The sequence below is a fragment of the Schistocerca americana genome, chromosome X (assembly GCF_021461395.2).
Source record: "Schistocerca americana isolate TAMUIC-IGC-003095 chromosome X, iqSchAmer2.1, whole genome shotgun sequence".
Taxonomy (NCBI): domain Eukaryota; kingdom Metazoa; phylum Arthropoda; class Insecta; order Orthoptera; family Acrididae; genus Schistocerca; species Schistocerca americana.
The window spans coordinates 207,014,748-207,158,926 of NC_060130.1; positions in this window are offsets into that span (position 1 = coordinate 207,014,748).

Here is a 144,179-nt window from a genome sequence, read left to right on the forward strand (position 1 = left end):
TTCCATGTGGAACCAAACGTGGCCGCAGCTCTTGACACGCTTCCCTTGGATGCTGGTGCGGTCTGGAGGGCCACCGCTCAGGATCAGACACTGCAAGCTCACTGCGGGTTGGCCGAACAACCATCGTAGTGTCTGCGATGCGGAAGTCCAGCATTTTTGGGATCATCGCCACAGTCTCTTTTTCTGCAGTGGTGTCATCCTTTTGCATAGTGATTCGGACATTCTCTGGATGGTCGTACCGCATGCATTGCTCTGCCATGTCCTTTACCCCCTCCACGCTGGCCATGGGGAATTGTCCTCACCAAACAGATGGCCTGCCGACATCTTTAGTCGCATAGATTGGATGAAGACATTGCCTCCTTCGTGTCGGCCTGCACTATGTGCCAAACATGTCAGGCAGCACACCTGTGCCAGCACACCGGTGCCAGATGTAGCTGCTCCATGAGAACGTTTCCACTTGGATTTTACAGGGCCATTTCATGGTTCCCAGTGGCGCATCCTGATTGACTCCAGGACGGGACACTCTTACTTTGTTGTCGACGGACTCCCCAAAACGATCGTTAAGGATAACGGTCCACAGTTTTTTCAACCGAGTTTAAACAATTCTGTGCTGCAAATGGGATTTCCCTGTTACACTCCAAGCCATTTCATCCTGCAACCAAGGGCCAGGCAGAACGTTTTGTGCAGACATTCAAGACCCACCTCGATAAGCTGCTCAGCCATCACCCACTAGAGGAAGCTGTGCTTCTTTCTTTGGCTAAATACCACGCCGCCCCCCATGCCGGTATAGGTCCAGCAGAGATGGTCGACCATTCCGCTCTCCCTTATCTGTCCTTGTTCCTGAGACGTCTCACCCTCCCGTCCGCACTCCGGCACACTCCTTCTGCATCGGGCAGGAGGTCTGGGTGCAGATCTTCTCTCATCCACAGATGCACTGGGTGCCTGCCTACATCACCAAGTCTACAGCCAGGCGATGGCATCTCTCCAGTGGACCAATGGTTTCACCTCGCGCCGGCACCTAAACCAGCTCTACCCCCATATGGTGGACCACTATGCCCCAGGGCAGCTGCCAGTGCCTGTCGCCGCCGGCCCTGAGATGGAACCCCCACTTCTGCTTCCACCTTAGCCATTACCTCCACAACCAGCTGCCCCTGCTGCGTCGCCACTTTCTGGCCACAAACCTGTGGACGTCGACCAGGACATCCCTACTACTATGGACGTTTGTGGTGCTGTGCATCCTTTTTGCAGTTGAAGAAATGTCGTAGTGGCCCCTTCTCAGTTAGATGACCCGCACAACGGACAAGCAAGGTGGGCTACCGACCTCTGTTCAAGAGCTCAGATCAACACATCGACAGTGGATGTAAAAATCAACAGACTTTCTGCATAAACACAGCATTACTTCGTGAAAAGCCATGTGACAGAGAGCCACCAATTAGAAATAATGTGTCTACGTGTAGCACTCCGCTGAATCAGTGTTATAAGCATGCCAGCAGAGTCAGACAAGTAATGTGTACCTACAGCTAGGACAGCCCCAGCCAATACCTACCCCGGCTCTAGCCTAGTAGACACTCGCCATAGCCTGCAGTAGAAAGCTGTATCTTGTTGGGCATAACATCACTTTGTAATCGTGTAGAGTAGTATTTTGGTTATTATTTCTTTTCATTGTCTTGTACTCTAATCTGGCTTTGTCCACCACAAGAATTTTGTGCTGCTTGTTGTTCTTGCGTTCGAAAATTAGTGCACGCCAAGAAGGCGTTTTAGTTAATAAAGCGTGTTAAAAATTGATCGTTAGTTCTTTCCTGCCGACCGCAGGACACTACACCTTGCCCAAGAAACAAAGTGTGAATCGAAGACAAATAGGAGTAAAAAAATGTGTTGGCAGAAGCTAAAAGAAAGAAGCATGAAGACCTTTTAATGAAAAGAAGGAAGTTCGAAGAAATCCAAACAGATTAGGCCAACATTCTACAATGAAAGGTAAGAAAAAGTAAAGGTAAGAAGTAAGAAGCTAATAGTGGGACCAAACGCTAAGAGAGTTTCTGCTAAAGAGAAACATTTTCAAGCAGAAATGGAAGAAGAAAATTCCACTGATGAGGACAGTGACACAGACTGCTTTTGCTGCAAGGAAGCGTTTTCTAGATGCAAAGAAAATGAATAACGGATAGTATGCCGGAACTGTAAACGCTGGGTTCATAAACTGTACACTGGATGTGATGAAGAGGATAACATTTTGTCCATGCCTTAATATTCTTTCTAAGTGGATAAATTGTGAATGAATTACTCTGAAATGGTAATTCATAGTTAGTTGTTGACATCACTATTTACATAATTAGGAATAATTAATATTTCTAATTTGTTGTCCTTTTTGTGCCAACAGTGTATTGCAACACGGTTCTTTCTCATTTGTATTATTGTTATCCTAATAATAATCAGTGGTGAAACAAAAACTATAAGCTTACCCTTTTTTTAAAAAATATCTAAACAGTCTATTTGGAATGGAAGCAAAGGACTGGCCACTTTACCCCATTAGGTAGGGAAAACTGGCCACTATATAAGTATCCAGAAAAACATTTATATGACCTGTAAAATATACTTTTACCTTAGCTCTAAATATTTGGTGTGATACCTTACAGTGTGCCGCTAGCTTCTGTTAGTACCCATGGTTTCACGAAAATTCTGTTTCGCTTAGAGTGGCCACTTTACCCCACCTTCGCCTGTATTAAGCTACAGAAAGAGGTAGTCGTGTCCAAGATCGCCAATACGACAGTTTGTAGGTGGGGGTGGGGGATTTTGGAAGACAAAATATTAACAGTTCAAGTTGAAAAGAGTAATTATCCACGCACTGAATAGGTATATATCTAGTGAAACAATTCATTGAGGCAGAGACCCTCAATGGTATACAGCGACTGTAAGTTTAGGTTTATGACATTATCAACACAGTTCGATATAGATCTGCGCTGAACAAAATACAAGTTTACAGAGTATCGGACTAGCTTTTTGACTGGAATCAGGCGTTCCTAATATAAACAGTCCAACCTGTGTCCCACGATGTGACGAAATTGTCACATGCAAAAGTAACTTGGTAAGTGTCTCAAGACAGCGATACAGGCCCATTATTGTTCAGGATCTAGATAAAAAATACCCAGAGGAAAACATGGAAAACGTAAGATGTTGTGTGAGGTTTGTCGCGATGCGATTCTGTGGTATTTACAAAAGTTGCAACGTCGAAACGTATCGCCCATAAATAGTCGGAAAGGACCATTACTGTTCGAGTACGCTGTTGACGATAAATCACTGGGAACAGAAACAGCAGTAAAATATTTAAGAGTAATCGTCTGGAGGACCTAAAGTGGAACGACCACAGAAAAGTGGTTCTACGCAATCAGTTGACAGACTTAGGATAGTGTGCATACTTGTCACCAGGAAGTCGTATAAAGGTGTGGCTACCGAGACGGACTAGCTCATTTAGCGTTACACCACTTCCACATGCACTATTTTACTGCGGACGCGAGCTAGATTTACACCCGAGTACTAGGTCTGACAATTTTTATAGAAGCCGGTTTCCAGGAGAAACTAAAAACATTTATGTCCCTTACCGACCTTACGGCAGCATATGACGCCGTCAGGAGGGAAGGGATGATTTACAAATTACAGAAAATAATTAAATGCCGAACAACAGTATCTCTTATCAATAACATGATAAGTAATCGATACTTTTAGGTTTGCTCAGGTGAAAGTAGAAACTCAATGAAGGAACTAAATACTGGCCTGCCACAGAGATCATTTCTCGCACATCTCGTGTTCAGGCTTTATATTTTTGTCCTTCCAAAAATATCTTCACGGAGATTATGCTATGCAAACGATATCGCTCCAGCTTTTCAATCAAAAGAGCTTGGTCAGTGAGAGGGAACACTAATAGAGGACTTAGCGGCCCTTAACTCATATTTCAAAATACGGACATTGAAGCCCAGTACCAGTAGGAGCGAGGGTTGCACATTTCACCTTAATAACAAACAAGCTAACGCTGAGGTCCAGGCGCAATTTAGTAGCAATATTATCTTTCGTAAAAGGTACCGCAGTTATCTTGGCATCATACTCGGCCGCACTCTATCTTGTTAAAAACATGTGGAAAACGAATAAGACAAGATAAAATCTCTCAACAGCATCACTCAGAGGCTGTATGGCACAACGTGGGGAGGCTTCATAGGGACTTTGCGTACATCAGCTCTTGCACTGGCTTTCTCAGCCTCAGAATATTGTGCTTCAGTGTGGTGTAATAGTTGTCACGCCAGCCTCATCAATAACACGATGCGCATACTTACTGGTGCATTCAGACGAATTCCTGTCTACTGGCTTCCTCTGTTAAGCAATATCTACTCATCACAGGTTCGCAGAACTAGATCCTGCTTGAAGATTACCACAATATACAAGGAATAAGGAACTACCCATCAGTCACGAAGTACCTGTCTTACGAAGAAATAGGATTCGTTCGAGACACCCGCCACTATTGTACGTGGAACAACTACCTACAAGTACCGCCAATGTAAGCGATCTCTAGGACAAGAACTGGCAACAGATCGGAAACAACCAATAACGAAAATGGTTCGAGGAATATAATTCTGATACTGTGGGTGTCGAACTTAACAGGAAATTGTGGGTCAAATTAAATAGAATCCACACTGGATGTGGTCGCTACTCTGACTCACTCTATGGTTCAAAAAATATTCAAATGTGTGTGAAATCTTATGGGACTTAACTGCAAAGGTCATCAGTCCCAAAGCTTACACGCTACTTAACCTAAATTATCCTAAGGACAAGCACACACACCCATGCCCGAGGGAGGACTCGAACCTCCGCCGGGACCAGCCGCACAGTCCAGGACTAACTCTATGGTTCAAATGGCTCTGAGCGCTATGGGACTTAACTTCGGAGGTCATCAGTACCCTAGAACTTAGAACTACTTAAACCTAACTAACCTAAGGACAACACACACATCCATGCCCCAGGCAGGATTCGAACCTGGGACCGTAGCGGTCACACGGTTTCAGACTGTAGCGCCTAGAACCGTTCGGCCACTCCGGCCGGCGACTCGCTCTATAAACAGGGTATTGTGGAGTCTCCGAATTGTGACTGTGGTGCACTGACGCAATACATCAGACGTTTTAGAGAGGAGTGCGATCTACGATGCTGTACGGGCACGTGGAATGATGTAATGAATCCCAATGCCACAGGAATGCCAATGGAATGGATTAGAAGCCTAGGTGTTAATGTTTAGCCGATTTATTTTGTTTTGTACAGTGACGTTCATTACACATTATAAATGTACTACACGTGTGTGCCATGCGAATGATGGTCAAGCATATGGGCTGAAACTCATTGGAGGAATCGCAAGGAAATGTATTTCATTCAGTGAAAAAGTAGCTTGCAAAATAATCATTCGGGCACTTCTTGTGAATTGCTCATCAGTCTGGTACACATATCTGGCGGGATTAACAGAGGAGACGAGGAAAATTGAAAACAATATCATTACGGTGGTCCTCTTCGAACTCCATTGGCAGACGCTGCAAGAGACGCATTATGAATCACGTGGGGGATTACTGATAGAATTCCAAGAGCGTTCGTGCGAAGAAGAGTTTCAAGACGTAGCAACGTTGGTCGAAGAATATCAGAATCAATGCTGGACTGCCCATCACAATTCTCCTACATGAATCTGCGGGCGTACAAACTGTGGCGGGAGTTTAGAGCGGCCGCAGAGCACGTGACTGGCGGTTGCTACGGGGCCGTGGCTGTCGGCTAGAACCTACGCGGCCTTGGAAAAACCCCAGCGGACGTTTGGCAGGGGCGCGTATGGCCTCTCTGGTGCGCTTGGGGAAATCTATATGCCAGAGAGAAACTGATAAAAACAAGACTAAGAGTGACACGGAGGTGTGAGTTGGCACTCATGGACAGAAAAATATGAAAAACTGAATTATGTAGACGCGCCACAAAAATATCTAATAGTTTAAAAGTTATTGTCATCTTAAAAATTGTAAATTTATGAAAGTTCAAAAGCTATATCTCGGAAATGCTTTGGCCGATTAATATGAACAAAGTGTTCAACAGCTAGAAGAGCGGGAGAAATTATAGCCGATTTAGCTGAATATGTGCCATTTTTGAATGAGAGGTCGGAATATGGGATTCGACTGAGAGAAACTGTGTTTTAGGTAATATATAAATTTAAAGAGAAGAAACTAGCGGCAACATTCTAGAGTCTGAAGAGGTAGATGAGTATTTAAGTATGTATTTTTATTTGATTATTTATATTAAGTATCAAAAATCTGGGAAAAGCAATATCAGGCCACAAGAACATTATTTCCGAAAAAACGGTGTCAGATACAGAAAACTGGACCATAAATTGTTATTGTGCGGAAATTCTCCATATTTTTCGATGTATCATATGTGTTTTTGTGTGTAGTTTTACAATATTCGTAAATCTTTTTGCCAAACATTGTTTTGAGTTAGGCAGTAGTTTCAATGGTGCATAGGACGGCCATCTTTGCTGACAGGACAGTTGAGTTTGAGCGAGACTAAGCGCCGGAGGTGCCATCCTTTTGGCGATAGTAGTGGGTTGGTAGCCACGGTCGGAGTCAAGTATTTATGTAGCGACGTTCGAAAACGATCAAGTGGAGCGCAATATAGTGGTTTAGGACAGCAGGCACGAGTGTATTTTGTGAACTGTGAACTGACTATCGAGTGCCGTGATCGCGACATATGAATTTTATAGTGAAGTGTTGTAGCATCAGATAAACGGCCGCCCTTACGTAAGAGCCCCTCAGACTGCATTTTAAGTGTTTAGTGAATATATTGAAGAAAAATAAACTACTTGTTCAAACTTCAGGTTTTCGCGGCGCAAAGACTGCTCCATTAAATTTCGGGAATGCAGCCGCATAAATTCTGCTTCTTCTTCTAATATTTCGGCTGTATATCTTTCAGCCATCTTCAGAGAGAGCCGTACGACTGACGCTCCAGCGCTCGCTCCATCCTTTTAAACTCGCGGACCGCGCCACTGCGCATGCGGCCACAGATGAACAAGGCGCCAGTGATGTTGATCGGCGGCAAAGACGTAACATATGCACGAGTTACGTCTGTGGCTGCGCATTCGATCCATGCTGGGAGATCGATGTATTACTGGGAGCTGAACTGTAGCGACGTCTTTGTAGGTTCAATATTGAAAGTGCCGGATTCCATGATCTATCTAATGTGAAACCGCTGTCTCTATTAATTAAATTCTTCGCCAAGCGGATTTCAATGGCCTCTTTTACTACGGAGTCCCAGAAAGATGAAACAGAAGTCAGAATTTCGACATTTTCATATACCATAGAGTGACCTGAATCAATACAATGCTCTGCCACGGCCGATTTACTGGGTTGTAAGAGCCGAGTGTACCTGCGATGTTCCGTACACCTCTCTTGGACTGTACGATTCGTTTGTCCGATATATGAAAGGCCACATTCACATGGTATTTTGTAAACTCCAGGTTTGCGGAGTAGTAAGTCATCTTTAACGGAACCCAGGAGTGCAGCCGTCTTCGCCGGTGGACGAAAAATCACTTTTACTTTATGTTTAGTGAGGATCCGTCCTATTTTGGATGAAAGGCTTCCCACATACGGCAGGACAGCCATGGATTTAAATGTTTCCTCGTCATCTTCTGCATTCCTTACGGACACCTTAGGTTTTATTTGTAGTGCCTTACGTATCTGTTGTGGAGAATACCCGTTGTCCTCAAAAACTCTCTTCAAATGTAAAAGTTCGTCTTTTAAACTACTTTCATCAGATATGACGTGTGCTCGGTGTACCAAAGTTCTTAGAACGCTACTCGTCTGCGAAGGATGGTGACAGCTATTTGCATGTAAATATAAGTCCGTATGGGTCGGTTTCCGATATACTGCATGACCCAGAGTGCCATCTTCTTTACGCCGAACCAAGACATCCAAAAATGGAAGACATCCCTCGTTTTCCACTTCCATTGTAAACTGAATTTGTCCATGGATGGAATTCAGATGGTTTAAGAAGTCCTGCAATTTGTCCTCGCCATGGGGCCACACTACAAAGGTGTCGTCAACGTACCTCCAAAAAACTGTAGGCTTCAAACTAGCAGACTCCAGGGCCTTCTCCTCGAAATCCTCCATAAATAAATTGGCCACCAAGGGTGACAAAGGACTACCCATGGCAACACCGTCAGTCTGTTCAAAAAAGTCGTTATTAAATAAAAAGTATGTGGAGGTCATCACATGGTGAAACAAAGCTAAAATCTCCTTATCAAAACTTTTTCCAATGAGATCTAAAGATTCAGAGAGAGGTACCTTAGTAAATAGCGACACTACATCAAAGCTGACTAATAGATCAGAGGTGTTCAGTTTCAAAGATTTTAATTTGCCAATGAAATCTGCAGAGTTCCTTATATGATGATCACATTTTCCCACAAGCGGCCTCAATAGTGACGCCAGGTGCTTGGCACAATCATAGTTGGGAGAACCAATATTGCTCACGATAGGACGTAGAGGAACGTCTTTCTTATGGATCTTTGGGAGACCATAAAGCCTTGGAGGCACTGCACCACTTGGTTTCAGTCTTCGTATGACTTCCGGTGGAAATGGGGAGGCATTCAAAAGCGACGCCGTCTTCCTTACCACCTTGTTGGTGGGGTCCTTACCGATCTTCCGGTACATACTATCATTCAGTAAGCTGTATATCTTATCATGGTAGTCGTCACGGGACATTAAAACAGTGGCATTACCTTTATCAGCAGGGAGAACCACCGTTTCGGTATCTTGGCGGAGCATACGTAGTGCAGTCCTCTCTGCCACTGATATATTGCTTCTTTGGGGTCGAGCCTTCATAACAGCTCGACAAGTTTCGCGTCTTATTTCATCTGCAGAATCCGTAGAGAGTGGTCGGACAGCTTCTTCAACGGCACTGATGAATGCAGGTATAGGCAAAACCTTTGGCGTGGGTGCAAAATTCAGTCCTTTGCTTAAGACCATCATCGTAGCGTCGTCCAAATCTCTATCCGTCATATTAATGACGGAGCGTCGAATGATACTTTCTTGCTGTGGAGATGGCTCAAGTCGGCTGAACTTTGCAGTCTGTCTTGATGTCGCTACCTCACGAACCCAGTCTGATTTGGCCCATGTTGTACCCTCTATCCAGTTCCAAGAGTCCCTGGGTAACTCCACAGACATCTTCAGGTGCAGACGATACAGTTCTTGAGAAACAAGATCCAGCTTCCTTCGTGTAAATCGGATCCTCTCCTTAACGATAGCAGAACCAGCTTTAAATAAAATCTTATTCATGGAAGTCGATTTTATAAAATGTACTAACCTGGCAAACCTCGGAATTATGCCATGGTCACGGCACCTCAGTAAAAAACTTAAAGAGCTCAATAATCTCGCTCTCAAATGTCGTAGCTTGTCCAATCGTCGAAAACATAAAATCATCTCCTCCCCGAAGAGGTACTTGATGTGAATCTTCAGGTTTTCGCGGCGCAAAGACTGCTCCATTAAATTTCGGGAATGCAGCCGCATAAATTCTGCTTCTTCTTCTAATATTTCGGCTGTATATCTTTCAGCCATCTTCAGAGAGAGCCGTACGACTGACGCTCCAGCGCTCGCTCCATCCTTTTAAACTCGCGGACCGCGCCACTGCGCATGCGGCCACAGATGAACAAGGCGCCAGTGATGTTGATCGGCGGCAAAGACGTAACATATGCACGAGTTACGTCTGTGGCTGCGCATTCGATCCATGCTGGGAGATCGATGTATTACTGGGAGCTGAACTGTAGCGACGTCTTTGTAGGTTCAATATTGAAAGTGCCGGATTCCATGATCTATCTAATGTGAAACCGCTGTCTCTATTAATTAAATTCTTCGCCAAGCGGATTTCAATGGCCTCTTTTACTACGGAGTCCCAGAAAGATGAAACAGAAGTCAGAATTTCGACATTTTCATATACCATAGAGTGACCTGAATCAATACAATGCTCTGCCACGGCCGATTTACTGGGTTGTAAGAGCCGAGTGTACCTGCGATGTTCCGTACACCTCTCTTGGACTGTACGATTCGTTTGTCCGATATATGAAAGGCCACATTCACATGGTATTTTGTAAACTCCAGGTTTGCGGAGTAGTAAGTCATCTTTAACGGAACCCAGGAGTGCAGCCGTCTTCGCCGGTGGACGAAAAATCACTTTTACTTTATGTTTAGTGAGGATCCGTCCTATTTTGGATGAAAGGCTTCCCACATACGGCAGGACAGCCATGGATTTAAATGTTTCCTCGTCATCTTCTGCATTCCTTACGGACACCTTAGGTTTTATTTGTAGTGCCTTACGTATCTGTTGTGGAGAATACCCGTTGTCCTCAAAAACTCTCTTCAAATGTAAAAGTTCGTCTTTTAAACTACTTTCATCAGATATGACGTGTGCTCGGTGTACCAAAGTTCTTAGAACGCTACTCGTCTGCGAAGGATGGTGACAGCTATTTGCATGTAAATATAAGTCCGTATGGGTCGGTTTCCGATATACTGCATGACCCAGAGTGCCATCTTCTTTACGCCGAACCAAGACATCCAAAAATGGAAGACATCCCTCGTTTTCCACTTCCATTGTAAACTGAATTTGTCCATGGATGGAATTCAGATGGTTTAAGAAGTCCTGCAATTTGTCCTCGCCATGGGGCCACACTACAAAGGTGTCGTCAACGTACCTCCAAAAAACTGTAGGCTTCAAACTAGCAGACTCCAGGGCCTTCTCCTCGAAATCCTCCATAAATAAATTGGCCACCAAGGGTGACAAAGGACTACCCATGGCAACACCGTCAGTCTGTTCAAAAAAGTCGTTATTAAATAAAAAGTATGTGGAGGTCATCACATGGTGAAACAAAGCTAAAATCTCCTTATCAAAACTTTTTCCAATGAGATCTAAAGATTCAGAGAGAGGTACCTTAGTAAATAGCGACACTACATCAAAGCTGACTAATAGATCAGAGGTGTTCAGTTTCAAAGATTTTAATTTGCCAATGAAATCTGCAGAGTTCCTTATATGATGATCACATTTTCCCACAAGCGGCCTCAATAGTGACGCCAGGTGCTTGGCACAATCATAGTTGGGAGAACCAATATTGCTCACGATAGGACGTAGAGGAACGTCTTTCTTATGGATCTTTGGGAGACCATAAAGCCTTGGAGGCACTGCACCACTTGGTTTCAGTCTTCGTATGACTTCCGGTGGAAATGGGGAGGCATTCAAAAGCGACGCCGTCTTCCTTACCACCTTGTTGGTGGGGTCCTTACCGATCTTCCGGTACATACTATCATTCAGTAAGCTGTATATCTTATCATGGTAGTCGTCACGGGACATTAAAACAGTGGCATTACCTTTATCAGCAGGGAGAACCACCGTTTCGGTATCTTGGCGGAGCATACGTAGTGCAGTCCTCTCTGCCACTGATATATTGCTTCTTTGGGGTCGAGCCTTCATAACAGCTCGACAAGTTTCGCGTCTTATTTCATCTGCAGAATCCGTAGAGAGTGGTCGGACAGCTTCTTCAACGGCACTGATGAATGCAGGTATAGGCAAAACCTTTGGCGTGGGTGCAAAATTCAGTCCTTTGCTTAAGACCATCATCGTAGCGTCGTCCAAATCTCTATCCGTCATATTAATGACGGAGCGTCGAATGATACTTTCTTGCTGTGGAGATGGCTCAAGTCGGCTGAACTTTGCAGTCTGTCTTGATGTCGCTACCTCACGAACCCAGTCTGATTTGGCCCATGTTGTACCCTCTATCCAGTTCCAAGAGTCCCTGGGTAACTCCACAGACATCTTCAGGTGCAGACGATACAGTTCTTGAGAAACAAGATCCAGCTTCCTTCGTGTAAATCGGATCCTCTCCTTAACGATAGCAGAACCAGCTTTAAATAAAATCTTATTCATGGAAGTCGATTTTATAAAATGTACTAACCTGGCAAACCTCGGAATTATGCCATGGTCACGGCACCTCAGTAAAAAACTTAAAGAGCTCAATAATCTCGCTCTCAAATGTCGTAGCTTGTCCAATCGTCGAAAACATAAAATCATCTCCTCCCCGAAGAGGTACTTGATGTGAATCTTCAGGTTTTCGCGGCGCAAAGACTGCTCCATTAAATTTCGGGAATGCAGCCGCATAAATTCTGCTTCTTCTTCTAATATTTCGGCTGTATATCTTTCAGCCATCTTCAGAGAGAGCCGTACGACTGACGCTCCAGCGCTCGCTCCATCCTTTTAAACTCGCGGACCGCGCCACTGCGCATGCGGCCACAGATGAACAAGGCGCCAGTGATGTTGATCGGCGGCAAAGACGTAACATATGCACGAGTTACGTCTGTGGCTGCGCATTCGATCCATGCTGGGAGATCGATGTATTACTGGGAGCTGAACTGTAGCGACGTCTTTGTAGGTTCAATATTGAAAGTGCCGGATTCCATGATCTATCTAATGTGAAACCGCTGTCTCTATTAATTAAATTCTTCGCCAAGCGGATTTCAATGGCCTCTTTTACTACGGAGTCCCAGAAAGATGAAACAGAAGTCAGAATTTCGACATTTTCATATACCATAGAGTGACCTGAATCAATACAATGCTCTGCCACGGCCGATTTACTGGGTTGTAAGAGCCGAGTGTACCTGCGATGTTCCGTACACCTCTCTTGGACTGTACGATTCGTTTGTCCGATATATGAAAGGCCACATTCACATGGTATTTTGTAAACTCCAGGTTTGCGGAGTAGTAAGTCATCTTTAACGGAACCCAGGAGTGCAGCCGTCTTCGCCGGTGGACGAAAAATCACTTTTACTTTATGTTTAGTGAGGATCCGTCCTATTTTGGATGAAAGGCTTCCCACATACGGCAGGACAGCCATGGATTTAAATGTTTCCTCGTCATCTTCTGCATTCCTTACGGACACCTTAGGTTTTATTTGTAGTGCCTTACGTATCTGTTGTGGAGAATACCCGTTGTCCTCAAAAACTCTCTTCAAATGTAAAAGTTCGTCTTTTAAACTACTTTCATCAGATATGACGTGTGCTCGGTGTACCAAAGTTCTTAGAACGCTACTCGTCTGCGAAGGATGGTGACAGCTATTTGCATGTAAATATAAGTCCGTATGGGTCGGTTTCCGATATACTGCATGACCCAGAGTGCCATCTTCTTTACGCCGAACCAAGACATCCAAAAATGGAAGACATCCCTCGTTTTCCACTTCCATTGTAAACTGAATTTGTCCATGGATGGAATTCAGATGGTTTAAGAAGTCCTGCAATTTGTCCTCGCCATGGGGCCACACTACAAAGGTGTCGTCAACGTACCTCCAAAAAACTGTAGGCTTCAAACTAGCAGACTCCAGGGCCTTCTCCTCGAAATCCTCCATAAATAAATTGGCCACCAAGGGTGACAAAGGACTACCCATGGCAACACCGTCAGTCTGTTCAAAAAAGTCGTTATTAAATAAAAAGTATGTGGAGGTCATCACATGGTGAAACAAAGCTAAAATCTCCTTATCAAAACTTTTTCCAATGAGATCTAAAGATTCAGAGAGAGGTACCTTAGTAAATAGCGACACTACATCAAAGCTGACTAATAGATCAGAGGTGTTCAGTTTCAAAGATTTTAATTTGCCAATGAAATCTGCAGAGTTCCTTATATGATGATCACATTTTCCCACAAGCGGCCTCAATAGTGACGCCAGGTGCTTGGCACAATCATAGTTGGGAGAACCAATATTGCTCACGATAGGACGTAGAGGAACGTCTTTCTTATGGATCTTTGGGAGACCATAAAGCCTTGGAGGCACTGCACCACTTGGTTTCAGTCTTCGTATGACTTCCGGTGGAAATGGGGAGGCATTCAAAAGCGACGCCGTCTTCCTTACCACCTTGTTGGTGGGGTCCTTACCGATCTTCCGGTACATACTATCATTCAGTAAGCTGTATATCTTATCATGGTAGTCGTCACGGGACATTAAAACAGTGGCATTACCTTTATCAGCAGGGAGAACCACCGTTTCGGTATCTTGGCGGAGCATACGTAGTGCAGTCCTCTCTGCCACTGATATATTGCTTCTTTGGGGTCGAGCCTTCATAACAGCTCGACAAGTTTCGCGTCTTATTTCATCTGCAGAATCCGTAGAGAGTGGTCGGACAGCTTCTTCAACGGCACTGATGAATGCAGGTATAGGCAAAACCTTTGGCGTGGGTGCAAAATTCAGTCCTTTGCTTAAGACCATCATCGTAGCGTCGTCCAAATCTCTATCCGTCATATTAATGACGGAGCGTCGAATGATACTTTCTTGCTGTGGAGATGGCTCAAGTCGGCTGAACTTTGCAGTCTGTCTTGATGTCGCTACCTCACGAACCCAGTCTGATTTGGCCCATGTTGTACCCTCTATCCAGTTCCAAGAGTCCCTGGGTAACTCCACAGACATCTTCAGGTGCAGACGATACAGTTCTTGAGAAACAAGATCCAGCTTCCTTCGTGTAAATCGGATCCTCTCCTTAACGATAGCAGAACCAGCTTTAAATAAAATCTTATTCATGGAAGTCGATTTTATAAAATGTACTAACCTGGCAAACCTCGGAATTATGCCATGGTCACGGCACCTCAGTAAAAAACTTAAAGAGCTCAATAATCTCGCTCTCAAATGTCGTAGCTTGTCCAATCGTCGAAAACATAAAATCATCTCCTCCCCGAAGAGGTACTTGATGTGAATCTTCAGGTTTTCGCGGCGCAAAGACTGCTCCATTAAATTTCGGGAATGCAGCCGCATAAATTCTGCTTCTTCTTCTAATATTTCGGCTGTATATCTTTCAGCCATCTTCAGAGAGAGCCGTACGACTGACGCTCCAGCGCTCGCTCCATCCTTTTAAACTCGCGGACCGCGCCACTGCGCATGCGGCCACAGATGAACAAGGCGCCAGTGACGTTGATCGGCGGCAAAGACGTAACATATGCACGAGTTACGTCTGTGGCTGCGCATTCGATCCATGCTGGGAGATCGATGTATTACTGGGAGCTGAACTGTAGCGACGTCTTTGTAGGTTCAATATTGAAAGTGCCGGATTCCATGATCTATCTAATGTGAAACCGCTGTCTCTATTAATTAAATTCTTCGCCAAGCGGATTTCAATGGCCTCTTTTACTACGGAGTCCCAGAAAGATGAAACAGAAGTCAGAATTTCGACATTTTCATATACCATAGAGTGACCTGAATCAATACAATGCTCTGCCACGGCCGATTTACTGGGTTGTAAGAGCCGAGTGTACCTGCGATGTTCCGTACACCTCTCTTGGACTGTACGATTCGTTTGTCCGATATATGAAAGGCCACATTCACATGGTATTTTGTAAACTCCAGGTTTGCGGAGTAGTAAGTCATCTTTAACGGAACCCAGGAGTGCAGCCGTCTTCGCCGGTGGACGAAAAATCACTTTTACTTTATGTTTAGTGAGGATCCGTCCTATTTTGGATGAAAGGCTTCCCACATACGGCAGGACAGCCATGGATTTAAATGTTTCCTCGTCATCTTCTGCATTCCTTACGGACACCTTAGGTTTTATTTGTAGTGCCTTACGTATCTGTTGTGGAGAATACCCGTTGTCCTCAAAAACTCTCTTCAAATGTAAAAGTTCGTCTTTTAAACTACTTTCATCAGATATGACGTGTGCTCGGTGTACCAAAGTTCTTAGAACGCTACTCGTCTGCGAAGGATGGTGACAGCTATTTGCATGTAAATATAAGTCCGTATGGGTCGGTTTCCGATATACTGCATGACCCAGAGTGCCATCTTCTTTACGCCGAACCAAGACATCCAAAAATGGAAGACATCCCTCGTTTTCCACTTCCATTGTAAACTGAATTTGTCCATGGATGGAATTCAGATGGTTTAAGAAGTCCTGCAATTTGTCCTCGCCATGGGGCCACACTACAAAGGTGTCGTCAACGTACCTCCAAAAAACTGTAGGCTTCAAACTAGCAGACTCCAGGGCCTTCTCCTCGAAATCCTCCATAAATAAATTGGCCACCAAGGGTGACAAAGGACTACCCATGGCAACACCGTCAGTCTGTTCAAAAAAGTCGTTATTAAATAAAAAGTATGTGGAGGTCATCACATGGTGAAACAAAGCTAAAATCTCCTTATCAAAACTTTTTCCAATGAGATCTAAAGATTCAGAGAGAGGTACCTTAGTAAATAGCGACACTACATCAAAGCTGACTAATAGATCAGAGGTGTTCAGTTTCAAAGATTTTAATTTGCCAATGAAATCTGCAGAGTTCCTTATATGATGATCACATTTTCCCACAAGCGGCCTCAATAGTGACGCCAGGTGCTTGGCACAATCATAGTTGGGAGAACCAATATTGCTCACGATAGGACGTAGAGGAACGTCTTTCTTATGGATCTTTGGGAGACCATAAAGCCTTGGAGGCACTGCACCACTTGGTTTCAGTCTTCGTATGACTTCCGGTGGAAATGGGGAGGCATTCAAAAGCGACGCCGTCTTCCTTACCACCTTGTTGGTGGGGTCCTTACCGATCTTCCGGTACATACTATCATTCAGTAAGCTGTATATCTTATCATGGTAGTCGTCACGGGACATTAAAACAGTGGCATTACCTTTATCAGCAGGGAGAACCACCGTTTCGGTATCTTGGCGGAGCATACGTAGTGCAGTCCTCTCTGCCACTGATATATTGCTTCTTTGGGGTCGAGCCTTCATAACAGCTCGACAAGTTTCGCGTCTTATTTCATCTGCAGAATCCGTAGAGAGTGGTCGGACAGCTTCTTCAACGGCACTGATGAATGCAGGTATAGGCAAAACCTTTGGCGTGGGTGCAAAATTCAGTCCTTTGCTTAAGACCATCATCGTAGCGTCGTCCAAATCTCTATCCGTCATATTAATGACGGAGCGTCGAATGATACTTTCTTGCTGTGGAGATGGCTCAAGTCGGCTGAACTTTGCAGTCTGTCTTGATGTCGCTACCTCACGAACCCAGTCTGATTTGGCCCATGTTGTACCCTCTATCCAGTTCCAAGAGTCCCTGGGTAACTCCACAGACATCTTCAGGTGCAGACGATACAGTTCTTGAGAAACAAGATCCAGCTTCCTTCGTGTAAATCGGATCCTCTCCTTAACGATAGCAGAACCAGCTTTAAATAAAATCTTATTCATGGAAGTCGATTTTATAAAATGTACTAACCTGGCAAACCTCGGAATTATGCCATGGTCACGGCACCTCAGTAAAAAACTTAAAGAGCTCAATAATCTCGCTCTCAAATGTCGTAGCTTGTCCAATCGTCGAAAACATAAAATCATCTCCTCCCCGAAGAGGTACTTGATGTGAATCTTCAGGTTTTCGCGGCGCAAAGACTGCTCCATTAAATTTCGGGAATGCAGCCGCATAAATTCTGCTTCTTCTTCTAATATTTCGGCTGTATATCTTTCAGCCATCTTCAGAGAGAGCCGTACGACTGACGCTCCAGCGCTCGCTCCATCCTTTTAAACTCGCGGACCGCGCCACTGCGCATGCGGCCACAGATGAACAAGGCGCCAGTGATGTTGATCGGCGGCAAAGACGTAACATATGCACGAGTTACGTCTGTGGCTGCGCATTCGATCCATGCTGGGAGATCGATGTATTACTGGGAGCTGAACTGTAGCGACGTCTTTGTAGGTTCAATATTGAAAGTGCCGGATTCCATGATCTATCTAATGTGAAACCGCTGTCTCTATTAATTAAATTCTTCGCCAAGCGGATTTCAATGGCCTCTTTTACTACGGAGTCCCAGAAAGATGAAACAGAAGTCAGAATTTCGACATTTTCATATACCATAGAGTGACCTGAATCAATACAATGCTCTGCCACGGCCGATTTACTGGGTTGTAAGAGCCGAGTGTACCTGCGATGTTCCGTACACCTCTCTTGGACTGTACGATTCGTTTGTCCGATATATGAAAGGCCACATTCACATGGTATTTTGTAAACTCCAGGTTTGCGGAGTAGTAAGTCATCTTTAACGGAACCCAGGAGTGCAGCCGTCTTCGCCGGTGGACGAAAAATCACTTTTACTTTATGTTTAGTGAGGATCCGTCCTATTTTGGATGAAAGGCTTCCCACATACGGCAGGACAGCCATGGATTTAAATGTTTCCTCGTCATCTTCTGCATTCCTTACGGACACCTTAGGTTTTATTTGTAGTGCCTTACGTATCTGTTGTGGAGAATACCCGTTGTCCTCAAAAACTCTCTTCAAATGTAAAAGTTCGTCTTTTAAACTACTTTCATCAGATATGACGTGTGCTCGGTGTACCAAAGTTCTTAGAACGCTACTCGTCTGCGAAGGATGGTGACAGCTATTTGCATGTAAATATAAGTCCGTATGGGTCGGTTTCCGATATACTGCATGACCCAGAGTGCCATCTTCTTTACGCCGAACCAAGACATCCAAAAATGGAAGACATCCCTCGTTTTCCACTTCCATTGTAAACTGAATTTGTCCATGGATGGAATTCAGATGGTTTAAGAAGTCCTGCAATTTGTCCTCGCCATGGGGCCACACTACAAAGGTGTCGTCAACGTACCTCCAAAAAACTGTAGGCTTCAAACTAGCAGACTCCAGGGCCTTCTCCTCGAAATCCTCCATAAATAAATTGGCCACCAAGGGTGACAAAGGACTACCCATGGCAACACCGTCAGTCTGTTCAAAAAAGTCGTTATTAAATAAAAAGTATGTGGAGGTCATCACATGGTGAAACAAAGCTAAAATCTCCTTATCAAAACTTTTTCCAATGAGATCTAAAGATTCAGAGAGAGGTACCTTAGTAAATAGCGACACTACATCAAAGCTGACTAATAGATCAGAGGTGTTCAGTTTCAAAGATTTTAATTTGCCAATGAAATCTGCAGAGTTCCTTATATGATGATCACATTTTCCCACAAGCGGCCTCAATAGTGACGCCAGGTGCTTGGCACAATCATAGTTGGGAGAACCAATATTGCTCACGATAGGACGTAGAGGAACGTCTTTCTTATGGATCTTTGGGAGACCATAAAGCCTTGGAGGCACTGCACCACTTGGTTTCAGTCTTCGTATGACTTCCGGTGGAAATGGGGAGGCATTCAAAAGCGACGCCGTCTTCCTTACCACCTTGTTGGTGGGGTCCTTACCGATCTTCCGGTACATACTATCATTCAGTAAGCTGTATATCTTATCATGGTAGTCGTCACGGGACATTAAAACAGTGGCATTACCTTTATCAGCAGGGAGAACCACCGTTTCGGTATCTTGGCGGAGCATACGTAGTGCAGTCCTCTCTGCCACTGATATATTGCTTCTTTGGGGTCGAGCCTTCATAACAGCTCGACAAGTTTCGCGTCTTATTTCATCTGCAGAATCCGTAGAGAGTGGTCGGACAGCTTCTTCAACGGCACTGATGAATGCAGGTATAGGCAAAACCTTTGGCGTGGGTGCAAAATTCAGTCCTTTGCTTAAGACCATCATCGTAGCGTCGTCCAAATCTCTATCCGTCATATTAATGACGGAGCGTCGAATGATACTTTCTTGCTGTGGAGATGGCTCAAGTCGGCTGAACTCCCAGCATGGATCGAATGCGCAGCCACAGACGTAACTCGTGCATATGTTACTTTTACATTTGAAGAGAGTTTTTGAGGACAACGGGTATTCTCCACAACAGATACGTAAGGCACTACAAATAAAACCTAAGGTGTCCGTAAGGAATGCAGAAGATGACGAGGAAACATTTAAATCCATGGCTGTCCTGCCGTATGTGGGAAGCCTTTCATCCAAAATAGGACGGATCCTCACTAAACATAAAGTAAAAGTGATTTTTCGTCCACCGGCGAAGACGGCTGCACTCCTGGGTTCCGTTAAAGATGACTTACTACTCCGCAAACCTGGAGTTTACAAAATACCATGTGAATGTGGCCTTTCATATATCGGACAAACGAATCGTACAGTCCAAGAGAGGTGTACGGAACATCGCAGGTACACTCGGCTCTTACAACCCAGTAAATCGGCCGTGGCAGAGCATTGTATTGATTCAGGTCACTCTATGGTATATGAAAATGTCGAAATTCTGACTTCTGTTTCATCTTTCTGGGACTCCGTAGTAAAAGAGGCCATTGAAATCCGCTTGGCGAAGAATTTAATTAATAGAGACAGCGGTTTCACATTAGATAGATCATGGAATCCGGCACTTTCAATATTGAACCTACAAAGACGTCGCTACAGTTCAGCTCCCAGTAATACATCGATCTCCCAGCATGGATCGAATGCGCAGCCACAGACGTAACTCGTGCATATGTTACGTCTTTGCCGCCGATCAACATCACTGGCGCCTTGTTCATCTGTGGCCGCATGCGCAGTGGCGCGGTCCGCGAGTTTAAAAGGATGGAGCGAGCGCTGGAGCGTCAGTCGTACGGCTCTCTCTGAAGATGGCTGAAAGATATACAGCCGAAATATTAGAAGAAGAAGCAGAATTTATGCGGCTGCATTCCCGAAATTTAATGGAGCAGTCTTTGCGCCGCGAAAACCTGAAGATTCACATCAAGTACCTCTTCGGGGAGGAGATGATTTTATGTTTTCGACGATTGGACAAGCTACGACATTTGAGAGCGAGATTATTGAGCTCTTTAAGTTTTTTACTGAGGTGCCGTGACCATGGCATAGTTCCGAGGTTTGCCAGGTTAGTACATTTTATAAAATCGACTTCCATGAATAAGATTTTATTTAAAGCTGGTTCTGCTATCGTTAAGGAGAGGATCCGATTTACACGAAGGAAGCTGGATCTTGTTTCTCAAGAACTGTATCGTCTGCACCTGAAGATGTCTGTGGAGTTACCCAGGGACTCTTGGAACTGGATAGAGGGTACAACATGGGCCAAATCAGACTGGGTTCGTGAGGTAGCGACATCAAGACAGACTGCAAAGTTCAGCCGACTTGAGCCATCTCCACAGCAAGAAAGTATCATTCGACGCTCCGTCATTAATATGACGGATAGAGATTTGGACGACGCTACGATGATGGTCTTAAGCAAAGGACTGAATTTTGCACCCACGCCAAAGGTTTTGCCTATACCTGCATTCATCAGTGCCGTTGAAGAAGCTGTCCGACCACTCTCTACGGATTCTGCAGATGAAATAAGACGCGAAACTTGTCGAGCTGTTATGAAGGCTCGACCCCAAAGAAGCAATATATCAGTGGCAGAGAGGACTGCACTACGTATGCTCCGCCAAGATACCGAAACGGTGGTTCTCCCTGCTGATAAAGGTAATGCCACTGTTTTAATGTCCCGTGACGACTACCATGATAAGATATACAGCTTACTGAATGATAGTATGTACCGGAAGATCGGTAAGGACCCCACCAACAAGGTGGTAAGGAAGACGGCGTCGCTTTTGAATGCCTCCCCATTTCCACCGGAAGTCATACGAAGACTGAAACCAAGTGGTGCAGTGCCTCCAAGGCTTTATGGTCTCCCAAAGATCCATAAGAAAGACGTTCCTCTACGTCCTATCGTGAGCAATATTGGTTCTCCCAACTATGATTGTGCCAAGCACCTGGCGTCACTATTGAGGCCGCTTGTGGGAAAATGTGATCATCATATAAGGAACTCTGCAGATTTCATTGGCAAATTAAAATCTTTGAAACTGAACACCTCTGATCTATTAGTCAGCTTTGATGTAGTGTCGCTATTTACTAAGGTACCTCTCTCTGAATCTTTAGATCTCATTGGAAAAAGTTTTGATAAGGAGATTTTAGCTTTGTTTCACCATGTGATGACCTCCACATACTTTTTATTTAATAACGACTTTTTTGAACAGACTGACGGTGTTGCCATGGGTAGTCCTTTGTCACCCTTGGTGGCCAATTTATTTATGGAGGATTTCGAGGAGAAGGCCCTGGAGTCTGCTAGTTTGAAGCCTACAGTTTTTTGGAGGTACGTTGACGACACCTTTGTAGTGTGGCCCCATGGCGAGGACAAATTGCAGGACTTCTTAAACCATCTGAATTCCATCCATGGACAAATTCAGTTTACAATGGAAGTGGAAAACGAGGGATGTCTTCCATTTTTGGATGTCTTGGTTCGGCGTAAAGAAGATGGCACTCTGGGTCATGCAGTATATCGGAAACCGACCCATACGGACTTATATTTACATGCAAATAGCTGTCACCATCCTTCGCAGACGAGTAGCGTTCTAAGAACTTTGGTACACCGAGCACACGTCATATCTGATGAAAGTAGTTTAAAAGACGAACTTTTACATTTGAAGAGAGTTTTTGAGGACAACGGGTATTCTCCACAACAGATACGTAAGGCACTACAAATAAAACCTAAGGTGTCCGTAAGGAATGCAGAAGATGACGAGGAAACATTTAAATCCATGGCTGTCCTGCCGTATGTGGGAAGCCTTTCATCCAAAATAGGACGGATCCTCACTAAACATAAAGTAAAAGTGATTTTTCGTCCACCGGCGAAGACGGCTGCACTCCTGGGTTCCGTTAAAGATGACTTACTACTCCGCAAACCTGGAGTTTACAAAATACCATGTGAATGTGGCCTTTCATATATCGGACAAACGAATCGTACAGTCCAAGAGAGGTGTACGGAACATCGCAGGTACACTCGGCTCTTACAACCCAGTAAATCGGCCGTGGCAGAGCATTGTATTGATTCAGGTCACTCTATGGTATATGAAAATGTCGAAATTCTGACTTCTGTTTCATCTTTCTGGGACTCCGTAGTAAAAGAGGCCATTGAAATCCGCTTGGCGAAGAATTTAATTAATAGAGACAGCGGTTTCACATTAGATAGATCATGGAATCCGGCACTTTCAATATTGAACCTACAAAGACGTCGCTACAGTTCAGCTCCCAGTAATACATCGATCTCCCAGCATGGATCGAATGCGCAGCCACAGACGTAACTCGTGCATATGTTACGTCTTTGCCGCCGATCAACATCACTGGCGCCTTGTTCATCTGTGGCCGCATGCGCAGTGGCGCGGTCCGCGAGTTTAAAAGGATGGAGCGAGCGCTGGAGCGTCAGTCGTACGGCTCTCTCTGAAGATGGCTGAAAGATATACAGCCGAAATATTAGAAGAAGAAGCAGAATTTATGCGGCTGCATTCCCGAAATTTAATGGAGCAGTACTTGTTCAAACTACAAATCAACGTGATTGACTCAATATTTTAAATTTCACCGCAATCCCTGCCTGCATTGTTTTGTTATATTTTATTTGAGCTTAAAAATTGAGTTTACGACAGGTTGAGTTGGCACCCTATGACGAAAAATGTAGCCTAACATTGAGACCAGCCACATCTCTGGGCCACTCAATTAAGCTGAGTGTAACAAATATATATTTTTTTTCGTGCCATAGCACGTGGGGACTCGAGCCAAACTATTCAAACTTCAATGTGTAGTGCCCAGTACAGTCACAAATCACATGTAACGTCTTTGTGACGCGGCAGAACGTTGACTGCGCGCCACTTCGATTCGTTGAAAGAAACCGTCAACTACAACAGTTTTCAAAAGTGAGACATAATCGAGACATGGAAGCGTACTTCATGAACGGATCGTAGGAATAATTACAGAACGAAGTAAAACTTGATCACAACACATTTGGGATATAACAGCGACAACAGTACGAAATTATAAATGCTCTGCAGATGCGTACATCGAAATAAAATAAAGAGAGAAAAATGGATCTACTAAAACCCAGCCGGCCTGGGTGGCCGAGCGGTTCTAGGCGCTTCAGTCTGGAACCGCGGACCGCTAAGGTCGCAGGTTCGAATCCTGCCTCGGGCATGGATGTGTGTGATGTCCTTAGGTTAGTTAGGTTTAAGTAGTTCTAAGTTCTAGGGGACTGATGACCTCAGATGTTAAGTCCCATAGTGCTCAGATCCATTTGAACCATTTGAACTAAAACCCAAAATTCTGTTATGTATCCACAAAAGGGCTTATAGGGTACATACAGTACGAAAAACAATCTTGTAAAATGTAGGATACTAATTATATTCAGTTCTTCCTAAGTGCGTATTGTATCTGTCCCTGCCGTGTAGGCCTAACACAGGAACTACTGTCCACGCCTTCAGTACTTGGATAAAATGACGAACAACACCGTTAACATGGTGTCAAACACACCGAATTGGCAGTGATCTGTAAAGGCAACACGAAGCTAAACTTTTTCGAGCTCCCTTCGAAAAAAAAAAGAAAATGAATCTTCAATTTGTTATTTATCTCTAAGTACAGCCATTCTAATACTGAATCTGCTGATAACGAGCGGCAGATAAACTGTTACATTGACTCTCTAGCAAATACGTCAAACTACAGAGTGGCCAAAATCTCTACACATCCATTTCTGCAAATGACAGCCATGTGTGCAGAATCTTTGTTCGCAACTATTACAACGTTTAATATTTCAGAAAGGCTATTTACTATTTGATTGTCATCTACCTAGAGTATTGTGAATAAATCAAGGACAAACTATATGGAGCAAGCAAAAAGTTTCCGTTTGGGCCGTTACTATAGCGTACATGCAAGCTAGAGCGATTCTAACGCGGGTGCACAAGGGGCTTCTGGATGAAAACTTTTAATCACGCCTTATATAAGCACAGACAATAGCTGAAGTAAATGGAAAGAAATCACATGAAAAATGACTGTAGATGGCATCCAAGATATTCACCACGAACCAGAATGGTGGGGTCTTCATGAGAAACGATTATGCCTGGCTTCTAACAGGCACTTGATTCATTGCTGACATTAATCATTGTCAATAATATCTCCGTTATATTTGCATTTTTCTTGTAATCATAATGTACTCTTTCGATAAAACTTACAATTAACACCAAAAAGAAAGTATTTAGACCTTTTTTTTTAGTCCTTGCACTGGATATTCCAATTACAAAAATTTATATTGGTTCAAAAATGGCTCTGAGTATTATGGGACTTAACTTCTGAGGTCATCAGTCCCCTATAACTTAGTACTACCTAAACCTAACTAACCTAAGGACATCACACACATCCATGCCCGAGGCAGGATTCGAACGTGCGACCGTAGCGGTCGCGCGTTTCCAGACTGAAGCGCCTAGAACCGCTCGGTGACTCCGGCCGGCGCCACTAAACAGTGTAAGCGGGTGACAGTAAAGTAAAAACAATGTAAAGAACACAGACAGTAAACAAGAGCAACATGAATATCGGTAGACAAAAATGTTCTTCGTTTTTTTCCATCTTAATGGATTTGTACATATATTTCGACAACAGGTTAATGTGCTCAGCATGGGGTGTTACCACGTCGGGCTGTAATACAGGCCTGACAACGACGGGTCATGCTGTGAGTGATGTCATAAATCTCATGTTGAGGCAATAACTCCCATTCTTCCTGCAGTCTTGGAGAGTGGTTTTTGGAAAGTTTGAAATTTGTGGTAAGATCTTATGGGAGAAAACTGCTGAGGTCATCCGTCCCTAAGCTTACACATTACTTTTACCTAACTTAAACTAACTTACGCTAAGGACAACACACACACCCATGACCGAGGGAGGACTCGAACCTCCGACGGAGAGCGCTGCGCGGACCGTGACAAGGCGCCGAAGACCGAGCGGCTACCCCCGCGGCAGTGGTTGGTGGATGCTGACGTGATGCAACTTGTCTCCCTAGCGCATCCCAGACATGCTCTATGGGACTCAAATCAGGAGAGCGTGCAGGCCACGCCATACGTGCAGCATCTTTCGTTTCCAAGAAAACATCAACCACCCGTGCTTTATGAGGTCGAGTATTATCGTCCATCAATACAAAGTCTGGGCCCACAGCTTCTAGCAACAAACGCACATGATGTCCCACGATCTCGTAGCGATACCTGACTGCAGTTAAACCTTACCGATGTAACCGTACAGTTTCATGAAGAGGTGTTCCAGCGCTCAACATAATCCCCGCCCAACCCATTAAGGATTCTCCTCGATATCGGTCTCTTTCGGCAATATTTGGATTCCGAAATCGTGTTCCACGTTCCCTCCAGATGCGAATGCGCCGAGACTCACTCTCCTGACCAAATCTGGAGACATCTGCGAAAAGAACATTGGCCCACGTTCGACCGTCCAGTTGGCATGTTGACGACTCCACTCTAGACGTTCCCTTCTGTGAAGATGCATCAGAGGTACGCATACAGAAAGTCTCCGACAATAAAGGCTATTATGTCGAAGCCTTCTGTACACCGTTTGTCTCGATACAACGCGCCCAGCGGTTTCTGCGAGAGACGATGCCAATTGCCGAACTGTACTAAGGCGGTACCGCCGCGACCTTACGGAGAAATAACGGTCCTCTCTCTTTGATTTCACACGTGATAGGTCCTGCCCTGGTCTGCTGGATACTGTTTCGGTGTCTATAAATTGTCGACATATCCGAGAAACAACAGAACGATTCACATTAAGCTTTAGGGTCATATAAGTTTGTGACTCTCCTGTTTCCACTCTTCTTATGGCCCTTCACCGCAGGGAGTCTGGTAGGCGTCTTCTTTGCGGCGCCATATAGCACCGTCTGTGACTGTGTACACAGCGACTGTGAATGTGGGCCTATCCGGCAGACACTACCCCGTTTGATAGGTGCCCTGCCGTCATTGTTGACGTGGTAGTCCATTGACCGGAATGTCATCTTCCGTGCAGAACACGATTGTACGGACATCTGTTGACATTTTGTATGATTATACCGTCAATTAAACACTACACGGGGAAATAGCGGTTTGTTGCTTTGATTTTGGTTCAAAAATGGCTCTGAGCACTATGGGACTCAACTGCTTAGGTCATTAGTCCCCTAGAACTTAGAACTAGTTAAACCTAACTAACCTAATGACATCACACACATCCATGCCCGAGGCAGGATGCGAACCTGCGACCGTAGCGGTCTCGCGGTTCCAGACTGCAGCGCCAGAACCGCGCGGCCACTTCCGCCGGCTTGATTTTGGTCACCAGTGTATATGTACAACAGAATGGCCAGAAACGGTCTGAAAAGATTATAACGTTATTGCAGGGTAGGTTGGGCTGAAAAATAATTTTAAGAAAAAAATTCGATACGTAGCACCGTTTCCGAATTAACTAGCATTGAAGTTAGCCAATCAGTCGGTTGCGCTCCCGAATTCAAGCGGCCCCCCAGAGACTGTGACGCCAAACATGTTCTTCGTTCGGTTTCCCAAAAGCGAACAAGAGAGCAATGCATCATATAGTACGACGTTCTCTTCTAGATAAAAGTGGTCTAGTCGAGACTTTTAGCTCGGTGCTGGCAGGATAGACTAGGAAGCCTAGTCGTAAGGAATTCGTCACCTCCTCCCCACCCGCAAATGTCGCCTGAGTTGGCTATTGAAGAGATCCGTTCTGCAGTAGAAAATATCTTGTGTATTTCAGCCTCCAACACTGATGACACAATGAAGTGATACACTACATAATGATCTGTACAATGTTCCTCTATACATGAACTTCATTTATAGCACGTATACTTGCAACTGCTCACCAGACAATAGTGGTAATTACGTTCATGTAGATGTTTCCATTACTTTGATAGCTGTTTTCATTGGAGACATCTGCGAAAATGCTGAAACCTTATGACTCAATATGTTTAAAAAGTATGCATCTAACCAAACTAGTCTCATTAAACATTACTAAAGAAGAAATATAGTGTCAGCAGTTGCGCATATCTTATTTCATCTAATAGCTCCGCATAACTTTTTTTAAAGGAAGAGAAGGAGAAAGAACCAAGAAAAGAGCACCTCAGATTATCTCGAAGTGAACTTAGAGGAAAAAGCTACAAATGAAAAAAAAATTGTTCAAATGACTCCGAGCACTATGGGACTTAACTTCTGAGGTCATCAGTCCCCTAGAACTTAGAACTACTTAAACCTAAGTAACCTAAGGACATCACACACATCCATGCCCGAGGCAGGAATCGAACCTGCGACCGTAGCGGTCTCGCGGTTCCAGACTGTAGCGCCTAGAACCGCTCGGCCAGCGACAAATGAATTTCGATCGCTGAGAAACATGTTATCTGTTGAACATTTACCCCGTAACATATTAACCAAAGAGAATTTTGAAACATAATAGACACGTGCATTCGAAGTACACTAACAAGAGATTTGGAAAATAATGGAGAAGTGCAGACTAACTGAAGCACTGAGTTGGTTTGTTGGAATATTCTCAGTAGCTCAGTTGGTAAGAACGTTGACAAAATAAGACAAGGGTTTCATTTGGATCCCGAACCTGACAAATACTTATAACTGATACGAAAATTTCGAGACACGAAGTAATTTCTTTCATCTAATAATTTATCAAATGGTTCAAATGGCTCTGAGCACTATGGGACTCAACATCTTAGGTCATAAGTCCCCTAGAACTTAGAACTACTTAAACCTAACTAACCTAAGGACATCACACACACCCATGCCCGAAGCAGGATTCGAACCTGCGACCGTAGCAGTAACAATTTATCCTTGAGTACATGCTAAGGGAGAGTGTTATACCTAGAGAATAGTGTACCCAGGAAGAGACGATGTTTTTTTGATGTGTACTTCAGCCTAGTGACTGATTTCGCAATCACGTGATGGAATGCTCACTAGAGAGCGCTATAAGCAGTTTCCGCCAACTTCTACATTTCTTGTTGTTGCGTTTTGTGCAGCATTTTTAAATATTTAGAATTCTACACATTTAAGTCTTGTATAATATATTAAAGATATTTAGAAGATCTTCTTTATTCTTCAGTTACAGAATTTTGCACCTTGAACCAGAAGAAGGTGTTTTAGCGTAGAACATGGGGTATTTGCAAATTAACAGAGACTCCTCAATGTCTTAACTACACTCCTGGAAATGGAAAAAAGAACACATTGACACCGGTGTGTCAGACCCACCATACTTGCTCCGGACACTGCGAGAGGGCTGTACAAGCAATGATCACACGCACGGCACAGCGGACACACCAGGAACCGCGGTGTTGGCCGTCGAATGGCGCTAGCTGCGCAGCATTTGTGCACCGCCGCCGTCAGTGTCAGCCAGTTTGCCGTGGCATACGGAGCTCCATCGCAGTCCTTAACACTGGTAGCATGCCGCGACAGCATGGACGTGAACCGTATGTGCAGTTGACGGACTTTGAGCGAGGGCGTATAGTGGGCATGCGGGAGGCCGGGTGGACGTACCGCCGAATTGCTCAACACGTGGGGCGTGAGGTCTCCACAGTACATCGATGTTGTCGCCAGTGGTCGGCGGAAGGTGCACGTGCCCGTCGACCTGGGACCGGACCCCAGCGACGCACGGATGCACGCCAAGACCGTAGGATCCTACGCAGTGCCGTAGGGGACCGCACCGCCACTTCCCAGCAAATTAGGGACACTGTTGCTCCTGCAGTATCGGCGAGGACCATTCGCAACCGTCTCCATGAAGCTGGGCTGCGGTCCCGCACACCGTTAGGCCGTCTTCCGCTCACGCCCCAACATCGTGCAGCCCGCCTCCAGTGGTGTCCCGACAGGCGTGAATGGAGGGACGAATGGAGACGTGTCGTCTTCAGCGATGAGAGTCGCTTCTGCCTTGGTGCCAATGATGGTCGTATGCGTGTTTGGCGCCGTGCAGGTGAGCGCCACAATCAGGACTGCATACGACCGAGGCACACAGGGCCAACACCCGGCATCATGGTGTGGGGAGCGATCTCCTACACTGGCCGTACACTACCATTCCTAGACCGGCAAGGGAACTTGCTGTTCCAACAGGACAATGCACATCCGCATGTATCCCGTGCCACCCAACGTGCTCTAGAAGGTGTAAGTCAACTACCCTGGCCAGCAAGATCTCCGGATCTGTCCCCCATTGAGCATGTTTGGGACTGGATGAAGCGTCGTCTCACGCGGTCAGCACGTCCAGCACGAACGCTGGTCCAACTGAGGCGCCAGGTGGAAATGGCATGGCAAGCCGTTCCACAGGACTACATCCAGTATCTCTACGATCGTCTCCATGGGAGAATAGCAGCCTGCATTGCTGCGAAAGGTGGATATACACTGTACTAGTGCCGACATTGTGCATGCTCTGTTGCCTGTGTCTATGTGCCTGTGGTTCTGTCAGTGTGATCATGTGATGTATCTGACCCCAGGAATGTGTCAATAAAGTTTCCCGTTTCTGGGACAATGAATTCACGGTGTTCTTATTTCAATTTCCAGGAGTGTATTTTACATGTCTTGAAAATCGAAAATTGTGTTTATTTCCAATAGCTTCACTTTCAAAATGCGTTCAACTTGTAGCTTTTTTTGGTAATACTTCTGCTTGATTTGATCACTAACTGATTATTAGTGTGTAGCTGAGTAACAATATCACAGGTAAATCACTAAACACAGCCTTGGCAAGATTTTGTCGACTGCAACGCTTTTAAATTTCGATAGAATTTTCGTTTCTGGGTGTATGACCATCTTGCACGAGGGGCGTTCAATAAGTAATGACTGTAAATGACAGTCGAGACTTTCCCCCCAAACAGGAATGGTGGGATCTTCATGAGAAACAATTGCTTCTGACTTCTAACAGTCACCTGATTCAATGACGACATTAATCATTGCCATTTTCGATTGAAAAAAAGTGAGACACCATGAAAGATTCCGACTTCAGCCCTATAGTTTCATGAAGCTCCGTTAGATGGCGGCGCTATACATAACCTTCAAAATGGCGTCTGTAGCAGAGGTGCGTTCCAAGCAGAAAGCTATTATTGAGTTTATTTTGGCCGTATACCAAGACATCACAGATATTCATAGGTGCCTGAAGAATGTTTACGGAGACCTGGCAGTGAACAAAAGCACGGTGAGTCGTTGGGCAAGGTGTCTGTCAACGCAACAAGGTCGCTCGAACTTGTCTCATCTCCCTTATGCCGGCTAGCCAGACACAGATGTGACTCGTGCGATGTTGGACTCCAGCGTGTTCGTCACCACAAGAATACAAACGAAGTTCTCCTTCTCCATGACAACGTAAAGCCTCACATAAGTCTATGCATATGAGAGGACGTCATAAAGCTTCATTGGACCGTTCTTCTTCATCCAACCTACAGCCCGGATCTCGCATCTTCTGACTTCCATCTGTTTGGCGCAATGGAGGATGCACTGCGTGGGGAGCATTACGTGGATGATGGGGAGTTGACTTTGGTGTGGAACCATGGGGGCACAAAGGCCCTCTCAGTAAGGTGACGTAACGCCGTCGAACTGAACGAGGATTATGTTTAAAAGTAGGGTTTTTTAGCCCAAAGGCTGGCGGTGAATAACGTGGTGTATTGGAATACTGAAAAAGGCTCACCTACTTTAAAAAAAAGTGTTGCATTCCTCACTGAACGACCCCCGTACCTTGGAACTTGTTTTTACATTTTAAAAAACCTTAACTTTTCGGAGCAATTTTTGTAATGTCGGATAACAACGTGAATGCCATCATTAAAAAATGGAATAAAATATGTTCAATGGAAATTGTATCAAGGTACAACGCTCTTCCCTACAGCCAAGGCGAAATGGTAAAATTAGAGTATATTTCACAATATACCTTTCGTCAAGAAACATGCGCTATCCTAACATTTCTTATGATTCTGTTTCTGTAACACACTGCAAAAAAATAGCTACAAGTTCCGTAACAAGCAAATGACCATCAAATGTGAAGGTTAACTAAGAGAAAAATAACATTACTACTTATATTTAATATAACACTTGATTGATGGTGAACTGTTACTCACCATAGAAACGACATTGATAATTATCCGAACGTCTGACATTAACGTCTCTTTTTCTCTCCAGAATGGGCAGGTACAGAAGCCCCCGGAAAGGAGGCATGTTCTGTTTTGTGCTCACTATTCTTTCCCTTAATCACTTTGAGTGATTGTCGGCATGGTTTCTCAAACAAGATCGAAGCAGATTATGTTCCCTATTCTCCACAATTCTCGCGTTTCTTCTCTAACCATCCGTCGACGGCGCGATCCTTAAAATTACAATATTTCTAACAGTTCTTCATGTGCTGCAGAGCTACATTGCTTCATCAAAATAATATAGCAATACATAATTATTAAAGCACTGCAGGAGAAAAACCTCTGAACTAATAAAGCTTATTCAACCATTCAGATTTGATGTAGAACATACTTCACTTTCTACGTCACACATTAATTAAACACACTAGCAACTACTCGTAAGATGTTAATCAGTGATCAACAATTACTATCTAAACCTGTAATATATCTCTGAAGTTTACCCAGAATTATTACGCAGAGGCACCTAGCTGCGTGGGGAGGTATTATCTTCGCTATGGGTAGACTAAGCGCTAATCCTGGTGGCTTACCAGATTAATGAACGGCTTCAGAAATTAGCTGCGGGGCCTATTTTGCGCTGCACGGCCCAGTGTATCGTGTAACGAAGTATCTGGTAACGAATTTGGATGTTAATGGGAAGAGACCACATAAACTCGGAGTTCTACAGAAAACTCGTCGGCAACGACCAGCAGTCTGAGAGCAGGAAATAAAACGCTCCAAACTGAAACGGATTAATTTTTTGCAAACTAAAATACCCTGAATTAAGATTCTGTAGAAAGAATCATCTCAATTTTCTTAGCTTCCTCTATTGGCGCAGTTGAAATTAAAATTCATATTTCAAAGGCGAAAAAAGAGTTTTCTCTTCCAGTCTACGAAATCTACTGGCTTCTTGTAAAATTAGACCTGTTTTGAGTCAGAGAAAAAGTAATAGATAATGAGGTCCGATTTGCCTGGGAATCATGTTAGACGGGATGTGAGGAAGGAGAATATAAAGAGCACATTATATTGGCACACGATATGTTTGAACAGAAGAAGACATGTACTAGCAAACCTATAAGCATCATCATCAACATCTTCTTCTACTTCTTCTTCGGACGGGTAACAGCTGATGTACCTTGTGGCGAACTGCCGACTATGAAATGTATTCACAGTTGCGAATATGGACAACCATCAGTTGTATAATGGAATGACAACAATTAAACTTCGTGCCGGACCGGGATTCGAAGAAGGATTTCCCACTTATCGTGACCGATCGCCTTACCATTAAGCTATGCGAGCACGACTCACCCCAGACCCAAACTTCCATATGTCGTTAACCATGTGTCTACAACCTGCACTCGTATATTTATTATGTATATTTCAATAGATGGGAGACATTTTAATTGAAAATTGTTTGTCCGGTGTAGGCGGATAAATATGATATTTCAGTGCCTATGTTCTTCGGAAACGTTCCCTCGGACATGCATGTATGAAGTCCGTCACGTATCGTGCGGTGGCTTGCGGAGAACGTATGTAGATGTGTAGATATAGATGAGAGTTCGAACACTGGTGAACGACCTCATATCTTCGTCGACAGTTGCACACCCGTTGCGGGAACGAAAGGCGCTACATCTTCTTCCATTTTCCAAAAACCTCGAGACATAATAGAGATGTATACAGCTGTCGCCGTCGTGCTGAACGAGAACCGGTAGTGGTTATGAATTCCTTCAGTGTGCTGTGTAGTGATGGAATTATTGGAGTTATTGGTGTTACCCGCTACCTCCGTAACAGCAGTTTGTCACTCTGTATCTGTAAGTGGCGTACTTTGTTAGATCTTGGACGCTACTGGATAAAAAGTGCAATGTAGACTCCCGCTTATTGAGCGTAATCCGAATAGTAACCGCTACACGAAAGAAGATTTAGAAAAATAGGTCCTACGTCTCATTTAGGCAGCACCACATGCAAAATGCCATTATGACAATGCCCAACACTTGAGACAATAGTCTTACACTATTGGCCATTAAACTTGCTACATCTGCTAAACCACGAAGATGACGTGTTACAGACGCGAAATTTAACCGACAGGAAGAAGATGCTGTGATATCCAAATGATTAGCTTTTCAGAGCATTCACACAAGGTTGGCGCCGGTGGCGACACCTACAACGTGCTGACACGAGGGAAGATTCCAACCGATTTCTCACACACAAACAGCAGTTGACCGACGTTGCCTGGTGAAACGGTGTTGTGATGCCTCGTGTAAGGAGGAGAAATTCGTACCATCACGTTTCCGACTTTGATAAAGGTTGGATTGTAACCTATCGCGATTGCGGTTTATCATATCGCGACAATGCTGATGGCGTTGGTCTAGATCCAATGACTGTTAGCAGAATATGGAGTCGGTGGGTTCAGGAGGGTAATACGGAACGCCGTGCTGGATCCCAACTGCCTCGTACCACTAAAAGTCGAGATGACGGGCATCTTATCCGCATGATTGTAGCGGATCGTGCAGCCACGTCTCGATCCCTGAGTCATCACATGGGGACGTTTGCAAGACAACAACCATCTGCACGAACAGTTCGACGACGTTTGCAGCAGCATGGACTATCAGCTCGGAGACCATGGCTGCGGCTACCCTTGACGCTGCATCACAGACACGAGTGCCTGAGATGATGTACTCAACGACGAACCTGGGTGCACGAATGGCAAAACGTCATTTTTTCGAATGAATCCACGTTCTGTTTACAGCATCATGATGGTCGCGTCCGTGTTTGGCGACCTCACGGTGAACGCACATTGGAAGCATGTATTTGTCATCGCTATACTGACGTATCACCCGCCGTGATGGTATTGGGTGCCATTGGTTACACGTCTCGGTCACCTCTTGTTCGTATTGACGGCACTTTGAACAATGGACGTTACATTTTAGATGTGTTACGACCCGTGGCTCTACCCTTCATTCGATCCCTGCGAAACCCTACATTTCAGCAGGATAATGCACGACCGCATGTTGCAGATCCAGTACAGGCCTTTCTGAAATGTGGGGTTTCGCAGGGATCGAATGAAGGGTAGAGCCACGGGTCGTAACACATCTGAAATGTAACGTCCACTGTTCGAAGTCCCGTCAATGCGAACAAGAGGTGACCGAGACGTGTAACCAATGGCACCCCATACCATCACGCCGGGTGATACGTCTGTAGCACGTCATCTTCGTGGTGTAGCAATTTTAATGGCCAGTAGTGTAACATACATGATGATTCAGCTGACCCTATCAATGTGTTTTACGTATGCAACCTCCAACGCCTTCAAACACCAAACCACCAGACGTGAGATTTTCTTATTCACTCTCTCGCTATCCTCAAACTATTAATCCTACAGAAAAAATAAGCATACCCTTTGTAAGAATTTTTATGTAGATAAATTTTATACTGCGATACGATTGCACTGGAGACTAGGGTTTTTGAATTATTCAAGAAAAATTCGGTTGAAATTCTTGAATAATTCGAAAAGTATGGCCTCCAGCGAAAATGTATACCAACAAAAAATTTGACTACACTAAATTTGCTATGAAAAAGTCCTGTTTATTTTTTCTGTTCGACTAATAGTTTCGACATAGCGAAAGAGAAAATATTATAATCTTGAAGGGGTATTCGGAGTCGTTGTGGGTTGCATAAAATCCATCAGTAGGGACAGCTCAATCACTCTGTATATCCCATGATATTATTGTGTTCTGTATTCATAATGTAGACTTGACAAGAGATGTGGGAATAACTAGTTCTAGGTCACCTGAAAGGTAAGTCACGTGATGCATAATGAAAAGTGTGAGGTCATCCACATCATTGCTGAATGGAATCCGTTAACTTCGGTTACACAATGGATCAATCAAATATAAAGACCATAACTGCAACTAAATAACTAGGAATTACAATTACGAACAACTTAAATTGGAAAGAGCGCTTAGAAAATGTTGTGAGGAGGAGAACCGAAGACTGCGTTTTATTGTCAGAACACTTAGAAGATGCAACAGATTTTTAAAGGGCCTGCCTAAACTACGCCTGTCCAACCTCTTTTGATGTACTGCTGCGCAGTGTGGGATCCTTATCAAATAGGGTTAACGGAGTACATCGAAAAATTCAAAAAAGGACAGCACGTTTTGTACTATCGACAAATAGGTAAGAGAGTGTCACGAACATGATACAGGATTTGGGATGGATATCATCAAAATAAAGCCGTTTAGCCGGCCGGTGTGGCCGTGCGGTTCTAGGCGTTTCAGTCTGGAACCACGTGACCCCTACGGTCGCAGGTTCGGATCCTGCCTCGGGCATAGATGTGTGTGATGTCCTTAGGTTAGTTAGGTTTAAGTAGTTCTAAGTTCTAGGGGACCGATGACCACAGATGTTAAGTCCCATAGTGCTCTGAGCCATTTGATCCATTTGAAAGCCGTTTATCATTGCGGCAGCAACATCTCACGAAATTTCCATTACTAACTTTCTCCCTCGAATGCAGGGCGAGCTACATAGTTAGAAACGATCATCATAATAAAATAAGGAAAATCAGATCTCGCACGGATATAGGCGTTCGTTTGTTCCGCGCGCTGTTCGAGAGTGGAATAATCGAGAATTGCTATGAAGGTGGTTCGATAAACCCTCTGCCAGGCACATAAGTGTGATTTGCAGAGTATCCATATAGATGTAGATGTAGATGTAGAATGTGACTGGAGTGCCCCGATACACAGAAAATAGGCAATTGGATACATGTACAGGGATTATTGAGAAATGCGGATCCGAGTGGCTTTGAGGTTTGTTCTGTCAGGGAATATCATCATTAGCGATCGATGTGAAGACAGATCGGTTGCAGTTTTCGTGTCATTTCTCCAGATCGTTCATCTCTTCGTAGTTGTCACATCATGGATTGTTCATAAAATGATTCATATATCACCAATAGGGTGTCCCTTGTTTTTTTCTTTTTATTTCAATTATTTTCAATTCCTAATGTGCCAGTAACATATGATAATTTGCATTTATCTTTTCATTTCGGAATGATTTATTTCCATGAACGTCTCCTCTTATACGGACTTTACAGAAACTGTTCACATTTACGTCTTATATGTGTACCATCTGGTCTTTAACAATCTCGAACTCGTCTTCCCCCTGGGTTTCTAAGGGAGGGGTTCGTTGCCACACAAGTCGAGAATAAGTGAGGCAACTCAAATACTCAAGCTATATGTAGATAACTATTTCAACCCTGATGAACACAATCTGAAGTGATCTTTTAAGTAGAACTTAAACTATCATCTGAGTGATGATAACCGTCAAAAGATGGTAAGGTCTTCGACGTCCATGCATTATCTAGCGAAGAATATATAACTCACCTAACAAAGGAATGAAGTTCTGAGAAAGGCGCAGTCGCTTTTGAGTATATTTCTCCTAACAGAGTGTCGAAAACGAACACGCGTAAAATATATCTCGCACCTGTATCGTTACTAAGGCAAAAAACAGTCGTCAGTTATGACTACACTCGGCTACGAAACAGGGAACAACGCAGTAACCTGACGTGACCTTTTGTTACACAGCAGAGTAAGATCGCAATCTTCACCATTACTCATCGTTGCATTCTGTCAACGGCGAATGTTATGTACAACCCTTAATTGCAATGGATGCCGACAGACAATTAAAGTTTAATCTCGCCATGACGGTAGCCCTACATAGTGACTACCTCGGCATTCTGACAGGAAGCAAATGAGTAAAATTATTTTACATCAGACAATGAACTTATCATAATCACATGGAAAGTATCTGAACTATAAATTATTACTATAATTATGGTCAACAGTTGTTCACTACAAGGAATCCCACTTAGTCAACTGATTTAACTTAAATCCAAATGTGCCTTCTGATACAGTATTACATGATACAGGGTGTAACAGATATAAGTTCAGATATTACTACTGGTGACTGAGAACGGTGTACTGAACAACATCACATCAGTATTTATGTCATTTTCAGACTACAGTCTTTACAAGTCACATGTTTTTAGGTTGGCTAGTACCTCCAAGTATATGTGGCAACGGCAAACTATAAATGCTCATCTTCCCCTGGGCAGCACGTCAGGTTTTGAAATGTGGACGCGTGGTCACAAAATAGTGAGTCTGTACTGACGGCCACAGTCCACTCACAAGGGGAGGCCACCAATTGTGAAATTCAGATTCGATTCATACTGCGCATAATAAAAGCTCATGGCCAGAGGTGTAATGTGGCAAAGCACCAAGATGCACTTCTCAGCCGTTGTCGAGAAAATCGAGTTAAAAGAAACCTTTGCGCTGAAATACTCTCTACGATTAATAGCTTTCTACAGCGTCGTAGCGCAGCGGTAAGCGTTAGGGTTCGTAATCCGAAGGTCACCGGATCGAATCTCGCGCAATGCAATTTTTTTTATTGTTAGTTTTTTGTAATTCAAATATATATATATATATATATATATATATATATATATATATATATATATATACTATTAATGAATTGCTTATGCATGTTGGTGAAGGCGGATCGCTCTCCAATTGTACAGCCTCCATTTTTCCGTTTTTTTAACAGGGTGTACCAAAACTCTCCCGTCCGCACTGATTTTCGACGATGTTATAAGTTGCGCTAGGGACCGCATCTACCTTCTTTCGAAGTTAGCAGGCAACTACGCTGTTATGAGGCGGCTCGTTTCGGCCCATTCAACATCTGTCCTTCAAGTGTAACGAGCGAGTAACGGAGTTTATATTTCATACCTGCCACAGCGAATTTGTGTTCGTGGGGTCTTATTTCTAATTTGAACGTTTGACTTACCTTATACGTATTCGTTTCGGAATATCGTTTCTACGTCTTCCGTAAACTATACGTGGTTAACATTATGAAGACAATTAATAACATTTGTGAAATACAACTTTGTTTGCGGAAAACATAATGATGTTCGAAGTCGCCAGTTTTTCCACGACAAACGACTTTCAACAACTTATTATATGCATAATTGTTGCAACTGATTGCCAGGAATATATATATATATATATATATATATATATATATATATATATATATACATCTGAATTACAAAAAACAAATACTAAAAAAAAAAATTGCATGGTGCGAGATTCGAGATTCGATCCGGCGACCTTCGGATGACGAACCCGAGCGCTTACCCCTGCGCCACGACGCTGTAGAAAATTATTAATCGTTGAGAGTATTTCACCGCAACTGTTTCTTTTAACTGTCGATTTTCTCGACAACGGCTGAGAAGTGCACCTTGGTGCTTTGCCACATTACACATCTGGCCATGAGCTTTTATTATGCGCAGTATGAATCGAATCTGAATTTCACAATTGGCGGCCTCCCCTTGTCAGTGGTGCAGTTCGACTGTGGTGAAAATAATAGCTAGTAAAGTTTACTATGTGTTTGTGGGAAGACTGTTCGATGCAGAGAGAAAACAACCAACACACTGTGGGTAAATATTAAGGTATCACATACAAAAATACCTGCACTTATATTCACTACAGCCTACATATTACCCAGAGTGATCGAAACAACTCTGTGTTCATCAACGCAGCTTTTATTTCTAATTGTACCGGTCGGCAACAGTGAAGAAAGCTGAAACAAAAAAGTGATTTACAAAAGCATTCGTATCAGAATAGGCACACGACATTCTCACACAAACACACAGCGTTATTATACAGTTACGGCGTTAAACACCTTTATTCACAAGTACCGCCCCAAATGGAGAACACTGAGTCGAAGAACTGATCGTGGGTCTTGCCTGGTTTGCTCCGTAAGATGCTTATAAAACGTTTCGCATTAAACCTTACATTTTGGCTAAAATATTGAAGAAGAAATTGTTGGAAAAAATTCCACACCCACCTGCACAAGGAATAAAGCAACTATTTGACCCTGTTTGAGTAAACGTATCTTGTATTGTAAGTCTGAGGGGTCGATCACACATTCTTACACTAAAAAAAAAAACAGAATTAATTTCCACCCGACACAGGCCTCGGAAGGCTGAATGGTAGTTAAGGCCTACTGTGTTATCCTAAGCCGATTGGCATCACTGCATACGGATATGGAGGGGCATGTGGTCAGTTTACCCCTCTCCCAGCCGTCCTCATCTTTGGTGTCAGGAGCCAATACTTCTCGAACAAGACAGTAGGTCTTCAACATTCAACAAACCTCGTAAGGGCTGAGGGCGTTCCGCTTACCAAAGCGTTCGGCAGACACGGATGGTCACAAACCCAAGTGCTAACCAAGCCCGACAACGCTAAGCTTCGGTGATCTGATAGGAGCCGATGTTACCAAAGCATCAATGCCGTTGGCACATTCTTTAAAGCCAGCACATTCCTTTAAAGCCAGCTTGCGAAATTTCATAATTGTTTTTATTAAACAATGTGATGAAGATGCACTGAATTAAAAGTAATTTGGAAACGTGTAGCACATACTGTTTATTAAGCAAACAATATAGATGAATCAATGTTGTCCATTAAAAGTTAAGAAGTTTGGATGAGTATCGTGCAACAAATACCATAACAGTACTAACGTGCAGTAAAGTTTGAAATTACAGGCCCATTGCAGAATCACTAAACCCAATTCACGCGATATACTAGTAAATAAAAAGTCTCAACAAGTTTTAACTTAACAAAAGTATATGTACTGAAACTCGTCCAAGGAAATACAAGCACTGCAACTTCAAAACCAAATGAAATAAAAGTTCGAATTCCAAACTACCGACAACATTCCACGTCTGAACGACTAACCTAACCTAAACTAAACTAACCTATGAAACTTCTATAAACTAACCTAATCTATCCTAACCTAATTTCACCTAACCTAACGCTAACCTAACACTAACTTCTAACACTAACCAAACCTAACCTGTCGCATCCTCACACTGAAGATGAAACACACAAACAACATCGCGATTCAAGATTACAGGCTCAGCCGACATCTGTACAAGTGACTGAGGCGGCTACTGTCCCCATATGGACGTTCTCAAGTCTGCTTGTCCCCAATGCACCAATGCCAGTTTACTGTAACCCTCGCACCCTCACATTGACGATGGAACACACAAGTCGCGTCACGACTACATATTACAGGCTCCAGCCGACATCTCTCCAAGCGACTAACGTGGCTACGGTCACCGTATGGACGTTATCCTGGGAGTCAAGTTGCTTGTTTCCTATGCACCACTGCCAGTTTACTGTAAAACTCGCACCCTCACATTGCCAATTCAACACACAAATAACGTCGCGAGTCAACATTGCAGGCTCCAGCCGATTTCTAGCCAAGTGACTAATGCGGCTACGGTCACAGCATGGGCGTTCTTCTTGGAGACAAGTTCCTTATTTCCGATACACTACTGCTAGTTTACAATAACCCTTGCACACTCACACTGACGATGGAACACTCAAATTGCGTCGCGATTCAATATTACATGCTACAGCCGACTTCTCTCCAAGCGACAAACGCGTTTACGGTCAACGTATGGACGTTCGCCTGGGAGTCATGTTTCTTGTTTTTGAAGCATCACTTTTTGTTTACATTAATCTTCGACCCTACACACTGACGATTGAACACACAAATTGCGTCGCGAACCAACATTAAAGGTTCCAGCCGACTTAGCTCCAATCTACTGACGCGGGTACAGTCACCGTATGGACGTTCTACGGCGAATCAAACTACTTGTTTCGGAATCACCCCTGCCAGTCTACTCAAACCCCTCACCTTCACATTGACGATGCAACACACAAATTGAGAGGCGATAGAGCTGACGTTTCTCTAAGCGACTAACGCGTCTACGGTCACCGTATGAACATTCTCCTCAGAGGCAAGTTTATTGTTTCGGATGCACCACTGACAGTTTACAGTAACTCTCGCACCCTTCGCATTGACGATGGAACACACGAACTGCGTCGCGATTCAATACTACCGGCTCCTGCCGACTTCTCAACAAGCGACTTACGAGGTCAACAACATCGTATCGACGTTCTTCTATCAGACAAGTTGCTTGTTTCCGATGCACAACTGCCAGTTTACTGTAAACCTCGCACCCTGACATCGCTGGAAAACATACATTGCGTCGGGATTCAATATTAGAAGCTCTTGCCGACCTCTCTCCATCCCAAAAACTCAGTTACGGTCACTTTATGAACGTTATCCTGGGTGTCATGTTACTTGTTTCCGATGCACCACTGCCAAATTACTGGCAATCACACGGACGATACAACACACAAATTGTGTGGTGATTCATTATTACAAGCCCCGTCCGACTCCTCTCCAAGCGATTAAAGCGGCTACGATCACAAAAATGGTTCAAATGGCTCTGAGCACTATGGGACTTAACATCTGTGGTCATCAGTCCCCTACAACTTAGAACTACTTAAACGTAACTAACCTAAGGACATCACACACAGCCATGCCGGAGGCAGGATTCGACCCTGCGACCGTAGCAGTCGCGCGGATCCGGACTGAGCGCCTATAACCGCTAGACCATCGCGGCCGGCTACGATCACAGAATGGACCTTCTTCTATCAGTGAAGTTGCTTGTTTCCAATGCACCACTGCCAGTTTACTATAACACACACACACACACATTGACGATGGAACACACAAATTGCTTCGCTATTCAATATTAAAGGCTCCATCCGACTTCTCTCCAAGGGCATAATGCAGCTACGGACACCGTATGGACGTTCTCATGGGAATCAAATTTCTTGTTTCTGATGCAATAATCATATTGCATAGCGATTCAGTATTACAGGCTTCAGCCGACCTCCAGCCAAGCGACGAATGTGGCCACGGTCATCGTATGGACGTTCTCCTGTGAGTCAAGTTGCATGTTTCCGATGCATCACCGCCAGTTTTTTGTAACACTCGCTTCCTCACATTGACGATGCAACACACAAATCTCGTCATGATTCAATAAGACAGGCAACAGACGACTTCTCTCAAAGCGACTAACGCGGCTGCGGTCACCATATGGACGTTCTCCTGGCAATCTAGTTCATTGTTTCCGATTCACCTCTGACAGTTTACTGAAACACTCGCATACTCACATTGACGATGGAACATACAAATTGCGTCGCGATTCTATATAACTTGCTCCAGTCAACTTCTCTCCATGCGACTAACGCCCCTGCGGTCACGGCATGGACGTGCATCGCAAACAAGCAAATTGACTCCCAGGAGAACATTTATACTAGGACCACAGCTGTGATAGTCGCTTCAATAGAAGTCCGTCGCATGGAATCTCTGATGCGCTGATGCAGCCCTGGAGAATGGCGTATTGTATCACAGCCGTCCACAATACGAGCACGAAGAGTCTCTACATTTGGTACCGGGCTTGTGTAGACAAGAGCTTTCAAATGCCCCCACAAATGAAAGTCAAGAGGGTTGAGGTCAGGAGAGCGTCTACCAATCCATCGGTCACCGAATCTTGTTGAGAAGCGTACGAACACTTCGACTGAAATGTGCAGGAGTTCCATCGTGCATGAACCACATGTTGTGTCGTACTTGTAAAGGCACATGTTCTAGCAGCACAGGTAGAGTATCCCGTTGAAATCATGATAACGTGCTCCATTGAGCGTAGGTGGAAGAACATGGGGCCCAATCAAGACATCACCAGCAATGCCTGCCCAAACGTTCACAGAAAATCTGTGTTGATGACGTGATTGCACAGTTGCGTGCGGATTCTCGTCAGCCCACACATGTTGATTGTGAAATTTTCCAATTTGATGACGTTGGAATGAAGCCTCATCCGTAAAGAGAACATTTGCACTGAAATGAGGATTGGCACATTGTTGGATGAACCATTCGCAGAAGTGTACCCGTGGAGGCCTATCAGCTGCTGATAGCGCCTGCACACGCTGTACATGGTACGGAAACAACTGGTTCTCCCGTACCACTCTCCATACAGTGACGTGATCAACGTTACCTTGTACAGCAGCAACTTCTCTGACGCTGACATTAGGGTTATCGTCAACTACACGAAGAATTGCCTCGTCCATTGCAGGTGTCCTCGTCGTTCTAGGTCTTCCCCAGTCGCGAGTCATAGGCTGGAATCTTCCGTGCTCTCTAAGACGATGATCAATTGCTTCGAACGTCTTCCTGTCGGAACACCTTCGTTCTGGAAATCTGTCTCGATACAAACGTACCGCGCCACGGCTACTGCCCCGTGCTAATCCATACATCAAATGGGCATCTGCCAACTCCGCATTTGTAAACATTGCACTGACAGCATAATCACGTTCGTGATGAACACTAACCTGTTGATGCTACGTACAGATGTTCTTGATGGTAGTACTGTAGAGCAATGAGTCGCATGTCACCACAAGCACCGAAGTCAAGATTACCTTCCTTCAATTGGGCCAACTGGCGGTGAATCGAGGAAGTACAGTACATACTGACGAAACTAAAATGAGCTCTAACATGGAAATTAAGCTTTTCCGGACACATGTTCACATAACATCTTTTCTTTATTTGTGTGTGAGGAATGTTACCTGAAAGTTTGGCCGTACCTTTTTGTAACTCCCTGTATACTGGGACCAAAGCTGTGTTAGCCGCTTCAAGAGAAGTCTGCTGGAGCCTGTGGTATTGAAACGCGAAGCAATTTGTGTGTTCGTTATTCACTGTGAGGGTGCGAGGGATTCGGAAAACTGGCATGGTGAATCTGGAACAAGCAACTTGACTCCCAGGACAACACTTATAAGAGGACCACAGCTGTGTTAGTCGCTTCAAGAGAAGAATGCTGGAGCCTGTAATCCGCGACGCAATTTCTGTGTTCGATATTCACTGTGAGGGTGCGAGGGATACAGAAAACGGGCATGGTGCATCGGGAACAAGCAACTTGACTCCCAGGAGATTATTTATATGGGCACCACAGATGTGTTAGTCGCTTCAAGAGAAGCCTGCTGGAGCCTGTAACATCGAATCGTGAAGCAATTTGAGTGTTTGATATTCACTGTGAGGATGCGAGGATTACAGTAAACTGACATTGGTGCATCGGAAAAAAGCAACTTGACTCTCAGGAGAACATTTATACGGGGACCACAGTAGTGTTAGTCGCTTCAAGAGAAGCCTGATGGAGCCTGTAACATCGAATCGCGAAGCAATTTGAGTGTTCGATGTTCACCGTGAGGGTGCAAGAGTTACAGTAAACTGGCATTGATGCATCGTAAACAAGCAACTTGACTCCCAGGAGAACATTTACACGGCGAATACAGCTGAGTTAGTCGCTTCAAGATAAGTCAGCTAAAGCCTGTAATATTGAATCGCGACGCAGTTTCTGTGTTCGATATTCACGTTGAGGGTGCGTGGATTACAATAAACTGACACTGGTGCATTGGAAAATAGCTGCTTGACTCCCAGGCTAACGTTTATACGGTGACCAAAGCTGTGTTATTCGCTTCAAGGAAGTCTGCTGGGCCTGTAACATCAAATCGCCACGCAATTTGTGCGTTTGATATTCACTGTGAAGATGCGAGGATTACAGTAAACTGGCAATTGGTGCATCGGAAACAAGCGACTAGACTTCCAGGACAGCATTTATACAGGGACACAGCTGTTTTAGTAGCTGCAAGAGAAGCCTGCTGGAGCCTGTAACATCGAATCGCGAAGCATTTTGAGTGTTTGATAATCACTGTAATGGTGCGAGGGTTACAGTAAACTGGCATTGGTGCATCGGAAACATCCAACTTGATCAAAAGGAGAACATTTATACGCGGACCACAGCTGTGTTAGTCGCTTCAAGAGAAGTCTGTTGGAGCCTGTAATATTGAATCACGACGCACTTTGTGTGTTCGATATTCACTGTGAGGGTGTGAGGGTTACAGCAAACTGGCATTGGTGCATTGCAAAGCAAGCAACTTGACTCCCAGGAGAACACTTATACGGGGATCACAACTGTCTTAGTCGCTATAATAGAAGTCTGCTGGAGCCTGTAATATTGAATCGGGACGCAACTTGTATGTTCGATATTCACTGTCAGGGTGCGAGTGATACCGCAAACTGGCATTGGTGCATCGGGAACAAGAAACTACTCTCCCAGGAGAACATTTATACGAGGACCGCAACTGTGTTAGTCGCTTCAAGAGAAGTATGCTGGAGCCAGTACTATTGAATCGCGACGCAATCAGTGTGTTCGATGCTCACTGTGAGGATACGAGTGTTACAGTAAACTGGGATTGGTGCATCGGAAAAAAGCAACATGACTTCCAGCAGAATATTTATACTGGGACCACAGCTGCGTTAATTGCTTCAAGAGAAGTCTGTTGGAGCCTGTAATATTGAATCGCGACACAATTTGTGTGTTCGATATTCACATAGAGGGTGCATGGGTTACAGTAATCAGTCATTGGTGGATAGGAAAAAAACAACTTGACTCCCAGGAGAAAATTTATATGGGGACCACACTTGTGTTAGCCGCTTCAAGAGAAGTATGCTAGAGCCTGTGATATTGAATCGCGACGGAATTTGTGTGTTCGATATTCACTGTGAGGGTGCGTGGGTTACAGTAAACTGGCATTGCTGCATCGGAAAAAAGCTAATTGACTCCCTGGAGAACATTTATACGGGGACCACAGCTGTGTTAGTCGCTTCAAGAAAAGTGTGCTGGAGACTGTTATAGTGAATCGCGACGCAATTTGTGTGTCGGATATTTACTGTGAGGGTGCGAGGGATACAGGAGACTGTCATGGTGTATCGAGAAAAAGCAATTTGACTCCCAGGAGAACATTTATTCGGGGACCACTGCTGAGAAGGAGCTTCAAGAGAAGTCTGTTGAAATCTGTAATATTGAATCGGGACACATCAGTGTGTGTCCGATATTCACCGTGAGGGTACGAGGATTACAGTAAACTGGAATTGGTGCATCGGAAAGAAGTTACTTGACTCCCTGAAGAACATTTATACTGGAACCACAGTTGTGTTAGTCGCTTGAAGAGAAGTTTGCTGGAGCCTGTAATATTGATTCGAGACGCAATTTGTGTGTTCGATATTCACATTGAGGGTACATGGGTTACAGTAAACAGTCATTGGCGGAAAGGAAACAGACAACTTGACTCGCAGGAGAACATTTATATGGGGATCACAGCTGTGTTATTCGGTTTAAAAGAAGTCTGCTGGAGCCTGTAATATTGAATGGCGACGCAATTTGTGTTTTCGATATTCATTGTGAGGGTGCGTCGGTTACGGTATACTGGCACTGGTGAATCGGAAACTAGCTACTTCACTCCCAGGAGAACATTTATTCTGATAACGCAGCTGTGCTAGTCGCTTCTAGAGAAGTCTGCTGGAACCTGTAATATTTAATTGCGACGCAATTGTGTGTTCAATAATCACTGTTAGGGTATGAGAATTACAGTAAACTGGCATTGGTGCATCAAAAACAAGTTACTTGACTCCCAGGAGAACATTTATACGGACACCATAGTCGTGTTAGTAGCTTCAAGAGAGGTCTGCTGGAGACTGTTATACTTAATCGCGACGCAATTTGGGTGTTGGATAATCACTGTGAGGGTATAAGGGTTTAAGTAAACTGGCATTGCTGAATCGCAAACAAGCAAATTGACTCCTAGCAGAGCATTTATACGGGGACCACAGCCGTGTTAGTCGCTTCAAGAAAAGTGTGCTGGAGTTTGTGATATTGAATTGCGACGCAATTTGTGTTGTGTCTAGACAAGACAGCCTAGACACAATGAGAGGAAGCCGAAAGGCACGCGCTAAGCTAAAGCCGGATGCGTGAGGTCTGAAACAGGATACGTAATGAAGGCTATAAAGAAAAGTACGTAGCTTCGGGAATACTTATCTTTAATCAATCCATTTGGTACATCTGGAGGTTGTGGCGATACAAGTGAGACTCTTTAGATACATGCAATGTTACTAATGACGCCTTGCTAGGTCGTAGCCATTGACTTAGCTGAAGGCTATTCTAACTATTGGCTCGGCTAATGAGCAATGCTTCGTCCATGTAGTCGCTAGCAAAGTCGTCCGTACAACTGGGGCGAGTGCTAGTCCGTATCTCGAGACCTGCCTTGTGGTGGCGCTCGGTCTGCGATCACACAGTGCCGACACGCGGGTCCGACATGTACTAATGGACCACGGCCGATTGAAAACTACCACCTAGCAAGTGTGTTGTCTGGCGGTGACACCACATTCCTCCCCCGCAAATCGGCGAACGGTCGTGTTATAAGGCTTCCGCCCGCCGTGGGGAGGACCCCATGTTGACGTATGCGATGAGTGGGGATCCTAACAACAGGCGAGGCTGTGCCACCCGCACCCGGCCATTCGGTCCGAGGGGATCTAGGAAACGCCTGGAAACCTAGTACAGGGTGCACGTCAACATGCGGTGTATGCGCCCGGAAAGAGACAGGAGGGGCCGAAGGGTCGACCTCCATTGCGTCGGGGTACCCGACGTGCGATGACGTCATGTTGTCCGGAGCGGACAAGAGGTCCATGGCGGAGGACAGCTGGTCACGGGAGGCAATCGGCGGCGCGTGACCCAGGGAGGCGCTTGGCGGCTGCAGCGAAGCGTCCACTGCGGGCGGCGCCGGCTGGAGGACAGGCGGCGGCGGCGGCGGAGGCGGCGGCGGCGCGTCGCCATGGGGCAAAATGGAAGGCATCGTCGGTAACACCTGGGGATGAGGCGAGCCAGTAGATGGGTCACCAGGGCGCTGACCGTACGGCACCGTCGCTGAAAGCAGATGGCCGTCCGAAGTGGCCGTGCGGTTAAAGGCGCTGCAGTCTGGAACCGCAAGACCGCTACGGTCGCAGGTTCGAATCCTGCCTCGGGCATGGATGTTTGTGATGTCCTTAGGTTAGTTAGGTTTAACTGGTTCTAAGTTCTAGGGGACTAATGACCTCAGCAGTTGCGTCCCATAGTGCTCAGAGCCATTTGAACCATTTTGAAAGCAGACGGGGAGCGGCAGAACCCGTGCGACGACAGAGGCGCAGCTGATTGAGATGCCGACGCACCTCACCAGAGCCCCCCAAAACCAAATACATCGCGCGGCCGAGGCAGCGAAGAATGCGCCCTGCGAGCCAACGCCGTGAACCTCGATAGTTGCGATAGAATACAACGTCGCCTGGAGCAAAAGCAGAAGTCTGCCGCTGCACAGGAACCTGATGCGGCGGGTGCAGCAAAGACATCAAGGTTCGATGAGGACGACCGTGGAGCAACTCAGCCGGCGAGCGACCATCTCGGGGCTGAGAGCGATACGATGACAAAAACAGCAACAACGCGTCCTCCCGAGAATGCGACTCTTTCAACTTCAACATCTGTGACTTGAAAGTCCGGACCAATCGTTCAGCGGCACCGTTTGACTGAGGCGAAAATGGCGCGGATGTCAGATGTTGAATACCATTGGCCTGGCAGAATGACTGAAATTCTGCGGACATGAATTGTGGGCCATTGTCGGAAACAATAGTCTGTGGAAGACCTTCAATGCAAAAGATAGCAGACAACGCTTGGATGGTGGCAGATGACGTCGTGGAAGACATCCAGACAACAAAAGGAAAATTACTGAAGGCATCTACCAGAACCGACCATCGAGCATTCCAGAATGGACCAGCAAAATCGATGTGCAAGCGTTGCCAAGGGGAAGTGGCTTTTGGCCATGCAAAGACTTTCCGCGGTGGTGCGGATTGTTGTTCGGCACACGCCATGCAAGAAGAACACATATTCGTAATAGCAGCATCGATTCGGAACCAAGTACAGTGCTGACGAACAAAAAGTCTCTCCTTGTGAGCAAAAAATCGGCGAACCAACGGATCCTCGATCCGAGACTTTGACAAAGGCCATTGCGTAGCAACAAAACGCAAAACGGTAGCAAGGACCGGGTAAGCAGCTGTGGCTGTAGCTACACGACGAAAATCAATCGGAAACGATTCGACCACTTCATCGGTTTCCGAATCAATGAACATGCAAGCAAGTTCGGAAGACTCGAATGCTCTATCCTCAGCAACAGGCAAACGGGACAACGCATCAGCGTTTCCGTGCTTAGCAGTGGACCGATTCAAGATATCGTAGTGGTACTGCGAGAGGAAAATAGACCAGCGAATGAATTTCTGCGCTGTACGTGGAGGTACAGGCTTGTTCGGATGAAAAAGCGATGTCAAAGGTTTGTGGTCTGTGAGTATGGTAAAGTGACGACCATACAAGAAATCATGGAACTTAGTAACACCAAACTCGAGAGCCAAAGCTTCTTTCTCTATCTGTGAATAATTTCTTTGCGCAGACGAGAGCAATTTGGACGCAAAGGCAATAGGGCGATCATGCGACCCATCTTTGTGCACAAGCACAGCACCGATCCCGAATTCCGATGCATCTACCATCAACAAAAGGGGTTTCTGGGGATCGAATGGCGTAAGGCAAGTATTAGAAAGCAACGCCGATTTCAACTGGCGAAAGGCGCGTTCGCATTCCGTCGTCCAGACGAGCGGAACACCCTTACGGCGTAAGCTATGAAGCGGAGCTGAAATGGAAGAGGCATTGCGCACAGTCACTCACACCTTGTGATTCCAAATCATGTAATGTTCTTGCGACCTCAACACGCAATGCGTGAGGAACATTGCGCGCTCAGATAAATTTCGGTTGCGCGTTGACTTTCAGTTCCAAATGTGCTTCATAGTTCTTAGCGCAACCAAGGCCCGGTGCAAAAATGTCTGCAAATTCTTCACACAGACGAGAAACACTGTCTGAAGGCACAGTCTGATTCACTGAGAGGACCTGATTTACTATAGACATGTTAAACAATTGAAATAAATCTAAACCAAACAAGTTCACTGTAGTAGAAGTACAAAGAACGTAAAATGTCACAAGTTTTGTTTGTCCCTTGTATGTTGAGAGAAGAGTGCACTGTCCTAACACAGGGATATTCTGACCTGAATAACTATTTAACTGAACATTTGCGGCACGCAACGGAGGTTTGCCCAGTTGTTTGTACGTGTCATGATTGAGCAATGAAATTGCAGCTCCGGTATCGAGCTGGAATGGTATGACCTTGCCATTAAAGTCCAAATCTACAAAAAGTTTATTGTACTGCCGACGACAAGAGCGACTTTCGCGCGCAATTTGAACGGACACTGGTACAGAAGCACTTGCGACTTGACGCGATTTCCGGCGACGTCGACGCACAGTATTTGTGGGACGAACACAGTCACTGTTAGAGACAGTGGCACTGGATGAAGTGGAATTAACGACATGAATGTCCATGGGCGAAGGTGCACGAGCCTGAGTATTCTTGGTTCGATTCCGGCGCGAAGCAAAGGGCCTGGAATGATTAAGAGTGTCTGATCTGAGCTTTTTCTGGCAAACACTTTGCACATGTCCTTTCTTATTACAGTAAAAACAAATAGCTTGGCGTGATGGGCAATTGTCACGCGAATGTCTAGTTGCACACCGTGGGCATGATTTCACTGCATTTGTATGCTGTCGCGGCACACCTGGTTTAGAGCGTGGCAGCAGCTGCGCGGACGTGTGCGAGGGCAGTTTACCGGGCCATGCAGCGCGCCCGGCGGACCGGTTAATGTTACACACGGCTGGCTAAGTTGCAAATGATTCCTGAGCAAAGTAAAGCGTGTCTTGTCTATCCAATATGTCTATCACTTGTTGAAGGGAGGGATTGACGAGTTTCAAAATCTGTTCCCGTATGCGAACATCAGAAACGTTCTGTGCTATTGCATCACGTACCATAGTATCTGAATAAGGGAGTCCACATTCACACTCAAAAGCACAATCCCTTGTAAGGCCTTGCAATGTTGCAACCCACTCCCTATTAGTTTGACCGGCCGTACGTTTTGTACGAAAGAAAGTATACCTTTTTGCAACTACATTAACTGTTTCCTTGAAATAGGCATCTAAAGCAGACAAAATTTCTTCGTAGGACAGAGTTGCTACGTCGCGTGGGGGAAATAATTTCACTATCACACGGTACGTTTGCACCCCTACACACGCCAATAAATGAGGCTGCCGCTCGTTACCTTGAATTCTGTAGGCGGCGAGATGAAATCCAAACTGGCGTGACCACTCCGTCCATGATTCCGTGGCTGGGTCAAACGGCCTAAATGGCGGTGCAACTGCGGGTTGTGGCTGCGGGAGCGGTGGAGCGGCTGCTGCCGCATCGTTTTGCAGTGCACGTTGACCCTGGACGAGCTGTCCAAGGGCATCCAATAACGTCTGGGTCTGCTGATTCTGCAAGCGATAAAATTCGGACAGTACATCTGGCGAAGCCATGACACAAGTAAATGTAAGCAATTAGAAAGAACAAGACCCTTTCCGTTGACTCGTCGCCAAAAATTGTTGTGTCTAGACAAGACAGCCTAGACACAATGAGAGGAAGCCGAAAGGCACGCGCTAAGCCAAAGCCGGATGCGTGAGGTCTGAAACAGGATACGTAATGAAGGCTATAAAGAAAAGTACGTAGCTTCGGGAATACTTAACTTTAATCCATCCTTTTGGTACATCTGGAGATTGTGGCGATACAAGTGAGACTCTTTAGATACATGCAATGTTACTAATGGCGCCTTGCTAGGTCGTAGCCATTGACTTAGCTGAAGGCTATTCTAACTATTGGCTCGGCTAATGAGCAATGCTTCGTCCATGTAGTCGCTAGCAAAGTCGTCCGTACAACTGGGGCGAGTGCTAGTCCGTATCTCGAGACCTGCCTTGTGGTGGCGCTCGGTCTGCGATCACACAGTGGCGGCACGCGGGTCCGACATGTGCTAATGGACCGCGGCCGATTGAAAACTACCACCTAGCAAGTGTGGTGTGTGGCGGTGACACCACAATTTGTGTGTTCGATATTCACTGTCACAGTGCAAGTGATACCGTGAACTGGCATTGGTGCATCGGGAACAAGCAACTACTCACCCAGGACAACATTTATACGTAGACCACAAGTGTGTTAGTCTGCTGGGCCTCTAACAATGAATCGTGAAGCAATTATTGTGTGAGGATGCGAGGATTACAGTAAATTGGCAATAGTGCATCGGAACACAGCAACTTGACTTCCAGGAGAATATTTATACAGCAACAGAGCTGTTTTAGTAGCTGTAAGAGAAGTAGGATGGAGCCTGTAAACTTGAATCGCCACCCAATTCGTGTGTTCGATATTCACTGTGAGGGTGTGAGGGTTACAGCATACTGGCATTGGTGCATCGCAAACAAGCAACTTGACTCCCAGGCGAACACTTGTACGGGGACCACAGCTGTCTTAGTCGCTTCAAGACATGTCTGTTGGAGCCTGTAAGATTGAATCGGGACGCTATTTGTGTGTTCGATATTCTCTATGAGGGTACGAGGACTACTGTAAACTGGAATTGGTGCATCGGAAACCAGTTACCTTACTCCCAGAAGAACATTTATACAGAAACCACAGCTGTGTTAGTCGTTTGAAGAAAAGTGTGCTGGAGCTTGTAATACTGAATCGCGACGCAATTCGTGTGTTCGATATTCACTGTGAGGGTACGAGGTTTACAGAAAACTGGCAACTTGTCAGTAAACTGGCATTCGAGCATCGGAAACAAGCAACTTTTCTTCCAGCAGAACATTTATGCTGTGACCACACCTGTGTTAGACGCTTAAAGAGAAGTCTGCTGGAGCCTGCTATATTGAATCGCGACGCTCCTTGTGTATTCGATATTCATATTGAGGGTGCATAGGTAACACTAAACTGGCATTGGTGCATCGGAAACAACCAACATGTCTCCCAGGAGAACATTTATAGGGGGACCACAGCTGTGTTAGTCGCTTCTATAGAAGCCTGCTGGTGCCTGCTGGAGGCTGTAATATTGAATCCCGACGCAATTTGAGTGTTCGATATTCACTGTGAGAGTGCGAGTGTTACACTAAACTGGCATTGATGCATCGTATACAAGCAAATTGACTCCCAGGAGAACATTTATACGGGGAACACAGCTGAGTTAGTCGCTTCAACATAAGTTTGCTGGAGCCAGTAATATTAAATAGCGACGCAATTTGTGTTTTCGATATTCACATTGAGAGTGCGTGGGTTACAATAAACTGACACTGGTGCATTGGAAAAAAGCAGCTTGACTCCCAGGAGAACGTTTACACGGGGACCACAGCTGAGTTAGTCGCTTCAAGAGAAGTCTGCTGGAGCCTGTAATATTGAATCGCGACGCATCCAAGGGTTAGAGTAAATTTGCATTTGTGCATCGGGAACAAGCAACTTGACTCCCAGGAGAACATTTATACCGGGGCCACAGGTGTGTTACTCGCTTCAAGAGAGGTCTGTGGAGCCTGTAATATTGACTCGCCACGCAATTTGTGTGTTTGATATTCACTGTGAGGGTGCGAGTGTTACACTGAACTGGCATTGATGCATCGTATACAAGCAAATTGACTCCCAGGAGAACATTTATACGGGGAACACAGCTGAGTTAGTCGCTTCAACATAAGTTTGCTGGAGCCAGTAATATTAAGTAGCGACGCAATTTGTGTTTTCGATATTCACATTGAGAGTGCGTGGGTTACAATAAACTGACACTGGTGCATTGGAAAAAAACAGCTTGACTCCCAGGAGAACGTTTACACGGGGACCACAGCTGAGTTAGTCGCTTCAAGAGAAGTCTGCTGGAGCCTGTAATATTGAATCGCGACGCAATTTGTGTGTTCGATATTCACTGTGAATGTCCAAGGGTTAGAGTAAATTTGCATTTGTGCATCGGGAACAAGCAACTTGACTCCCAGGAGAACATTTATACCGGGGCCACAGGTGTGTTACTCGCTTCAAGAGAGGTCTGTGGAGCCTGTAATATTGACTCGCCACGCAATTTGTGTGTTTGATATTCACTGTGAGGGTGCGAGGGTTACAGTAAACTGGCATTGGTGCATCGGAAACACGCAACTTGACTTCCTGGAGAACATTTTTGCGGGGACCACAGCTGTGTTAGTCGATTCAAGAAATGTCTGCTGGAGCCTGTATTATTGAATCGCGACGCAATTTGTGAGTTCGATATTCAATTTTTTGGGTGCAAGGGATACAGTAAACTGGCGTTGGTTCATCGGAAACAACCAACTCGACTACCAGGAAAGCATTTATACGGGGACCACAGCTGTGTTAGTCCTTCAAGAGAAGTCTGCTGGAGCCTGTACTATTGAATCTTAGTTTGTGTGTTCGATACTCACTGTCACGGGTTACAGTAAACTTCCACTGGTGCATCGGAAACTAGCAACTTGACTCCCAAGAGTACATTTATACCGGGGCCACAGCTGTGTTAGTCTGTGGAGGTCTGTGGAGATTGTCATATCGAATCGCGACGCAATTTGTGTCTTCGATATTCACATTGACGTTGTGCGTGTTGTAGTAAACTGGCATTGGTGCACCGGGAAAGAGCATTTTGACTCCCATTACAACTTTTAAACGGGGACTACACCTGTGCTAGTCACTTCAAGATAAGTTTGCTGCAACCGGCAATAATGTATCGCTACGCAGTTTGGGTGATCGATATTCAATGTGAGGGTGCGTGGATTACAGTAAACTGGCATTGGTGCATCGGAAATACGACACTTGACTTTCACGAGAACATTTATACGGGCACACAGCTGTGTTAGTCGCTTCAAAAGAAGTCTTCTGGAGCCTGTAATTTTGAATCGCTAAACAATTTGTGTGATCGATGTTCACTGTGAGGGTACGAGGTTTACAGAAAACTGGCAACTTGTCTCCCAGGAGACTATTTATACGGGGACCACAGCAGTGTTAGTCCTTCAAGAGAAATCTGCTGGAATCTGTAATATTGAATTGCTAAGCAATTTGTGTGTTCGATATTTACTGTGAGGCTAGGAGGGCTACAGTAAATTGGCATTGCTGCAATGGAAACCAGCAACTTGGCTCCTAGGGGAACATTTATACGGGGACCACAGCTGTGTTAGTCCTTCAAGAGAAATCTGCTGGTGTCTCCAATATTGAATCTCGACGCAATTTGTGTGTTCGATATTCACTGTGAGTTTGCGAGGGTTGCAGTAAACTGGCATTCGTGCATCGGAAACAAGCAACTTGACTCCCGGGAGAACATTTATACTGAGACCTCAGCTGTGTTAGTCGCTTCAAGAGAAGTAGGCTGAAGCCAGTAATATTGATTCGCGACGCAATTTGTTTGTTCGATATTCACTGTGACGGTGCGAGGGTTAAAGTAAACTTGCATTGGTGCATCGGAAACAAGCAACTTTACTCCCAGGAGAACATTTATACGGAGACCTCAGCTTTGTTAGTCGCTTCAAGAGAAGTCTACTGTAGCCTGTAATATTGAATCGCGACGCAATTTGTGTTTGATATTCACTGTGATGGTGCGTGGGTTACAATAAACTGACATTGGTGCATCGGAAAAAATTTTCTTGACTACCAGGAGGCATTTATACAGGGACCACAGCTGTGTTATTCGCTTTAACAGATGTCTGCTGGGCCTGTAACATTGAATCGCGACGCCATTTGTGTGTTTGATATTCACTGTGAGAGTGTGAGGATTACCGTTAACTGGCATTGGTGCTTGGGAAACAAGCAACTTGACTTCCAGGAGAAACTTTATACTGGGACACAGATGTGTTAGTCGCTTCAAGAGAAGTCTGCTGGAGGCTGTAATATCGAGTCGAGACGCAATTTGTGTCTTCGTTATTCACCTTGAGGGTGCGAGGTTTACAGTAAACTAGCATTGGTGAACTAGCAAAGGACAGTAAACTAGCAAAGGACAGCAAAGGGCTTCGAAGAGCAGTTGAACGGAATGGACACTGTCTTGAAAGGCGGAAATAATATGAACATCAACAAAAGCAAAACGAGGATAATAGAAGGTAGTCGAAATAAGTGAGGTGATGCTGAGGGAATTAGATTAGGAAATGAGACACTTAAAGTAGTGAAGGAGTTTTGCTATTTGGGAAGCAAAATAACTGATTATGGTCGAAGTAGATAGGATATCCAATGTAGACTGGCAATGGCAAGGAAAACGTTAGTGTAGAAGAGAAATTTGTTAACATCGAGTATAGATTTTAGTGTCAGGAAGACGTTTCTAAAAGCATTTATATGGAGTGTAGCCATGTATGGTAGTGAAACATGGACGATAAATGGTTTGGACAAGAAGAGAATAGAAGCTTTTGAAATGTGGTGCTACAGAATAATGCTGAATATTAGTTGGGTAGATCACATAGCCAATGAGGAGGTATTGAATAGAATTGGGGAGAAGAGGAGTTTGTGGCACAACTTGACAAGAAGAAGGGACCGGTTGGTAGGATATGATTTGAGGCATCAGGGGATCACAAATTTAGCGTTGGAGGGCACCGTGGAGGGTAAAAACCATAGAGGGAGTCCAAGAGATGAATACACTAAGCAGATTCAGAAGGATGTAGGTAGCAGTAAGTACTGGGAGTTGAAGAAGCTTGCACAGGATAGAATAGCATGGAGAGGTGCATCGAACCACTCTCAGGACTGAAGAAAACAACAACAACAACAACACCAGCATTGGTCCATCGGAAACAAGCAACTTCAGTCCCAGGAGAACATTTATATGGGGACCACATCTGTGTTAGTCGCTTCAAGAGAAGTCTGCTGGAGCCTGTAATATTGAATCGCAACGCAATTTGTGTGATCGATATTCACTGTGAACGTTCGAGAGATACAGTAAACTGTCATTGGTGTATCGGAAACAAGCAACTTGACTCCCAGGAGAACATTTACACGGGGACCACAGCTGTGTTAGTTGCTTCTAGAGAAGTGTGCTGGAGCCTGTACTATTGAATCGCGACGCAATTTGTGGGTTCGATTTTCACTGTGAGGGTGCGAGGTTTACGATAAACTGTCATTGGAGCATCGGAAACAAGTAACTTGACTCCCAGGACAATATTTATACTGGGACCACGGCTGTGTTAAACGCTTCATGAGAAATCTGCTGGAGGATGTAATATAAAATTGCGACGCAATTTGTGTTTTCGATATTGATATTGAGTGTGCATGGCTAACAGTAAAATGGCATTGGTGCATCGGAATCAAGCAACGTGACTCGCAGGAGAACATTTATACGAGGACCAAAGGTGTGTTTGTCACTTCAATAGAAGTCTGCTGCAGCCAGTAATATTGGATCGCGACGCAATTTGTGTGTTCGATATACACTGTGAAGGTCCAAGGGTTAGAGTAAATTGGCATTGGTGCATCGGCAACAAGCAACTTGACTCCCAGGAGAACATTTATACCGGGGCCACAGCTGTGTTAGTCGCTTCAAGTAAAGTCTCTGGAGCCTGTAATATTGAATCGCGACGCAAGTTGTGTGTTCGATATGCACTGTGACGGTGTGAGGGTTACAGTAAACTGGCATTGGTGCATCGGAAACAAGCAACTTGACACCCAGGAGAATATTTATACGGGGACTACAGTTGTGTTAGTCGCTCCTAGAGAAGTGTGCTGGAGCCTGTAATAATTAATCGCGACGCAATTTGTGTCATCGATATTCTCATTGAGGGTACGAGGGTTACAGTACACTGGCACTGGTGCATCGGAAACAAGCAACTTGACTCCCAGGAGAACATTTATACCGGAATCACAGCTGTGTTAGTAGCTTCAATAGATGTCTGTCGGAGCGTGTATTATTGAATCGCGACGCAATTTGTGTTTTCGAAATTCACTGTGAAGGTCCGAGGGTTACAGTAAACTGGCATTGGGGCATCGGAAACAAGACGCTTGACTCCCAGGAGAACAAATATACTGTGATCACAGCCCTCTTAGTCGCTTAGAGAGAAGTCTGCTGGAGCCTGTTATATTGAGTCGCGACGCAATTTGTGTGTTCGATATTCACTGTGAATGTCCAAGGGTTAGCGTAAATTTGCATTTGTGCATCGGGAACAAGCAACTTGACTCCCAGGAGAACATTTATACCGGGGCCACAGGTGTGTTACTCGCTTCAAGAGAGGTCTGTGGAGCCTGTAATATTGACTCGCCACGCAATTTGTGTGTTTGATATTCACTGTGAGGGTGCGAGGGTTACAGTAAACTGGCATTGGTGCATCGGAAACACGCAACTTGACTTCCTGGAGAACATTTTTGCGGGGACCACAGCTGTGTTAGTCGATTCAAGAAATGTCTGCTGGAGCCTGTATTATTGAATCGCGACGCAATTTGTGAGTTCGATATTCAATTTTTTGGGTGCAAAGGATACAGTAAACTGACGTTGGTTCATCAGAAACAACCAACTCGACTCCCAGGAAAGCATTTATACGGAGACCACAGCTGTGTTAGTCCTTCAAGAGAAGTCTGCTGGAGCCTGTACTATTGAATCTTAGTTTGTGTGTTCGATACTCACTGTCACGGGTTACAGTAAACTTCCACTGGTGCATCGGAAACTAGCAACTTGACTCCCAAGAGTACATTTATACCGGGGCCACAGCTGTGTTAGTCGGTTCAAGAGAGGTCTGTGGAGATTGTCATATTGAATCGCGACGCAATTTGTGTCTTCGATATTCACATTGACGTTGTGCGTGTTGTAGTAAACTGGCATTGGTGCACCGGGAAAGAGCATATTGACTCCCATTACAACTTTTAAACGGGGACTACACCTGTGCTAGTCACTTCAAGATAAGTTTGCTGCAACCGGCAATAATGTATCGCTACGCAGTTTGGGTGATCGATATTCAATGTGAGGGTGCGTGGATTACAGTAAACTGGCATTGGTGCATCGGAAATACGACACTTGACTTTCAGGAGAACATTTATACGGGCACACAGCTGTGTTAGTCGCTTCAAAAAAAGTCTTCTGGAGCCTGTAATTTTGAATTGCTAAACATTTTGTGTGATCGATGTTCACTGTGAGGGTACGAGGTTTACAGAAAACTGGCAACTTGTCTCCCAGGAGACTATTTATACGGGGACAACAGCAGTGTTAGTCCTTCAAGAGAAATCTGCTGGAATCTGTAATATTGAATTGCTAAGCAATTTGTGTGTTTGATATTTACTGTGAGGCTAGGAGGGCTACAGTAAATTGGCATTGCTGCATTGGAAACCAGCAACTTGGCTCCTAGGGGAACATTTATACGGGGACCACAGCTGTGTTAGTCCTTCAAGAGAAATCTGCTAGTGTTTCCAATATTGAATCTCGACGCAATTTATGTGTTCGATATTCACTGTGAGTTTGCGAGGGTTGCAGTAAACTGGCATTCGTGCATCGGAAACAAGCAACTTGACTCGCGGGAGAACATTTATACTGAGACCTCAGCTGTGTTAGTCGCTTCAAGAGAAGTAGGCTGAAGCCAGTAATATTGATTCGCGACGCAATTTGTTTGTTCGATATTCACTGTGACGGTGCGAGGGTTAAAGTAAACTTGCATTGGTGCATCGGAAACAAGCAACTTTATTCCCAGGAGAACATTTATACGGAGACCTCAGCCTTGTTAGTCGCTTCAAGAGAAGTCTACTGTAGCCTGTAATATCGAATCGCGACGAAATTTGTGTTTGATATTCACTGTGATGGTGCGTGGGTTACAATAAACTGACATTGGTGCATCGGAAAAAATTTTCTTGACTACCAGGAGGCATTTATACAGGGACCACAGCTGTGTTATTCGCTTTAACAGATGTCTGCTGGGCCTGTAACATTGAATCGCGACGCCATTTGTGTGTTTGATATTCACTGTGAGAGTGTGAGGATTACCGTTAACTGGCATTGGTGCTTGGGAAACAAGCAACTTGACTTCCAGGAGAAACTTTATACTGGGACACAGATGTGTTAATCGCTTCAAGAGAAGTCTTCTGGAGGCTGTAATATCGAATCGAGACGCAATTTGTGTCTTCGTTATTCACCTTGAGGGTGCGAGGATTACAGTAAACTAGCATTGGTGAACTAGCAAAGGACAGTAAACTAGCAAAGGACAGCAAAGGGCTTCGAAGAGCAGTTGAACGGAATGGACACTGTCTTGAAAGGCGGAAATAATATGAACATCAACAAAAGCAAAACGAGGATAATAGAAGGTAGTCGAAATAAGTGAGGTGATGCTGAGGGAATTAGATTAGGAAATGAGACACTTAAAGTAGTGAAGGAGTTTTGCTATTTGGGAAGCAAAATAACTGATTATGGTCGAAGTAGATAGGATATCCAATGTAGACTGGCAATGGCAAGGAAAACGTTAGTGTAGAAGAGAAATTTGTTAACATCGAGTATAGATTTTAGTGTCAGGAAGACGTTTCTAAAAGCATTTATATGGAGTGTAGCCATGTATGGTAGTGAAACATGGACGATAAATGGTTTGGACAAGAAGAGAATAGAAGCTTTTGAAATGTGGTGCTACAGAATAATGCTGAATATTAGTTGGGTAGATCACATAGCCAATGAGGAGGTATTGAATAGAATTGGGGAGAAGAGGAGTTTGTGGCACAACTTGACAAGAAGAAGGGACCGGTTGGTAGGATATGATTTGAGGCATCAGGGGATCACAAATTTAGCGTTGGAGGGCACCGTGGAGGGTAAAAACCATAGAGGGAGTCCAAGAGATGAATACACTAAGCAGATTCAGAAGGATGTAGGTAGCAGTAAGTACTGGGAGTTGAAGAAGCTTGCACAGGATAGAATAGCATGGAGAGGTGCATCGAACCACTCTCAGGACTGAAGAAAACAACAACAACAACAACACCAGCGTTGGTCCATCGGAAACAAGCAACTTCAGTCCCAGGAGAACATTTATATGGGGACCACATCTGTGTTAGTCGCTTCAAGAGAAGTCTGCTGGAGCCTGTAATATTGAATCGCAACGCAATTTGTGTGTTCGATATTCACTGTGAACGTTCGAGAGATACAGTAAACTGTCATTGGTGTATCGGAAACAAGCAACTTGACTCCCAGGAGAACATTTACACGGGGACCACAGCTGTGTTAGTTGCTTCTAGAGAAGTGTGCTGGAGCCTGTACTATTGAATCGCGACGCAATTTGTGGGTTCGATTTTCACTGTGAGGGTGCGAGGTTTACGATAAACTGTCATTGGAGCATCGGAAACAAGTAGCTTGACTCCCAGGACAATATTTATACTGGGACCACGGCTGTGTTAAACGCTTCATGAGAAATCTGCTGGAGGATGTAATATTAAATTGCGACGCAATTTGTGTTTTCGATATTGATATTGAGTGTGCATGGCTAACAGTAAAATGGCATTGGTGCATCGGAATCAAGCAACTTGACTCGCAGGAGAACATTTATATGAGGACCAAAGGTGTGTTTGTCACTTCAATAGAAGTCTGCTGGAGCCAGTAATATTGGATCGCGACGCAATTTGTGTGTTCGATATAAACTGTGAAGGTCCAAGGGTTAGAGTAAATTGGCATTGGTGCATCGGCAACAAGCAACTTGGCTCCCAGGAGAACATTTATACCGGGGCCACAGCTGTGTTAGTCGCTTCAAGTAAAGTCTCTGGAGCCTGTAATATTGAATCGCGACGCAAGTTGTGTGTTCGATATGCACTGTGACGGTGTGAGGGTTACAGTAAACTGGCATTGGCGCATCGGAAACAAGCAACTTGACACCCAGGAGAATATTTATACGGGGACCACAGTTGTGTTAGTCGCTCCTAGAGAAGTGTGCTGAAGCCTGTAATAATTAATCGCGACGCAATTTGTGTCTTCGATATTCTCATTGAGGGTACGAGGGTTACAGTACACTGGCACTGGTGCATCGGAAACAAGCAACTTGACTCCCAGGAGAACATTTATACCGGAATCACAGCTGTGTTAGTAGCTTCAATAGATGTCTGTCGGAGCGTGTATTATTGAATCGCGACGCAATTTGTGTTTTCGAAATTCACTGTGAAGGTCCGAGGGTTACAGTAAACTGGCATTGGGGCATCGGAAACAAGACGCTTGACTCCCAGGAGAACAATTATACTGTGATCACAGCTCTCTTAGTCGCTTAGGGAGAAGTCTGCTGGAGCCTGTTATATTGAGTCGCGACGCAATTTGTGTGTTCGATATTCACTGTGAATGTCCAAGGGTTAGAGTAAATTGGCATTGGTGCATCGGGAACAAGCAACTTGACTCCCAGGAGATCATTTATACCGGGGCCACAGGTGTGTTACTCGCTTCAAGAGAGGTCTGTGGAGCCTGTAATATTGAAGCGAGACGCAATTTGTGTGTTTGATATTCACTGTGAGGGTTCGAGGGTTACAGTAAACTGGCATTGGTGCATCGGAAACATGCAACTTGACTTCCTGGAGAACATTTTTGTGGAAACCACAGCTGTGTTAGTCGATTCAAGAAAAGTCTGCTGGAGCCTGTATTATTGAATCGCGACGCAATTTGTGAGTTCGATATTCAATTTCTTGGGTGCAAAGGATACAGTAAACTGACGTTGGTTCATCGGAAACAACCAACTCGACTCCCAGGAAAGCATTTATACGTGGACCACAGCTGTGTTAGTCCTTCAAGAGAAGTCTGCTGGAGCCTGTGCTATTGAATCTTAGTTTGTGTGTTCGATACTCACTGTCACGGGTTACAGTAAACTTCCACTGGTGCATCGGAAACTAGCAACTTGACTCCCAAGGGTACATTTATACCGGGGCCACAGCTGTGTTAGTCGGTTCAAGAGAGGTCTGTGGAGATTGTCATATTGAATCGCGACGGAATTTGTGTCTTCGATATTAACATTGAGGGTGTGCGTGTTGTAGTAAACTAGCATTGGTGCATCGGGAAAGAGCATTTTGACTCCCATTACAACTTTTAAACGGGGACTACACCTGTGCTAGTCACTTCAAGATAAGTTTGCTGCAACCTGTAATAATGTATCGCTACGCAATTTGGGTGATCGATATTCAATGTGAGGGTGCGTGGATTACAGTAAACTGGAATTGGTGCATCGGAAATACGACACTTGACTTTCAGGAGAACATTTACACGGGCACACAGCTGTGTTAGTCGCTTCAAAAGAAGTCTTCTGGAGCCTGTAATTTTGAATCGCGAAGCAATTTGTGTGATCGATGTCACTGTGAGGGTACGAGGTTTACAGAAAACTGGCAACTTGTCTCCCAGGAGATTATTTATACGGGGGCCACAGCAGTGTTAGTCCTTCAAGAGAAATCTGCTGGAATCTGTAATATTGAATTGTGAAGCAGTTTGTGTGTTCGATATTTACTGTGAGGCTAGGAGGGTTACAGTCAATTGGCATTGGTGCATTGGAAACCAGCAACTTGGCTCCTAGGGGAACATTTATACGGGGACTACAGCTAAGTTACTCCTTCAAGAGAAATGGGCTAGAGTCTCCAATATTGAATGTCGACGCAATTTGTGTGTTCGATATTCACTGTGAGTTTTCGAGGGTTGCAGTAAACTGGCATTCGTGCATCGGAAATAAGCAATTTGACTCCCGGGAGAACATTTATACTGAGACCTCAGCTGTGTTAGTCGCTTCAAGAGAAGTCTGCTGGGGCCAGTAATATTGTATCGCGACGCCATTTGTTTGTTCGATATTCACTGTGAGAGTGTGAGGATTACCGTTAACTGGCATTGGTGCTTGGGAAACAAGCAACTTGACTTCCAGGAGAAACTTTATACTGGGACACAGATGTGTTAGTCGCTTCAAGAGAAGTCTGCTGGAGGCTGTAATATCGAGTCGAGACGCAATTTGTGTCTTCGTTATTCACCTTGAGGGTGCGAGGATTACAGTAAACTAGCATTGGTGAACTAGCAAAGGACAGTAAACTAGCAAAGGACAGCAAAGGGCTTCGAAGAGCAGTTGAACGGAATGGACACTGTCTTGAAAGGCGGAAATAATATGATCATCAACAAAAGCAAAACGAGGATAATAGAAGGTAGTCGAAATAAGTGAGGTGATGCTGAGGGAATTAGATTAGGAAATGAGACACTTAAAGTAGTGAAGGAGTTTTGCTATTTGGGAAGCAAAATAACTGATTATGGTCGAAGTAGATAGGATATCCAATGTAGACTGGCAATGGCAAGGAAAACGTTAGTGTAGAAGAGAAATTTGTTAACATCGAGTATAGATTTTAGTGTCAGGAAGACGTTTCTAAAAGCATTTATATGGAGTGTAGCCATGTATGGTAGTAAAACATGGACGATAAATGGTTTGGACAAGAAGAGAATAGTAGCATTTGAAATGTGGTGCTACAGAAGAATGCTGAATATTAGTTGGGTAGATCACATAGCCAATGAGGAGGTATTGAACAGAATTGGGGAGAAGAGGAGTTTGTGGCACAACTTGACAAGAAGAAGGGACCGGTTGGTAGGATATGATTTGAGGCATCAGGGGATCACAAATTTAGCGTTGGAGGGCACCGTGGAGGGTAAAAACCATAGAGGGAGTCCAAGAGATGAATACACTAAGCAGATTCAGAAGGATCTAGGTAGCAGTAAGTACTGGGAGATGAAGAAGCTTGCACAGGATAGAATAGCATGGAGAGCTGCATCGAACCACTCTCAGGACTGAAGAAAACCACAACAACAACAACAACAGCATTGGTGCATTGGAAACAAGCAACTTCACTCCCAGGAGAACATTTCAAATGGTTCAAATGGCTCTGAGCACTATGGGACATCTGCGGTCATCAGTCCCCTAGAACTTAGAACTACTTAAACCTAACTAACCTAAGGACATCACACACTTCCATGCCCGAGGCAGGATTCGAACCTGCGACCGTAGCAGTCGCGCAGCTCCGGACTGAGCGTCTAGAACCGCACGGCCACCGCAGCCGGCAGGAGAACATTTATATGGGGACCACATCTGTGTTAGTCGCTTCATGAGAAGTCTGATGGAGCCTGTAATAGTGAATCACGACGAAATTTGTGTGTTCGGTATTCACTGTGAAGGTCCCAGGGCTACAGTAAACTGGCATTGGTGCATCGGAAACAAGTACTTCACTCCCAGGAGAACATTTATACGGGGACCACAGCTGTGTTAGTCGCTTCATGAGAAGTCTGATGGAGCCTGTAATAGTGAATCACGACGAAATTTGTGTGTTCGGTATTCACTGTGAAGGTCCCAGGGCTACAGTAAACTGGCATTGGTGCATCGGAAACAAGTACTTCACTCCCAGGAGAACATTTATACGGGGACCACAGCTGTGTTAGTCGCTTCATGAGAATTCTGCTGGAGTCTGTAATATTGAATCGCGACGCAATTTGTGTGTTCGATATTCACTGTGTGGATGCGAGTGTTACAATAAACTGGCATTTGTGCATCGGAAACAAGCAACTTGACTCCCAGGAGAACATTTATACAGGGACACAGCTGTGTTAGTCGCTTCAAGAGAGCTCTGCTGGAGCCTGTAATATTGAATCGCAACGCAGTTTGTGTGTTCGATATTCACTGTGAACGTTCGAGAGATACAGTAAACTGTCATTGGTGTATCGGAAACAAGCAACTTGACTCCCAGGAGAACATTTATACTGGAACCACAGCTGTGTTAGTCGCATCAAGAGAAGTCTGCTGGAGCCTGTAATTATGAATCACGACGCAAGTTGTGTGTTCGATATTCATTGTGCGGATGCGAGGGTTTACGGTAAACTGGAATTGGTGCAGCGGAAAAAAGAAACTTGATTCCCAGGAGAACATTTATACCGGAACCACCGCTGTGTTAGCCGCTTCGAGAGAAGTCTCCTGGAGCCTGTAATATTGCATCGCGACGCAATTTGTGTGTTCGATATTCACTGTGAGCGTGTGTGGGTTACAGTAATCTGGCATTGCTGCATCGGAAACATGCAAATTGACTTCCAGGAGAACAGTTGTACGGACACCACAACTGTGTTGGTCGCTTCAAGAGAAGTCTGCTGCCACCTGTAATATTGAATCGCGATGCAATTTGTGTGTTCGATTTTCACTATAAAGGTGCGAGGGATACAGAAAACTGGCATTGGTGCATTGGAAACAAGGATCATCACTGTCGGGAGAAGATTTATACAGAGACACAGCTGTGTTAGTCGCTTCAAGAGAAGTCTGCTGGAGCCTGTAATATTGAATCGCGACGCAAATTGTGTGTTCGATATTCATTGTGTGGATTCGAGTGTATACAGTAAACTGACATTGGTGCATCGGAAAAAAACAACTTGATTCCCAGGAGCACATTTATACTGGAACCACAGCTGTGTTAATCGCATCAAGAGAAGTCTGCTGGAGCCCGTATTATTGAATCGCGACGCAATTTGTGTGTTCGATATTCACTGTGAAGGAACAAGGGTTGCATTAAACTGGCATTGGTGCATCGGGAAAGAGCAACTTGACTTCCAGGGGAACATTTATACACAGACACAGCTGTGTTATTCGCTTCAAGAGAAATCTGCTGGAGCCTGTAGTATTGAATCGCGATGCATTTTGTGTGTTCGATATTCACTGTGAGCGTGCGTGGGTTACAGTAATCTGGCATTGGTGCATCGGAAACATGCAACTTGACTTCCAGGAGAACAGTTGTACGGATACCACAACTGTGTTGGTCGCTTCAAGAGAAGTCTGCTGCCACCTGTAATATTGAATCGCGATGCAATTTGTGTGTTCGATATTCACTATAAGGGTGCGAGGGATACAGAAAACTGGCATTGGTGCATTGGAAACAAGGAACATCACTGTCGGGAGAACATTTATACAGAGACACAGCTGTGTTAGTCGCTTCAAGAGAAGTCTGCTGGAGCCTGTAATATTGAATCGGACGCAATTTCTGTCTTCGATATTCACGGTGAAGGTACAAGGGATACACTAAACTGACATTGGTGCATCGGAAAAAAGCAACGTGACTCCCAGGAATACAATTATACCGGTCCCACAGCTGAGTTAGTCGCTTGAAGAGAAGTCAGCTTTAGCGTGTAATATTGCATGGAGACGCAATTTGTGTGTTTGATATTCACTGTGAAGGTATAAGTGTTACAGTAAACTGGCATTGGTGCTTCGGGAAAGAGCAACTTGACTCCCAGGAGAACATTTATACCGGGACCACAGCTGTGTAAGTAGCTTCAATAGAAGCTTGCTGGAGCCTGTAATATGGAATCGCGACGCAATTTCTGTCTTTGATATTCACGGTGAAGGTACATGGGGTTACAGTAAACTGGCATTGGTGCATCGGGAAAGAGCAACTTGACTTCCAGGAGAACATTTATACACAGACACAGCTGTGTTATTCGCTCCAAGATAAATCTGCTGGACCCTGTAGTATTGAATCGCGATGCAATTTGTGTATTTGATATTCATTGTGAGGGTGCGAGGATTATCGTAAACTGGCATTGGTGCATCGGAAACAAGTAACTTGACTTCCAGGAGAACATTTATGCAGGGACACAGCTGTGTTAGTCGCTTCAAGAGAAGTCTGCTGGAGCATGTAATACTGAATCACGAAGCAATTTGTGTGTTCGATATTCACTGTGTGAGTGCGAGGGAAACAGTAAACTGGCATTGGTGCATAGGGAACCAGCAACTTGACTTACAGGAGAACATTTATACGGGGGTACAGCTGTGGTCTTAACTTCAAGACTTGTCTGCTGAAGCCTTTAATATCGATTCGCGGCGCAGTTTGTGTGTTCGATATTCACTGTGAAGGTGCGAGGGTTGCAGAAAACTGGCTTTGATGCATCGGGAAAAAGCAACTTGACTCCCAGGAGAAGATTTATACGAGGACCAAAGCTGTGTTAGTCACGGGAAGAGAAGTCTGCTTGACCCTGTAATGTTGAATCACGACGCAATTTGTGTTTTCGATATTCACTGAGAGGGTGCGATGGTTACAGTAGACTCTCACTGGGGCATCGAAATCTAGCAACTTGGCTCCAAGGTAAACATTTACACGGGGACGAAAGCTGTGTTGGTGGCTTCAAGAGAAGTCTCCTGGCGCCTGTAATATTGAATCGAAACGCAATTTGTGTGTTTGATATTCACTTTGAGGGTGCGAGGGTTACAGTAAACTGGCATTGGTGCATCGGAAATAAGCTACTTCTCTCCCAAAAGAACATTTATACGGGGATCACAACTGTGTGAGTTGATTCAAGAGAAGGCCGCTGGAGCCTGAAATATTGAATCGCGAAGCAATTTTTGTGTTCGATATTCACTGTGAGAGTGCGAGGATGACAGTAAACTGGCATTGGCGCATCGGAAAAAAGCAATTTGATTCCCACGTGAACATTTATACGGAGACCACTTCTGTGTTAATCTCTACAAGAGAAGTCTGCTGCTGACTGTAATATTGAATCACGTGGCAATTTGTGTTCGATATTCACTGTGAAGGTGCGAGGTTTAAAGTAAACTGGCATTATGGCAACGGAAACAAGCAACTTGACTCGCAGGAGAACATTTATATAAGGACCACAGCTGAGTTCGTCGATTAAAGAGAACTTTGCTTGGGCCTGTAATATTGAATCTCAACGCAATTTATTACTTCGATATTCAGTGTGAGAGTTCCAGGGTTACAACCAACTGGCATTGGTGCATCGGAAACAAGCAATTTGACTTCCAGAAGAACATTTATACGGGGATCACAGCAGTGTTTGTCGCTTCAAGAGAAGTCTGCTGGAGCCTGCAATATAAAATCACGACGCAATTTGTGTGTTCGATATTCACATTGAATGTGCATGGGTTACATGAAACTGGCATTTATACGAACACGACAGCTGTGTTAGTCGCAACAAGTAAAGTCTGCTGGAGCCTGTAATAGTGAATAGCGCCGCAATTTGTGTGTTCGATATTCACTGTGAAGGTGTGAGGGTAAAAGTAACCTGGCATTGGTGCAACGGAAGCAAGCAACTTGACTCCCATGAGAACATTTATACTGGGACCACAGCTGCGTTAGTCGGATCAAGACATGCCCACTCCAGCCTGTAATATTGAATCGCAACGCATTTTGTGTGTACAATATTCACTGTGAGGGTGCGAGGATTGCAGTAAACAGGCATTGGTTCATCGGAAACAAGCGACGAGAGTTTCAACAGAACATTTATACAGGGAAAAAGCTGTGTTAGTCGCTTCAAGAGAAGTCAGCTGGAGCCTGTAATATTGCTTCGCGAAGTAATTTGTGTGTTCGATATTCACTGTGAGTTTGCGAGGGTTACAGTAAACTGGCATTGGTGCATCGGGAACAAGCAACTTGACTCCCAGGAGAAGTTTTTGACGTTTACCACAGCTGTGTTAGTCGCTTCAAGAGAAATCTGCTGGAGCCCTGTAATATTGCTTCGCGACGCAATTTGTGTGTTCGATATTTGCTGTGAGAGTGCGAGGGTTAGTCAACTGGAATTGGTGCATCGGAAACAAGCAACTTGACTCGCAGGAGAACATTTATACGGGACCACAGCTGTGTTAGTCGCTTCAATAGAAGTCTTCTGGAGTCTGTAATACTGAATCGCGACGCAATATGTGTTTTCGATTTTCACTGTGAAAGTCCGAGGGTTTCAGTAAACTGGCATTGATGCATCGGAAACAAGCAACTTGACTCCCAGGAGAACATTTATACGGGGATCACAGCTGTGTTAGTCGCTTCAAGAGGCGGCTGCTGGAGCCTGTAATAGTGAAACGCGACGCAATTTGTCTGTTCGATATTCGCTGTGAGAGTGCGATTGTAACAGTAGACTGGCATTGGTGCATCGGAAACAAGCAACATGACTCCCAGGAGGACATCTATACGAGGATCACAATAGAATTAGGTGATTCAAGAGAAGTGTGCTGGAGCCTATAATATTGCATCGCGACGCAATTTGTGTGTAAGTTATTCATTGTGAGAGTGCGAGGGTGACAGTAAACTTGCATTGGTGCACCAGAAACAAGAATGTTTCTCCCAGGAGAAGACCATAGCTGTTTTATTCGCTTCATGAGATGTCTGCTGTAGAATGTAATATTGAATCGCGACGCAATGTGTGTGTTCGATATTCACTGTGAGAGTGCGAGGAATACAGTAAACTGGCATTGGTGCATGGGAATCAAGCAACTTTACTTGCAGGAGAACATTTATACGGAGACCACAGTTGTGTTAGTCGCTTCAAGAGAAGTCTTCTGGAGCCTGTAATATTGGATCGTGACGCAATTTGTGTGTTCGATATTCACTGTGACGGTGCGAGGGTTACAGTAAACTGGCATTGGTGGATCGGAAACAAGCAACTTGACTCCCAGGAGAACATATATACGGAGACCACAACTGTGTTAGTCGCTTCAAGAGAAGTCTGCTGGAGCCTGCAATATGGAATCGCGACGAAATTCGTGTGTTCGATATTCACTGTGAGGGTGCGGGGGTTACAGAAAACTCGCATTGGTGCATCAGAATCTAGAACTTTACTCCCAGGAGAACATTTATAAGAGGACCATAGCTGTGTTATTCCCTTCAGGAGAAGTCTGCTGGAGCCTGTAATATTCAATCGCGACGCAATTTGTGTGTTCGATATTTACTGTGAGGGTGCGTGGGTTACAGTAAACTGGCATAGGTGCATCAGAAACCAGCAACTTGAGTCCCAAGAAAACATTTATACGGGGACCACAGCTGTGTTAGTCGCTTCAAGAGAATTCTGCTGGAGCCTGTAATATTGAATCGCGACGCAATTTGTTTGTTCGATATTCACTGTGAGGGTGCGAGGGTTACTGTAAGCTGGCATTGGTGCATCGGAAACAGGCAACTTGACTCCCAGGAGAACATTTATACGGGGACAACAGCTGTGTTACTCGCTTCAAGAGAAGTCTGCTGGAGCCTGTAATATTGATTCGCGACGCAATTTTTGTGTCCATTTTCACTGTGAGGGTGCGAGGGTTACAGTTTACTGGTATTGGTGGATCGGAAACAAGGAACTTGATACCCAGGAGAACATTTATATGTTGACCACAAACGAATTAGTTCCTTCAAGGGAAGTAAGCTGCAGCCTGTATTATTGAATCAATACGTCATTTGTGTGTGCGATCGTGAATGTGAGTGTGTGAGTGTACAATAACTGCCACTGTTGCATTGGAAATCAAGCCAGTTGACTCTCAGGAGAACGTCCATACAGTGAACTAAGCCGAATTATTGCTTCAAGAGAAAAAGTCTCGAGACAGTAAAATTGAATCGCGATGTGTTCCATCGTCATTAGTGAAGGTGCGAGGGTAACAGTATATTGGCAGTGGTGCATCTGAACCAAGCGACTTACTCCCTGGAAAACGTCAGTATGGTGACTGTAGCCGTGTTAGACGCTCGGCGAGAATTAGGCTGGGTTGTGTAATATTTAATCACGACGCAATTTGTGTGTTCGATAGTCACTGTGAGGTGCGAGGGTTACAGTAAAGTGGCATTAATGCATCGGAAGCAAGCAACTTAACTCCCAGGAGAACATTTTCACTGGGACCACAGCTGTGTTAGTCGCTTTAAGAGAAGTCTGCTGGAGCCTGTAATTTTGAATCGCGACGCAATTTTTGTGTTCCATTTCAATGTGTGTGGCAAGGTTACAGTTAACTGACATTTTTGCATCGGAATCATGCAACATAGCTCCCATGACAAAATCCATACGGTGAGTTTAGCCGCGTTACTGGCTTGGAGTGAAATAGGCTGGGGCCTGTAATATTGAATCGCAACACAAGTTGTGTGTTCCTTATTCTATGTGATGGTGTGAGGCTTACAGCGAACTGGCATTGGTACATCGGAAGCAAGCAACTTAACTCGCAGGAGAACATTTTCACTGTGACCACAGCTGTGTTAGTCGCTTCAGGAGAAGTCTGGTGGAGCCTGTAATATTGAATCGCGACGCAATTTGTGTGTTCGATATTAACTGTGAGGGTGCGAATGTTGCAGTAAACTGGCATTGGTGCATCGGAATTAAGTAACTTTACTCCCAGAACAACATTTATACGGTGACCACAGCTTGTTAGTCGCTTCAAGAGAAGTCTGCTGGAGCCTGTAATATTGAATGGCGAAGCTATTTGTGTGTTCCATCGTCAATGTGAGGGGGCGAGTGTTACAGTGAACTGGCATTTGTGCATCGGAAACAAGCCATACGATGAGCGTAGCCACGTTAGTCATTTCGAGAGAAGTCGGCTGGAGCCTGTAGTATTGAATCGCGACGCAGTTTCGGTGTTCCATTGCGAATGTGAGCATGCGAGTGTTACAGTAAACTGGCAGTGGTGCATCTGAAACAAGCAACTTGACTCCCAGGGGAACGTCCATACCTTGACCGCAGCCGCTTTTGTCACTTCGAGAGAAGTCTGCTTGAGCCTGTAATTTTGATTTATGATTCAGTTTATTTGTTCCATCGTCAATGTCAGGGTTCGGTTGTTATAGTAAACTGGCAGTGGTGCATTGTAAACAACCAACTTGACTCCCAGGAGGATGTTTATACGGTGATCGCAGGCGTGTTTGTCGCTCGGAGAGAACTAGGCTGGAGCCTGTAATATTGAATCGCGACACTATTTGTGTGATCCATCGTCAGTGGTAGGGTGCGAGGGATACAGTCAACTGGTAGCTTTGTGTCAGCAGCGAGAAACTTCAATCACAGTAGAACGTCCTTACGGTGACCTTAATTGCGTTACTCGCTTGGAGAGAAGTTGGTTGGAGCTTGCATTATTGTATCCCCACATTATTTGTGTGTTGCATCGTCAATGCGAGGGTGCAAGTGTTACAGTACAGTGCTAGTGGTGCTTCGGAAACCAGCAATTTGACTTCCAGGCGAAAGTCCATACGGTGACTGCTTTCTTGGTCGTCTCTTCGGAGTGATGCCCGTTGGAGCCTTTAATATTGAAACAAGTAGCAAATTGTGTTTTGCATCGTCAATGTGAGGGTGCGACGGTTACAGTAAACTGGCAGTGGTGCTTCAGAAAAAAGCACCATGACTCCTAGGAGAATGTCCAAACGATGACCGTAGCCATGTAGTCGCCTGGTGAGAAGTCTGGTGGAGCCTGTAACATTTAATCGCGACGCGGTTTGTGTGTTCCATCGTCTATTTGATTGTGCGACCTTCAGTTGTTCATCGGAAACAAGTAACTTGACTCTCAGGAGAACATCCACACGGTGACTGTAGCCCTGTTTGTCGCTTCGAGAGAAGTCGGTTGTTGCCTGTAATATTAAATCGCGAGGCAGTTTGTGTGTGCCAACGTCAATGTGAGCGTGTGAGTGTTACAGTAAACTGGCAGTGGTGCCTCGGTCCGTCTGATCGCTATACCATGGAATTTTGCATTTCTTTCATGGCCACGATCGATTCACAGGTGCCGCCTTACGCCTTCGTCCCTGCGGCACACATCTCGCCATCTGCAAGTTTCATCGCTGCAGGGTAACGTACTGCTGCTCCAGCCTTGTCAGGGTGTACAAATCACAATCGCCACTTGTTCTCAGCTGCACCTATTTAGACTTCTGTAGATTATCGATCCAGGTCTGCTCAGCTTCAGATCAATTCAGGTAGTGTTATCTACATTTTTAGGGCCAGAGTATGAGACTCACTTTTGGCACCCAGGATCCTTGTGCATTGTGCTCTTAAACCACTTGCAAGCTGTTTACAATATTCTATCTAAACGGGTTTTGCAAAAATTATGTCAGTCTTTGTTTTTATGAAAATAAACTTCTATAAACTAGATTTTGCATACAGAGTTAACTTTCGTCGAATAGATGTTGTCAGTAAACTAGATTTTGCATACATTGCCAATCATTTTTATATAGGCCCCAAACAGCTTAACTTCCATTGTGGCGTCCCAGACCAGGATAACTTGCAACTTTTCGCATGAGATACTTTGCTTATGTGCAGAGGAACGAAAGCTGCCTAATTTTCAATATCTCCAGGATCACCGTGTCAGTGTCCGCCCATGAATCTAAGTGGCGGTCCGCCGTTTGCATGGCTTCATAAGACTCTGTTAAACACAATATCTCGTCTAAAGAAGCTGTAAAGCCTTCAACTTAAACTCATTATCCGGTGCCGCGCGGGCGATCCCGGCTTTGATCATGACCTCTACACAATTTTCTTTTATTGTTGGGGCAAAAAATTGTATCAGCGACTTAGCCCTGAATTTGGCTGCCCATGCTCGATAGGATTGACCTGCTTGTTTCCAGCAAGAGATTGTTTAGCTATGTTGGCTATGCTGGTAGCAGATCAACACACGAGGTCCTCTGTTCAGCGAAAGGTTCACAACCCTAAAACATCAGCAAAGTTACGAAACTCGCACGCAGCTTGTCGCCGTTCCAGAGGTAGAACACATGCAAGTTCAGTCAGTTGTCGCCAGTTTTGTTGTGGGACACAACACAAACGAAAACTGGCTTTCGAATTTGTTTATTTGATACAGCACACGATAGCACAGCTTATAATAACATGGAGGTGATAAAAAGTCTATAGAATAACACCAAGTACATATTTCAGGGACTGCACGATAGCTAACCGTTAACAACATGGCACAGACTGGAGGTGGAAGACTGACGTCGGCCTAGATATAGACAAACGTAGATGGGTTTGGCGACGCTAGCTTTGAGTTGGCGCGCATATGGTGATGTAGACTCGCGATGGAGGCCGGTGACGGAGCCTTTGGTGTCTTCCCCACGTCAGCAACTAGCGAGCCTTAGCACAGCGCATAAAGTACACTACTGGCCATTAAAATTTCAACACCACGAAGATGACGTGTCACTGACGCGAAATTTAACCGACAGGAAGAACATGCTGTGATATGCAAATGATTAGTTTTTCAGACCATTCACACGAGATTGGCGCCGGTGCCGACACCTACAACGTGCTGACATGAGGAAAGTTTCCAACCGATTTCTCATACACAAATAGCAGTCGACCGGCGTTGCCTGGTGAAACGTTGTTGTGGTGCCTCGTGTAAGGAGGGGAAATACGTACCATCACGTTTACGACTCTGATAAAGGTCGGATTGAAGCCTATCGCGATTGCGGTTTATCGTATCGCGACATAGCTGCTCGCGTTGGTCGAGATCCAATTACTGTTAGCAGAATATGGAATCGGTGGGCTCTGGAGGGTAATACGAAACGCCGTGCTTGATCCCAACGGCCTGGTATCACTAGCAGTCGAGCTGACAGGCATCTTATCCGCGTGGCTGTAACGGATCGTGCAGCCACGTCTCGATCCCTGAGTCAACAGATGGGGATGTTTGCAAGACAACAATCATCTCCACGAACAGTTCGACGACGTTTGCAGCAGCATGGACTATCAGCTCGGAGACCATGGCTGCGGTTACCCTTGACGCTGCATCACAGACAGGAGCGCCTGCGATGATGTACTCAACGACGAACCTGGCTGCACGAATGGCAAAGCTCGGATGAATCCAGGTTCTGTTTGCAGCATCATGATGGTCGCATCCGTGTTTGGCGACATCGCGGTGAACGCACATTGGAAGATTGTATTCGTCATCGCCATAATGGCGTATCACCCGGCGTGATGGTAAGGGGTGTCATTGGTTACACGTGTGGTGTCACCGCCAGACACCACACTTGCTAGGTGGTAGCCTTTAAATCGGCCGCGGTCCATTAGTATACGTCGGACCCGCGTGTCGCCACTGTCAGTGATAGCAGACCGAGCGCCACCACACGGCAGGTCTAGAGAGACGTACTGGCACTCGCCCCAGTTGTACAGCCGACGTTCATAGCAATGGTTCACTGACAAATACGCTCTCATTTGCCGAGACGATAGTTAGCATAGCCTTCAGCTACATTTGCTACGACCTAGCAAGGCGCCGTATTCAATTGATATTTATTATGTGAAGCATGTATCATCAAGAGAGATGTTCTACAATTGTGGATTAAAGTTAAGTATTATATCAACTACTTACTTTATTTGCTACTATTAATTCCTTTAACTGTTCCAGACCTCACGCCAGTCAGCGTGTAATTAAACGCGTGCATTTCGGCCTCCTCTAGAAAAACAGTGTTGGCTTTTCTGCCAACACTACAAATTTGGCGACTCGGATACAAACGGTCTCCTTTATATATAACTAATTTACTTGTGTCATGGCTTCGCCACAATCTCCAGATGTACTATCCGAATTTTATCGCTTGCAGAATCAGCAGACGCAGGCCTTATTGGATGCCCTTGGACAGCTCGTCCAGGGTCAACGTGCAATGCAAAACGATGCGACCGCCGCCGCTCCACCACTACCGCAGCCACAACACGCAGTTGCACCACCTTTTCGTCCGTTTGATGCGGCACTGGAAAGCTGGACGGAGTGGTCACGCCAATTTGGATTCCATCTCGCCGCCTACAGAATTCAAGGTAATGAGCGGCAGCCTCACTTATTATGTGTCGGCGTCCAGACGTACCGTGTGATAGTGAAATTGTTTCCCCGACGCGACGTAGCAACTCTGTCCTACGAAGAAATTTTGTCGGCATTAGATGCATATTTCAAAGAATCTGTCAATGTAGTTGCAAATAGGTATACGTTCTTTCGTACCAAACGTACGGCCGGTCAGACTAATAGGGAGTGGGTTGCAACTTTGCAAGGCCTTACTAGGGATTGTGCTTTTGAGTGTGAATGTGGACTCCCTTATTCAGATACTATGGTGCGTGATGCAATTGCACAGAACGTTTCTGATGTTCGTATACGGGAGCAAATTTTGAAACTAGTCAATCCCTCCCTTCAACAAGTGATGGACATATTGGATAGGCAAGAGACACTTGACTTTGCTCAGGAATCATTTGCAACTTCGCCAGCCGTGTGTCACATTAGCCGGCCCGCCGGGCGAGCTGCACGGAACTGTAAACAGCCCTCGCGCAGCTGCCGCCACGATCTCAACCACGTGTCCCGCGGCAGTAAGCAAATGCAGTGAAATCATGCCCGCGGTGTGCTACTAGACATTCGCGTGAGAATTGCCCGTCACGCCAAGCTATTTGCTTTTTCTGTAATAAAAAAGGACATGTTCAGAGTGTTTGCCAGAAAAAGCTAAGATCGGACACTAACAACCATTCCAGGCCCTTTGCTTTGCGCCGGAATCGGAATCGATCCAAGAATACTCAGGCTCGTGAACCTTCGCCCATGGTCATTCATGTAGTTAATTCCACTCCGCCCAGTGCCACTCTCTCTAAAAGTGACTGTGTGCGTCCCACAAAAAGGCGTGCGTCGACGTCGCCGGAAATCACGCCGATTAGCAAGTGATTCTGTACCAGTGTGTGTTCAAATTGCACGAGACAGTCGCTCTTGTCGTCAGCAGGACAATAAACTTTTTGTAGATTTGGACATTCATGGCAACGTGATCCCATTCCAGCTCGATACCGAAGCTGCAGTTTCACTAATCAATCACGACACGTACAAACAACTGGGCACACCTCCGTTGCGTGCCGCAAATGTTAAGTTAAATAGTTGTTCCGCTCAGAAATCCCTGTGTTAGGACAGTGCAGCCTTCTTGCCACATACAAGGGACAAACAAAACTTGTCATTTTACGTACTTCTTTCTTCTTCTGCAGTGAACTTGTTTGGTTTAGATTTATTTCAGTTGTTTAACTTGTCTATAGTAAATCAGGTCCTATCAGTGAACCAGACTGTGCCTTCAGCCAGTGTTTCTCGTCTCTGTGAAGAGTTTGCAGACATTTTTGCACCGGGCCTTGGTTGCGCTAAGAGCTATAAAGCACATTTGGAACTGAAAGTAAACGCGCAACCGAAATTTTTCAGAGCGCGCAATGTTCCTCACGCATTGCGTGATGAGGTCGCAAGCACATTAAACGATTTATAATCACAAGGTGTACTTGAACGTGTGCAGGCTTCTCTCTGGGTATCACCCTTAGTAATTTTGCCAAAACCTTCCGGAAAATTTAGACTTTGTGTGGACTTCAAAGCTACAGTGAATCCACAACTAGTGATTGCAACTTTTCCATTACCCGGCCCGGAAGATCTTTTTGACAAACTGTGCCCGGGTAAATATTTTTCGAAGTTGGACCTAGCAGATGCGTACTTGCAAATACCAGTGGACGACGAATCCCAGCGCGTTTTGGTGGTTAACACGCATCTTGGTTTGTACCGATTCAAAAGACTGCCATTCAGGTGTGCATCCGCCCCTGCATTGTTTCAGCAATATCTGCAAACTGTTTGTGCCTCGGTCCCTACTGCAGCAAACTATCTGGACGATATTGTGATCTCCGGAAAGACGGAAGAAGAAAATTTAGCCAACCTCCGAACATTATTTCAGGTCTTGCGCCAAAATGGTCTTCGCTTCCGGAAGGACAAATGTGTGTTTTTTGCTCGTGATTTACCATATCTGGGACATGTAATCAATGCCCAAGGTATACATCCTAGTCCAGAGCACCTCTGTGCCATACAAGACTTGCCTTCGCCGCAGAATTTGAAGCAGCTACAGAGTGTGCTGGGTAAAATAAATTACTACCATTGCTATGTGCGCAATGCCTCTTCCATTTCAGCTCCGCTTCATCGCTTACGCCGTAAAGGTGTTCCGTTCGTCTGGACGACGGTATGCGAACGCGCCTTTCGCCAGTTGAAATCGGCGTTGCTTTCCAATACTTGTCTGACGCCATTCGATCCCCAGAAACCCCTTTTGTTGATGGTAGATGCATCGGATTTCGGGATCGGTGCTGTGCTTGCGCACAAATATGGTTCGCATGATCGCCCTATTGCCTTTGCGTCCAAATTGCTCTCGTCTGCGCAAAGAAATTATTCACAGATCGTGAAAGAAGCTTTGGCTCTCGTATTTGGTATTACTAAGTTTCATGATTTCTTGTATGGTCGTTATTTTACCATCATCACGGACCACAAACCTTTGACATCGCTTTTTCATCCGAACAAGCCTGTACCTCCACGTACAGCGCAGAAATTCATTCGCTGGTCTATTTTCCTCTCGCAGTACCGCTACGATATCTTGAATCGGTCCACTGCTAAGCACGGAAACGCCGATGCGTTGTCCCGTTTGCCTGTTGCTGAGGATAGAGCATTCGATTCTTCCGAACTTGCTTGCATGTTCATTGATTCGGAAACCGATGACGTGATCGAATCGTTTCCGATTGATTTTCGTCGTGTAGCTACAGCCACAGCTGCTGACCCTGTCCTTGCTACCGTTTTGCGTTTTGTTGCTACGCAATGGCCCTTGTCAAAGTCACGGATCGAGGATCCGTTGGTTCGCCGATTTTTTGCTCACAAGGAGAGACTTTTTGTTGGACGTGGTGTTTTGCTGTTGCGTTCTGATAGTGATCAGTCCAGGGTCGTGGTCCCACATTCGTTACGGTCCTCTGTCTTACGGCTTCTCCACCAAGGACATTGGGGTATAGTGCGAACGAAACAACTTGCTCGTCAGCACTGTACTTGGTTCGGAATCGATGCTGCGATTACGAAAATGTGCTCCTCTTGCATGGCGTGTGCCGAACAACAATCCACACCACCGCGGAAATTCTTTGCATGGCCGAAAGCCCTTCCCCTTGGCAACGCTTACACATCGATTTTGCTGGTCCATTCTGGAATGCTCGATGGTTGGTTGTTGTCGATTCCTTCAGTAATTTTCCTTTTGTTGTCAGGATGTCTTCCACGACGTCTTCAGCCACCATCCAAGCGTTATCCGCTATCTTTTGCATTGAAGGTCTTCCACAGACTATTGTTTCCGACAATGGCCCACAATTCATGTCCCCAGAATTTCAGTCATTCTGCAAGGCCAATGGTATTCAACATCTGACATCCGCGCCGTTTTCGCCTCAGTCAAACGGTGCCGCTGAACGATTGGTCCGGACTTTCAAGTCGCAGATGTTGAGTTGAAAGAGTCGCATTCTCGGGAGGACGCGTTGTTGCTCTTTTTCTCTTCGTATCGCTCTCAGCCCCGAGATGGTCTCTCGCCGGCTGAGTTGCTCCACGGTCGTCCTCATCGAACCTTGATGTCTTTACTGCATCCGCCGCATCAGGTTCCTGTGCAGCGGCAGACGCCTGCTTTTGCTCCAGGCGACGTTGTATACTATCGCAACTATCGAGGTTCACGGCGTTGGCTCGCAGGGCGCATTCTTCGCTGCCTCGGCCGCGCTATGTATCAGGTTTTGGGGGCCTCTGGTGAGGTGCGTCGGCATCTCAATCAGCTGCGCCTCTGTCGTCGCACGGGTTCTGCCGCTCCCCGTCTGCTTTCAGCGACGGTGCCGTCCGGTCAGCGCCCTGGGGACCCATCTACTGGCTCGCCTCATCCCCAGGTGTTACCGACGCTGCCTTCCATTTTGCCCCATGGCGACGCGCCGCCGCCGCCGCCGCCGCCGCCGCCTGTTCTCCCGCCGGCGACGCCCGCAGTGGCCGCTTCGCTGCAACCGCCAGGCGCCTCCCTGGGTCACGCGCTGCCGATCGCTTCCCGTGACCAGCTGTCCTCCGACATGGAACTCTTGCCCGCTCCGGACCAGATGTCGTCTTCGCCCGTCGGCTGCCCCGACGCGATGGAGGTCGACCCTACGGCCCCTCCTGTCTCTTTACGGGCGCATACACCGCATGTTGGCGTGCACCCTGGACTAGGTTTTCAGGCGTTTCCTAGCTCCCCTCGGACCGAATGGCAGGGTGCGGGTGGCACAGACTCGCCTGTTGTTAGGCTCCCCACCTCGTCGCATACGTCAACATGGAGTCCTCCCCACGGCGGGCGGAAGCCTTATAACACAACCGTTCGCCTATTTGCGGGGGAGGAATGTGGTGTCACCGCCAGACACCACACTTGCTAGGTGGTAGCCTTTAAATCGGCCGCGGTCCATTAGTATGCGTCGGACCCGAGTGTCGCCACTGTCAGTGATAGCAGACCGAGCGCCACCACACGGCAGGTCTAGAGAGACTTACTGGCACTCGCCCCAGTTGTACAGCCGACGTTCATAGCAATGGTTCACTGACAAATACGCTCTCATTTGCCGAGACGATAGTTAGCATAGCCTTCAGCTACATTTGCTACGACCTAGCAAGGCGCCGTATTCAATTGATATTTATTATGTGAAGCATGTATCATCAAGAGAGATGTTCTACAATTGTGGATTAAAGTTAAGTATTATATCAACTACTTACTTTATTTGCTACTATTAATTCCTTTAACTGTTCCAAACCTCACGCCAGTCAGCGTGTAATTAAACGCGTGCATTTCGGCCTCCTCTAGAAAAACAGTGTTGGCTTTTCTGCCAACACTACAACACGTCTCGGTCACCTTCTGATATTCGCTATTTTTGACTTCATTAAAACAGCAAATAGTTAATACTTTCAGCCAGAAGCCAAATACTTGTTTATAAAGAATGATTAATGTATGCCGCATAGCGACGGTGGAATTTCCTAAATAATGTAATTCGTCGTCTTTGGGCGGCAATATAAACAGAAGAATACGGATAGATATGCGATCCGTCACTATTTTGTTCGCTGGAGAACAAATGAAGCCTTGAGCGCTAAACACTTGTACTGTTTTTCTTAAGTAAGACGGACGCAGATTTGTGGCTGTCTGATCTAAAATTTTTACTAAGTAAATAAAAACGTGTTCCGTCTAAGTTTGAGTGAAGTGTAGAAAGAAGAACTGTTATAACTTATAGTGACGACGCACGGGTGACTCAAAAGGACAATGGCTGTATAAAAGAACGCTCAATGGACGTGATACGGACATAAAAATCTACCATCATTGTAGTACTAAGCTTAAGGTACGACATATGTTTTAGTTATAATAAATATTTGTTCTGGGAATACTGAATCATTTAGCAGTGCTCCTTCCTATCATCTCCTCAGTATTATTTTCATTTTAATTATGCATTTTGCTAAGATTAGACACCAAGATCAGCAGTCCAATGTGCGTGTTACATTGATAAAAAGAAAACTGTTTTATCGTCATCTTGAATCAGCTTTAATATTGAATTCCTCTTTTGTTTGATGTTACAGATGTTTTTGCGTCCTTAAGAACTTTCTGGTCCCTTAGGAGATTGTTTTGTCGCAACAATAACTTCACGGCCGGGTATGATCGTATCTACGATCATGAAGTAATTAGAAAGACGATAACGCAATTTCTTAATCAATAGCACGCTAGTTGTGACTGCCTCAAGCCACGCGAAACTGCAAGTAAAAACTATTCACATTTCATAATGCAATATTTTATGACAATTGGCAATCCATGATTCTTACGCCAAATTTCAAACTCCAACTTTCCATTGAATAACAACCTCACTTTTATTTTGTAACATCACACTTGGCGCCCGAACAGGGACTTCACCCAAAATTAGTTCAAATACTTGGAAAATTTTCTATGTGCTTATGTTAATAAATGTTCTGTCGTTTCGTGTACACATCATCCCTCTGAGAGAAAGACGGAAAATACGCTGGTCGATAACGCAGTTTAATTACCGAGAGAAAAGAAAAGAAAAGAGACGCGAATTTGCTGAGACAACATAGCGGTAACCAAGCCATCAAAAAGTAAGTCAGAATTTTGCATATGCAGTGTAGTGCTTCAGTAGCAACTTTGCTTTTCCAAGTCGATCCATATCCGTTCTATCTCCTTCCCGCTATAGAAAATCTGCTTTATTTTATCTTTCAAAGTAATATTCTTCGTAGTCTGATAATAGAAATTATTTTTCTCCATTGTTAGTATAGCTATATTACATTTTCAACATGGTGGATATTCTGTGCAATTTGCAGTGAAGAGCATCTTCATTCATTTGTCTGAAACTTTTAGTTTCCATTTTGTCTTCTCGCCAGATAGAATTTCATTTGTTGCTCACGCGAGAGCGGTGCTCTTAGCGGACTCGCTACGTCACTGACAAACGACGAAAGCCTTGCGTAGCACGTGATTTATTGACGAAAATGGCCGATGGTAAACAGAGACAGGTGACGGGAGTGAAGACGTTAACCGTATTCCATACCCTCTACGATCGCGAGCGGTAGGTTCCCGTGTGGAAACTGAACTAACCGTGTCTGTAACAGAGGAAAGTGACCCTAAAGTCCAAACTCTTCCCGCTGCAGCTACAAATGACCTCGGTGCGTTAATGGAAATGCTGAAACAACAGTTTGACGCAGTAAATGAGACTGTTAACGCCCGATTAGATGCTGTAAGCGAATCAGTAAAAACACAGCTAGGCAAAATCAAAACAGATCTGCATAAAGAAATTACGGCTGAATTAAATACCCATTTGGGTGAGGTGCAAATTAAGATCAGTGATCAAATTAAGAAAGTGCAGAAACAGGTGAAAAGTGAAATAGCTGAAGTATCTGGAACATTAAACACAAAAATTCAGGCAGCTACCAAAGAAATAAACTTAGTTAAAAATACGGTATCTGACATTGAAGGTGTAGCAGAGGATCTGTCGAGGCAGATAGACTCAATCAATATCGAAGAACAGGTTCAGAGCACCGTGAAAGCACACGCGGAGGCATTGTCGGAACACTACGGTGAATGGATAAAGGGTAAAGACATTTTTATCGAAAAGAAGGTCAGGGAGGAGCTAAGAGAGACTGTCAAGGATGTAACATATGAAATCTTAGCTGCTCCTGGTAAGTCGCGAGACACAGTGGTTTCTGAATTGGGACAGATTCTGAGGACACTTACACGGGATCTTCCTGAGTGGAAGCAGCAAGTAGTTGACGAGGTCAGAATGCTGAGAAACTGGGTAGAAAATCCGCACACGCATACGCAAACTATAGGGAACAACTCTACAGGCGGTGACGAATGTCAGTCAACTCCTTATGGTTCACCGCCTGATTACATGCAAAACAACAGTTCTGTTGAGTCTCGAGTGGGGAAAATAAATTATCCGCCCACAATTGTGAGTTTAATGCAAGAGGAAAGTGTGATTAAGCATCGCACTTTTCCTGTTTTTCATCCGCAGAAGCGAGAAATACACCCGATCGTGTTCCTAAAGAATTTTTCCGGCATATTTCCCAGGAGCTGGACAGACAGACAGCGTATTCAGTTCGTCACTGGCTTTATTTCCGGAGATGCAATATTATGGGGAACGGAAATGGTAGACACGTGTAGGAATTATGAAGAGTTTGAGAAAATGTTCTTGGCAAAATTTTGGAGTAATGGGGTACAGCAGAGATTAAGGAAGGAGGTGTATGGTGCGGAAATTTTCAATGAGAAGCATGGAAGTCTCCGGAGATACTTTGAGAAATATCTAGCAAAAATTAAATTCTGGGATTCTCCGATTTATTCCAAGGACGTAATTATGATTCTCAAAAGCAAACTCCCTGTGTCTATTAGAGAGAAACTAGTAAATGAGTACGAAGAAGACACGGATGCATTCCTTTCTGTGCTGGATTCCTTAGATTTAATTAGCGAGGATGTGCGCTCCAAGGTTGGCAGCGGCAAATTCTTCCCTGGCAGCCAGCAGAATGCATCGCACGCGGACAACAATGCGCCGAAGGAGAGAGCGAGCTACTGCGGCCGCTGTTGCCAACCTGCCAGCCGTTATGAAAACGCAAACGGCAATAACTTTAAACGGAAGCAGAAAACCAATTACAGTAATCAGCAGAGATACCACCCAATTTACAACCACCATGTACAACATCAGTACGGAAACCCACCCTTTAATTCTGCGCCTGAGCAGTATCGAAATTCTCCACAAACGATTGGTAGTTTTTCAAATGGGCCAGTGTACAATCAAAGTTATAGGTCGAAAAACAGCAAGTGGCATGGGCAACGCGGAGGCCACCCAGCACAACATCAGAACAACTTTTCACAGGATAGAGGACCGCAGAACAATTTTCAAACGGCACCAAATGCGAACTTTCCTTCACAAGGAAATGGTTTTGCGGCAACCAAAAGATCGGGCGACAGCAGCCGTCTCAAGTATTCTATTCACAAGTGAATGCACCCAGTGGATTTTACCCCTTTACACCGGCATCTGTACCACATAACCAGCACCAATATGAAACGGAACAAACACTTAAGGCCATGAATGACAAACAGACTAAGCATCCTGCGGAAAATTAGAGGCAGCGCCTTTCAGCCTCCTAGAGGTCGCTGCCGGTTCCAGTGGGGGTACTAACGAATACTCTGATTCTGAGTATGTTAGCGAGATTCGGTACGACCATGAGACCGACTTACGAGATGACCTTGCACCTGACATAGAAGCTCAAGACATTAATGACATTTATGATGAACAGGTCCAGACTTCGATTAAGATTTCTATTGCCAACATTCCTGTCACAGCCATTGTTGGTACAGGAGCAAACATCAATGTCATGTCATCATGTCTCTTCAGACAGGTGTCTTCTGTTTCAAAAGTTTTATCATTGCTGATTGAGGGTTCCTCGATATCGGGAGCGATTGGTCCATTGAAACAGAGAGTTCGTTTACAGACACAGCCTCAACTGCAGATAGAATCAGCTTTGGTTTCTTACCTCTTGCGTACTGGAAATTTCCTTGTGTGAACTGTTAATGATAAGTATTGTGTTGAACAGCGCCCGGACTACATGGTAACGGTTGCTACATTGAAACTTTAATTATTAAATGCTAAGTGTGGGAAAACTGTTTATAGTAATGGACATAAACCGATATTTCTTCAACAAGCTGAAGCAGGAAAGTAAGGTTGCAGAAAGAATTTCAATTTAACTTTAAGTTAGTATACCAAAAAAAAGTGCTTGCGAGGTGATTGCCCGGAGCTATATAATTATGTAAAGGTGAGAATGGAGGAGGGTGCGTAAATAAGCACTTCTCCCAAGGTACAAGGAGATTTATAGATTTATTTTTAGTAATGTAAGTACTTGAAGTTCTCTTGTAAACGCCCAAATTACCTGCTTAAAAAAATACATGTTCAAAACGTCCAGACAGTGAACAGGAGTGGAGGAAATATCTTAGCTTAAAGTTCAGTTAAAGCATACTGTTAAATGAGAAAACAAGTGGTAACCTACATGTGTTCACGCAAGGGGACGATAAGCTGTAGTAAACTAAGTTAGTTGAAGTACAGTAAAAAAAGAGAGGCAAACCACGAAGCATGAATAATGTAGCGTAAGTACGCCACGAGGCCATTAATTGCTGTGAAAGTAAACTGTTTCCTTGTGATCTGAGCCCAATCTAAAGAGTATGTGTGGAATGTTAGCTGACGAATTGATTTCAGTAGAATCAAGGTACTAAATAACAACACAGCAAGCCCCCTGAATCATGAATAAGTCCAAGTAAAGATCTTCAGAAGTTTTGTAGTGTAATCTAGCGACCATTCAGTACCCTAATTGAAGGCTAATCTAAAGAACAAGCAATTCAGTGATATTTAAACTTAATACTGACTATAACGAGAGTAAGATGTAGAAGTAGCAAAGCATACTGTAATGAAAGAGGTTAAAAATTTATATATGTGTCTATGTTTATAATGATAATTTTATTTACATGCAGATTTTATTGTAAAAATGTCTCCTAAGACACTCCTCTTATGAAATCCATTTTCCTTGTGCCCGTTCCTTTTGATCCTGTTTCATTAACCCAGACCTAGGGTCGACTTGTAAAAGGCACGTGTGCTTGGAGGCAAAGCAGTGCTTATGAGAAATGAGACAAGTACCGTGATGAACTTCGCTAGGTTTGGGAATGTTTGCCCGCATCTCGTGGTCGTGCGGTAGCGTTCTCGCTTCCCACGCCCGGGTTCCCGGGTTCGATTCCTGGCGGGGTCAGGGATTTTCTCTGCCTCGTGATGGCTGGGTGTTGTGTGATGTCCTTAGGTTAGTTAGGTTTAAGTAGTTCTAAGTTCTAGGGGACTGATGACCATAGATGTTAAGTCCCATAGTGCTCAGAGCCATTTGAACCATTTTTTTTTGTAATGTTTTTTATGGACAGGTTGCGTAAACCCAGTGAAATGTGGGTAATTCCATTCATGCGAAAATTAGTAGACACGCGCTACCATATTTTTTTTAACAGAGAATGATTGCTGAGTACATGAAGCGAAGAGGGAGACCTATTGTTATCCAGTCTGCCCTCAAATACAAAAAAAAAAATTGGCAAGCACAAAGGAAAGCACAAAAGAAAGGGTTCAGCGTTAAATGCGTACTCGTTAAGTAGTACATATGCTGCGTGGCAGTAGAAAATGATCTTGGGTGTACTAAAGAATAAATGCAACGAGTGTTGCGAAATCTGTAGTTTTCATAATAAGGAGATGAGCCCTTAAAAGAAAGTTTGAAAGAATATTTTTAGGCTCACAAGTAAACCTTGAGATACAATAGGTCCATTCATAAAGCAGTTGATCACTGGACTTAACGAAAGGAGTGACCATTAATTGTAAATATTAGCTCGTAAGTAATCTTTTGTAAATAGTAGAATATAAGTCTTTCTGTACCAATGGAGGAAACCTGCAAAATTTACTGTTTTGTAAATGAACGCTATCGACGAAGGAACTGAGCACGAACGCTGTGTGAAGATGCACACTAAAGTGCGACGTGCATAATAAAAATAACTGTTCAGTGTGTATTAGCGGTAGTGCTGCACTGCAAGTGTAAAAAGAAGTCAAGGCTACGACAACAGGTGCAACGCAAAGTTCCGTGTTGTTCTAAGTGCAGCGACAGCTAAAATATTCGTCGTCACTTCCGTGTGAGCCTCATGGGAGACAGTTGACAGGGAAGTATGGAGGCAGCTTCAGTGTCCAGCTCCTCCGATGGAAAACGCGCGCGAGGTGTGTGTATCGATGCACTCGCGTGATACGAAGTTTAACAAAAAAAAAAAAAAAAAAAAGAGCGATCGACGACCGGCAGCTCTGTTACAACCTGAGCACGAACGGATACTGAGTACTGTAGCTCACGCAACACTGTGCAGCCGCTGTGAGTGGCTGCCGCGTGGGTGACGAAACAATCAAAACTTTAAACTGCTAACCGCCATGACCTCAATCGTACATACTGGAGGAAAGACATTTGCACACTTGTGTGACTACATTTTCATACGTAAATTAAGCAATTTTCTTGAGTTGAAGTTAAGATGAGTGAGAAGTAAATTGTTAGATTACTCAGACCTTAAAGCCATTAATACCGGCACTCCTGAACACTGCTAAAATGAATTATAATCCTGTCTGTTGATGGACAAAGAAAATGAATGTGCACTATAGGAAAACCCTGAACTCCAGACCAGTCCCGATCCTTAACAAATGTATCCAATAGGTTGTAAGTTATACTAATAATTTTGCACTACTTCTGTTTCATATTATAAATAAAAACCCGGGAAGACACTTGAATTCCTGCCACCACAGTGGAAAGGACAGATGTACTGCATGATGAACGCCGTAGACAGCTAACACAGAAAGTGAAAGCCTCACGAAGTGTAGTGCTACGTTATTAAACTGTAATTGAACCAGAATGAGTCAACAGAAGCTCGAACATTGTCCACTCTAGTTTAGTGAAAATAAGCACTCGCTGTACTCATGTATTAGTTGTTAAGCTCAAGAGAATGTAATTTCTGAATTCTATCCCCTGAAGTGTGAAATGAACGTTCACTTATTGTTATAAGCAAATATGGACCAAACTTAAATATGCACATAAATGTTAATCTTGGTATTATGGAATGAAGTGACTGATGAACAAAGAGTGAAAAACTTTATTTTGCAAAATGATAAATATATGATATATTTTTTTATAAATGTAATTTCAATATATGTACTTAGTACGCCAGTAACATTATGTAATGTCACACCAAAAATCACGAATATCTCATGAGGACATGAGGATCGAGGTAATCCTTCGGCATTCCCTCTCTCCTCATGGGAGGCAATGTGATATTCGCTATTTTTTACTTCATTAAAACAGCAAATAGTTGATACTATCAGCCAGAAGGCTGATACTTGTTTATAAAGAATGATTAATGTATAATAAGGCGTCGCATAGCGACGGTAGAATTTCCTAAATAATGTAATTCGTAGTCTTTGGGCGGCAATATAAACAGAAGAATACGGATAGATATGCGATCCTTCACTATTTTGTTCGCTGGAGAACAAATGAAGCCTTGAGCGCTAAACACTTGTACTGTTTTTCTTAAGTAAGACGGAAGCAGATTTGTAGCGGTCAGATCTAAAATTTTTACTAAATAAATAAAGACGTGTTCCGTCTAAGTTTGAGTGAAGTGTAAAAAGAAGACCCGTGGCTCTACCCTTCATTCGATCCCTGCCAAACCCTACATTTCAGCAGGATAATGCACGACCGTATTTTGCAGTTCCTGTACGGGCCTTTCTGGATACAGAAAAATTTCGACTGCTGCCCTGGCCAGCACATTCTCTCACCAATTGAAAACGTCTGGTCAATGGTGGCTGAGCAACTGGCTCGTCACAATACGCCAGTCGCTACTGTTGATGAACTGCAGTATCGTGTTGAAGATGCATGAGCAGCTGTACCTGTACACGCCATCCAAGCTCTGTTTGACTCAATGCCCAGGCGTATCAAGGCCGTCGTTACGGCCAGAGGTGGTTGTTCTGGGTACTGATTTCTCAGGATCTATGCACACAAATTGCGTGAAAATGTAATCACATGTCAGTTCTAGTATAATATATTTGTCCAATGAATACCCGTTTATCATCTGCATTTCTTCTTGTTGTAGCAATTTTAATGGCCAGTAGTGTACTGTCTGTAACGTGTCGGCGCGATGAGTCGCTAGTGCGGTCGGCGCATCATACTGATCTGGAGCACAGTGGGGGGCGAAAGGTAACAACAACTCTACGTTTACCACACTGAGGATCACAGATTACAAAATACAGCATTGCGAGGACAGTTATAACGGATAGAGGAGTGTTTGCAGGAAGTTTGTGAACTAGTATCGGGTTTTACAGCATCTAGATGTCCTCATAGAATGGCTAGTAGAATTAATGAAGAGGGAAGCGACGATAAAGCCGGTTTTGGATGTTCAAATGGTACGGTAGAATCAACGTAACCGGGAACAAGCAGAAACATTACACTAAAATAAACCATAATCGCCGAGTGAATCGTAATTTAGTTTATCTAACTGTATCCACATAGCTAATCGGTTCTCGACTTTCAAACCAGTGGAAGAACTGCACCCGATATTATTTTTAAGAAATTTTGCGGGAGCTTGCCATCTAAGTGATACGATAGAAAGAAAATACAGTTTTTGATCGGATATTTAAAGGTCGAAGCAGCCGAACGGGCGATAAATTAATAAACACAATTATAAGAATCTTTCAGATTTTGCACAACAGTTTAAAGATAAATACTGGTCATAACGCGAGCAGCAGAAGCATATATTCGAATTACAATATCCAGCACCTTTCAATAGACGATGGTGCAGGTACAGTAAATACTTCTACTGGTCTTTAAACAGGAGAAAGTTATTGGACGAACCCTTAAGCGAGAGTCACTTACTTCGGGTGCTAGTTAATCGCACGCCCTTACTCGCAAGCGAGAAGATAATTGGTAAAGAGTGCTCGAAATCCGCTGTCATATTAAGTTACACGGAATAATTACACATTTTCAACAAGGCTAGAGAAGACTAACACTTTAGGACGAATAAAGCTGAGTTCAGGAAAGACTAAATTCCAATCAAATGAAGAATAATTCTAACAGTGGATGATATTGCCAGGTGAAAAGCCAGAACATGGAACTTTACGAAAAGGATAGTATTGGACCAGATTCAAAGGTGTGCATATCGCAAGGGAATGTGGTCAGTGGATCCCAAGGTGAGGGCCAAGATCTGGAATACCCTGGTGTGAAGCAAGTTGGATCCGTCGTCGTTAATTTAGTAACAACGTAACGACGAGAGAAATTTGCAGAACGATGTATTGTATGAAAACAGTGTCATTGTAAGGAGTATAACTAGAAATCCTGTCGCCAAAGAAGACATACAAGGTACCAAAATAAATATTACTCTCGATTTTTGAAGCGATAGTAGTATTCTTGCCAAAGAACTGTATCAGTTAAAAAGAAAGCAATGGTGTTGTCTTACACGATTATTGGAATTACAGGGCGTAAAAGTCAAACCATAACTGAGGAGGCTTTCCTTACTTTTTTTGTAAACAAAGAATGTTAACATATTCTTTTCCTGTAGTTCCTAGTTTAAATATATCCTTGCAACTAGGAATGGATTGTATTAGTATGTGTAAGATAGCACTAAATGTTTGGGAGTTACGTGTGACAGTAAAAAAGGGTAGGGAGAAAATCGTGATTGAATTTCTACAATCCAAAGTTGAGGCAGCTATCATAGGTAATACATAAACAAAAATATCCTCATCTTTGAATTTGCTGGTCGAATGAGAGGCTAATGAATATACAGTCTATGTGTGTTACACTGTGATTAATGTTGCTATAGAAATCAAGACTAAGGGCAATGAAAACAGTTCACTGTCGTCACTGTGACTAATGTTGCTATAGAAATCAAGATTAAGGGCAATGAAAACTCTTCATTGTAGTCAGAAGAGAGGGAAGAATTAAACTTTTTATCGTCAGAATTCCACACTGTTTTCGCTGATACACCAGGGTTATTGGGGAATACGTTTGGAAGCTAAAAATTAAGAATCATGAGCTGTTCTTCAAAAGATCGTATGCTATACTGTTAGACTTGAAAGATGTGGTTGCGAGAGATATAGAGGGCATGATTAACAAGACATTATTGAGAGCTCATATAGTGCATGTAATAGTTTATTAGTGACAGAGAAAACATGATGCAATGTAAGACTCGTTTTGAATGCAAGGGCATAAAATCAGTTCATGGAGATGGAAAGAGACCACCATATTCTGATGGAAGAAATCCTTTGAAACTCTCAGATGCAAAATGTATTAGTTGTATGGACCTGACAAGAGGGTAATGTCAGGTAAAATTGCATCCAGATCAGGGGGATACACAGCCTTCTTGTTCAAAGGTAGGCCATATCAATACAAGGTACTACCTTCTGGACTTAAAATATCGGTATCTGTTTGTGTCAGAGCACCAGATTTTGCCCTAGGCCTTATCTGCTGCAGAAATTAATCCCATATGTAAAACTTGAGAAGAGCATATTTCTGTAAAAAAACTATTTTTAAGGGTTAAAAAAACATAGAATTACCCACAAAATTGCCCAAATCGTTTTTTGGGAGATAATGGGTAAAATTTTTGGGACACATAATTGACAGCACAGTTATTAGACCTGATCCATCATGTAAGGAATCATTTGATCGGTGCTGAGCACAAAGAATACAAAACAATTAAAGTCTTTCCTAGCAATGGTCGGTTACTTTAGGCATTTTCTACCAGGAACAGATCGGACTCTCCCGAAATTACTAGATCTAATTAAAAAGAAAACAATATGGAAATCATGTGAGGAACAGAAGAATGCTGTTAATAGTATAAAACATGACAGATAATGCACCAATTCTGTTTCACCCAAATGCTGACCAAGTCTTTAACATGTCACTGGAAGCAACAGATTGCAGACTATCATAGGTCATGTTTCAAGGAGGATTAAATAATGACAGTAATATATGAAGATCAGCAAGTTTTTATGTTTTTAACAAATTGCTATTTCATATGTCATAGGTTGTTTTGATTTTTGCTTCGTCTACAACACATTAATTACCAAATAAGATATATTGAAGAAGATGTTCTATCCCGGTAAACAGTGGGAATGAACAATGTTATGGTTATAGAACTCAGAACTGAGTTCTATAACCAGAACTCAGAACTGAGTAGCAAGTTTATTTTCTAAAAAAAAAATGGTTCAAATGGCTCTGAGCACTACGGGACTTAACATCCGAGGTCATCAGTCCCCTAGAACTTAGAACTACTTAAACCTAACTAACCTAAGGACATCACACACACCCATGCCCGAGGCAGGATTCGAACCTGCGACCGAAGCGGTCGTGCGGTTCCAGACTGAAGCGTCTAGAACCGCTCGGCCACACCGGCCGGCTTATTTTCTAAACAGTGAAAATTATAACAGAAAGGGGAAGCAACTGACTAACTCTATTAAGGGGAGTTAGAACGGAATTTTTTTTCACATTTTCGGATTTTTATCTCATTACAAAATTTGTTATTTTCCGAATAAAATTATATATATATATATATATATATATATATATATATATATATATATATATACACTCACATGGGAAGTATTTTGTTTTATTTTTTAAAATATAATCTACAGCGGTTGGAAATGTTAAAATTTTTACGTGCATTACTTCAAGATCTAATAAAATCGGTAATTGTTTTATATAGAAGGCTGTGGATTGCTGTGTTATAAAGGTTAAATAACGTCTTTGTGTTGTTAGCACTGTCAAAAAGAGTATCATATCGTTTCATAGTCTAAAAACGCGTTGTATGTCGAAGTGCTAACGTTTTTCCGAGGAAAAGTGACGAATAGTTTGGCAGACCTCTCAAAAAGTAAAGTGTGACGCCAAAACGAAGTATTTTTAAGAAACGTGGGTTTCTTGGTAATGGATTTTCGGATAAAGGGAAAAATTCTGTTCAACAAGTGGCGTGTGAAGTTACGAACAATGAAATACAGGCAAACTCGTCAGTATCTAGAGAATCATCGATTAGTGCTTCGAAGATTAAAACAAAACCTTGTGATACACAGTTTTCTCAAAACAAAAGTGATGTAAATGGTAGGTTAGGTTATATTCTGATAGATTTAAACATCTTAACAAGCGTGTTAGGTGAATGTGTGTGATGTAAAATACATGGAGGGCCAGTTAGTTTACATGAAGACAGTGAGGTATCAACTGGACTAGCCAGGAAACTTATCAGTAATTGCTCCAGTTATGAATATACTCACTCATTTTTAATTCTGATAATTGTAAAGATAAACATTTTGAAGTAGACGTTAGGTGGTTTTAAGGATTGAGAGCTATTGGCAAAGGACACACTGCAGCAGAAACAATGTGTGCCATGATGAATATGCCACATCCACCATGTACAATCGACAAGTATGTACGATTTATTAGAGCTGTAGCGGAATCTGTTGCATGTAAGTCAATGAAGGGTACTGCAAACGAAGTTGTTGAAATAAATGATGGTATGACTGACATACCAATACCTTTTGATGGCACTTGGCAGAAGTGCAGTTACGGTAATAATAACTCTGTTGCTACGGTGACCAGTGTGGATACTGGAAAGGTAATAGATTTCCAAACTTTAACCAAACAGCCGGCGGAGTCCTCTGCAGCTATTGAAATTTTTAGTCGATCTGTGAACAAAAGGGGAGTGTGTTACACTAAGTTCTTAGATGATGGAAACTCAGAAGCATAGAACAGTGTAGTAGCCGCTCAGACTTATGGTGTGAAGATTATCACAAAACTGGAATATGTCGGTCATGTCCAGAAGAGGATGGGCACCGGGTTGAGGAAGTTGGAACAAAGTTTGAGAGACAAGAAACTTTCTGATAGTAAAACCATAAGAAGCAGGCTGACAGACAAAATGACTGATGAACTGCAGCAGTACTATGGGATGGTCATTAGAAATAATACTGAAGATTTGTTGAAAAATAAGCAGGCAGTATGGGCTACCTTCTTGCACAGACTGCCAACTGATGAAAAACCAGTACACCACCTTTGTCCTCCTGCACCTGATTCGTGGTGTAATTACCGCATACTCAAACAGTTCATACAGCCATAAACATTCCATCCCAGCAGCAGTCATAGATATCATAAAACCCATTTACAGAGACCTGGAAAATCCTGAATTACTGAAGAAGTGTCTGCATGGTCAGACTCAAAATTCCAGTGAGTCGTTTAGTAATCCTGTATGGACCCGCTTACCAAAAAATGTTTTTGTTGGACTGAAGACATTTAAGTACGGGGTCAGTGACGCTGTTATTGCTTTTAATGATGTCAACATCGGTAGAGTGAAAGTGCTACAGCATATGGGAACTAATCCTGGAGCAAACTGCATTAGAGAACTTGAAAGGATGGACAAGGTTCGCATTGGTAAAGCAGTGTATGCAGCACAGTTGGCCACTAAGGTGTCCAGAAAGAAGAAAAGAAGAAAAAACTTGGAGCAAGATCAAGAGGATGATGTACAGCAGTATGGTGCAGGGTGCTTCTGAGTGACTAAAAATAAAAAAAATTAAGCATGTAGTATGTGAGTTAGAAACTTTAGAACCCGTTCCTGAAGATTTACATTTTCTTTTGCATTTTTCCCTGAATCTCAGAAACCACTTCGAGTAAAGTATTCTAATTTTCAGGGAGTAATAACATGCATATACTAAGTCTACTGAACTAAAAGAAGAACATAATATTATGTATAATTAAAATTATTTAGGATAACGTGCAAAAAAGTAACCAAAATTTTACCTGTGTAATTAAAAAATTGTACTTCCGAAAGCAGTGGTTGAAATACTGTTATTGTAGACATCTTGGATATTCGGGAATGCAGCCGGATGTTCGCGTCGTTCTCGCACGATATTTCAACAGCATGCCTCGCTGTCTTCTTCAGGTGCTACCTGAGACTCAGCACCTGAAGAAGACAGCGAGGCACGCTGTTGAAATATCTTGCGAGAACGACGCGAACATCCGGCTGGATTCCCGAATATCCAAGATGTCAACAGATCGCCGGGAAAGCATGAAGAATTACACTATTATTGTAGTTGAGTAGATTCAGAACATACAGTTTAATGTCCTGTAAAAGTTTCATGTCAATGGCTACAGTGTTTCCTGAAATACAGGGAAGCCAAGTCATTAAATTTAACATTGTCGGGATACGGCGTTTCAACTCCCCTTAAGTTCGACCAAGTTAACGATATCCAACTAGGAGAATTCGTCCAAAACCTCGCGGAATGGAAGGACACTGGTAATATACAATACCTATGGTTACTATTTAACTATTTACTCTGTTAGAAAGCCTCTAATGACAATGGGTTATGACGAGTTTATATACACAGCTCAAGAACTGGTAAATTATATCCAAGAGACGTATGGACTTTTCAGAGTAATAAAGTGCGTAAAGCATTTCATGAAGTACTGTTATTTTAAAAACAGGACGCAAATTCTGAGACTGACTCTAAGGACATATGAGGGTTGCATAAAGCTTAAGGAATGCATATGGAGGTGTATTTGGGGCATAATGTTATTGTGTTTTTTGGCACACTACTGCGTAGTTTAGGAGGGTTACCATACATGTTTGTAGTCTTGGAGTGTTAATTAAAATATATAAAATTGTATATGTTGAAATGAGTGACTACACAGGGTATGTTTCTCTGTCTAACTTGGGATTATTTTAAAAAGTTGAGTGTTCCGCAATGTCTTACATCGGATAATAGCAATACATTCTTAAGCAAGAAATTCAAGGAAATGTTACAACAATTCGAGATAAAACATATACCTCTATCAAAATATCATCCGCTAGCGAACTTGGATGCGTGCATGGTCAAAGAACTGAAGTGTTTATGTAGAACTTACTGTTCCAATATGCACACTTGGCGGGCTAGGTTAATGCCTGAATTTGAGAAGATTTTGCATGAACTCTCACAATTAAATATGGGTTTATCCCCCTTAGTAATAGCAGGTAAACACATAATAGGAGATCCCTTATTATCAGTACTTCCGTGGCACTGGTTGAAGGAGCCAATTAGCAGGTACAAACTGAAGCAGTACGTGAAAGTTATGACAAAATGCAGAAAGGAGACTGAAAGAATACAATCAGGAAGCTAAGGAACCAGTCTACCAAGACCATATCACATCTCAGCACTTAAAGTGAAAAGGAATGCAAAAAGATTTTTTTACTCACATGAAGGCCCGCTAGTAGTGGATGCCTCATCCAAAAGCCTTGGTACTAAAACAGTCAGTACCAGGTGTTATTAAAGGCCTATGTAGTGTACACCAAGTTAAATCATGTCCAAATAACTTATGGGAATGCAGCCGGGTGAAGTCGTCGACAAACGCTGATATTTCGATATGTAACCGCCCTGTCATTTACAACGCGAAATTTCAGCAAGTAAGAACTAGGCAAGTGAAATGAAAACTTCTGTTTGCAGAGTGATTCCGGGAAGATAACACACGTACAAACGCACTATAGACACTAGCGCCACCCCACAATCAAAGATAACCGATGTCAGAAATCATCGACAGCAAAAAATACTAAAGAGCTATTTACAAGGTTACTTGCTACTTTAATTTCAGTTGCTTCGTAGTAACACTATCCCAACAGTTGTAAGTGCATGCGAGAATCTCCGTGTTACTATATTCTGTAGGATGACATGTTCCAAGACAATGTTCTGCAATATCCGATTTGCTCGACTGTTGTAAGCGTGTGTGAAGCTTATGCTCAGTATAACAGTCCTCCAAGGGTCTGGTAGTCTGATCAGTATATGACATGCCACAACTGCATGGGATACGATAGATACACAAAGCAAGATCATTCTTAACGACAACTAAAAGGACACTGTTCTTAGACGGAGGTCGGAAAACACATTTAACATCATATTTCGGCAAAATACGACCAGTCTTGTTGGAAATGCTCCCCTACCAAGCACAGATAACAGGTCTTGTGTACTCAGACGTGCCGACACGAACTGTTGCTAAACGATTACTTGCAGTGGAACTACGGGCACTCACACCTCTAGTCAATCTTCCATTCGCGCCACAGTATCGACATGCACAGCTCGACTGGTGCTAGCTGGGTATCGCCTGGAAGATGGAATGGCACTCCATAGTCTTCAGCGATGAAAGCAGATTCTACCTCCTTGTGCGTGCGGCGTACATCTGGTGAGCGCTGTCTCGTAAAGTGCATGCTTCCAAGACACACTCGCCTCATCCGAGGTCTTATGGTCTGGGGTGCGATAAGCGACAACACTCATTCACCTTTGGCATTTCTGGATGGGACGCTAACCAGCGCTCGGTACGTGCAGAATGTTGTTAGACCCGTTCTTTTGACGTTCTTGCAACAGGAAGGTGATGTGTTATTTCAACAGGATAATGCTCGCCCACACACTACACATGAAACGTGCTCTGCAAAACGTGCAGAAACTTCCCTGGCGAGCACGATCTGCAGACTTCTTGCCAACCCAGCAGCGTGATATATGAAGGGAAGAGAAGCGACTCGTGCTACTCGCCAACCAATAGTTCTTACAGAATTAAGTGAATAAGTCGAGCATGGCTTAATGCATCCCAGGGCAGTATTCGCTATCTGTACTATCAACTGGATACCAGAGTCAACGCGTGCATTGCCACCCGTGTAGGTGTTTCAGAGTGGATCTGTACGTGCTAACTCAAAATCGCTTGAGCTATTGATCTGTAAATTTAATCATTCCATGCACTTCATATGCAGTGTTGCAACAATAATCTCGAGTGAAAAAACGTCTAAAAAAGTGTACTAATTTCTTTTCCGGCAGCGTACATGACGGTATGTACTGGTTGAGCATAGTAATCAGTAAAACTGTTGAATTTATTATGTATTTTTAAGTTCACCATGAGTTAGGGGGTGATTAATATTTATATCAATGGATCAGGAGCGCAAAATCTATGATGAAAAAGGTTAAAAACCTGTGCCCTCAGGAGGAAGACATTCCCCAAACGACTGGGGTTCATAGCCAACTTTAGACTATCCATGTAAATCCAAAAATACAGTTACTTTCATCAGAACCATCCGTACGAGATTCAGGCAAATAGTCTACTTACCTTCTGCATCTCTATTGGGCGTTTCCGCCACTGGTCTAAATGACACTGTGTTATCCAGACTACCAGAAACTGCTATACTAGTTTTTGGAAACTGTGGAAATAGCAGCAATTTCGCCCTTGTCAGAGCCAACTTCTGATTATGAATCGTCTGTGTGGTCTTCTGTAATATCTGCCCAGCGCTTCATTACATGACCAGCCATAACGCCATCTGCCGTGAAACTACGCTACCTTCATGAAGTCATTCCTACAATTTAGAAGAAATAATCATGATCGTCGGTGTGATTACTGTAACTATAAAAAAAATCCGAAAATGAGTAAATAATATGCCTATTACTTTCAAGTGTGTGCATGAACTATTTTCGCCATGTTGCACATATTCGGTAGTCATCCTACATGTACATTGACAGCGGAAACAATTTATATTATATTCGCGCCTAAAATTTTAGTGATAATTAGTGGAAGAATGAGGTCTGCGATATTTATTCTTCATTAGAAGAAACATTTCACCGCATAAACCAGTAAAGTTTGTAACAACAACAACGTTATACTATTGTACATATAATAATTTTTTCTTCTGATTTTCGATAAATTAGTGTAAGCGATGTTCTGATTTCATTTCTTTTTTCTTTTCATGTCATTGTGTTGAGGAAACTATAAACAACTTTCGATGTGAATATTAAAATTTATGTCAAATTTCAAGCCATGTTATAACAAAATTGAAATGTAAGAAATGTTGAAACTATTGTAAGATGTCGAAGTTGTAATTGTGCGTCTGGTCCATACGTAGGCAATGTATTAGGATATGTAGAATGCAAAACCTTTGGTGAATACTCTGTCTGTAGGGGAGTGGTAAAAGGTGGATGGCAGGCGAGCGCGGGAAAATGCACACGGGCACTGCACGACATAACGGGCTCAGCAGTAGTAGTCGGAGTTGGGCTTTGATCTGAGCAACACGTTCTGGATCGAGGAGGCTCTCCCGGAAAACGTGATTTCATTGAGCCTCGGATGTGCTGTTTCCGACGACTATACAGCACGGCAAAATTCCATAGGCACTAAATGGAAAAGTATGGCGACGCTATGAAGAAGTAAAGTGCCGATACATCAAGAGCCATTGCTGTGATTGTATGTCTGCCCTGCGCCTCGCCATCTCGCCGCCCGCCAACCGCCACATCGATACAAACAGGTTGAAACTTTTAGTACTGTATTCGCGTGGACCAGTGTTACTTTTGTTCCATACTGTTCAATAACAACTTAAATTTTACCAGAACTGTACTATCATTTAATTATCCTCACAACTAACCTAGGCAGGGTCCTTTCCACATGTTGTGCATTCCGAGTGTCCCGAGATGAAGATTTAAAATTCATGTTAATAATAATTACCTGCAGACCTATCTATGTTAGAATGATGTTTAAAGAACTTTGTTATTAATGAAATAGTAGATGAATCATATAGGTCCGACAAAGTTGGACGATAATGTTGAAATTGGTTTAGTAATGAAGTTTAATTAATTTGAGACAAAAATAATGGTAGTTAAATGAGCAGGAAATAAGCTAAAAAGAGTAGTAACTCATATAGTGGAAATTTTGAGTGCTTAATGATCTCAATAAATTAATTATTTTAATACAGTGATCGTAACAGTTTCAGGCCCCCCTTTTTCTTTTCTATTCATTTAAATTCTGAAGTGTAATGAACTGATTTGACCAGCAAAGTTAAAGTCAATATAAAAGCAAAATTTATTAGTGTTTTACCTTTTTCAAAATTGACATTGTATGTGTGTTTCGAAAGTGCTGTTTCTAGGGTAACCTATGCCCGATTTTAATCAAGTCAATAGACAGTACGAAGTTTGTAGTAAACATTATAGTGTATTGTTGTGTATTTTTGGCTTGTCCATATTAGTACATAAAGTGAAATTATTAGTTCAGTAGATTTTCTGGTTCTAAAACTTACCATATTATGCAGTGTAGTTACGAGTTGTTTTGTATGAACGTACTTCAACTTGTACTGGGAAGAAACTCAGTTAATGCCTAATTAGGCTGGCGACCGTATTATTAACAATTTGGTAGCATCTGCGGTGTTGTTTCTTGTCCGTCCTAACGTGTAGTTGCACTTCAGACTTGCTTGCCGTATTATTGTTGTTACTGAGTGGGTGAAAGTCTGATTTTGCCTCCATTCAGGTACACGCGGTCAACATATGTACCAAAATCCTTTCTTATAAGGTGAAGCCCGTCAACTTACCATAGTACAGGCTTTAAAGAGTATCGTGCGCAGTAGCGTAGGGTTACAAGTGCCTTCCCGGTGACAGGACATCCAGTTGTTGTCGGTCACAAATTAATGTGAATACCGAACGGTGGATGTTCAGTGGCACGAATTGCAATAATAATTAGTATAGTAAATAGCAGTGAACGTCAAGTACGATAGTGTGGTGTAATTTGCGTTCAGTATGGACAAGAACGTAGAAACAGTAGATGTGCGAACGTAATGGAAAATGCGGCTGGCAGTAGCAGGAGTTTACGCGGCCAGATAACAGATGGCGTTAGCGGAAGACAATTGGCGTACATACAATATCACGAACATGTTAAGGCCGGTATTACACTATCAAATTTCTTTGTCCAAAATCTTTGTCCACTATCTTTGTCAAAGATATTTGATAGTGTAATAGGGACTTTGTCAAATGTCGTCCAATATTTGATCAAATCTAGAGCCTCGCTGTATATTTGATCAAAGAAACCGCTTGTCTTCTGTTCACTGCAATGTGACATGTTACCACATGGAGCGCTAGCATCGCTGCAGCGTTCTGTCGTCTGTAGTGTTTTTATAACCATTGCCGGTAAATACAATTGGTGTGTGCCGACAACTAAAAAATTAATAGAGATGTCTGAACCTGATGAGGCGCTTTACAACGTGAGGCACCCTGAATACAAAAATAGATTAAGAAGATTGGAGACCTAACCTGACCCAACCTAACATAACCCTCTCCTGTAGCAAGGAATCGGAGTGTTATAGTGAGCCTGTCTTCTGAAGATGTAGCAGTTCTTAAGTGAATATTGTGCTTTGTGATACGAGGATGCACTTCATTGAGCACATACAGAAATGTATGCTCATCCATTCTTAAGTAATTGATGTACGACTTGACGTCTTCCACTGTAAGCTCACGTAACAAGTTTTGTTGAATGCTTTTATCGTGTCGTCGTAAAACCCACGGCTTCACCCAGATTAGATTAGTTTTTCGTTCCATAGATCCGTGCTGAGGAGATCCTCGTGGATGTGGAACATGTCGATTTTTTTAAGCTGAAATAACAATACAACTAGTATGAATAAATACATCATTTGTTTTTATTAAAAATTTCGCCAATGGAGTAGAAAGAGTGGGCCAGCAGTAAGTCTTTCAGGCTCCTTTTAAACTGATCTTTATTTGTAACTAAATTTTTTATGTTTGCTGGCAAATTATTGAAGATGATTGTTCCTGAGTAGTGGACCCCTTTTTGAACTAAAGTAAGTGCTTTTAAGTCCTTGTGCAGATCATTTTTGTTCCTGGTATTGTATGTATGAACTGAGTTGTTTGTTGGAAAAAGAGATATATTATTTACGACAAATTTCATTAAGAAGTAAATATACTGAGAGGCAGTAGTTAGTATACCCAGTTCTTTGAAGAGGTTTCTGCAGGACGTCCGTGAATTTACTCCACAAATAATACGTATTACACGCTTTTGGACTCAGAAAACTTTTGTTTGACTTCAAGATTTACCCCAAAATATTATCCCATATGACATTATGGAATGAAAGTAGACAAAGTATGCAAGCTTTTCATTTTTATGTTGCCTATGTCTGCTAACACTCGAATTGCAAATACAGATTTCGTAAGGCCCTTTCTGCACTTCTGTGATGTGCCCCTTCCAACTGAATTTATTATCAAGTTGTAATCTCAGGAATTTAAGACTGTCAACCTCGTATGTATGGTTCCTGTTTATCCCCCACTTCTTTTCCGCATGTGCACACAATGCAATTGCGGTACGTGCAACTGCTGCGGTTAATAACAAGTTGTCAGCCATCTTGAACTTTGACGAAAAATTTGATGACAGTGTAATACCCCTTCTAGCGCTACATCAAAGATCTTTGTCAAATATATTGGACGGAATATTTGATCACATCTTTGATCAAATCTTTGACAAAGAAATTTGATAGTGTAATACCGGCCTAACGAACAGATTGAAAGGTCGAGAGTGCCTCGAACACAGCAAGGGATAAAACAAGAAGTAGAGGATGACTTTGTAGATGATAGTGGGTATGTGAATGAATCCACTGACATGTTTGATTCTCCGCAGATAAAGAAAGAACCGAAAGAAGCTTTTGAAGTAGGATCGGAACATACAGGTTCCGTAGAACAAAACAGTGTGAAAATTTTAAGCATGAACGATTTATTTGAACAATTAACCAAACAAATTGCAAGACAGAATAATCAGCTTAAAACACACGTTGCCGAGCAGCTCAAAACACAAAATGATCAGCTTAAAACACACGTTGCGGAGCAGCTCAAAACACAAAGTGATCAGATTAAAGCACACGTTGCCGAGCAGCTCAAAACACAAAATGATCAGCTTAAAACACACGTTGCAGAGCAGCTCAAAACACAAAGTGATCAGATTAAAGCACAGGTCGAAGAACAGGGAATTAAAATTAGTAAACAAATAGGACAGGTAGAACAAAAAGTGGGTAATTTAAGTTCTGTGGTAAATACTATGAAATTTGAAATTGACACAATTAACAAAAATATGGATACTATGCAGGGGGAAATTGACAACATTAACAATAGGTGTGATGTTGAAATTCTAAACATCCAAGAGAAAGTAGAGCCTCTGGTTGAAACAAAAGTAGACGATAAAGTTTTCGGTCTTAAAACTGAGATCGCTCCCCTACAGAATGTCAACACAGAATCTCACAATTGAAAAAGGCAGTTTCAGACACTGAAAGAGATTTAGGTGAGAAAGTTACCGGATGTGTACAAAAATGTGAACAAAATACTTCGAAAATTCAAGGCAAAATTTTCGATCTTGAGAGTAAAATTAAAGATAGACCTGGTGTTGTCTGTAGTGGCACACCACTTACGAAGCTGTTAGAAGGTGAGGAACGCCCGCCAAGAAACATAACGGATGGCATCCGTTAGATTTCATCAAAAATTGCGAGAGGATATTTCCTGAACACTTGTCTGATCAGGAAAAGAAAACGTAGTAATTAGCGCCTTAGCAGGTGACGCTAAGCGCTGGGGAATTAATTTGAATACCGAACGAATGACGTTCGAAGAATTTAAGCAAAAATTTACGGAAGAATATTGGTCCGAACAAAAACAGGATCATTTGTGGCGCGAGTTTATCATGGCCAAGCTTCATGATAACAGGGGCAGAAATTCTTTGAACGATTTCTGCGAATGTTGGTGCCGAAAGTTGACACACTTAAGAGGAAGAAGATCCGATTCAGAAATCATCTGGGAGCTATAGAAAAAGCTTCCAGAAGATTCAAAGAGATACGTGGGAAGCAATCATCGCAGCTTCCAAGCATTTCTCGAAAGGGTCGAAGACGAAGACCACTGGCGCGAAAGTCGTGCCAATTTTCAAAATTTTAGTAACAGGAATAACCGTAATAATGACGAGAGAAATGACGGCGATGGGTTTCGCGTCAATATGATACAGAGAGGTAGAGGAAGAGGAAGAGGAAGTTATCCAGGTCGCGGTAGAGGGTACACCGCGCAAAATAATAACGACGCGGGAAACTGATTTCCGCGAACGTTGCGGGCCAAACAGAAGCGGACAATATATACCGGCCCCGATTTAAGAAATGTTACCGGACCGAAAGTAAAATTATGAGACAGGTTAGAGACAGGCGTGGAACGACGCAACGTGTCGTTGCGGAACAAGCGTCAGGTGCGCGCACAGATGACTCATCTTCGCTGCGCAGAGTGCTACATATTAACAGGCGAGTGGAGCATCAGGGGGCAACGGCCCAGCCTAGCAGAACAGATGTTCAGAGAGAAGCCGCTAGAAATGCGGCAGCATTAGGTACGAACATTGCCTTGCCGTAAGAGCTGGTGAATACATTACGAGTGGTAATTCCGTGGCGAAGGAAATAGCAGATAAAACAGTGGATACACAGAGAGGTGCGGTTAGCAGTGTTAGCAATGAAGTAAATGGCGAGAATGAATTAGCAGAAGTAACTGATTGGCATGTGCAGATCGACGATCTGTACAAGGTCCTCAAGCAATGTGAGTGGGAGGATTTTAAGAAGGAGTATGAGGCAAGGAAGTTAATTAGTGAAAAAGGAAATAACAGGGACGTCGATAAGGTGACGTGGCCCAAATTTGAAGAGGAGAGAGTAAATAGCGCCGAGCAAAGTAGGCGTGCTGCCGATAGGACGAAGGTTAAAGATAGGAAGGAATTGGAGGATGAAATCCTTAGCATTGACAAGGAAGTAACTTCTGTTAACGATCCGCCAACAGTACAAGCTGCTACCGAAGGGCACCGTGAGGAAGAGGCAGGTGATTACCTAAAAGTAATTGAAGTCCACGAGGATTACACTAAATAGGAAGTAACAGTGGATGTGAGTAAAGCTGATAATGAGGCCGTTTTGCCAAAAGAGGATATTGAGTTAAAATCGAAGCCTGACGAAAATGCAGAGGGAGAACTTAACGCCTGTCTCAGAAAAGCTTTTATGTTAGAACCTGAAAGCGATCCAGAATGGTCGGATTCTGACGATAGTTCAGATGACGAATATTTCGGTAATAGTGGAAATAATGGAAATACAGTTAATTGCGATATTGTACCTATTGATGACGAAGTTTCAAAACAAAATCCAGATGTTGAGACTGAACAAAGAAAGAAAGAGCCACCAGACGACTCAGTGTTTATTTTGCAACGAGTTCAAGTAAGTAAAGACTTTGAACTCCAGAAACCGAAAAAGCCGCCAGATATAAATGGTTCACAGGTCAGGAACGTATCTTGGGACAATGTCACAGTCGACCAAGGTGCGTTGTGAAAGAAACAGGAAGGGGCATGATTTAGAGTCTGGGGCAGATTTATATCGGATTTTGAGAATGTCATGAACACCTTACATCATGAATCTACTGGATTCCCAACGGAAGAAATTTTGTTAGGCAGCAGAAGTAAAAGTTTAATTGAGGAAAAACTAGAGTTTCCACCTTGTACAAGTTTGGGGTTGAGTCAAAAGAAAGAATTAGTCAGAAAAAGGGCAAAGCAAAAAGCTGAATCTGGATCTAAAAGACATGATAAAAATCTGGAAGTTTCAAAATTTAAAATTGGGGATTATGTTCTTTTTAAAACCCACGAAAAGTCTAGTGAACTGAACCATGAAATTTCCAAATTTAAATATATTTACAATGGGCCGTATATAATACAGAACATTCCACACGATAATGCTTACTACCTGATCTACCCAAAATCCAAAAAACCTTTAGGTGTAAGAACTGTTGTGGACCTGAAACTGTATGTTCCTAGAAGTGAGTGGCCTAAGTACACTCAGAGAGCAATTTGCAGTAAATATGCTGTATCTTATGCTGAAACTAACTTATTCCAAATGTAACTAATCATTGTAAATATACGTGTACCAATATCAGTGTGCTAATGTACTTATGTGAGTTTCAGATTACCAAATGTACTGTAAATGTAAAGATGTATGGAGAAAAGGGATGGAAAGAAAGGGTAAATGCTGCAAGCCAAATAAAAGGTGGGACTATCAAAAATCAAAGTGGGCAGTATATGAGTCATAATATAAAGGACTGCCAAACACCAATGAGGGCAGATAAATAGTCAATGGAGAATTGTAAGTGTGGTACAGGTGATGTGGTAAAATGATGCGAAACAGACTGCCCAAATCTGAATAATAGGCAGCAAATATATGTAGTGATTTTTCTAAATATTATTGTGTGTTTTTTTTTTAGTAAGTAAGGAAATGGACTGCCATTCAATGCAAGCAGCAACAAATTGTCTTATAGTGTATATAGATATTTGCATTTGCTTTTGTAGTTAAATGTTTGTGTTCCAGAATTTGAAATTATTTCTTTGAGAAATTTAGTAAAAATGAGTAATTTGCTATTTAAATAATGTTGTTATAGGAGGTTGGACTGTGCCAAAGGCACTTAAGTAAATGATAAGTAAATGTTCTTGATATGTTAAAAAGTGTAGACCTATATAATGTGAGTGAAAGGAAGTTTGTGGTATAATTTTTTTTTTTGGGACATTCACACAAAGATTCAGAACCACTGTATAAATATAAAAATTAGTGTTCCCATCAAATTTGCACTAAGTGAAATTTACTGGAAACAAGGGCATGTGTAACAACAACAATGTTATACTATTGTACATATAATAATTTTTTCTTCTGATTTTCGATAAATTAGTGTAAGCGATGTTCTGATTTCATTTCTTTTTTCTTTTCATGTCATTGTGTTGAGGAAACTATAAACAACTTTCTTGTGAATATTAAAATTTATGTCAAATTTCAAGCCATGTTATAACAAAATTGAAATGTAAGAAATGTTGAAACTATTGTAAGATGTCGAAGTTGTAATTGTGCGTCTGGTCCATACGTAGGCAATGTATTAGGATATGTAGAATGCAAAACCTTTGGTGAATACCCTGTCTGTAGGGGAGCGGTAAAAGGTGGATGGCAGGCGAGCGCGGAAAAATGCACACGGGCACTGCACGGCATAACGGGCTCAGCAGTAGTAGTCGGAGTTGGGCTTTGATCTGAGCAACACGTTCTGGATCGAGGAGGCTCTCCCGGAAAACGTGATTTCATTGAGCCTCGGATGTGCCGTTTCCGACGACTATACAGCATGGCAAAATTCCATAGGCACTAAATGGAAAAGTATGGCGACGCTATGAAGAAGTAAAGTGCCGATACATCAAGAGCCATTGCTGTGATTGTATGTCTGCCCTGCGCCTCGCCATCTCGCCGCCCGCCAACCGCCACATCAATACAAACAGGTTGAAACTTTTAGTACTGTATTCGCGTGGACCAGTGTTACTTTTGTTCCATACTGTTCAATAACAACTTAAATTTTACCAGAACTGTACTATCATTTAATTATCCTCACAACTAACCTAGGCAGGGTCCTTTCCACATGTTGTGCATTCCGAGTGTCCCGAGATGAAGATTTAAAATTCATGTTAATAATAATTACCTGCAGACCTATCTATGTTAGAATGATGTTTAAAGAACTTTGTTATTAATGAAATAGTAGATGAATCATATAGGTCCGACAAAGTTGGACGATAATGTTGAAATTGGTTTAGTAATGAAGTTTAATTAATTTGAGACAAAAATAATGGTAGTTAAATGAGCAGGAAATAAGCTAAAAAGAGTAGTAACTCATATAGTGGAAATTTTGAGTGCTTAATGATCTCAATAAATTAATTATTTTAATACAGTGATCGTAACAGTTTCAGGCCCCCCTTTTTCTTTTCTATTCATTTAAATTCTGAAGTGTAATGAACTGATTTGACCAGCAAAGTTAAAGTCAATATAAAAGCAAAATTTATTAGTGTTTTACCTTTTTCAAAATTGACATTGTATGTGTGTTTCGAAAGTGCTGTTTCTAGGGTAACCTATGCCCGATTTTAATCAAGTCAATAGACAGTACGAAGTTTGTAGTAAACATTATAGTGTATTGTTGTGTATTTTTGGCTTGTCCATATTAGTACATAAAGTGAAATTATTAGTTCAGTAGATTTTCTGGTTCTAAAACTTACCATATTATGCAGTGTAGTTACGAGTTGTTTTGTATGAACGTACTTCAACTTGTACTGGGAAGAAACTCAGTTAATGCCTAATTAGGCTGGCGACCGTATTATTAACAATTTGGTAGCATCTGCGGTGTTGTTTCTTGTCCGTCCTAACGTGTAGTTGCACTTCAGACTTGCTTGCCGTATTATTGTTGTTACTGAGTGGGTGAAAGTCTGATTTTGCCTCCATTCAGGTACACGCGGTCAACATATGTACCAAAATCCTTTCTTATAAGGTGAAGCCCGTCAACTTACCATAGTACAGGCTTTAAAGAGTATCGTGCGCAGTAGCGTAGTGTTGCAAGTAGTATATCATGCAATTTCGACATTTTGTTGATCTAGTACCAGCAACCCTTTCATTTCACAGAGGGTTTACTTCAAATTTGTCACAGTTCCAGAACATATTTTGGTGACTAGTTTCGAATCGACTGGATCACTCTCAAGTCTGACCTACCAAGAGTGCGTTGAAAGTGTCTCATCTTAATGTCAACCATCTAAAGTAGGTAATATATGCATTACACGGTGACAGTAGAAACATGTCATAACATACATATGCTCACTACACAAGTCAGAATCACACTCTGAGTTGTATAATTCCGAACTGTATCTACCGTCATTGTGTAATACTTGTATTGCCAGTTTTAGATGCTTTCATTAAGTTCAGGCAATTTCAATGTAGCCTCAGTAGGTCAGGCTTGAGAATGAAGTGATCGGTTAGAGTCGTGTGACTTAAACGAAGGTTGGTACGCGTATTTCTATCTCTGAAGGATGATGTCTATACAAATTTCGGTCCAGTTGCATTAGAGTGCCGCTAGTAGCATCACTGGGAGGATGAAAATCAGGTTTGCTTCAGATACACGCTGTAACGGTCGAGAGCGTTATTCACCTTTGAAATTGGACCTGGTGAGTTGATGTAAGTCAAGAATTCCTTTATGGTGTCAAAGACACCATTATCAACACCTCACTGAGTTTGAACGAGGTCGTGTAGTAAGGCTACGGAAGCTGGATGTTCCTTCCATGATATTGCAGAAAAAATTGGTAGTAATGTAGCCACTGCGTGTGATTGCTGGCAGCGGTGGTCACGAGAATGTACGGTTGTAAGAAGACCGGGCTCCGGACGGCAACGGCACTACCGGGAGGGATGACCATCGTGTACGGACTATGGCTACGCCACGCCATAATGCATCTGCAGCAGCAGTCTGTGTAGCAGCTGGCACTGCAGTGACACAACGACCTTTTATAAATCGATTACTTCAAGGACAGTTACGAGCCAGACTCCCTGTAGAGTGCAGTCCACTGACCCCGAAACCACCGCCATTTGCGACCTCAGTTGCGCCAAGCGAGAGCTCATTAGATGTCAGGCTTGAGATCTGATGTGTTTCTTTATGAAAGCTGGTTCTGTATCGGCGCCCGTGGCGGCCGTGTGTTGGCTACAAGGACACCAGTAGAGAGCCTGAAACCAACCTGTACGTGTGCCAGACACACTGGACCTACACCTGGTGTAGGGGCACCATCGTAGCTATCCCACACAGCTTGACTACAAATTTGTACGTCAGTTGGCTGATTCGACCTGTTATACTGTCATTCGTGAACAGTATTCCATGGGATGTTTTCGAGCAGGATAACGCACGCCCACATACCGCTATTGTAACCTAACATGCTCTACAGAGTGTCGACGCGTTGCCTTGGACTTTTCGATCATCAGATCTGTCTTCAAATCTAACATGTATGCGGCATCATCGGACGATAACTCTAGCGTCATCCACGAACTGCATAAGCCGTCCCTGTGCTGACCGACCAAGTGCAACCGGCATGGAATTCCATCCCACAAACTGACATCCGGCATCTGCACAACACAATGCATAAACTTTTGCAAGCTTGCATTCAGCATCGTCTTCGCGGTTACACCGGTTAATATGTGCCAGCGTTTCGCATTTGCAATGGCTTATCTGGCTCTTGCCTATGACCTTGCAGTGTTAATCACTAAAATATGTTACCTAGACAAATGTATTCCCACAGTTTCACTATTCTAGAGTAATTAGGTTTTGGTGTTGCGGTTTTTTTTTGTCATTTTGTATGTACTACAACTGTGACAGATTTGTAATAAACTCTTCATAACATTGGATATAACTAGAAACTGAAATTTAGACAATCTATTTGTTTCCATGTACAACCACGAAGAATAATAGCTGTAAATACACTTACAAAAGACTTTCGTACTGATTTTGTACTTTATAATGTAGGAAATGTTACTGTGATTTGAAATTACTGTCTCTGTCAGGAGACATCAGGAGAGTAAATCCACATGTGACAAATGCTAGCTGAGTACTAGAGAAACTCTGAAAACGAGTGCCTCAAAACCGATCGGTAGATGTTCATATCTTTACTCGCTTGCTCACTGATATATCAACCCTACATAAAAATGGTATTCATATCTATCAGAGAAACTATTGTCAATATATTAATACCGATGAAATCGACTGTTTGTAATAAATAAAGTCATTAACAGCATTGAATACCAGTGGTGTATACATTTAAAGTGTTACTGAAAGTTGATAATGCCTATTCAACGAAAGTTTTATAAACCTTCACCACAAATTATAACACATAGTAAAATAGTGTTTAGACAAATATTATCAATTGTAGAAAGAACAGAAGAAATAAATTCTACTTTTTAGTCGTCATAAATACACAAGATACAGAACGGTAAGACTGTCACAACCCGATAGCTGGTTTGAACACCATTGTGTTTTACATGGTATGTTTCTATTTGCCTTCCTTCGGCCATGGAACTAACCTACCCAGCCAGTCATAGGGCGCCTTAGAGTCTGATGTGGATTCAGAAACACGCTGCACTGCAGATTTTCTCACATTAACAAACACTGCGAGAAATGAAGGAAATGATACGTGACATACAAAATTCATAAGACAGATCGTGGATAGAATCTCAGAGCTTTAAATCGACAGTCTCCCACTTCACCAATTATCCAACGAGCCACAAACGCAAAAGTACAAAAATAAAAAACTTCAAACTGAACTTATCTTAAAAACTGGTTTACAAAAGCATTTTATAGAAATGTTACGTCACAAGCTATGCATTCCTCTACGCTATCTTTGAAAAGAAGGCCATCACTCCTCTACTAGGGGGCGCAAAAGTTAGCTGAGTTACAAGACTGAGTAAATTGTATAGTAACGTTATGATTGTGGCATAGCAATACAATGGTAGAACATTAAATGAAAGTGTCGAAAGGAATGAACACTTGCACAATCAAAAAAATAAGATTAGACTGCCAGGGAAAGTGGATGGGTTGGGTTGTTTGGGGGAGGAGACCAGACAGCGAGGTTATCGGTCTCATCGGATTAGGGAAGGACGGGGAAGGAAGTCGGCCGTGCTCTTTCAAAGGAACTGGCATTTGCCTGGAGCGATTTAGGGAAATCACGAAAAACCTAAATCAGGATGGCCGGAAGCGGTATGGAACCGTCGTCCTCCCGAATGCGAGTACAATGTGCTATAGCCACGGTGCCACCTCGCTCGGTGAAACTGGATGGGATACAAGATCATCTAAATGAGGAAGCCCTCACATTTCATATGGAATACAATACACAGTCGAAGCTGGATTACTTGCTTCAGTATATTGTAGTATTCTAAGGTAGAACAGTTTTGTCTCATTAACCCTGTTGCAGGAATCGAAGTAATGTTGAGAGGAGTAGGGGAGTAGACAGGTGGGATTTGGAGGTTTGGTCGATCCATAAACGGTGCACGTATAGCCGAAATTGTAAAACTACCGTTCGCGATATGCGGGATATCCGGGTTCGAGTCCTTGTCTGTCACAAATTTTCATGTGTCATCAATATGTAATATTTACATAGCTAATACAGCTTATGTCAAAATCATTCGCAATTGTCAACACATTTCGTAATATTTATGCAGCTACAGATCGTCACCATTGCCGGGTCCTTCTGACTAACATCAGTGTGTACAGGAACAAACATGGTAAAATAAATATTGCAAGCACAGACGGGTAAAACTACGATCATAATACTAACGTTGAACACGTCTGTCTCGTTAACCCTGTTGGGCAAATCTGAGTAATTTTGCAAGAAATAGGGCATTAGACAGTGTGGAATATCGAGGTTTGGGTTTTCCCATGAAACGTGCACAGATGGACGAATGGTTATGACGACCGCTCTGGATAAGTGGGAAAGCTGGGTTCGAGTCCTGGTCTAGTACAAATTTTCATGTGTCATAAGTAGGTAATATTTCCATAGCTAATATGGCTGATTACAAAATAATTCCAAACTGCGAATAAATTTCGTACACTGGTGTCCAAAATTAAAGCAATAAAAGGAAACTCTGGAAGGTTCTAATGGCTCTAAGCACTATGGAACTTAACATCTGAGGTCATCAGTCCCCTAGTCTCAGAACTACTTAAACCTAACTAACCTAAGGACATCACACACAGCCGTGCCCGAGGCAGGATTCGAACCTGCGACCGCAGCAGCAGCGTGGTTCCGGATTAAAGCGCCTAGAACCGCTCGGCCACAGCGGCCGGCAAATTTTGGAAGGTTGCATTTATCTTACCACAGAACAGTATAAACAGATGATATTAAAGTAGGAACAGTGTAAGAAATACAGAACGCAAACTACAACACGCACAACGGTAGACAAAAATGCACTTCGTTCTTCCAGCTTAACTTCTTTGCACACACATTCCGACAAGTGGTTAAAGTGCTCAGTATGGAGTGAGACCACATCTGGCAGCAATACAGGCCTGAAAATGACGGGGCAACCTGTGAATGATGTCACCAGTCTCAATCCGAGGCAGTAACGCTCATTCTTCCTGCAAAGCTGCTCGCAGTCTTGGAGAGCGGTTGTTGGATGCTGACGTGATGCAAGACATCTCCCTAGTGCATCCCAAACATTTTATATGGGATTCAAATCGGGATAGTGAGCCGGCCACGCCATGCGTGCAATACTTTACGTTTCCAAGGAAACATCAACCGCCTGTGCTCTATGAGGTCGAGCATTATCGTCCATTAGTACGACGTTTGGGCGCGCAGCACCTCGCAATAACCGCAAATGAGGTCCCAAGATCTCGTCATGATACCTGACAACAGTTAAACCTTGCCGATTCACCTGTACAACTTCATGAAGAGAGATTCGAGTTTTCAACATAATCCCTGCCCACATCATTAGGGATCTCCTCGATCTCGGTCTCTTTCCACAGTGCTTGGACCTAGGAATCGTGTTCCACGTTTCCTCCATATGCGAATCCATCGTGAATCACTCTGGACACTAAACTGATATTCGTCTGTGAAAACAACATTGGGCCGCCGTTCGACCATCCAGGTGGCATGTATATGATTCCACTCTTGATGTTCCCTTCTGTGATGACACTTCAAAGATAGGCATATTTCATGTCTGCGACAGTAAAGACCACTCTGCCGAAGCCTTCTGCACAACGTTTTCCTCGATACACCACCTCCAGTGGATGCTGCGAGCTCACATGCCAGTTTCAATACAATATTAAGACGATAATGTCGTGCCCTTACAGCCAAATAATGGTGCTCTTAGATTAGATTAGATTCAATTTTCTTCCATAGACCCAAAAAGAGATGATTCTCGTGGTTGTGCGAACATGTGAGAAAGTATAACATAAAAAACCTAAAAAAAATTAATATATTAGTTATTACCCAGATCATTTGTCAGAAGATTGTCAAAATAGGTGAATACAATACAGTAAACTGGAACTGCTAATACTTGCAGAATTAATACACTGTCAGAATGAAACACAGATATGCACTTTTAATAAATTTATCATACATAAAATACCTAATCTTCACTGTTGTGATCAAGTGCTGTCAAAACTGAAATCTTAAAGACTTTTTACTTAAGCTTCTCTAACAGTCCCTGTTAAGATATCCATCTATAGAGTAGAAGCAGTCGCCTATCAAAAAATCTTTCAAACTCTGTTTAAACCGTGCTTTATCTGAAACCAAGTGTTTAATGGTGGCGGGAAATTTATTGAAAATGTGTGTTCCTGTATATAGGACCCCTTTTTGGACCAAGGTAATTGATTTTAGGTCTTTATTTAGATTGTTCTTATTCCTAGTATTGATACTGTGTATTGAGCCATTGGTTGGAAAACAGGGTATATTACTTGCAACAAATCTCATTAAGGAATAAATATACTGAGAAGCAGTTGTTAGAATACAAAGTTCCTTGAACAGGTTTCTACATGATTTTCTTGAGTTTACACCACAAATGATTCTTTTGCATGCTAAAAACTTTTGCGCGGTTTCATGAGATACCCCAGAATATGATGACATAACAGAATGAAAGTAAGCAAAATATGCAAGTTTTTTATATATATATATTTATATCTCCTACATCTGACTCCATTCATACAGACTCGTTTAGGCGCTTCAGAAATTCTGTGGCATGCCCTTCCCAACTGAACTTATTATCAAGCTGTAATCCCAGAATTTAACACTGCCAACCTCTTCGATCTGCATGTCTTCATATGTTATACACATCCTGGAACAAAAACTCTTACAGGTTCTGAACTGCATATAGTCGGTCTTTTCAAGGTTTAGTGACAGTGAATTAGATTTAAACCATTTATTAATGAGAGTAAAAATTTGATTAGCAGATATTTCTAAATCTTTGCTTGATTTGCTATTTACTGCGATGTATGTATCATTGTACCATCTGCAAAAAAAAAAAAAAACTTTTGCACCCGGCAATGTAACATTATAACGCACACAAGAAAAAGCAACGCACCTACGATGGAACTTTGAGGAATACCACATGTAATTAATTCCCAATCAGATGAAGACTGACTGATTACTGAGCAGGTGTTTCGCAACGACGCGCTTTGTTTCCTGTTAGATATGACTCAAACCATTTCGCAGCATTGCCTGTGACACCATAATATTTTTATTTACTTAAGAGACTGCTGTGATTCATACAGTCAAAGATTTTTGACAGGGCACAGAAAATACCAGCAGCCTCTAATTTATTATCTAATGAATTAAATACATTTTCACTGTAAGTGTGAATAGCTTTCTCTTTATCAGAGCCCTTAAGAAACCCAAACTGTGACCTGGACAATATTTGCAGTTAGATGCTTAAGGAGACGCTTGAACAGAAGCTTTTCAAATATTTTTGAAAAAGCTGGCAAAAGTGAAATTGGTCAAAAATTTTCTTGTAAAGAGGCAACTTCAGCATGTCTTAGCCAGTCTGGAAATGTTCCGCTAATAAGAGATTGATTACACAAATAACTGAAAGTGCAATTCAACTCGCGTGAGCACTCTTTGGTTAACTTCGTTGATATGTTATCATACCCATTAGAACACTTAGGTTTTAAGGATTTTATGATAGATGCTACTTCCTTGGGAGACATGAGTGTCAGTTCCATTTTACTGAATTTACTTTCTAAGACTGGTTTCAGATATTCGGATATTCACTGAACCTGATAACCCCATGTCGTGCTGTCAGTAACAGAAACAATGTACTTGCTTAAGAGGTTTGCAACACTACATGCAATTCTTACCGACGTCTCGTTTATTATTAGAGCTATCTGTCCATCTTCCTTTAGGCCCCACCTCTCTCTGTCTTCATTATATCTCACACAGTTTTTATTTTGTCGCCTGATGTAATTATCTTTTTCTCATAATAAAGCTGCTTAGTTTTCTGGTTTACTTGCTACAGTGTCTTGTAATATTCTTTGTAATGTATTACAATGCTAACATCAGAGCTGGTCCTATATAGTAGATATAGTCTCCTTTTTGTCCCAGGTGGTATATTTATTCCATGTGTAATCCATAGTTTATTTTTTGACTTCTGTTTGAGCTCAGTTACCTTTAGGGGAAAACAATTTTAAAAGTGGACGTAGCTTTATTAACGAATGCTTTGTATTTTCCATTTGAGTCACAAGTATTTTAAAGATCTATCCAGTTCATCTGTTTGAGCACTCGACTAAAATTCTCACTCAATTTTTGACTGATTTATTACGCTCCTGTTCTCGGATTTAATAGATTTTTTTTTCCTGACTTTTTTCAACATTTAACACAAGATGCTGCATGTCATGATCAGATAGGCCATTTACCATTGGTTTTGTGATACGACTATTTTTCCTAGATTTGTGTACAAAGATATTATCAATAGCAGACTCAGAGCATTTACGTACCCTAGTTGCAAAGTTCACAGTAGGAACTAAATTGAATGACAGTATTACTGATTGCAATAGGCTGACAAAGCTTTTCAATAAGTCCAAATTAAAATCACCGGTAACCGCTATTTCCTTGTTTTTTACTGTGAGGCAGGACAACAGAGGTTCCAGATTTTTTATGAAGAGGTTAACGTTTTCTGAATGTGTTGTGTATATACATACTATTATAAAGGATTCTTCTGAAGTCACACGTTGTCGGTCCTTCCCTAGTCTTTGGGATACAGTTTCGGTCTCTATAAACTGTCGCCACATCCGAGAAACAACAGAACGATTCACATTTCTCTCTATGGCCCTCCACCGCAGAGAGTCTGGTAGGTATCTTCTCTGTGCCATACTGCACCGTCTGCGACCGCGTACACAGCGATTGAGGATGTGGGGCTACCCAGCAAACAGTAACTCGTTTCATAGGTGCCCTGACGTCATCGTTGGCATGGTTGTCCGCTGACCGGAATGCCATCTTCTGTGCAGAACACGAGCGCACGGACATCTGGTTGACAGTTTGTATGATTATATAGTAAATTAGACACAGTACGGTGAAACAGCAGTTTGTTGCTTTAAGTTTGGACACCAGTGCGTTATTAATTCAGATATATATCATCATCACTGCGTGTTTCTTCAAACACGCATGCATGTCTGAAAGAACGGACATTGTAAAATAAGTATTATAATCATAGACTGGTAAGTCGACAATAACAATACTAACGTCGGAAACGTTTGTCTCATTAACCCTGTTGCGCGAATCTTAGTAATGTTGCGATTCACAGGGGCGTAGACAGTGTGGCACATGGAGGTTTGGGTTGGTCTGTGAAACATGCACAGGTGTCCGAAAGAACAGACACCATATCTATATAAGTATGTAGTTCTGGCAACACCGGCCATGACCTTCTTCTTCTGTGCGGGTGCACACATATTCCCCGAACTCTTACGGGACTTTGTAAGAATGTCTTCCACGAGTAATGAGTGTGTTGGGGTGGGACACTACGAATGTAATGTGTGGACATACAAGGCGAGAATGTGGGTCTCGCGGGAGGCGTGCGCGAGATAGTCCCTGCAGTCACGCTATCCTCTGTGCCCTCGGTGTCTCAGATGGATGCCGACACGGTAGCTCAGCGTGTTCGGTCAGAGGGCTGCTCGCCCTCTGTAATCTGAGCAAAGGAATCAACGGTCAACTTGAATGGATGTCTTGCGATACCCGCCCAGACCAAACGCAACGAACAATACCGAACAAAATGAAGAAAAACAAAAAAAAAAAGATGGATAGAGCGTCTGCCATACAAGGAGGAGATCCCGGGTTCGAGTCCCGGTCGAGGCACACATTTTCACCTGTCCCCGTTGATATATATCAACGCCCGTTAGCAGCTGAAAGTATTAATATAATTCTAATACACACATTGTCATAATACTTAGAAAGCGTATTTTTATGCAAATACACACTTTTTAAATGACACAGTGCCATTTGATATTAACAGACAAAAAGTAGGGTAAATTAGAATCTCGGTGGAGTTTTTTGTAAGAGTCTAGTGCGAGTTGTTTACGAGATATCATGTGTCCAATGTTTCCGCACCGACTTATGCTCGTGCCATTCAGTCTACGAAGTTGCTAGGTACGATGTAGATATGTTTGCTTACAGTGTGTTTGTGTGTTTGTTGAGTGATCAGTTAGTGTGTGACAGTCCAAACAGTAGGTCGTGAGTAGACCTTGGGATTTACCAACGGAGAAAAATCCGACATGTTCAAGGTATATGCAGAGTGTAGGAAGAATTTAGTTCGTTCTTGCACTGTGCATGCGGCAAGATATCCCAATAGACGTAAACCATCTCGGCAATTATTTGTCAACCTCTTCAACTAGTTACGTGAAAATGGTACTGTAACAGCTAGACAACATCACAGAAGGAAACAAGTGACGACAGAAGACGGGGAAATTAATGTTCTTGCTGCTGTTGCAGTTGATCCGCACGTTAGATTCAGCACAATCGCACGAGGAAGTGGCATGAATCAGGCAAGTGTCCTACTTGTTCTCCATCGATATAAGTTCCATCCCTCTTACATCTCTCTCCACCAAGAGCTGCGTGGAAACGATTATGAGAATCGTGTTAACTTCAGTACACGGGTGTTAAGACAGGATACTCCAAATGCATCCACATTTACCAATCAGTGGAACGTCAGCGTCTATGGAGTGTAAACGTGTGGTTTAGGATAGTGAACCATCAGCTCATAGTCACATTTTTTATAGACGGAACACTGAAATCGGACAGATATCGCCACCTTCCTAACAGACCATCATCCACGTATGCTAGAAGATGTTCCTGTGCAGACTAAGAGAAACCTGTGGTATCAACAGGATGGCTATCCAGCTCATAGCGCAGGAAGTATTATAGCATGTCTTCACGAATTGTTTCCAAATCGTTGGATTGGTCGCAGATGATCTACACCGTGGCCAGCCCATTCCCCGGATTTGACGCCTGTAGACATTTTTCTGTGGGTTAAGCTGAAAGAAGCTTCTACAACGACATACCAACTACACCGCTGAAATGCAACGACGTATTGCTGCAGCCTGCTCGGACTCTCCGCCGAAATACTAGCACGTGTGTAGCAGTCGTTCGTACCAGATTGGAAGCGTGTATTGGCGCTACTCTTGCTCATTTCGAACACAACCTGCGATGGTCAGTTGTCTCGTTACTGGTCAGAATCCACGTAACTAGTGTATTTAATTGTATTGTTCTTTAGTGCGTGCTACCACAGGAATTGTACAAGTGTCGGTGTGGGAATTTTTCAAAATACGATATCCCGTAAACAACTCGCACTAGATTCCTGCAACACACACCACTGGCATACTAATTTACCCTAAGTTTAGTTTGTTAATGCTAGTAGGCATTCTTCCATTTAAAATGTGTATGTTTGCACATAAAATACGCTTTCTAAGCATTATTACAATCTCTTGATTGGTTAACAACACGAGCTCCTGACTACCATTTCGCAATATCTGGTGAGCAAGTTTCAGGTGACTTTCTCTCTCTCTCTCTCTCTCTCTCTCTCTCTATATATATATATATATATATATATATATGTATATATATATATATATATATATATGTGTGTGTGTGTGTGTGTGTGTGTGTGTGTGTGGTGTGTGAGATGCCTCTGATTTCGGAAATATCTACATACTTATTTCACAAGAGTCCCCCAAGCGGCCTGGCAGTGAACACATTTCTCCCAGCGAGATATCGATTTCCTCGATATCGTCACTGTAGAATGCATGACTTTGCTGGCGGAGCCACAACCACACCTTCGGTTGCATCGCTTCATCACTATCAACGTTCTCGGAGGTGTTCTTTAACTTTTGTAAACAGGTGAAAGTTTGAAGGGGCCAAGACGGGACTGTACCAGGATGATCGACGACAGTGAGCGCAAGGTATTGGATTGTTGCAGTTGTCACAGCGCTCATGTGCTGTTGGCATTGTCATGCTGAAAGAGAGGGTGCTCTACGTGTGGACGAACTCGTTGAATTCGAAACTCTATTGCAGTTCGGTGTTTCTCACGCAACGACGTAGTTAGGCTACAAACCCCCATTCTACACGCTGAAATTCGAAGCCCTCTAGCGGCAGCGGGAGGAACACATGTAGAATGAAGAATAAATATGTAGATTGTTAATTACGTTCGTTTTATTTAAAAAGCTTTAAGAGTTTTCACATAAAAAATTCAGAGGCATTGCTTTTCAATACGTCCTCGTTGAATTTGAACTGATTATCCGTACAGGCACAAAGGTATTACAGACGTTGGCTGCAAGAGCGCATTGATTTATATTAATGGGAAAGGTAGAAAATTTGTGCTGGACCGGTTTTCGAAACGAGGTTTCTTGTTACTAGGCACATGCTCTGACCACTAAGCCATCCGGACACTGTTGTCATCGCAACTGCACTGACTATTCTAGCACGCCCTCCGTCAGACCCAAATTCTCAATTTATTGACGCACTACTAATGTAGTGTCCCTTGCCCATTATTCATCTACACTGAAGAGGTCGTTGGCTGCCCTCGCCTTAATTATATATATGTGATGTCTATTCTGTTGGACATGTCTGACAGATACCAGATATATACTATCCATACAGTGCTGACCCACCTGGGTAGCATTGCTTGTTGGCACGCCGCTTACAGGCTCGACCAGGCGCACTGGCCCAGAGCGAATCCGCCCGATGGAATAACGACGCTGGGCGGTGTACTGGCCAGCCTGAGTGTGACTTTTAGGCGATTTCCCACAACCTACTGGCTGAATATCGGGGTGGTACCGACATTCTGTGTCAGTTATAAAATTGAGAAACATTAAAAAACCATTTTCACTTTCTCTTATCGGTAACATCACACACAGACAGTTGAGATACACAAATTCCGTCCAGTGGGGACGTAGGGGGAGGGGATAAATGGATGGCGACAGGAAGGGGCATTCGGCCACCCTCTAGCGTTATCATTGTCACATCCGATGATAGTCATGACGACTCCGTCTAGGTCGGGATAAAGGCAAAAGAAAATCATGGTGATCCATATTCTACTGATTCATGACACCTAATCAGTGTTTATTTGAACATTTGTCATTGTTAGCCAGCTTATACTATGCGCATGGATCAGAGTGCAACGTTTATTTATTGAAATAACTAATAGTATATTTCAGAACATTGAAAGTAGGATTGCAGCGAGTTGATAACTAACTGTTGTAAATACGACTGAAAGTACATGATCATCTTCGATAGTATGAAACATATCTCCTCTATTGAAAAGTGCTCATAGCTCACAGGTTTTATATCTTAGAGCCCATGTTTACTGGACATTTTTTCTTGTTTTGGTCCATACCACCTCCTCGGAAAGTTTCCTATTCTACAGTCCTAACAACAGGAGGACAAGTACACGTATTTCACTGTCAAAAGTAGCAGAACGATTTTCGTTTTTAACTTTCGACTCATTCATTTCCGGTACAGGGACGCTTACCTCAGACTGTTACATTTATCATTTTCCATCATCCTTGAAAGCCTGCAACATCATTACGGAATCAACTTGTACATACATACATTTACAGGCGCTGGCGCCTGTATCCTTAACTCATTGTAGCGTCGTTGGATGACGTTCCCCCGGACATGGGTTCCCCTTCAAAATATTATGTGCTCACCCCCCCCCCCCCCCCCCCCCCATCTCGCCCCAAAAAATGTCCTAGAAGTTTGGAAGTTCGTAACGGGAATTTCCGATGCATTGCGCCTCACGACGAGTCGTGTGAAGTTAGCACCCCTTTTTCGAGAAATATACATTTTTTTCACAGTTTTTGATAGATGTAGCGTAGTTCTAAAGTTCTTTGTACAAAATTTCAATAGTTCTGCAGAATTTAGCGACGAAAACAACAATACTCGAAAAAATTTTCGTATCGAAAATGTTCTTTGGCAGTTTCCGCAAAATGTAAATAAGTACAAGAGTTCTGAGCACAGTTCTGAACAGAGCTCCAAGAGTTCTTTCGAAAATCCAAGTAACATTTTTTTGTGCAGATAACAGTTTACGAGATAATTGCATTTTAATGAGAAAATCTTTTCACTTACTGTGAAGTTGGCACCCTTTTTTTCTGAAATATATATTTTTTTCAGAGTTCTTGATAGATATGGCATAGTTCTAGAGTTCTTTGTACAAAATTTCAATAGTTCTGCAGAATTTAGCGACGAAAACAATATTCGAAAAAATTTTCGTATCGAAAACATTCTTCGTCAATTTTCGCAAATTGTAAATAAGTACAACAGTTCTGAGCACAGTTCTGAACAGAACTCCAAGAGTTCTATCGAAAACCCAAGTAACATTTTTTTGTGCAGCTAATAGTTTACGAGATAATTGCAATTTAAGGAGAAAATCTTTTCACTTACTTTGAAGCTGGCACCCTTTTTTTCACAAATGTATACTTTTTTCAGATTTCTTGATAGATATGCTATAGTTCTAGAGTTCTTTGTACAAAATTTCAATAGTTCTGCAGAATTTAGCGACGAAAACAATATTCGAAAAATTTTTCGTATCGAAAACATTTTTTGTAAATTTTCGCAAAAATTAAACTTGTAAAACAGTTCTGAGGACAGTTCTGAACAGAACCCCAAGAGCTCTATCGAAAATCCCAACAACATTTTTCTATGGCGATAATGGTTTGAGATAAATTGATTTAATATGGGACACACTTTCTTTACGGAAAATAGAAATATATTCGTACAACAGTTCTGATGACAGTTCTGGACAGAACCCCAATAGTTCTATCGAATATCCTAATTACAGTTTTTTGTGCAGCTAACATGTTACGAGATAATTGCAATTTAAGGAGGGAATCTCTTCACTTACTGTGAAGCTGGAATCCTTTTCTTCAGAAAGATATATTTTTTCAGAGTTCTTGATAGTAAAGTCATAGTTCTAGAGTTATTTGTACAAAATTGGAATAGTCCTGCAGAATTTAGCGAGAAAAACAACAATACTCGAAAAATTTTTCTTATCGAATACATTCTTTGTCAATTTTCGCAAAAAGTAAATTCGTACAACAGTTCTGAGTAGAACACCAAGAGCTCTATCGAAAATCCTAATAATATCTTTTTGTTGCGATGGTACTTTATACGGTAACTGCTTTGATGTTAGACCCACTTTCTCCACAGAAAAAGTAAATTTGTTCAACAGTTTTGATGAACAGTTCTGGTTAACACCTCAAGACTTCTATCGATAATCATAATAACATTTTTTGTGGTTATAATAGTTTGTATGGTAATTGATTAATTGTGGGGCACTCTTACTAAAAAAAAAAATTATGTCTGTTCGTATGCTCTGATGCCAGCTCTGGATAGCATTGTAAGAGTTCTATCGAAAATACTAGTAACATATTCTGTGCAGGTAATTGTTTACGTAGTAACTGCCTTTATTAAGGAATGCTTATGAGAATTTCCCGTGAAGTTTGAACCCCTTTTACGATAAATATAAATTTTTTTCACAGTTCTTGATTTATATGCAATAGTTCTAGATTTCCCTACTCAAAACACGAATAGTTCTACAGAATTTCGGGAAGAAAACATTAACTCGGCAAAATTTTGGTATGGTAAAAAATTATTTGTCAGTTTGGAAAAAATAAATTTGTATAACAGTTCTGTTGGCAGTTCTGGATAGCACCGGAAGAGTTGCATTGAAAATGATAAGAACATTTATGTGGCGATAATAGTTTATACAATAATTGTTTTAATCTGATACTCACTTTATCTAATATAGCAAAATTCGTAGAATAGTTCTGATGACAGTTCTGAATATCACCCACAGAGTTCTACCAAAAACTATAATAACATTATTTGTGACGATTACATTATATGAGATAATTAATGTGGGACTCACTTTTGTCATGTAAAAGTAATAAATTCGTACAAAAGATCTGATGGCATTTCTTAATACGACCCTAAGAGTTCTAGAGACAACTGTAATAACATTTTTTGTGGGGATAACAGTTAATGAGATAATAGCATTTTCGAGAGACCCACTTGGTCTACATTATAATAAATTGGCACAACCCTTTTGCTGACAGTCCTGGATAGCACCGAAAGAGTTCTTTTAAAAACCCTCATAACATTTTTATGGTGCCAGTAGATTATGAAATAGATTGTGTGTTCACTCTGCAGTGGGTGTGCGCCGATGTGAAACTTACTGGCAGATAAAAACTGTGTGCCGGACCGGGTCTCTAACCCCAGGCTGTGACGAAAGAATATCGTCACAATATCCTTTCGTCCAGGAGTGCTTCTTCTGCAATTTTCGTAGGACAACTTCTACGAAATTGGGAACGCAGGAGTTAAAGTACTGCTGGAAGTACGGCTATGAGTACGATCGTAAATTCTCACTTTTATTTTGGAAAACCGAAAATCGAAAACCCGGATGTATATTCTACTAAATACAAAAAGTCTAAATGTTCAGCACTATACAAATGCCAGTACACCTTCTTAAGACTGACTGTAGTAACTGTAGGTGGAAGCGTGGGATGTGCACGCTTAGATGATTCAAGGAGAGAAGGCTCGTCAGTACAAAACAAACAGATGGCTGAGAGAGCAGATACATTCACACGCGCCACTAACCAGATGGTGTCACACCTGTCGAGAATCGCACCAGAGATACAATGAGCTGTGGTGGAGTGCTGTTGGCGTGGTTACTATGCAACTTACTTGATGGGCATAAATACACCGTTATATTAATGTACAATACTTGAGAAACAATGTCATTCACACACTCCGAGTTCCTTATCACTCAGTACTAGACTAAATTACCGGCCTAGTGATAAGCAGCCTATGTACCTCACCGACTACACATCTTCGTGTTATAAGAAAAAAAGAGAAAAATACCAAGGGACACAAAATATGAATCCGGATAAACCGGAAATCCGGATTACTGAGGACCAAATAAACGAGGTTCTTATTTACAAATTTCGAACTTCTTATTAACTTTAATACTGTATCCCCTCAACATTATAACACCTCTATCAGTCATGTATTGAATTAGGATTTAAACATACTACTTAGTTCGTTTGTACGATATATTCAATAAATATACTTACATTTCTATACATTGTAAAGACTTTTAACTCTCGCTGTAGTGTAACTCATCAAACTTCCACACTTCCTTTCTAACTAGAACAAATGTTTGCAACAATATTAACGACAGCAATTTCAAATTTATTCGTTACACACAGCACATGTTTTTATGTATCCTAGCGGCTGGTGATGTTGCCACATAACTGTCATCCATGAGGGTCCTGGGCATATTTTTAGCTGTTAGTGGGTCCTGGATGACATGAGAGCCCAAAACAATTACTTTTCTACGTAATAAAATTCATCTGGTTCTTCCTGATTCTAAAAGTGTACACTTCATGTGTGCCTTTCATTGTTGTATGATTCAGTATCGACGCTAATGCTCTCTTGATGAGATATGAGCCGATTGCTCGTTTTTATCCTCTGTGCCCTTTCATATTTCATTTCAGCGATTAATTTATTTGTTTATCACCGTAGTAAGTAGTACAAAGCTAATCCAGAATGTAAACTGCACTTAAATTCTGTTTGAACTGTTTAATAGTCAGTGTCCGCTGTCTGAACGTCAAATTTCAGATCAATACACTGCGCGTGGTTGCGTTATTTTATAGAAATTTTATTATTGTAAGTGGGAAGTACTAGATAGTGTTGAAGAAATCCAAAGCATATTGTTCGAAGAGCATAATATTATTCGAAATTTACCTGTACCGATAGGTGCAGCCAAAGCAGCATTTGTGATGCTGTAATTACCTCATAGATAACGATATTTGTCTATTGTAGTTTTGTATTCCAATCAGAATTTTGAGAGCATCAAAGCCTCATTTCAACGTGAGAGAGGGGTAAAATCAATAGATGATATTGAATTGAAAGCCTTCATGAGTCTCTTGTTTTTAATTGTTGTTAACAAAAGTAACAGATAAAGCCTGGAAGATCTGTGTGGAACTGATGGTGATGGCATTGAAAAATTTCACCTCGCAAATGAACATAAAACGTTTCAAATTTATTCTGGAGAGCCTTAGATTTTACAGTCGCGCTATTCGTGATGAAAGGAGACAATTAGACAACCTAACAGCTATTCGGGAAATATTTACTGTGTTTGTACGCAACTACCACAAATCTTACACCCTTGGAGAAAATGTTACAGTAGACAAGAAGCTGGAAGGATTCTGTGGAAGGTACAGTTTTCGCCAATATGTATCAATCAAAACAAACGAGTATGGATTCTTAAGTGTGGATTCTTAAGTATTTTACCTGTACAATTTGGAAATATACGCTGTGTTGCAACCAGAAGGATTTACCAACTGAGCAATAAACATTTTGATGTTGTTCTGTGACTGTATAAACCTATATATCAGTCAGGTCGAAATGTGAAAGCGGACAACTGGTTTACTAGTACTGGAATGATAATAGAGCTATGAAGGGAGAATTTTTCTTTTGTTGGCATGATGAAGAAAAACAAGCGTGGAGATTTCTCTAGAGTTTGCTATCAGTAAAAGAAGGGATGCCCACATTTCCTTTTTTGGCTTCCACAAGACTGAACTCTAGTTTCCTCCGTACCTAAAAAGGGGACGTGTGTGATCCAGGCATCACGTTTGCATGAAGATAATTCGATAGATGCTGACATTGTAGATAAACGGGAGCCATCCACTGTAAATTTTAAAATAGCGTTAAGCGTGGTATTTTCACAGCGGATGAGCCGAATGCTTTGTACAACGCTGCAAGAAATGTGCGCCGCTGGTCAATGGTTGTATTTTTGTAATGATCAGTACCGTTGGAATCTATGCACAAGTGATTTATTGTGGCAACAGTAAGAATTGTATCAGAAGGAAAGGGTTCCTGAATCAGCTATATTATACAATGTTGTTTTCTTCGCTAAATTCTGCAGAACTATTGAAATTTTGTACAAAGAACTCTAGAACTATGGCATACCTGTCAAGAACTGTGAAAGAAATATACATTTCTGAAAAAAAGGGTGCCAACTTCACAGTAAGTGAAAAGATTTTCTTCTTAAATTGCAATTATCTCGTAAGCTGTTAGCTGCACAAAAAAATGTTACTTGGGTTTTCGATAGAACTCTTGGAGCTCTGTTCAGAACTGTACTCAGAACTGTTGTACTTATTTACAATTTGCGAAAATTGACGAAGAATGTTTTCGATAGAAAATTTTTTCAAATAATGTTTTCGTCGCTAAATTCTGCAGAACTATTGAAATTTTGTACAAAGAACTCTAGAACTATGGCATATCTATCAAGAAATCTGAAAAAAGTATACATTTCTGAAAAAACGGGTGCCAACTTCACAGTAAGTGAAAAGATTTTCTCTTAAATTGCAATTATCTCGTAAACTATTAGCTGCACAAAAAAATGTTAGTTGGATTTTCGAAAGAACTCTTGGAGCTCTGTTCAGAACTGTGCTCAGAACTCTTGTACTTATTCACATTTTGCGGAAATTGTCAGAGAATATTTTCGATAGAAAATTTTTTCGAGTATTGTTGTTTTCTTCGTTACATTTTGCAGAACTATTGAAATTTTGTGGAAAGAACTCTAGAACTATGGCACATCTAACAAGAACTGTGAAAAAAATGTATATTTCTCGAAAAAGGGGTGCTAACTTCACACGACTCTCACGACGAATAATGATAGCTTCAGTTCAGATGCACACTACGTCCGAACTCTTGAGGGACTCAGGTGAAGCTGCAAGCGACGAGGATAATGGACAGTGGATGGTACATTTGTAATGTAAGAGAAGTTGAGAATTTTGATGGATGGAAAAGTGCTCGGATAGACGAATTTTTAAGGGGAACGCTCAGGTAAAGAGAGAGATCCGGGTTCGAGTTCCTGTCCGGCAGCAATTTTCACTTGTCGCCATTGGATTTATGTCAGTGACCGCTTGCGGCTGAGGTCTGACATTCTCTTACATCAAAAATAGTGTCTGTTCTTTCCTGTTTCATTAAAAAAGACTTTCGTTACAATTCTATCATGGTAACTTGCAATTAATTTATATTAGTATAGTGCATATTTTAATAGTGTTTTTCCTTTAGTTTCCTGAACACAACAGTAAACATAAGAGAAAAATTAATAAACAACAATATATTTTCTCACATTATCTCAAACAGTCTGAAAGTGCTCAAGCAGTTTACGAATAACCTACTGCTTCTCAGTTAAAGATATCATCAAGCCAAGCCTCAAGTTCATTTTCGTCTGCAAAGGAATTTTCTTAGCGGTTGTTCAATAAGGAGCAGGTAAGGTAAACATTTGAGGGTACAAGAGTAGAAGAATAAGTACATGAGAGGTGACTACCCAAACAAACTCTTGGAGCGTTTTGTTTGTTAAATCAGCAAAACGCGTTCTCGTATGGCAGTGACACTTGATGCAGTTTTTGTTTCCTTTTTTGACGTTGCGACGGAAAGGTGTCTCCTTTGTCGGCAACAAATGTCAGTTGCAATACACGCACCCTTGTGGAGACATTTGTAGTGCACAGCACCCTTTTTGAGCTATCAGAGGCAAAACATTTTGTTCACACTGCCCTTTGCTCGAGTACATGTTCCTTGTTAGGACTCAGACGTTAATTTTCTGTGCAGAATTTAACATTAAGGGCATCATAACTCGTTACCAGTAATAATATTGCATAACAATGCTCAATGAGCGAACTGATGGCCTTCAAGCAAAAATACAGAATTTATCACGCCTATGATTTTGGTTCTTTGAAATAGGGCATGCAGTACTCCTACGATACCTCTCCAATGCATGTGTCACACGAAGGTTTAATGACCGCAGTTTGTCACAAATGTCAATAATCGAAACTTCGTTTATGTCGAAAATCATTAATGGCAGAACAATTTTTCTTGAAACAAGAAAATCGTTTTCTGACGTGATTTGCCCAAAAGCACTCACCTCACACACACTACAATTTTTTCGGGCTGACCCCGCTGCCTTCACTCCTATGTTAAACGCAAAGCAAACAACGTGTCACAATTGTTAAACCTTTTTTACTTGCAACTCTATCTTATGACGCTTAAGGAACGTTCATAAGTTTCAAGTATACAAAGACAAAAACTAGAACTTCAAATAAGAAAACGAAAATTGATAAATACGACTATAGTAACCTATGTGTATTGTGTTACCGCACGGTATTATCTCAGTTTGTGGAAGTTATTTCTCGTGGACAAACAGACTATAATAATAAAAAATTTCATTATCATCAGTGAGAGAGCAGAAATGTGGCCGGTGGCGGGTAGCCTATGACCGCTGTAGTGCGAGGAAACTCTCTAGCATAAATCGTTCTGACCTTCACGCAACCACGAGCACTTTCGCGGAGACGTTTCCGGAAGTTTTTGCTATGGCAGTTAGGTTAAAATGTGAAGCAAATCATCTTTGAGGTTTCATCAAACTGGTAGCTTTAGTAGACAGCCGAAATATGATTTAAAAAATAAAGAAAGAAGCGGATTCGGACTCACGATTTTGTGTCTATATTCCGCGACGTAAACCACTTCTTTTCCCTCACTTTCGTGATTACAAAGGAGCTCATAAAAAGGGGTATATTTACCACTGCCACTTTGACCCTAAACCACTTCAGGCGTTGTCAACTAAGTATGTCTATCCCAATAATCCTACCTTAACTAAGAAAGGAGGAAAGGAAAGGAAGGAGAGGGTGACAAACGTATGTATCAGAAGTTTTTTTCCTCGGACCTGTGCAGCGAAGTCCATCAAAGCCGCTCGTAGCCATGGAGAAATTCATGTACGTTTTATTGAAATAAAAGGGAATACCGTTGAGGATCGTAGTATAAAAAAAATCAACAATAGCGCATCAGATCAACTGGTCATTGCAGGGACAAAAAGAAATATCGAATTGCTAGGCCGCGGAACCAGTTCACAGAGTGAGTCTTCTTCTGCGGGTAGTACATGTCATCCGGGAACAACACAGTTTGAGGTGTCATTCGGTCAGGAGCAGCACATGTGAGGAATGCCAGAATTCGCCGGATCAAGCATCAGTCCGTCTACAGCAGGGCCTCAAACGAAGCGATGATCGTCCGTGTCGAGCACCCCCCCCCCCTTCCCCCCACGTGCCACAAAGTGCGGAGTCAGCGAGGTGAACCTGGTAGAGACGAGAACGATTCGGTTGTTTCCCCCCGGGGGGTGACGTACCACTTGGAGAGAGCGAGAGTGCCAAGAAAAGGGGCACTCACCACCGTGCTATATTGTACCACCAGTAGTGTGGATACTTCTGTTCTATCACGTTGGGGGTGCGCGCCAGTTCATCTCAGTTTACACTACCTTGGTCGACAATAACTGCACAGGCGCCAAAGAGCCAGAAAGGTAGCTGTGCTCCAGAGAAAAAGAGTGCGGTGTGATACAAAGGCGCTGAGACGTCCGACAACGTCACTGGAGGGACCAACTAGGCAGGGACAGTTTCAGGCAATAAGCCGATAATGCACAACAGGCAACGCCACCTGATCGTCGACTCTGAAGTAATAAAAAGGGCCCGAGCTCTGTCCGGAACACGGTAAAAACCTACAGCCCATCGAGCTCGTGGAAGAGTGAGGGCTCATAGCGGACTTTGGAGATCATGCCCTGCTAGCAAAGGAACCCATCGCAGCTAACAAGTGGCGAGCCAAGGTGTGCGGAACCGGAAGAGTTTGCACCACGTTAGGGATCTGTGACGCTATGTAGGTGTTGACGTAGTGGGTACATTACAGGAGGTCAAGGGACCGGAGACGATGTTCAGCGAGTCCAAATCTGATCCGCTGCAGCCGTCTTCGGTTGAGGGTGCAGAGTGCTGCAGATCAGCAGTGAAGTCGATGTCAAGGCAACTTAAGGTATCGGTCACGTTGAGCGGACCGACATCTCAGACAGGTCTCTACCAACATACATGAGTTAGATAAGAGGTAGTGGCAACACTTATAACTCATACCAGACCTTTTTCACTGATGTTCACCGTATTACATGCCCTCAGTATAACTGTCCCGCATTTCAATCACCTTCCCCTGCACAGGATGGAAGGCGTAGTACACCATTAGCGTGGTCATCTCTGTCGATGTCTCGGAAGGACCACCCTATAGCACGGATGGTCGTGTCGGCTCTTGTGTAGTAGCGGATGCCACGAAAAGGTTCCTTCATTTGGGCAAATAGGTAGTAACTGCACTGACTAATACGAGGTGAATAAGGAGGATATTCCAGAATATCCCACCCTCATGTGCGCAGGAGCTCCTGCGTAGGGTTCGCCGTGTGCCATCATCCATTGTTATGATGGATGATGGGGTGGAGTCCATCGTTGATCCATATTCAGCAGGAAGGCAAGGAGCTCAACTGTCACGTTGTCCAGTGGGGAACATCCCGAATGGGCTCGATTTTAAAGATTTTGAGTGACATCCCTGCCGTTCTGAAATACTTTCACTCATCTCGCCACCGTACGCTGTGACAATGCTGCATTATCATATGCCTCACGCTGTCCCTGAAAACAATGTTGTGCGCTCCGACCGTGTCCATGAGCCACTTAAATCTTGATCCATACAGGTTGTTCATGATTCTTAAATATACCTTTCGGGCGCCTAAACTGGCCTACCGCACTTTCACGCTGTACACACTGAAACTGACAGGGACAGACGTCGCCGCTCACTACACCACTTCAGCTGACCTTCTGCTATCAGTTACAGATAGCGTGCATGTCATTCTATGTCCATCATTCATGCTACGGCGGTGCTGCCATTGCTTTTTATTAACCCTAATACATAGGTTTTTATTTACGTACACTGAGGGAGCTGCTCGACGCCTCACCGTAGATCGCCCTCACGCAAGCTCCGTCCGGGTATCGGCAGTACTTTCAAGGCAAAGGACCAAATCGTCTGTATAGGCGATGCAGCAAAATCTGTGTTCACCTAGCAACTCCCTCGTCATTCGTTGTCGTATTCCACATGACAACGATTCCAGGGCAAAGGCGTACGGCAGCGCCCACAGGGAGCACCCCTGTCTCACAGAAAGTCTGATCAGGATCAGTTGTGTGAGCCTACTATTATACAACAACCGCGACGTCGCACCGTGTAGGAGATGGATGACCATCTCGGAAACAGTTTCTGGGTATCTCATACGACAGAGGACAGCCGTAAGAAGACAATGATCGACCCGGTACAACGTCTGGCTGACGTCTAAGGATGCCAAGGCGGAGGGCAAATGTTGACCTCGATGGAGGGTGATCATATCCCTGTAGAGGCAGAGCTACACTCCTCCTAATGACGCCTGATCATAGGAAACGCAGTCAACAGAGGCTGCAAATGGCAGAGAGAAATGCGTCGGATGCTGCGGACGACAAATCATTGAGGCTGGTGGGAAACGAGGCACCCTCAACAGCAGATCTTCCGACATCGATGCGTCTTTTGACATCGGTTCGCCATCCCGCAGGGCCATCCTGAGGAGATAGATGACGTAAGACTGCGTTTCTTGGGCCCCCTCGGTTCCAAACATGTCGTTCTGTATCGGACTGGGATCGGCCGTCATCCGACGCCGCCCCTACCGGAAGGAAAGGAGAGGTCAATACGACGCCCGAGTAGACGTTCATGGCTACTGTACCATCGCTTCTCGAGTTCTGACGGGTGTCCGAGGGCGTCGTTTCCACCGGAGGTGGTGGAGAGGGATCCTGGAGACTCGCTGCCCGCCAGTGTCGGGCAACGACGACAGATCCAAAGGAAGGGGCCAGTCCAGCTGTCACGTTCGCAACAGTGGTGCAGGTGGCAGGGAGTACTGTGGGTTCAAAATGGTTCAAATGGCTCTGAGCACTATGGGACTTAACATCTGTGGTCATCAGTCTCCTAGAACTTAGAACTACTTAAACCTAACTAACCTAAGGACATTACACACATCCATGCCCGAGGCAGGATTCGAACCTGCGACCGTAGCGGTCACAGACTGAAGCGCCTAGAACCGCACGGCCACACCGGCCGGTAGTACTGTGGGTGTCACGGACGGTGCGACATCTCCTACAGGCGTCTGAATCAGGTGCCTGTGGAGACCAGACGTTGTCCTCCTGACCACAACCCACACAAGTTGGTGGTTGACCGTCGTAAATGAACGATCACCTGCACGCCGCCAGTTATCAGATAAAAGGGCACGTGCTTCGTCAGTTCAAGTTTCATCTGCCGTAAGCCATTTAAGGCGAGGTAGGTCTCGAAGGTCTGCCATTATTATGCGACGTGACTGATGTCGTTGCCGTAAGATCGAAAGGCAGATACGACCATGTTTTACGGTACCCAAAAGGAAGTTCGAAAACACGTAGACTGCGGAGGCCGAAGCCTGCGTGATCAACCGAAACAGCTCCGACGTGGCTTGAGATTTCAGTTCCTGTGTGAAATGTCTCACAACGTCAGCGTAAGCTTCTTCGATCCGCTGTTTGACGTACACGACGCTGTTCGTGAGGGGGAAGTGAATTCCTATATCTTGAGGCGCGAGATGCAGTTTGACATGAATGAATTATTCGACTTAGTGCGGTCGTTCGTGTTCCATTTGAAAGGTGATCTTTATAGTCGTACAGCGGTAAGATAACGCCAGCGCAGGTCAGAACATAAAGGAAGATTGCGACGTAGTACCACGCACTAACGTGTAAACAAAAATACGTCTGCAAAGCGCCGCTCTGAGTTCCGAGCACGTCCGCCTCGCGTCACGGCTATGAGTCGACTGCCGAGCACGAGACTGTATCTGTTCGAGTGGTCGGGGCACACATTTTAGAGGCCGTGCGGGATCAGCCGAGCGGTCTCAGGCGCTGCAGTCACGGACTGTGCGGCTGGTTCTGACGGAGGTTCGAGTCTTCCCTTGGGCATGAGTGTGTGTGTTTGACATTAGGATAATTTAGGCTAAGTAGTGTGTAAGCTTAGGGACTGATGACCTTAGCAGTTAAGTCCCATAAGATTTCACACACATTTTCTTTTTTGTTCGAGTGGAAGACAACACTTCCCCACGGAACATCTGCATCCTTTAATGTTGGTCTAGCGTGCAAATAGCCGGACTTAGATTTCTAAGGGGCGGCCCGTTTTATTGGCACCTAAGTTGATGATTCGGACTTGGTCTCTACGACGGCCGGTTGGCGAACATGTTTTAAGTCTAATACTGTACATTATGTAACCTAACTGGGTTCCATCTCAGGCAGCCTGCATGTTGCTTCTTTCCAGTTCTGTCCATTAGATTACCAACTGAAGATTTCAAGCAGGTTTCACAAAGGGAATACTATTCCACACAACGTGATCAGAGTTACTTCCAAAATTAAACAGTATAATTAGAAATTGTAATTTCAAGCCATAAATTTCAGATTTCAATTCTAATGGTTTCATCTGGTACACACCTTATGTTTTACACAGGTGTATCTCGTAGTTGAGAGAGTAAATGTTCAGCTGCAACGTTAAGACGTATGTACGAGGGTTGCCCAGACAGTAATACACCGCATTTTTTTTCCTCAGCCGGAAACAATGCTGCGAATGCGAAAATTTACGTATGTGTTACTTGAAATCCCCTGAGTGAGCGTGCCAAGTTTCCGTCACTTCCGACAGATAGCGTAGCTGCAGGAAGGTTTCAAAATGGCGTCTGTAGGTCGTGTACGTTATAAGCGACGTGCTGTCATTGAAATTCTCAGTAGAGAGAAAGAAACTGTAGGGAATATTCACAAAGGCTTTTGGAAAGTTTATGGAGCGACCGGGAGACCATCCACAGCTGTCACCTCTGACACGCTGCAGCGAGCTTCCACTTGTTTGGGCCATTAAGGGATGCTCTTCGTACAAGATATTTTGAGGAAGATGTGGAAGTGAGTCATACAGTGAAGCCGAAGCTTTCGAGAGAGACAGACCGCGGCGCGTACCTCACGAAGGAAGGCCGAGCTCGCTGGCTCACTCGCTGAACTCAGCAGAGAAACTGCCTTTCTACACCTGTTAACTCGTAACTGGGTGTGTATGTACAAGCGAAAATTCCATCTTCTACTGGAATCCATTGTTACGGAATCTTACTGTTATTGGTCCTACAATGATAGGAAGTACATAGACCTACTAATAACTTGTTACAGTTTTACTGGGGTACAATAAAATTAAAATCATGTCAAAACGATTATCAGTTGCATAAGGCACCACATTTTGTACGATATCAGGAGTTTTACGCAGAAGAGACTAAATGCTACAAACAAGCCGTTATACCATTCGAGTTGAGAACTGATCTTTTGCCGGCCGCTGTAGACAAGCGGTTCTAGGCGCTTCAGTCCGGAACCGCGCGACTGCTACGGTCTCAGGTTCGAATCCTGCGTCGGGTGTGGATGTGTGTGATGTCCTTAATTAGTTAGGTTTAAGTAGTTCTAAGTCTATGGGACTGATGACCTCAGATGTTAAGTCCCATAGCGCTCAGAGCCATTTGAACCATTTCTTTTAAATTTTGTTGTACGACTAGTAATTAGTAAGACTTCATAATACCAGATTCCAGTAGAAGATGCAGTTCCCGTTAGTACGTACACGCGCAGTTGCAAGTTAATAGGTTTAGCAACGCATTTTGTCTGGTGAGTTAAGCGAGCGAGCGAGCTCAGGCCTACCTTCGTAACGTACGCGCCGCGGACTGTCTTTCTCGTGGGCCTCGAGTGCAGAAGCACTGGCTCCGCGACCAGGTCAAGGATTGGTACCGACAGGACATACACACGCCCTTGTTTCGCGCTGGAGGAGGGCCATATAACGGGATGGGGATTACGTGGAAAAATAAGGTGTGTGGACAAAATACCATTCTTTCGTACGTGTAATTCTCATTGTGTTCAATAAAGAATTGCTGAAGAAAAAAGGTGAGAAACATTACTTTCTGGGCAACCCTCGTATACAGAATGTCCCAGACACTGATGTCAATTTGCAAGGAGCTGACATAAATGCTTATTCTAAGCAAGAAGTTTTCCCGAAATAAACGCTAATTTAGTAAGAAACTATGGTATCCGCTATTCACATTGATTGACAAGAGTTTTTAATAACTTATTAAACAGTTCACAGTGAATAAAAGACTCTTTACAAGGTTGCAATCCTTGCATCGTTCGCAGTATCTCGTAAACAACTCGTGCACACTGAGGTCTGCCAAAGGGCGACTGCCTCAGACAAAGTGGTTAGTTTTGTCTGTGTATGACAGTAGGATTCCCAAGCTGCCGGCTATATATTATTATGTTGCCATAAGCTCTAGAAATGCCTCAGAGACTAAGGTTGAGCCTCACAGAAATTAAGGATCTAGGCCTAACTGTCCGGATAGCGAGGATGGAAAAAGATTTTCTAAAAGTAAGAAATAAATAAAAGGTGAAAGTAGTCAGGCTCAAGGTGTGCTACGTGGCGATTGAGTAGGTGGCTGTTGCGGCTAACCTATGGACCATCTGTGGCCCCCGAGATGTATTATATTTTCTCAGGTTTCTAGCTGGGTCGATCTGTAAATCGCCAGATCATCGTGGGCTGCCTCCGGATGCTACAATATCAAACAGAAACTGTCCCAACAGTTTGTGTGATCCTCCACAGACAAACAACAACCTGGAGTTTAAACAAAATAGTGGTAACAACAGATCACGTACTGTGGCACAAAATTCATTTGTTTCTAGACAATAAAAGAAAATACTGTCTTAAATATTATCGTCTTTCTATATGTATCAGTGTTGGAGGTTCACTAAATCAATGCAGATGCTGCGGATCAGTACGCTCCCGCTCAAGACAACGAAAATTGGTCAAGTAAGCGAACTGTTACGAACCTAATCGTCCGGGGAGTATAGTGTACCTTCTGATCTACAGCTATTTCTAAATGTTATGAAACAGCTATACGGCAACAGCGATACTGTTTAACTTGGTACCAAAAGGCTGTATCCAGAATGTGAAGACGATTGTTTCACCGAAGTCAGGAGATTCATAATTAGAGTTAATGGTAACCTTGAAAAGACAGGTGCCTGTTTTCAATTAATTAAAATTATTCGAGCATTTGGCAACCAGTGTCATCCATCTTTTGTACCTAACCCTATTCAGTACTTCAAGTGTAAGGATTTCCGGCAAATGATCATGGTGTGCAACGATCACCTGATGTGTGGCAGATGTGGTTCAGCGGCCGACGAAGCACAGACTCAATGCATTGCTCCAACAATTTGCGTCAGCTGCTCTGTAGCACGTCCATTCTAGAGCAGAAAATGTCAGGTCGGGTTTTGGTAGGTGAGAATAACACAGACGAAATAAAAGTTACACACTATTTGTTGTACCCTGAGGCGAAAAGAACGTTTAAGACCATTCTACTTCAATTTTTTCTGGTTACCTTTAATAACTAATTTTTCATTCCTCCAGTAGCCTGTCTTATTTGTACAGGGTGTATCATAATTAATGGCGTAAATGCATAAGCTAAAAGTACACGATACTAGAAGCAAAAAAGTCTCAGTAAATATAGGTTCGAAAATCCGTACCTTAAGAGCTACGGGCAATTTCTCATCTTCGATACTGTGAAAATAATCTCTTGTACTACAAGTTCTTTGTTTTCCAAGTTTTGGGAAATGGTAGTATCGACCAAAATAAGAAAAAAAATGTCCAACAAACATGTGCTCTAAAACGCATACCTTAAAAGTTACGAGCACTTGATCATTAGAAGAGTTGTGTTTCAAAGTAGAAAAGATGAACAAGTGCTCGTAACTCTTAAGGAATGGATTTTAGAGAACATGTTTACTGGACTTTTTTCTTGTCTTCGTCCGTACCATCACTTCCCAAGATATGGAAAGCAAAGAACTTGTAGTAGAAGAAATCTGCTTCACAGCATCGAAGGTGAAAAATTGCTCGTAGCTCTCATGTTATGCATTTTCGACACTGTGTTTACTGAGACTTTTTGCTTCTAGTACCGTGTGCTTTCAACTGTATGTGTTTACGCCATTGATTATGATACACCTTTTATATGACTTTTTGTAAATAACATATTCATTGTTTCAATATTTTACTCCTAAACTTAATCTCACTTTTTCATAAATAAACTCAGCGGATAGAGAGCACACTGGTCGCTTTGGAGATGAGTAGACGGCGTAGAAAGCTGTGATCTTTTGTCTTATTTCTTGCCGGAAAACCTTACACCCACAGGTATGCAACATGTAATATAGTAACACCTTACCCTCTTTCTGACGTCAATGTCTCAACCATTTAAGATGTATGCTGACTCAGTTTTACAACCTAGCAAATAAGAAGTTGTGGTACGCAAAATAGAAACCAAACATTATCGTTATGGACTTGATGTCGGCTCATAGTACATAGTGAAATTCAAATGGTTCAAATGGCTCTGAGTACTACGGGAATTAACTTCTGAGGTCATCAGTCCCCTACATAATGAAGTAATGTGTGCCTAGAATGCTTAGCGTGTGCAGTAACTTGAAGTGAGAAATGAATAAAAGTTGTAGCTTTATTATTAAATAACTTTTTTGCACAACAGTATTGTACGCTGGGGATAAACTGAATGAGGTAGCACCGTTTTAAACAGAGTTGTCTTCTATTGGGGATGGAGGTTCCAGTCTTCATCCGGCCATCCTGAGTTTTTCAGTGGTTTCCCTACAATACTTCAGGCATATGGTGGGACAGTTCCTACCATTAAGGACACGGGCGAACACCTGTCCCAGTCTTGTCAAACTAGACTTGTGTGTATGTAAATGTCTGTATATATAAATTACGTTATTTTTGTTGTAAACCACGACATGTTCAGTACCTTGTAAACGTGATCTAGGGATGAATAAAACTGATACTATTACTACTACTACAAATAATAATAATTATTATTACTATTATTGTGCTAGAACTGGCACCAGACACACGTGTAACTCTCTACCGCTGACGTACGTTATTTCAGTGAAGTAGTGTGTATGTCTACTGTTGAAGGTACAAGCGTACGGAACAGGTTCGCAGGTATGTGAATGGCTCTAAGACTTCTTAAGTAATAGAATGCAGTATATTGTCTTCGCCAGCGAGTGTTCATCAGAGACAAGGATATCAAGCGTGGTAGGACCGCTGTTATTTTCTGTATACTGAAATGATCTGATGATGCTGTGGTCTGTGGGAATGTGCCGTCGTCAAGTGACTTTAGGAGGATACAAGATGACTGAATGGCAGATAGCTTTAATTGTAGACACATGTAATTTAATGCAGACGAGTAGGAAAAACAAACCCATAATGTTCGAATACAGCATTATTAGTGTGCTGCTTGACGCACCCACGTCGATTAAATATCTGGGCGTAACATTGGGAAGCAATATGAAATGGAATGAGCATGTGACGACCGGCTGGTCCCGGCGGAAGTTCGAGTCCTCCCTCGGGCAAGGGTGTGTGTGTGTATGTGTGTTTGTCCTTAGGATAATTTAGGTTAAGTAGTGTGTAAACTTAGGGACTGATAACCTTAGCAGTTAAGTCCCATAAGATTTCACACACATTTGAACATTTTGAACATGTGACGACTTTTGCTGGGCAGGCAAACGGTTGACTTCGAGTTATTAGGAAAATTGTAGGAAAGCATGGCTCAACTGTAAAGGAGACCGCATGTAGGACACTAGTGCGACCCATTGTTGAGTACTGTTTGAGTATTTAGGGTCCGCACTAGGTCCTATTAAAGGAAGACATCGAAGCAATTCAGAGAGGGGCTGCTAGATTTGTTACCGGTAGGTTCGAACAACACGCAAGTATAACGGAGATCCTTCGGGAGCTCAAATGGGAAACAGTGGAGTGAAAGTGACGTTCCTTCCCTGCGGTCCTGCCACACTTAAATGGGGTACCACTGACGATACCCTTGTCTCTGATGAAATTTAGAGAACCGTCATTTGAAGCTGTCTGCACTGCAATTCTATTGCCGCCAACTTAACATTTCGCGTAAGGACGATGAAGACGAGATTAGAGAGATTAGGGGTCAGAGGGAGGCCTATAGACAATCGTTTTTCTCTCGCTCTGTTTGCGAGTGGAACAGAAAATGCAATGACTAGTAGTGGTACAGGGTACCCTCCACCAAGCATCATACCGTGGCTGGCGGAGTATGTATGTACACTCCTGGAAATGGAAAAAAGAACACATTGACACCGGTGTGTCAGACCCACCATACTTGCTCCGGACACTGCGAGAGGGCTGTACAAGCAATGATCACACGCACGGCACAGCGGACACACCAGGAACCGCGGTGTTGGCCGTCGAATGGCGCTAGCTGCGCAGCATTTGTGCACCGCCGCCGTCAGTGTCAGCCAGTTTGCCGTGGCATACGGAGCTCCATCGCAGTCTTTAACACTGGTAGCATGCCGCGACAGCGTGGACGTGAACCGTATGTGCAGTTGACGGACTTTGAGCGAGGGCGTATAGTGGGCATGCGGGAGGCCGGGTGGACGTACCGCCGAATTGCTCAACACGTGGGGCGTGAGGTCTCCACAGTACATCGATGTTGTCGCCAGTGGTCGGCGGAAGGTGCACGTGCCCGTCGACCTGGGACCGGACCGCAGCGACGCACGGATGCACGCCAAGACCGTAGGATCCTACGCAGTGCCGTAGGGGACCGCACCGCCACTTCCCAGCAAATTAGGGACACTGTTGCTCCTGGGGTATCGGCGAGGACCATTCGCAACCGTCTCCATGAAGCTGGGCTACGGTCCCGCACACCGTTAGACCGTCTTCCGCTCACGCCCCAACATCGTGCAGCCCGCCTCCAGTGGTGTCGCGACAGGCGTGAATGGAGGGACGAATGGAGACGTGTCGTCTTCAGCGATGAGAGTCGCTTCTGCCTTGGTGACAATGATGGTCGTATGCGTGTTTGGCGCCGTGCAGGTGAGCGCCACAATCAGGACTGCATACGACCGAGGCACACAGGGCCAACACCCGGCATCATGGTGTGGGGAGCGATCTCCTACACTGGCCGTACACCACTGGTGATCGTCGAGGGGACACTGAATAGTGCACGGTACATCCAAACCGTCATCGAACCCATCGTTCTACCATTCCTAGACCGGCAAGGGAACTTGCTGTTCCAACAGGACAATGCACGTCCGCATGTATCCCGTGCCACCCAACGTGCTCTAGAAGGTGTAAGTCAACTACCCTGGCCAGCAAGATCTCCGGATCTGTCCCCCATTGAGCATGTTTGGGACTGGATGAAGCGTCGTCTCACGCGGTCTGCAAGACCAGCACGAACGCTGGTCCAACTGAGGCGCCAGGTGGAAATGGCATGGCAAGCCGTTCCACAGGACTACATCCAGCATCTCTACGATCGTCTCCATGGGAAATAGCAGCCTGCATTGCTGCGAAAGGTGGATATACACTGTACTAGTGCCGACATTGTGCATGCTCTGTTGCCTGTGTCTATGTGCCTGTGGTTCTGTCAGTGTGATCATGTGATGTATCTGACCCCAGGAATGTGTCAATAAAGTTTCCCCTTCCTGGGACAATGAATTCACGGTGTTCTTATTTCAATTTCCAGGAGTGTAGACTTAGATGTGCTGGTCGGTCGTGTCGAATCAGCTTAGGACGATGGGCAGACGGCGTTACAGAATGTTAAACAGGAGCTATCGTGTTTATACATGCCCATGAACACACCGTGAATGGAGTTGCCCGATTTGTTGGTATATCAGCGTGGTTGGGCACAACCTGTCTAGAAGGAATGATGTACAAATCGTAGCCATGTAACACAGCGTTAGAACGGTGGTAGCAGAAAGACCATAACAGTAATAAGCTGCACTCAGTAAATGTAGGCCTACCACGAGCCGAGTGAACATTGTGAACGAAACTGTAAAGAAAGGACGTTTGGTGTCGGATACCTAGCAAAAGGCCATTGCTTCCAGCGGCACATAACACAGCATGTCTTCGACGAACAGTAGTTGACTGGAGGCGCGTAGTGAGTTCGCGATATTGCGTCTTTTCAAGTGATGCAAGGCCTCAGGTGCACCAATGACCCAATGAGGCGTTTCACCCACAGTCTGGAGCGTGCTTTCCAGGCCTGAGTCGATTCTGTGATGTATATGGGGTGCTTCTCATACCACGAGTGGGGCTCACAAATCCAGGTTACTGCGATCATAAACCAAGACGTTTCAACATCCTTGGTGACCAAGTGTTGTCCCTTCTACTATACCTTCACGATGAGTATGCAGACGACACTTTCGTCTTCCAAGACGATAACAGCCGTGTTCACAGGTCTACCCTCGCACGCATGTACACACACACACACACACACACACACACACACACACACACACACACACAGTAATCATTAATCAGTGGCTTAAGCTGAATCTAGTGTACGTGAAGAACATTCTTTACTTTTTCCCTCGACACATTGGGGCCACTATGAAAGCTAGAGTCGGTGTTACATAGTATTAGAGCTACGTCTGCTGGCAGTCACTAAATTTTTGTCCGGCGTGCTTATCTACGTAGGAGTTAATAATGCATTTTTGCAATGATTAACACACGAAATCATCTGAATGTAGATACATAGCAGTATAAATAAGACGTGAACAAAACGTCAAGGTACAATTATTTGCATTCCACTACACAGGGTGTTGTAGATTATCTTCTGTCATTTAATTCCTTTCTACTTATGCCGGCCAACAAGACGATAATGTTTAAGTTCGAAGCTGTAACACAACGCAGTTTGGCGAGACATTTTTATCGACACCTTTAATTTTTTGGAAGATCGTACGACCTGTTCTCTTTGCGTGAACTGAAAAATTCAACCACTGCTCTCATGAGTTGGAATGAAAGTAAATTAGCTTTCACTGTTGGTGTACACGCAATATATAAAATAGGCAATAAAAGAATGCTGCGATATAGATTTCTGGTGCAGTTTCCTACTAACTTTCTGTTCATATGCATTTGTATGCAGTCCATTACACTGACGGATTATTTTCTTTTTTTTTTTTATTACTGAGTTAAGAAGGCATATTATACACGGTGTTTCACAATTCTTATCACAAGCTTCTAGGGGTTGTCGAGTTGTTGAGCGGACTTGGTAGACAGATTTGTACCGAAACAACGCCCGAAAATGTATTGTTTGGATATGAAATAAGTTTGAATATCAGATCATTTTAGAATCTCCCGCTTCATGACATCCAAACAAAATGAGAAGAGTGCGCCGTCATCAGTTCCTGTTGTAATTATGACATCTCATAATATGTTCGGCCGACTGCAACAACGGCAACGAGAAGAGGATACGTTCACAATTAGGAGGGTTGACTGCCGTGATCCACAGACGCTCCACACTATCGACTTTGAAGAGGACGTCCTCCGTTACCTAGAAGAGAAACCAAGTGTTCGAAACATTGCCCATGCCATGGGCTCCTTTAGAGCACACAGGTCAGAGCTCTTTGTCTCCTTTGTGTGCGTACTACGACGCGGAAGTTTTGAAAGTGATCCGATCTCCAAACACATTTCACATCCAAACGGTACTTTTCTGGTCGTGAGTTCCTTATCAAAACTTTGTGTGCTAAGTGCCTTCCACAACCT